General features: G+C 37.9%; 7 protein-coding genes, 1 long non-coding RNA gene and 7 other non-coding genes across 19 annotated transcripts; 11 read left to right on the top strand and 4 right to left on the bottom strand.

Annotated features, from left to right (window-relative positions):
- Positions 1 to 1,826: 1,826 nt before the first annotated feature.
- Positions 1,827 to 4,362, bottom strand: nmrk2 (nicotinamide riboside kinase 2). 2 transcript variants are annotated; one of them, XM_053486675.1, is made up of 8 exons: positions 4,229 to 4,362; positions 4,050 to 4,140; positions 3,205 to 3,253; positions 2,745 to 2,919; positions 2,591 to 2,662; positions 2,396 to 2,502; positions 2,202 to 2,287; positions 1,827 to 2,112 (listed from the first exon to the last, which is right to left on the bottom strand). In XM_053486675.1, exons 1-7 carry the CDS (start codon positions 4,252 to 4,254, stop codon positions 2,202 to 2,204), a joined length of 606 nt encoding a protein of 201 aa, XP_053342650.1. In that variant the 5' UTR covers positions 4,255 to 4,362; the 3' UTR covers positions 1,827 to 2,112. The 2 variants fall into 2 exon arrangements, with proteins under 2 accessions (XP_053342650.1, XP_053342651.1); XM_053486676.1 differs by lacking the exons at positions 3,205 to 3,253; positions 4,229 to 4,362.
- A 6,287-nt stretch (positions 4,363 to 10,649) lies between these two features.
- atcayb (ATCAY kinesin light chain interacting caytaxin b) lies at positions 10,650 to 23,702 on the bottom strand. The gene is made up of 13 exons (XM_053486156.1): positions 22,950 to 23,702; positions 20,257 to 20,363; positions 18,055 to 18,104; positions 16,938 to 17,171; positions 16,575 to 16,742; positions 15,353 to 15,455; positions 15,133 to 15,264; positions 14,941 to 15,027; positions 14,761 to 14,859; positions 13,443 to 13,478; positions 13,173 to 13,217; positions 12,809 to 12,848; positions 10,650 to 12,054 (listed from the first exon to the last, which is right to left on the bottom strand). Exons 2-12 carry the CDS (start codon positions 20,331 to 20,333, stop codon positions 12,815 to 12,817), a joined length of 1,065 nt encoding a protein of 354 aa, XP_053342131.1. The 5' UTR covers positions 20,334 to 20,363; positions 22,950 to 23,702; the 3' UTR covers positions 10,650 to 12,054; positions 12,809 to 12,814.
- Positions 23,703 to 27,463: 3,761 nt separating this feature from the next.
- On the top strand, positions 27,464 to 32,456 carry cplx4c (complexin 4c). Of its 2 annotated transcripts, XM_053486236.1 has the most exons (4): positions 27,464 to 27,799; positions 30,489 to 30,576; positions 30,697 to 30,905; positions 32,073 to 32,456. In XM_053486236.1, the coding sequence occupies exons 1-4, from the start codon at positions 27,630 to 27,632 to the stop codon at positions 32,113 to 32,115; spliced, it is 510 nt and encodes a 169-aa protein (XP_053342211.1). In that variant the 5' UTR covers positions 27,464 to 27,629; the 3' UTR covers positions 32,116 to 32,456. The 2 variants fall into 2 exon arrangements, with proteins under 2 accessions (XP_053342211.1, XP_053342212.1); XM_053486237.1 differs by lacking the exon at positions 32,073 to 32,456 and having other exon boundaries at positions 27,466 to 27,799; positions 30,697 to 31,564.
- A 5,288-nt stretch (positions 32,457 to 37,744) lies between these two features.
- On the top strand, positions 37,745 to 41,009 carry rx2 (retinal homeobox gene 2). Its single transcript, XM_053486964.1, has 3 exons — positions 37,745 to 38,134; positions 39,893 to 40,149; positions 40,408 to 41,009. Exons 1-3 carry the CDS (start codon positions 37,843 to 37,845, stop codon positions 40,849 to 40,851), a joined length of 993 nt encoding a protein of 330 aa, XP_053342939.1. The 5' UTR covers positions 37,745 to 37,842; the 3' UTR covers positions 40,852 to 41,009.
- An 11,728-nt stretch (positions 41,010 to 52,737) lies between these two features.
- Positions 52,738 to 52,808, top strand: trnag-gcc (transfer RNA glycine (anticodon GCC)). The gene has a single exon. It is a non-coding gene; the product is annotated as a tRNA-Gly (tRNA).
- A 607-nt stretch (positions 52,809 to 53,415) lies between these two features.
- On the top strand, positions 53,416 to 53,486 carry trnag-gcc (transfer RNA glycine (anticodon GCC)). Its single transcript has one exon. It is a non-coding gene; the product is annotated as a tRNA-Gly (tRNA).
- A 967-nt stretch (positions 53,487 to 54,453) lies between these two features.
- On the top strand, positions 54,454 to 54,524 carry trnag-gcc (transfer RNA glycine (anticodon GCC)). The gene has a single exon. It is a non-coding gene; the product is annotated as a tRNA-Gly (tRNA).
- Positions 54,525 to 58,435: 3,911 nt separating this feature from the next.
- Positions 58,436 to 58,506, top strand: trnag-gcc (transfer RNA glycine (anticodon GCC)). The gene has a single exon. It is a non-coding gene; the product is annotated as a tRNA-Gly (tRNA).
- A 1,224-nt stretch (positions 58,507 to 59,730) lies between these two features.
- trnag-gcc (transfer RNA glycine (anticodon GCC)) lies at positions 59,731 to 59,801 on the top strand. The gene has a single exon. It is a non-coding gene; the product is annotated as a tRNA-Gly (tRNA).
- Positions 59,802 to 60,517: 716 nt separating this feature from the next.
- On the top strand, positions 60,518 to 60,588 carry trnag-gcc (transfer RNA glycine (anticodon GCC)). The gene has a single exon. It is a non-coding gene; the product is annotated as a tRNA-Gly (tRNA).
- A 1,355-nt stretch (positions 60,589 to 61,943) lies between these two features.
- trnag-gcc (transfer RNA glycine (anticodon GCC)) lies at positions 61,944 to 62,014 on the top strand. The gene has a single exon. It is a non-coding gene; the product is annotated as a tRNA-Gly (tRNA).
- Positions 62,015 to 65,744: 3,730 nt separating this feature from the next.
- LOC128513300 (uncharacterized) lies at positions 65,745 to 66,983 on the bottom strand. Its single transcript, XR_008356367.1, has 3 exons — positions 66,923 to 66,983; positions 66,529 to 66,681; positions 65,745 to 66,296 (listed from the first exon to the last, which is right to left on the bottom strand). It is a non-coding gene; the product is annotated as an uncharacterized LOC128513300 (long non-coding RNA).
- A 2,056-nt stretch (positions 66,984 to 69,039) lies between these two features.
- On the top strand, positions 69,040 to 74,271 carry calr3b (calreticulin 3b). The gene is made up of 9 exons (XM_053486843.1): positions 69,040 to 69,261; positions 69,944 to 70,045; positions 70,233 to 70,436; positions 70,554 to 70,648; positions 70,736 to 70,945; positions 71,778 to 71,891; positions 72,760 to 72,903; positions 73,035 to 73,127; positions 73,220 to 74,271. Exons 1-9 carry the CDS (start codon positions 69,165 to 69,167, stop codon positions 73,427 to 73,429), a joined length of 1,269 nt encoding a protein of 422 aa, XP_053342818.1. The 5' UTR covers positions 69,040 to 69,164; the 3' UTR covers positions 73,430 to 74,271.
- A 4,668-nt stretch (positions 74,272 to 78,939) lies between these two features.
- On the top strand, positions 78,940 to 105,546 carry eps15l1b (epidermal growth factor receptor pathway substrate 15-like 1b). Of its 3 annotated transcripts, none has more exons than XM_053486392.1 (24): positions 78,940 to 79,034; positions 80,346 to 80,387; positions 80,818 to 80,907; positions 81,177 to 81,224; positions 81,405 to 81,506; positions 81,656 to 81,718; positions 81,966 to 82,091; positions 82,855 to 82,914; positions 83,122 to 83,394; positions 84,443 to 84,603; positions 85,123 to 85,279; positions 86,240 to 86,305; positions 86,471 to 86,556; positions 87,115 to 87,187; positions 87,525 to 87,686; positions 88,620 to 88,817; positions 88,951 to 89,103; positions 89,639 to 89,753; positions 91,899 to 91,999; positions 93,605 to 93,668; positions 95,657 to 95,733; positions 96,002 to 96,095; positions 100,389 to 100,519; positions 104,872 to 105,546. In XM_053486392.1, exons 1-24 carry the CDS (start codon positions 78,966 to 78,968, stop codon positions 105,013 to 105,015), a joined length of 2,655 nt encoding a protein of 884 aa, XP_053342367.1. In that variant the 5' UTR covers positions 78,940 to 78,965; the 3' UTR covers positions 105,016 to 105,546. The 3 variants fall into 3 exon arrangements, with proteins under 3 accessions (XP_053342367.1, XP_053342368.1, XP_053342369.1); XM_053486393.1 differs by having other exon boundaries at positions 100,392 to 100,519; XM_053486394.1 differs by lacking the exon at positions 100,389 to 100,519 and having other exon boundaries at positions 78,941 to 79,034; positions 104,872 to 105,010.
- Positions 105,547 to 110,791: 5,245 nt separating this feature from the next.
- klf2b (Kruppel-like factor 2b) lies at positions 110,792 to 113,360 on the bottom strand. The gene is made up of 3 exons (XM_053487109.1): positions 112,906 to 113,360; positions 111,829 to 112,759; positions 110,792 to 111,673 (listed from the first exon to the last, which is right to left on the bottom strand). The coding sequence occupies exons 1-3, from the start codon at positions 112,975 to 112,977 to the stop codon at positions 111,498 to 111,500; spliced, it is 1,179 nt and encodes a 392-aa protein (XP_053343084.1). The 5' UTR covers positions 112,978 to 113,360; the 3' UTR covers positions 110,792 to 111,497.
- Positions 113,361 to 143,181: the final 29,821 nt, after the last annotated feature.

The raw sequence follows: 143,181 nt of genomic DNA on the forward strand, positions 1-143,181 counted from the left end.
TCATATTTGGTAATGAACATTTTTATACTGAAGAATAAATTGAAATACCTGAATCATAAAAATGGTAAGTAGTAATACATTTAAGGGTTTAAATGAGCAAGTTTCTGCTCTAGTGTTTGGAAGGTAGTAAGTTAAAATCCCAGCATACTAAACAAGATCCCCTGTAAGGGTCCTTCTTCAAGCCCTAACCCTAAAAAAGCTCATCTCTGTGATTGTATATCATTTATGGTTAATGATGAAGAATAATCAATAGTGAAGAAATAAAACATTTAAGGTTGAAGTTTACCAACCAAAACCAAAGTTTATCTTTAAAACTGCATCAGTCCTTTTTTGGGAGGTTTTACAGGGAAATTAGCTGGCATGCTTCTTATGGAGACTGTGGCTTCTCCATACATTACTTATCTATTCCATCCGTCTATGTAGCAACGTCTGCCAATGTTAATTCCTATTTTATTTATTCCCATTTGACGACCGTGGTAGGACCTCCAGTCAACATTCACACACACATTCACACACTACAGGCAATATAGGAATGGCAATTAGCCTAATCTGCATGTCTTTGGACTGCGGGAAGAAACCGGAGTACCCGGAGGAAACCGACCAAGCACGGGGAGAACATGAAAATGACCTGAAAATGTTACCTTACATTGTTAATTTTAAACGTTACTTAAAGTCATAAGTTTTGCATCACTTGTAGCTCATAGGCAAATACTTTCACATTGGAAATCACCTGAACATCTGAACATCATTAATTAAATTAAAAATAAATCGCACGTCATGGCAACATCTGATCTCATACGTTGATAAGAATCTGACTTTAGTCATATCATAAATAAATGTCCTTAGCTCATACTGTCAAATGTATGCAGTAAACTATGATTAATTATATCTCTATTATTAAAGACTGAGGGTTTCCGTTCAACTTTTCTTTTAAAACGAAAAAGAAGGGTCCACAGTATGGGCATACTGTAAATGGATTTGCCTCTCAATAGCCTGTAAAAGCCTCATACATAACTCTGAATGATAAAGAGTTTGACCTAAATTTCAGTATATATTTACCCATTCATTTAGCACAACGATCAAACCTGACCTCCCACCAAAATCCTTTCAGACCAAAATTGGGGATAACTTGATCTAGAGCTGAACTATGAGTGAACCCCACCCTTGTCGTCTGCGGTGCTGGAGAGAATGCCAGTCTGCTTCTCATCTTTCACCCAGGCAGATCTCGTGAGTGCAGAATGACACCTCAGTCAGGGCAAGTGGGGTGATGATGGTAGTGGTGGTGACGGTGGGTATGTGCGTATCGGTGAGAGCAAGGACAGATATATTTCCAAGTGCCCATTCCTAAATATACCCTATAACTTATTGAGCAGCTCTTTTCCCAACCGGCATGAAGTACTCTAGGCACTTCAGCTCTCATTACCATGCTCAAGATAAGACTTGTCCTCTTACCATCTGGTGGTGGCTTTACCGTCTGAGCATGTGTCAGTATGAAAGAAAGACACTGTGCATAGAGTAGGAATGAGATTTTGTCCTAAAATGAATGAGATTTGATTTAATCTGTAAGCAATATTGTTTATGAGTGTTAATCTTTTTGCGTTAACATTTACAAATTGTTACAAGTAACTACTTGCTCATGTAACTACATACCTCATATATGACTGTCATCAATTTTAAAGCTGTAATCAGTCATAACCTCTTTACACTATGATGTTTAAAAGATGTGGATTAAAGTGTCATCATATGTACATATATAAATACTATATGTGTATATGTAATCTGTTGTGATGTTTCCAACACAACGAATAAAAACACAACCACAAGAAGTAAATCCAATGTCTTATTCCATTGTGAAAGTTTTTTTTTTCATTTGTTCAAAATTGTTAAACTCAACAGCCACCCATGCTATACAGCCATTCATCTATATCCCAGCAGCCATAGATGCCTTTTATATAAAACAAAAAAAGCTTCATACAGTAGAGTATTAAAAAAATGTTGTCACATCTAAAATAAGTCATGTTTCCATTATAATATTTACAAGGTAGAACTGATTTTCTCTTAATTTACTATTTACAGTTCTGTACACAAGCAACCCCCGGTGGTTTGGCTGTGCTGAAAAAGAAAGCAGAAGAAGAAAGGGTGGTTAAGGTGGGAATGAAAGAAAAGTTAATAAAGTATAGGATCAAGAATCAGATCCTCACCTATAACTTATTGAGCAGGTCGTTCTGAAGATCCTCATAAACCTGGTTGTAGAGCTCGTCCTTCGATGTTGTGCCATTTAGATATTCTGTAGCCCAACAAATTAAAAAATAGATAGATAAATAAATAAATAAATAAATACCAACTACAGTCCATTGGTCGCCTTTTAACATCCATTGATTGATTAATCACTTACGAATTGGTATGCAGTAGCTCTCCATCTCTTTCCTGTGTTTCAAGTACATGGGCCAGACGTGGCCATCAAACAGACCAGGAGGGTCAGGAACTGTGTAGGTTCTTGTGCTATGTTTGGAAACAACCAACAACTTAACAATGAACGGGCAAATTCTTAACCCGGACTGTGATTGATCTGTAGTGTCGCGGGTCCTACCTTCTTCTCCTTTTGCACTCTTCGTATGGAATGGTCACATAATAGGACTTGTCAAAGATTTCAACCAAAGGTCTGCAAAGCGAAGGTCAAAGCTGTAAGCATATAATCAACCAAGCTAAAAGTCTACTAAAATGCCAAAGCAATGCAAACCTACTTGTAATTATAGAGAAGAAAGCCTTCCACAATGAGTATGTGGAGCTCTTTCTCAGGGTCGGACCCGTCGGTTAAGGGCGACAGGGTCACGCCATGAGAGCGAGCGAACTTCACTGGGTTCTCAATCCAGCCTTTTACAGTGTTCACCATGGCCTCCATGTCCAGGGCTGTGATCACTGCACATGGGGAAGACAGACAAACAGAGAGCGCGTCTCACAAACCACGATAATGGCTCTTCGAAATATAACAGTTTGTTGCCTTTTGTATACTTTTTTTGTTCTTTTGACAGATGTTAATGGTTAAGTGTTAAGATGTTATAACACTAACAGTCAAAAAGTATCCATTACAAAGACATTTTTAGGTTCATGTTACAGAAAAAAAGGGTAAACAAATATGGTCATGGAAAGATGAGGAATACATTACTGTCGTTTATTTTTCCTACAGCCGAAAGCCACTCTTACCATCCCACTGTCTAAAGCCGTCCTCCCCGACCTCTATTTGATCTTGGGGCTGCAATAACAGTGACCAATAAAACATTGCTGCAGATCGCGCACGCAGTGCTGATCCCACCTGGACATACGACGCCAAGCCCTCAGGCTAAACATGGCCGTCTTGTTCAGTTCAGTTGACTTCGAGCCAATTCATTTAGTAATTTAAACCCTCAATCAAGCAGTAAGGCCTTGACTGGGGAAGTTCTGTGGAACTAGATTAAAGATTTAGGTTAACTGAACTGAATTATTATGGGAGTAAATGTCGTATGATTTTCTGATTATTCATTATGCTTTGTAATATACCAAATAAAAGCGTTACATTAAATTGGTTTTCTGATTATTAATCAAAGAAGCAAAAAAGTAGTTATGCTGCTGTAGTGTGCATCATGTATGCCATGAGTACAGTACATTTAGTTCTCGTTGACTTAAAAAGAATTAATTAGTGACATGAAAACAACTTGAACACAAATGAATGTCTGATACCTCTACGGCTACGTGTGTGTGTGGCATCTAAAGGTGATCGAGAGGTAAAATCCAGACATTCATTTTAAGTGTGTTTGAGGGTGGCTGTCCAGGAGAACACCAGCGTAGGAAGTGAAATAAAAAAAAACAACAACACAAGGCACGGACAACAAGAACAAACCGAGAAACAAACAAACAAACAAACAAACAAACAGTATACAGAAATCCTGCAAATCCTCACGTTACCTGATGTTCCCTGAGCTCATCTTATACCACAATATGTGGTTTAATATAATCTAACAAATCATATCAAATGCTAATAAAAGGAGGAAGTACAGGTGGACAGTACATACCTTGAAAAAATCATCTTGATGTATTACACAACAGTTTGGCAAGATCTTCACAAGCCTTTTGGTCAGGGTGGTTTTCCCACCATTGGTCACACTGCAAACAGGATCGTACACATTTCATCAGCTCCATAAGATCTTATAGATAATCAATATGCAACTATATATAGTCATTAAACACTTACCCGCCTATTCCGATAATACACTTCATCTTACAGCCTAGTGAATAACTCTTGGTCTAAAAAAAGAAATAAAGAAGGGAAGAAAGTAATGGGAATGCTTTTTTTTTTTTCTTCCACCCTCTCCTACACTCCCCTCCTCAGTACTATTTCATTGATAGTCTTGGCCTCCTTGTAATATATATATAGCCGACTCCGCCGCGCGTCACTCGGCACATTGCCCCGCCCCTTCTTTCCGCATAACCAATCATGGTCTGCGGTACGTCGGCTCTCGTCTAATCACGAGCCTGTTCGCTGAATTCTCGTGCACCTGTCGTCTCTCGTCACACCACGTGGACGCAGACCAAATGAGCCCCAGGTCATTAATAACCACACAATGCCTGTAAAAAAGGCGAGGATTTCATGTTAGATGTCACGCAATAATTACCTACTAGATTGTCTAGATATATAGATTATATAATCTATATAATGCAGTATCATGTTGATGTACAGTATAAGTTACTGTATTTCACTTGGGGTGTGTGACATGTAGTACAGAGTCAGATAACTACACTATATACACACACCAGCAAAATAAATATTGAAATACTAAATGTATTTGCTATACATTAAATTTTGATATATTATATATATATATATATATATATATATATATATATATATATATATATAATTATTATTTTTATTATTATTTAAAAAATTTTATTTATTTATTGTTATTTGCTTTTTTGCATCCAAAATGCCAAACTTTCTTGTATTTTTAATGTGCGCTTGAAATCGCCAGCCTGATCATCTCATCTGCACCTGTTTTTTACAGGTTCATGCCTTAAGTTAGACAGTTTTGACACCTCAGTGATTCATAGGTCACTGTGCGGCTTAACATACAAAAACGTTCCTCTGAGGTACAGGGGCTGGACTGAACATGAGGGCCAAAAAAAAGTCCTTCAGGAAGCATGGCGAACTACATGCGCCCTTGAGAATGCATAGAAATGTTTATGTACTGTATGTTAAACCACACGTGACCTTTGATAATGCCAATGATGCCAGATGATCAGGCCGGTGATTAATGTACTGGTGCTGCTGAATGTTAGTGGAAGATATAAGAGGGGAGATGAGGTTGTAACATCATCAACATTATCATTTATTGATAATAATATAATATTATCAAGAAGACAATGTCTTAATAATATTGTCTTCCTTTTCCCCCCTATAATAGAGTTATTTTTAATTTCTGTCTTGATATGTTCAAACAATCATTTTTTTCTTTTCATGATATTTAGCACAAGATTTTTTTTGTCCAGATATCACTAATACTTTATCATTTATTTTTCTTTCTTTTAATAAAAAATTAGAATGTTTTTAATGCACCAGATCTTAAAGGCATCTCATTTATCAATAAGGTTTTTTTTTTTTTTAATATTAAAACAGATTTTATGTTGTTAAAGGCATTCTTTGCAATTTCTATTCTTCTAGCTTCTTCTTTGGCACATGCACATCCATTGTAATAAAATGACCTATGGATATGTGAATTCTGCGACTTGATTGTTTAGTCCTTTTAGCCTTTATTTTCACCTGGAAGCATTGATGGTATCTAATAGGCTTTGCTGGTTATTCTCATTCTCAGCTAGTAAAACAGTGTCATGTAAAATAGTGCCATCATCATGTCTTAAATTCTTTATGTTTTCCGCAGCAGTTGTTATTTCTATTAGATGTTCAATTTCTTTTAACATCTCTTCCATTTTAATATTAATTAGTGCAGGAAATAGTATACATTCTTCTTGTTTATGTCCAGTTGTTACATAAACAACCAATTTTAAAATATCTTTAGGGGTTTTTCAGCCAACATTTATTTCTCTTTCTTTGATTTAATCTACATAATTTAATTACATTTAATACAAGATAATGAGGAGTGCCTTAAGACTTACGTATATACTGTATGCAGTATAAATATACCCTGATCATCCATAACTTTAAAATCACTAACATTAAAACCCCTCATGGCGTGGTGGCCTCTGTGGGTCTCCTGTGGTGCCTGGCATCAAGACAGATCCTTTGGATGCTGTGGTTGGTATGGGCGGTACTTAACTATTTAGCAATTTGAGTTACAATACCATTTCTATTGGATCGGACTACATGGACCAGCCTATACTCCCTATGTGCATCACTGAGCCTTGGCCGCCCATGACTCTGTTGCCGGTTCACCGTTTTTCCTTGCTTGAACCACTTTTGCTAGCTTCAGGGACAGAATGTCTGAATTTGCTGCTCGTATATCCCACTTACATTCAGGTGCCACTGAAATGCGATAACCCCTGTCATTCACTTCACCTGTCAGTGGTCATAATGTGATATGTATGTATGTATGTATGCATGTATGTAGGCATTGTATGTATGTACAGTATGTATGTACATATGTGTGTGTGTGTCTGTGCATAACATACACACCAACAATCATTAATCTTCTGTAAGCAGAAACACAGTTTAGGCAGTAACCTGAGCATAAGATTGAACTAGGGGACTGGAAACTTTGAGGTCACTGTGCTGTCATATTGGGGCATTTATGGGCAGAAATCGATTTCCAATGTTAGTACAATAAACATACTGTCATGTAATAAGGTGTCTCCTGCTTTGGTTCATGTTGTCCTTATAAGAAAAGGGAAGAAAGGCAGCTTTCAGGTGTAGTGGAAATACACACCTGACAGCAACAGACCACACAGAAAAGGCTTAAAAACAAAAGGACATTACAAAGCCATTCCGTTATGTGCGAATAGTAGCCTACTAAAACTGTGGTTTTATTGACTCTTATAAAAACAAATTGAAAATAACACATTTTAGCTGTACGGAGGAGGTGCACTTGGTGCCCTTCTTTTTAAACCTACAGTAACCTTGGCCTTGGCACAGGCCTTATGATCCATCATGCCTTACGTTTTACCACTGGATCACTTTACTCTGACTCTGGCTTCTGTCACTTCTCTAACATGCCACAAGTAGTCATTTAATTATAGTATTGACAAATTGAAAGCGTGCCTTTCTTAGATCAAAGGAAAAGAAGCACCTTGAATGCTATACTACATATAGATCGATATATCAGAGAAAGGGTTTCATGTAAGGTAAAAACATACAGTATATACCCAGTTTTTATATATGATGATGTTTGCATGCCCCTAAATTTCTAAATTATATGTAACCCATACATGTAACTATAGGCAAACAACATACACAATGCCATAACATTAACATTAACAACATCTACTGTATAATATGACCTCTGCTTGTCCGAGGGTGGGGCTGCAGGGCCTCTGGTGGTGTACTGTGCTCTCTGGAACCAGGACGTTGGCAGTTGATCCCTTGGGTTTCCGGATGGGTCCTCCATGGATCAGACTCCAATGGGTGCGTGAAGTGCTTTACCATCAACCTGGTTAAGGGCTGGATTGCCTTTGAACTTGATAAAACACAGTGGACCAACACTAGATGATGACACGGCACCTCACATCTTCTCAGACTGTGAAAACTTCACATGAGGTTCTGTGATACTAGGTATGCAACAGCTGTAACTCATTTCCTGAAGATGTCTGCGTGTGTGCTAGCCCTTGATGCACTGACTCCAGTCTTACGCTACTCCTTGTTAAGCTCTCCCAAGGTCATGAATCAGATCTGCTTGACAATCTTCTTACTTTTTTTTTGCTAATTGTCCTAACATTTCTTTCCCTTCCAATAAACTTACTGTGAATATGCTTCAAATCAGCACCTTCTGTGGTTGTGTCGATGATCATTTTCTGGACAACTGTCAAAGAAGTAGTTTTCCCCATCTTTGTAACTAACTAGACTAAGAGATATAAAGTATTTATAATGTATGGATAATAATTTACCCAAACTCGAAATGAAGTATTCTAATATTTTGAGATACTGGATTTTTGGATTTTCATGAGCTGTAAGCCGTAATCATTGAAATTATTTCACTTAACCTAAAATATATCATACATTTCACTTCATACATTATTAGCTTTTCCATGTATTATATTTCTGTACTTTATTTATTATTATTTTTTTTTACTATTACATCCATTATACAGTGTACTTCAGGCGTGGAAATGGCTCTCTTGTCAGCTTTATCACTTAGAAATGTTATAACTGAGCTATGTCGAGCCAGAGATCAGCAGCAATTATGTGGAAGTGTTGCTGGCACAGAGAGAATTTTCCCTACCAAGAAGTTAAATGACCCATGTGGCTTTTATTGGAGCAGGCTCAGCTCTATATTTGTCACTTCTCCACTGTACGTGTTGGGGGTGTGTGTGTGGGGGGCGGGGGGTTCAGATGGTATAAAAAAAAGAAAAAGGTGCCATCGCATCATGGACGCTGCTGATGCAATCCACAGGAACGCTTGTGGTCATGGGATTAGTCTGGTCTGGTCATGCAGTCGTCATTTCCAGTGTGATTTCCCTTTGACCGGGTCGTTGTGTCTTTTACTCCTAATTAGATCAAAAACATTCCCAGATTCTAAGAGGGGCAAAGAACATGAACACGTGACTGGTAGAAGATCCATTAGGACATGTGTCACTTCCTTTGTGGTAGAACTATTTCTATTTATGACACTTAGAGAATTTATTATCAGGGAAGGGCAACAACCATGGATATAAGCTATCACACATTAAAGTGCTTCAGTGTGTATCAGTGTTTATAGTTGAAGTGGTTTTAAAATGGCAAAATGATGGCGTTATCTTATCAGTAAAGCAGAGTTCATTGTTCAGAGCGGTGCTCAGTGTGGAAAGCTATTGTGCCAGATTGTTGGTTTTATGATTAGAATGATGGCCCACATGGAGCCTTGTTTACAGAAAACAGCACAGATGAAGGCGCAATAACGGTGTTCGTCTTCGTCTTCGCACTCTACGTGCTAATGACACGTCTTATGGAGAGTCAGGTCAACAGTTACATGGTGTCAAGACCTTTATGGCTTTTTATTCACTTAATGTAAATCTTATTGATGAATACTTTGCAGAATAAGTACAGTACATAACCAGCTTTCAAAAGGCAGACAACACATTTACGTCTTTTTATCTACATGAACAGCCCTTATTCTGCTGCTTCTATTGTCTGAATGAATCTATAACCTATCAGGGTGATCTATTATTAACCTACAGCATGTGACCCTTGTCCTATTGCATTCAACTGTTAAATGCCTTTCAATGATAAAAAAAGATTTTACTAGCAGGATTGTACTAGAAATCCAGCCGTTTCTGATTAAGACATACAAAATAATAAAAAAACAAAATGTTGTTGTCCATAATGTAACATATAGTGGTTCAAGTTAGTACATTTCTTCAGTGTACCATATTAACAGGGTTGTTTTTTTTTTTTTTTTTAAGAAAAACGATGGTTTCACTACTCAGTTTATTAAGATAACTCTTATTGATTTGACCCAATGCCAAGTCAAATAAGCTATTTTATGACTTGTGGCATACAATTCAATTACATTTGTCTTTGCTTCTCCAAATATGCTACCCTACTTGCAGGATCAGCGTCCAAATAGACCCCGTATCTCCCCTTTTCATCCATAACTTTTTAAAATAAATATATTGATGAAAGCAAATTTGAACGTGTATCCATGTAACGTATGTAACACATATAACTTGTGCTGTGACATATGTAGACTGATAATGATAACTGATTATCTGCATTACACAGTTCATCATTATATTTGACAAATAATTTAATTTAAATCATAGTCTGTAACAATATACGTGAAATAGTTGAAGTTTAAGTTATATATACAGTATACAGTATAATGAAAATGAAACATTACCACAGTGTGTTGTAGGCCACAGAGGACAATGATGTCACATGATGATCACTTTGTCACAGACAATTCGTTCAGTTCACAGTTCATAACGACCTCAGATTAGAGTTCATAAAAATCTCAGATTAGAGGCGGTATGAAGGCTTTATAGAGCATAAGTAGCAGAAACATCTCACTATCCACTGGTTAAAGGAGAAGTGCATATTTTGGACGCCTTCAGCAATGTTTCACAATGTAGAAAAAAATCAAGAAATACCAAAGAATTAAGAGCTGTGTTTCAAGTTTTAACTGATAGTGTAGAGACCAGAACTTTTCCATACATTAATAAATGGATATATTTATTTAAATGAGTAATTTACAAATATTTATTTTTAGTAATTAACATTTGAAACCAATAAAAAATGTGTTTTTTTTTTTTTTTTTTTAACAAAAATGCATAGAAAATGGTCGATTTAGCAACATGATGACAATTCTCTTGTTAAGTTAAGCATAAGTTAAGCACATCATATTTGTGTGCTATAACATACCCATTATTATGTTAAGAGGTAAAATATGATATATTTCACCCAACAGATATGGGACAGGCACCCAAATTACTCAATGACCCACCTCTTTTTTAAACTTTATTAAGTCAGGTTTACTTTAACAACCATTGTCACAACGTTTACACAAAACCTTACATATGAAACAAAAAACACATTGTGATACAAACATTATACTTACAATGCACTGTACAGTATGATCATTATATACAACAACATGGCTACAGGATTTTAAAATATCCCTTCTGAATCAACGGAATGAATAACGAATCCTCAGACGCATCATGGAAATTTTATAAATCCTGCAGTTAGTGCATGTGATGGAAGGAAATAAATATGCTTGAGATAATCGTAAGCTAACATTCACTACTGAGAACTAGTGCAATTATTTTAATTATTACATCCATGAGGTGTTTTTAGGAATGCATTAATACATGAGCTCTAGAGCATAAAAGCCTGCAATGAGTGTTATAGGTGTTATGTTTTGCTATAAAGGGAACACTTGTACAGAAAAAGGATCAGAAAGAATCATATTTTACAGTATGCAGAACTCCTATTCTGTATTTTACAGAATATTTTACATGAATGCTGGATTTCATTTATGCTTTTTATTACAGTAGCAAAGTAGTTCTGCTGGTGTGAATGATGTCTGGAATGATGATGATGATGATGCGCTGGACAAGATAACTCACTTACTGTGTATATTATTGAATTTAGACATTTGAGCAATTAGTGCAACAGAACCTGTGCATCACACAAACACGCTAATCTTCTCCACATCATTTCTACACTGCAGTTCCACCAAAAATGTCTTCTGAATAAGGATGAGACTGGGTTAAGATCGATGTCTAATTGTTTCTGTGCTTTTTAGGTGAGTCCAATAGTCCATTGTCTTTTCAGAAACGTGTCGTTCTTCATGTTCTTCAGGAAATGCTTCTCGGCCACTTTAATAGGAAGGTCTGTATGCCTGCTCTGCATAATGCAATCTTCTCATTTAGCAATTGATAAGTCAAGGCAAGAGTTTCCATGCTTTAGGTAATCGAACATTTGGTGAAATCTGATCTTTGATAAAGGCATGATTGTTGTTGGTGGCAATAGGTTGGGGTTCCTAGATTACAGAAAAAATACTAAACCCTGTGACTTTCAGTTTTGCTGTAGGAAAAACATTTCTGTTTAGTTCAGAGAAAATGACCACATTGGTTTGTACACTATGACAACTCAACAACTATGCACAACTGTGTTAAGCAGAAAAAGGCCAGTATTTTCCAATCTTCAGCCTACAGGAGATCAGCAAAATGAAAAAAAAAAAAAATAATTTCCTATTAAAGGGGCCACTTATTGCATATATAATGTCTCTTAATGGCTTGTTTTCAGACAGAAGAATGATGATGATGATGATGATGATGATGATGATGATGGATTGCTGCATTGTAGAAATCGGCTGTTGCATTAGAAGAAGAAAGCTTGCACACCTCTTTTTCCTTTGCTAAAGTGATGAACTGCAAATGAGATGAAAGACAATATTATAGCAACCATCTTCACAAAGCAAACACGCTCTTTGTATGAAAAATTAGGATTCTGTAAATATATACATACACGCGGTCTTTGATGGTAGACTGAAGCTACGCTCTGATTGCTAACCTGCTAGCTTCAGGTAACTTTTACCAAAATCACCGACGACACCTTTAATTTAATCACTGTACTGACATTATGAAAAGTATCAAAGAGTAATAATCTAGAAACTGCAGCTGTTTAATTACTTTTGTCGTGACTGGTCCATTTTTCCATTCGCCAGACTGATGACCTGGTTTAATATGCCCTTCTGCATTTCACACAAGTCACATGGATATTAAACTAAGCAGCAATAGCAGCTTATGGTTCTTGACAAGAGTGTTATTTATGAACCCGTATGCTGCGTGGCACGAAGGGCATTTAAAAAGGAAGGATAAATCACTAAACAGAGCACAGACAGACAGAGAGACAGACACCGTGTGATCACGGACGCATCGGCAGTAACCCACGTGCCAGTAAAAATAGCATTGATCAGACGAGGAGGACTGGTGCACTGAGGAGAGCAGCAGATGTACCTTATGTAACCTGCCTCACGCTGGAGTTTTTAAAAAATTCCACTGGAGACCAGAGCAGCTCGTGTGTTCAGGGTGGAGCTGCTTACTCCTAACATGGAATATCCTCAGTCAGCCATTAAACTGTCTCAGCTGAAGGGCCTCTACTGTTACAGGTCAGTTTTCTTACCTAAAGTCAGGGACAAGCCTCTGCAGCTACCGATGTGGGCCTGCAAAATGCCACAGACCAAACATGAACATGCATGCTTCTATGAGTTATATTTATGTAATAATTATATTAGTTATTATGTAATATATATATATATATATATATATATATATATATATATATATATATATATATATATATATATATTTATCTATATATCTATATATATCTATATATATATAGATATAGATAGATATAGATATAGATATAGATATAAATATAGATATAGATATATATATAGATATAGATATATAGATATAGATATATTATTATTATTATTATTATTATTATTATTATTATTTTTTTTTTTTTTAAGTGTTTTCACCTTTCTGCCACAGATTTATCAGTCTGTCTCTGGTCTTCTACAAGCCTATAAAAAAACAAACATAATTATTTAATCAAATGGAAAGTAATTATTCTTGAAGTTGATTTAGGTGCATATCTGAACTATGTTATGTTGTAAATTCCAAACCATGGAGTGAGTATGTGTGTATGAGGGGTTAATTGGTTGTGAGGGGCTGCTAGATTCTTGTAAAGGCCAGAGGACACATGAGCACTACCTCCCTACATGCCAACCCGTGAGCCTCCGTTTTACCTTTCTGTCTGGGCCTTGAGATGCTCCTCATCATACCTAAGGAAAGAAGGGACATTCTTAATTACCATTCACAACACTGGAAATGAATTGACTCTGGAAATGAACCTTATTTACTGAAACCTATGACTCTCTCTGTCTTTCTCTGTGCTGTTTCGTTCTATCTCCGCTTCTGATTTTAACCACCTGCTACATAATTGCGTGTTTCATAAAGGGAAGGCAAATCTTGCAAATATGTATAATAATCAGAAGATCGCAATATTACAAAATTAAAATACTACACACACCACTGTAGTAATGTACTGCAATGCTCATGCAGCAACGTATTGAAGTAGAAAGTACAGATATTTGTAGTACAATGTAGTGGAGCAAAAGTAATAAGTATTCAGTAATAAAACTACTCAGGTAAGGAACATATAAGTGAAAACTGTACATAAGTACTGTACAACAACAAAGTAAATGGACTTATTTACCTTCCACCTTTTATTGTGTGATGTTATAATTTTATTGCAACAAGGCTTTGTGTAAACTGGAATTTTTAGACCAAAAAAAGCAATACAAGTAACAAATCTCTCTTAAAGGACTGAACAAAAGCTTTCTGTGTTTTGGAATTTAAACCGGACAGTGGCCTTTAATTATTACCCATGTTTATTAGTGTAGTGTATTTCTAAAGCTAACGTTACTCTCATGGGAAGTAATTGAGCATCACCCTCTTATACTTTCTAATACTAAATTCAAAAGAATTTATTTATATAATTTTAAAGGTAAGCTATTTGAAGTGTGGCCTTTTTACAAACGCATGACATTAAATTAAACAAAATCTAATCATCACTGAAATTTATTCAAATTCATGCAGAATGTCGATAATAACAGACATTTTTGCTTTCAGGAACGTATAGTATTACCTTATGTAGTAAATTAAATTTCAATTATTGTATTATATATCTTTGATGTAAAGTCTCTCACACGAGACTGTAGTATTTTGTCAAATATTACCATGTCATACATTTAGGGTCTAAGCATCAAATACATTAACAGGAGGTTGACTATTATAAACACTCATCCTGGGGAATTCAGGTGTAAACCATTTTGGTCTGTATTTGACGATAAAGTGGAAAGTAATTTTGGATGCTTTTGGTTGAAAAGTCATGTAAAGGCAGTTTAAAGGCAGTCACGATGCATGCTGCATCTTTGAAAACGTGCAAACCGAGAACAAGAGCTCGTGCAACTGCTATGTAGCTTCACAAAGCTTCAGATTCATCCATCTGGGCCACCTAAATCTTTGACTCAGAAGCTCCACCTGCTGGTGTTAAGTACTCACTGCAGCACACACTCAGGGATCTGCACGTGCTCCATAGGGACGATTTGCGCCAACTCCTCCAGACTCTGCACATATCGAACCTTATCCAGGAACTTCACACTGCCAACAGAGAGCAGTTTATCTGTTAACAATGACATGCGAATGACAAATGATATGATTTTCCCTAGGAAAAGCTCTCACCTAATGAAAGGGCGTGAGATGGCCAGAACCGTCCGAATGAACCAGGATGGGTGTGCAATAATCAGACATTTGAGATTCTTCCTTAACCTTGAAAGGCAAGGAAACAGCATGAACGTGCTTATGTCTCCATTATAAGGTGGAACACACACGTTTGCGGAGTGATGTCAGAACATGCTGTAGGAACATCAATACCTTCTATCAATCATCTGGTAGCATCTCTTGAGCCAGCTGATGCCAGGCATCCTCCTGCGTGGAGTCGCTCCATTCATGTATATGATCATATAGTCCTCAGCTACCAGTAGTTCCAAACTGCTGATCACATACCTATAGTACATACGACAGACGTGAGGGAATATACCTGACGGAGTTAAAGTCATGCTGGATCTTTGGATGTGTTTAAGCACCGGCTTACAGGAAGAGGTTCTCCATGATGTAATGGTAGTCGGCACAGCCACTGTCCGGGAGGTAGCAGGCCGCAAACACAATGATGGCATTCAGACCTTCTCCATAATAGCCTGCAGGGAACCAGAATATTTGGCTCTGATCACATGTGACACTAAGACACTATTTATCCAAAAAAAGTAAAAAATAGTAAATGCAGTGTGTGGTGTGAAATGCGGCTTTTTTCTGCAGCAAATGGCATTGCAACCCCACTGACCTGAATTAAGTGCTTGCTGAATACTGTATGAATGAATGAAGTTTTAAGAAAAACTTTTCGGGCTAGCTTGGTAGTTAAGGTGTTAGAGATAGTGATCAGAAGGTCCCAGGTTCGAGCCCCAGTGCTGTCATTGTTCGGCTCCTGCACAACATCCTTCACCTCCAACGTGCTCAGATACAATCAGGCTTCGAGCTGGCTGTGCCTGATATCATATCCTATAATTCCATACAGTGTTGGTTGTTGTCATGTGTATTTTTACCACCAGGGGAAACATTTTCTTATCTAAAAGGGGTGCTATGTCTCCAAACCTCACCGTTCATTGTGCTTTTTGTGGTATTTTTTATAACTTTGTGTATCTTTGACCTAGGTACATCACATATTGTAATGTTAACTGACAGTAATTCAAGGAAAAAAACAAGCCCTTTTTCTGCAAATGTATGCACACTAGGTGGCACGGTGGTGTAGTGGTTAGCACTGTCGCCTTGCACCTTCAGGATCCGGGCTCGATTCCCGTCTCTGTGTGCATTGAGTTTGCATGTTCCCCCCGTGCTTGGTGGGTTTCCTCCCAAATACATATAGTTTAGGTTAATTGGTGTTCTTAAATTGTGTGCCCTGCGATGGTTCGGCACCCTGTCCAGGGTGTACCCTGCCTCGTGCCCTAAGTCTTCTGGGATAGGCTCCTGAATACAGGATTGTGCTGTAATGGGGATGAGTGAGTGAGTATTCACACTAAATCTGCCAACATGGAATACCTACTGTACTATTTATATACCTATTATTATATGTACTATTTATTCACTATCCATCCATCCATCCATCTAGGAACCTCTTTAGTCCATTGGAAGCCATTGTATTTAGTCCCATTTTTACAACTGTGGTAGGACCTCCAGTCGTTTATTCACTGTTACAGTTGTATTATATAATCATATTTGTATTTCAGGGTGAAAAGTTCTGATGGAACGGAGGATGCACTGACCTCCATGAGTGACCACGCGCAGATATGGCCTGATGACCTGCATGTCTATCCGGTGCTCTTTGTCTCCAATGATGACAGTCCTCCAGAGGCGAGTCTCATCTGCCTCCTCACCCCCCTGACCCGAGCCAGCACCCGGACCCACTTTAGCTCGTGCCACAAGCGCGTCATCTGTCAGAGAGGAGTTATGGTTTGAATGAAAATGTATTCCTGGGTGGGGCAACAAGTTCGCAAAAAAGCTTAAAAATAAATGAATTAAGGGTACTTGGTTGCAAAATCACTGAAATGTTCTAAGATGAAATCACAGGTAGAGACTGGAACACTTTCAGCTTCGGAATAAACTTTGACTTCTGACCTCATACAGACCTTCCCACTCCAATTCGTTGCCGCTGGTGATGAACTCCAAGGAGTCTGTATCGTCTGGCGTGTCCATGTCTTCTACGTTAATGTCCAGATCGTCTGGAGTGTCCAGGATGTCCTCAGACAGGAGAGAGCCTTCGCTCCGGTCCAAGGACAGGTTTATGTCTGGGGCGATGAGTGTCCTCCGTTTACTCTGAGCTGCTGAGCCTCCATGATCTCCTTGCAGACAGCCAGAGGGAGCTGAGACGCAAAGAGATACGATGTTATTGCTTATATACTGTACATAATTGCATTCCTGCTCAACACCGTACCTGCACACTTTCATACCTGAATAGACGATTATTATCTCATAAATCTATTTTACATTATTTGATACAAGCATTCATTTATTTTTAGTTCACTTATATACATACTGTACTTACTGTACATACTTGAATATTAACCTATATGCATATTTGTAGATATAAATACTAGAATAATGCATAATTTGATTATTAGAGCAAAAATGCAACATGCTTGCATTCTAACATACTACACAACTTTCATACCTGTATACTTGCTTACTAGTCTACTTTACACACTTGCACAAGCGTGTTCCTACTAGTATACTTGTATAGAGTAATAAAAAATATTAGCATACTAGTCAATGGCATATGCTGGTCTACTAGCCTGTTTTTATTTTACTTGCAAGCTAGTCTGTTTGCATACTTATATACTTGGATACTAATCTACTTTACATAAGTGCACACTCTGCAAGTTGCATTTGTATACCAGCCTATAGGATTATGAGCTGCTTGGCATGGGAGTATCTGCATACTGTCTACATTAATAGTTCACACTTTATGAATAGCATGCGATCCTGATTCCATACTATGATGCATATGATGATACTTGCATACTAGCCTTGCATACTAGCCTCAGTCAGTAATGGTATACCTGATTAGATAATTATACAGTATGTGCACGCTAACCCAGTTGAACTTGTGTCCTAGCCTACTTGCATACTGGTCTAGTTGTAAAATGACAAGGCATTATGTGGAATCTGTTTGATCTGTGATGCAGCACCAGCGATGTGTGATGGATAAAATCTAGGACAGATTATTATAAGATTTTAGCTACATACATGTGTGATTATCAGTAAGGCCATCAAGATCTCCATCCTCCGGCAAAGGCCTGGACAGAGACAACGTAAAGAAACAGGATGTAAAAATCTTGAGAACAATGTACTGTACTTCTTTTTACGGAGCTAAAGCTGGCATTTTAGTTTAACAGTTCCACTTTTTTTTTTTAAACACTATTCAATTCACACAATAGTCTTGGCACAGTTGAGATTTCCTACAAAATTCACTCCCTGTGGAAGGAAAACACGTCGTTACTGGATCACCCGAAGGCACACTGTGGCAGAGCGTTTGTGTTTGGTGTGTTCAGGTTTGTCAGCTTGCACAATAGAGGAGCAGACAGCTTAAGGCTTTCTGCCGGTTTTAATTGTAGCTGCTGTCCCTGATGACATGCGTTCTGGGTCCCTCTGTAATTAGTGCTGCTTAACCACTGTAATATTACACTGTTTAATGATAAGGGACCAGGGTGGCTTGTGGCGGAGGGTAAAAAAAAAAAAAGTCAAATATATAGTTGCTCATATGTGTTCTTTACTTGGCGATGACTGTACAAGGCATTCCTGGCCACATACACATTAGCCAAAACATTAACATTGATTATACATTATATACCAGCAAACTGGTGACAAGATCAAGACTCACCCATGCTCACAGAAACCAAAGTCCTGCTTGTCTTGTCCAATCCCACAGAAAAGCCAATGCAGCACAAATCAGTATAGAGGCCAATGATGCTCATTATGGAAAGGCAATAAAACACCTATTTACAATAATCCAAAACATTTCACAATTTAGGGTCAACAGCAGCAGCCTGGTGATGCTGGGGTCTGAACCTGGGACCTTCTGATCAGTACGCCGAAACCTTAACCACTTAGCTACCCACTGACACAGCCCATGGCCAGGCAAGCAAAGAGCCCAAAGCTACCAACCTGACCTCCAAACTCCCTAGACCCCAATCTGATCGCGTAACCATGAGATGGCCTGGACAAACAAGTCTGATCCAGGGAGGTCCCACGGTGCAACCCACAGCACCCAAAGGACCTGTTGCCAACGTCCTGGTGCCAGACACCACAGCACACCGCCAGAGACACTGTGGAGCCCATGCCCGGAGGGGCCAGAGTCGCCACAGTGGCACAAGGGGAACCTACACAATACTGGGCATAACATTTTGGAATGTAATTTTATGGCTGATCTGTCTAATAATGATTAGTTCAGTAAGTGTGGTGTATGGCTAGACAATGCATTGACGTTACATTAAAAAATCGACGCCAATATACTTGTGCATTTATGCAATTATCTAATCAGCCAATGGTTTAATATTTCAGTAACTACTTGCATTTTTACTTTTAACAATCTCTATAGAATACATGAAATGTTGCTGAAAAAAACAAAAAGGTCCAGGGAGCGTCAGATCTGCTGGCAGAAACTCCTTGTTGATGAGATGATGATGAGAAAGAGAGAGAGAGAGAGAGAGAGAAAGTGGCCATAAAGAGAATAGCCAGGCTGGTTTAGGCTGCCAGAAAGGATACAGCAATTTAAATAATCACTTTTTACAACCACAGTGATCAGAAAAGCATCTCGGACCTTACACCATGGCTGATTTAAAGGCAGATGTGTTACAACAGCAAAAGATCACGAATCTAAGGCTTCCGTGGGAAAAGGTTCTGAAACTGGATAGGTCCAGTCTGTACTATTCTATATTATACAATTACTATACAATTATTACACAATAGTACTATACAATTTCTAACGTACATATTAGTTGACTGGGATAATTCTATAGTTTAAGAGGAGATGCAAAAAACGAATAACTGTTTTTAAATCCTAGCATTGTACCCTCTGACTGATAAATCATTGGCTTTACACAGGTAGCCATAATCACGAAACATCTCCAGGTACTAGGTTGGAAATGTAGAGACTACGTGCATAATTGTTTACTTCTTAATGTACCCATTGCTCCCAGGGGTACTGGTCTTCCTACTTAAAGCTGTTTTCCAGTTTCGGTCTTTATAATACCACTGAGGCGTCTCTTCCAGCCTTAAATGAACACCTTTCCTGACTGTGAAGGATTGTCAGGGGCTACGTACACTATAATTTTGAAGCTTTACAGAATACAGAAATACTCTAAACAAATCATTTCTAGGAATTTACAGCAAACATAGAAGTTGCTCGGCTGATTGCATTAAGATTTAAACAGAATGTGCTCGGTTTACCGTGGGAAATCTTCATCCTGCCACTCATCCTTCACCTCCAGGTTTTCCATGCGGAGAGTGGCTTCTGTCGTTCCCATCCTCCTGTCCAGAGGCGCGGGCTGGTCGCACTGCAACACATGCCAAACCAGTCTCATTACCAATTCATCACTGATTCACAAATACATCATAGAACAAAAGTTTCGACAGTAGTTCTGGATTTGAGGTTTACGTAAATGCACTTATTCTTTATTCTTTTTTTTTTTCAGTTTATTGTATTATAGCAACAATTCATTCAGATGAGCTTGCATGACAAAAAACCTTTACAAGTATATATTGACATGATGAAGCATTCTGTAAGAAAAAAGCTTATGTAACATGTTTTCACTGTCAGTGTTTCGCAACAAACAGGAGAATTCTTCAGGACAGAAGATGGTGATTGTGACAGTTTCTAAGAAACATGACAAGCTGTTTTGTCTTTATTATCAACTATGGGGGAGAGGGATTGACTGTTTTGCAGGTGTTACACAACATCAAATGTACTGTACTTATTACCACTTCTGTACCACACATGTACCACTTATTCTGTACAGGAGGTTTCAGGCACGAGGTGGGGTGCACCCTGGACAGGACATGCACCCACACTCATTTACACACTACAGTTTTGGGAATGCAGAAGGTCTTTGGACTGTGAGGCAACACAGTGCTAATCACTATGCCAACATGCCACCTACAGTATATGAGTACATTATTATTTAAAAATAAAAAATGTAATTATTAACAAATTGCTGTTTAAAGAATAAGAACACCGTATAATTATATAAGACTTTTAATTCCCAGGAAGTAACATTAACTTCAACTTTCAATTCACACCATCTTGTCATAACTGTCCTATAACATCACGCGCGACTGACTGGCACATTTACACGTACGCTGTGCTTTTCCAAATTTGCAAATGAGCTCTAAATACGACGGCATGTTTTACACTGATCTAGTGATTCATCACTAAACCTCGTCTCACTTCAATCCCTTGTAAACACTTCTCAAAGCTGTAATATGAATCTGTAATCTCTCTACTACAGTATTGTTGTCTGTATTGTTGACATGCATAATTATGGTACATTCAATCATTTCATCAAAGTGAAGCGTTTAACACGCCTTTGACAATTTAAAATTATTTTAAAGCTCGCTCAGTATAAAGCAGTATAAAACGGATAGAAATTATAAATAAAAATGTCAGTGTGAGGGTGAGTCATTATGGATGTGCTAAATGGGTCAGGGAAGAAATAATGAATAAAACCTTGATGGGTTAGAATCGCTTAGGCAGCATCATGTTGACTTTCACATTCCTGGATCATAAACAACAGATGACCTTGAAACGGGCCACAACGGAAACAGGTGTGTTTGGGTCAATAACAATATGGACTTGACCTGTAAAAAAATTCTTCTTGTTGTTATTTTTAAAATCAATTTATCCTCTGTGGCAAAGTGGCCTAATAATAAAAATAATAATAATAATCATTATCATCATCATCATCATCATCATCATCATTATTATTATTACAAGAACAACAACAACAACAACAATAATAATAATAATAATAATAATAATAATAATAATAATAATAATAACCAAACTATTATAAGAATAGCCAATTATATTTGTATTATTTGTATGATAACAAACAGGCTACAATGGAAACAATCAATTTTGGATCAATAATAATATGAACTTGATCTTTATAAATATTTCTTGTTATTGTTTTTGTTTTTTTTAAACACAACAACATTTAAAAAATTATTATTAAAAACACCACTGTCTTATGGGTGGCACAGCGGCATAATGTTTATTATTATTATTATTATTATTATTGATTCCCAACTCTAGGTCCATGTGTGTTCTTCCAGTGCTTGGTGGGTTTCCTCCCACTGTCCAAAGACATGCAGATTAGATTAAAATTCCCTAATTGCCCATAGTGTGTGAATGAGTGTGTGTTTGCATGCTTATGCCCTGCGATGGATTGGCAACCCATCCAGGGTGCATCCCACCTTGTGCCACAAGTCCTAAGCCATCTCACCTCTCAAAGACCATTAACTATTAAAACTATTTAAGCATTAGCTATTTAAATTGACCCTTAATTTAAGTAAGTATGTATGCAAGAAGCTCTGAAACGGATAAGAATCCCATCTAAGGTGTACAGTTTCATTGTAACCCTAACCCTTAAAAGGTGCTTACTAAAGATGAATAAAAAATGTGAGTTTATGTCAGTTAACAAAACTGTGCATTTTTACTTTCACACCAGCAGCTTAAAGCTCGAGTCTATCTGGACTAGTGAAGAAGACTTTAATGTACCACGCCTCCTCATCATCAAGCCTACAGGATGTCACTCAACAGAAGGAGATTAATAAGTGCGGAGTGACATCCTGTCACTATTGTGTGATCACAAACGATGGATCCGACAGAGACCGTGTGCATGCATGCAGCAACCTGAGGGTTAAAGTTACTCCTTCTTCTGTCAGTCTCTTACACACAGGCTATTAATAGGCCATGAGTTCATGTCATAATTCTAGAGAGCCAAGAACTTAAGGCTGTAGTGGAGGATCCAGAAAAAAAAGAAGCTGATTAAGTGGATTAAAAGTGAATATGAAGTAATCAAAGACAAAGTGATCCAAAAGAGACACACACATTAACATACTTACAGCAAGTACACACATACCTGCACAAAGGATACTCACACCAGAAATACACCTCTCTCTGTGTGTGTTCACTGCTCTCTGTTCTCCTTCTGTTCTCCTCTGTCCTGTGTGTGTGTGTGTGTGTGTGTGTTCCCTTTCGCTCAGGCTTGGACTTGTTTTTTTGCCATGCTTAAATCCATAATGGTTCGCTTGTGTAGGACGAGGAAGTCACATCTATTGCTATCTCTCTTCCTTTTTCCTTCTCCGGACAGACAGAGTGTCACAGCTAGATTTGGGGCGGGTGTGTGGGTGTGTGTCTGGGCGAGGAGACGAGCGCTGTGTCTATCCTGTCTGCTCCCTGATGCTCTCCTCTGCTCAGAATCCCGACGCTGCTGACTTCATCCAGATGAAGTGAATCCGGATGCTTTTGCCTCCTCTGCCTCCTGCGTCCAGCACGGGTCTGCGTCCGACAGCTTCATCACCGTCAGGGATCAGGGCTCGCTTGCCAGGCGACAGTCACAGTCCCTCTGCACCAGCAGCCACCAAGTGCTGATGTGATGATTACGTAATCTCACCTGGGCCCTCCGCTTTCTCCGCTCCTGCTCTGAGTTTCTTTTTGACTACATAACGAGAGAAAGAAACCTCACCTTATGATAGCGCAGGGTTTATTTTCCCAGGCTTACAGAACAGCTCTCTGTTTTTGCTCCCGAAGATGGACGGCTCATTTTCACTATTCCCTGTTCCCTAGCAACAGCATCACTCTCTCTCTTTTACTTCTTAACAGCGAACTCCTCCCTCTACTACCCACCTCTTCCTCAATGCGCTCATGCTCCCTAGCTCCTCTCTCTCTCTCTCTCTCTCTCTCTCTCTCCAGCTGTCTTATCTGCATTGCCTTTGTGCCTCTAGAGCTCTGTGATTGGATGAACTACATTCCCTCCTGCTCAGCTAATGGCTGGGATTCTCTGCCTGGTGTGCCCAAATTCAGCTCAGTGATGTCATCAGTTTAGTTCCCATGATGCATTTAGCTTGTAGTTTTGCACCCTCACCGCAGTGAGTAATAGTGTATTAATTTTTATACTGAGTGTTACTCAGAATGGGGCAGATATACAATTGCATATGGTTCCATAAAAAGTATGAAAAGCATGTTTTATAAATTATTACTAGCAACAAATTAACTAACTAACTAACTAACTAACTAACTAACTAACTAACTAACTAACTAACAAGATAAATAAAAAAATAAATAAATAAAGGGGTGGGGATTATTATTATTATTATTATTATTATTATTATTATTAATAATAATAATCATGTTTATTATGAATTAATTTATTTTTAAAGACTTAATTTAACATTATTATGGTTTAAAAACAACAATAATAATAGTGATAATAAAAGGCTGAACAGGTAAAAATTAGTTTGATGTAAAAATCATAATCATATTATTATTATTATTATTATTAATCATAATAATGATAATAATAATAATAATAATTGTATATTTAATTGAATATTCATTCATCTATCATAACTATTCATCTGGGCACTTCTTTATGTTTCCTTGATCATAGGCACAACAGATCTATTTTTCACATATACTGGACGTGCAAGTAAGAAGACACTTCATTACATTTTCTCCATTATGTAGTGAACCCTTGCTGGCTTTTTTCCCCATTTGACTGACAGCCATTAAGGCATTTCAGCATGTTTCTCCACTATGGGAGAACCCTAGATGGCACTTTATCACATTTTATATACTATAGCGCGTCCCTAGAGGGCACTTTATCAAATTTTATCCACTATTGTGACTTTTTCAAAAGGACTTTTTCACATTTTATATACCACCGGGGCTCTCTAGAGGACACTTTATCATTTTTTATCTACCATAGCAGCTGCCTGGAAGGCAACTTTATCACCTTTTATCGACCATTACAGCTGAAGGCACCTTATTAGGTTAAGCCTTTTTTGTCACATATACATTACTGCACAGTGAAATACATAAACTAATGTAACTGGGGTCAGCCATGACACAACACGCCTGGAGCAGACAGGGTTAAGGGCTTTGGTCAACATAGGCAAGCTGGTGAAGCTGGGGCTCGATTCGTCGACCTTCTCCGATCTGTAAGGCGGTGTCTTGGCCCTGTGAGCTACCACTGTCCCACTTTGTAAACTTTTTTATTACATTATACCATGTGGGCTCCATCAAGGTCACTATATTTAATTTATCTACCTTTGAGGGTTTCTAAAGGGCACTTTTTCAAAGTTAATCTACCATTACAGCTATAATGATGGGTTGCGTTTAATTACATATGTCTGGAATAATTATCATTTAATGCAAATGTATGTAATTACCCTTTCAACAGACATCAGGCAGTTTAAGAAAACTGTTTCTGTTCAGAAAATAAATGGAAGCCGTAGGAGAGGATATGCTCAGCTTTTTTCTGTTTGTGTGGATGAAACGAAGTGCTTGAGGACAGATTCTGTGGGAACTAAAAGCTCTCAGTAGGGAGTCAGTCAGACAATTACTGTTATCAGTAAAAAAAAATTTTATTGTTCAGTGCATTAGTTAAGTTTTAGAAATTCTTGTAGAGCTTATTTTTAGAATTTTAGATAGGATTATACATGATTTGCACAGTGTGAACCATGTACACATTAAACAGCTTTCAAATAATCTCCCAAAGCAGTGCATGCTGCTGCTTGTTCTGATCAATGTACAAGGCTGAAATAGGACGCAAATGCAGATAAAACATTTATTGAGAAAATTTGCAAGGCAGGTTCTGCAGGTCCTTAGTCGCTAAGCATTCTCAGTCTCCGGGCTGAATGTAGATTCACTGAAAAGGGGTCACTTGGGTGGTAGAATTATGGAACGTGTTGCAAAGGAGGAATCAAAACCTTGAAAAGCTTGATTTCCAGAACAGTGGTAACCCCCTTGATTGTCACTTTTAACATTGGTACTTTGGCCAAGTGGTAATACAATGTATAGCTTACTGTAACTTCAGAAGCTACTGTTTAGTAAAGTTGCCTGCCACCCATTTACATTGATGGAATTTGGCAGAACCCTTAACCCAGGCAACTTACATCTTATTGTATATCTGGGCAGTTGTGGCTTAAGTGCCTTGCACTCAACTGGGTGGTGCTGGGGTTTGAACTTGGGATTTTCTCAGCAGTAGTCCAACATCTCAACCACTGAGTTACCCACAGAGTTATTATTCAATGGCAGGAACACATGGTCTGAGTGTCACATTTGTACATATATGACAACGTTGACTCAGGAAAGGGTTGGGATTGACAATCCGAGTGGGCATTTTAATGATGTTTTTCATTGGGTATGGGAAATTTAAGAATGATAGATGGTCTTACTTAAAGGCCATGTCCCAGAGCCAATTAAGAGTGTCTTGATTGTTTTGACATGCCATATTGGTGAGTATTTTCTTTCCTTTCCAGGAGACATTTGTCCAGTGCTTTTTTTCACTTGGGTCAATAGAAGAAGCTGCTCACCAATCTCTTTACCATCTGAGGAGTGACCCATGAAAAAAGATTGTTCATAAATAGCCACAGAACTGTCTCCTTGCTCCCAGATCGCCATAGCCCTATGAGTTACTCATGCTGAGTAGAAAATGATTTAAAGCCAGTACTTCTCAAAGTTTAGAGTGTGGAGTGTGTGCTTAAATCGAAAGAGACTGATGAACAAGTATGTCTAATCAGATTTCTATTGAGCAGAGTCTTACAGGTGGGATGTAGTGTTCGGAGTTATATTACGCTCAAGTCAGGTTCAAATTTTATGAATTGCAAAACTAGGACTATACAGGTTTTTATTCAGGCAATGGAGCTGTTACAAGCATTTGAGCTCTACAGAAGCAAACATACAAAGCACTTTGCTCGTAAATACCACCAGATGGAGATGGAGATCAGCTGAGGAACGAGAAGAAAGATAAAAAAGCACATCCCATGTTTGACAGCTAAACATAACATTAAAACATGACACTGATTCAATGACACTCTGCTTCTATAGAGAGACATTGTGATGTATAGACAGATTTAACAATTGTTTCGTTTATAATGACCTACGAAAAGCATGTTCACAATTCTGAAGAGCTATATAAAAAAAACATAAAATAATTTATACCAATAACGCCAAAACATATTGTTCAACAAATCTGAGACAAAATTATTGTTTATTGCATTTTTTATGATACAATGTATGGAATTTGACATGCATGAATAATAAAATCACTACAAAATGCAATGTTTAAGTAACTTTATATATATACTGTATATATATGCCTATATATAATATTAAGTGTAGATTATGCAAAGCAGAAAATTTTTGACATATTTCCACATTTCCACATTAACTCTACTGTTTTTATTAATATTAATATTTATATTCATATTAATATTCATGTTAATATTAATGTAGGATACCAATACGGATATTAGGTAAATCCTTGTCTCAAGGTGAGCGTGGCCCAGCAATCTGTGAGCTGCTTGTAATAAGTTAAGCCCTTGAGCCATTTTACGCCTGACACTGACACCCAGGTCCTCTCACACCTCGGGTTCCCCGCAACCAGTGGTGCAATTGCTTAAATACTGTAGATAAGGGGCCTAATTCACTCTTTCCATCTTTTGGTGATCTTCAGCACCAATTTTGAGCCACCTGCATTTTTGGATTGTAATCATAATTGACCTTTACAGGCCTTCAAACCCTCAAACACTGGACCATGTCTTTCATAATGCAGCAGATGCTGGGGAGTAAATTAAAGAACATGATGGGAAGAGAAGGAGATGGAGAGTCGAAGACCGCAACAGAAGATGGGAAAGAGACCGCTGCGTCCAAGGGGATGACCCGAGAGGAGTTCGAGGAATACCAAAAACAACTGGTGGAGGAGAAGTGCGTACATGTGTATTTATGTCTTTAAGGCTGATTTCATAATTGGAGTTAATTTTGTGTCCCACTCATATTTCATATTTTACAAAAATGCATGTGAAAAAGATCCGTCATGACAACTTGGGTCTTTCAGATAAATTATTAAAACCCTAACATATGGTTTTCTTTATTAATTTGTAAATCATGCTTGTAATGAGTCAACCATTATAACATATGAAAATGTTTTACAAGTCACATGACTTAATAGGAACTGTAAACCTTTATTTTTAATATGCTTGAGATTTTTAACAGGTTTTAGTATAAAATCAATTCTTAATTTTCGACTGGTTTGATTTTCCTTCTGGTGTTGCACGAAACCTGTGTTAAGGTAAATTTTGCAAATTCTGAACCAGCGTTTAGACATTTGCTGTATAGTTTGAGCTTAATATCTTTGCCATTATAACATTTAATATACGTTATAAAATAATAATGCAAAATTAGCTTAACATGACCTAATTAACCGGCACATTACTTCATTTTTTTCTTTATTTACACAGAATTTTTTAATTTCTACATTTTACACTAAATTTCTATTTTTTTCTATATTTTCAATATTTTGCTATATTGTGTGATGTTCTTATTTGTACGGAATATTTATATTTTTATCTTAGTTACATTTATTTTCTATTGTATTCTTTTTATTCATACTTATTTCTTATTTATACGCGTTTATTTTTTAAGATCACGGGCGGTCGTGTAAGCATTTCACTGCATATTGTACTGTGTATGACTGTGTATGTGACAAATAAAATTTGAATTTGAACATGGCTTAACTAGCCAAACATCTAATGCGTTAAACATATTAAATTATAATATTAAACCCAAAGGAGAAATAATATTTTCCAAAAAGCTGAAAAAAAAACACAGCATGGCCCCAAATTGTTAATATCTTACTGGTTGTACTGTTATTAAACTAATCAAAGAAACCAGAGTGAAACTACTAGAAAAGAAACATCATTAGAAAGAGTACACACTGTCTTTGGACACACCATGTTTAACCACAGTTATACCACATGACTGCATGGCTTATTGCAATTTGTATGTTTTTTCAATCTGTATCATCAATCTAATATCATGAGAGTATAAGACCTAGGCTTTTAGGCTTTAACCTCCCATGAAACTCTTGGCACAGCAGAAGATCAAGCACATCATGGGCTAGGACCAGCTTAGCACCTCTCCTCGGGCCATAGCTCTCTCAGAAGATGAGTTATGGAAGTTGCTCTTTTTATCACTTTAGCTGTGTTGGAGAAGTGGAGAAAGGTTTATGTCTTTTTTTGGAGGACCTTGTCTGATTGGTTTATTGGAATGATGGGGTGTTGGTTATGGCATGGCAGGTCAAGCTTATTTGATAGAAACGAACAACCTTGAATGGGTCTGTGTAGTGATGTAGCAATGTGGAAGCATTCACTCCCAGACCGTTTCACTTCCCAAGAGCCAGCGGTGAGTATGTACAGTATGTGTATAATAGAGTTTAGTAATCAGGTGAGCTCCAGGACTGTAAGCACCAGTAGAAGTAGCAGAAGCATATCGTCTTGACATACTGTATGCTTTTAAATCAGATTGGTTGGACCATAAATTTCTAAAGCTTGATAAAAGTTTTATTTCGATTACATTTCTGTGAAAACGTCAAGCAAATCGACTTTACGTAAAATACATATATGTGAAATATTGAATTAAATAATTGTTCTTTTTTATTAGTTTTTTTTTCAGCATTTTTTTAACAATCACAATGACGTTTAGGAAAAGGGTCTCCGATGTTACTTTAAGTTGTCTGCTTATATAACACCTGAGAGCTTTATACCAAGAATTAGGTCACTGAGATACAGTAGGAGCTCTAATCTGGTCCTTCGTCAATGAAAGAGCCGCTGACGTTGGCCTGTTACTGTACGTCCAGCATGCTTGCAATCATAGCAGCCAAAATATTTTTTTAACAACAACCCACAGACATGGTGCTAAAGTCTATATTTTTTTTTCGTATTGAGGTGCTAGGAATTTAGCTGTACATATACAGTGTGCAGTACTGATAAAAACCACCTTACTGTCATGAAATGGGCCAAGCTCTGATCTTCTTTTACTCCTGAGCTTCCTGTCTTCTATTCCAACCTTAAATCCATGTAACCCTCTTTTACACCAGGATGCGGTGAAAGTGATCGCTTAGACTAATAATAATTGAGAGCAGTTTCAAAATGGCCGATCGTGAATTTATTTTCTATAGCATGAGAATTATTTTACAGTATGTTGTTTGATGCATTATACAGGCAAAATTAATGATGATGCATTAGCACCACATCTGTAATATATGAAAATATATGATTTATAATAAACAATTATTTTTTTATATAAAAAAGGTTATATGTGTCATATATGATTATTTTTAATAGAATGGTTCATTATATTAATTATGAAATTATTCTATAACTTCAATAATGGATGCTGTTCTTCATTTCAGCTTAGTTGAAATTTATTTTGTGTATGTCAAAAAATGCATTAATCAATAGACTACCATCTTAGAAATGAAGGTCGCAAACTCGTTCCTGGGGTGGTATTGTGAACAGCAATCTTTAGTACCCATCTTTATCTCTTTAAAAAGAATTTAAAACTTCTTAAATGCATATTCAAGCTTGATCTTTGTGTGTATGTGTGTCACTGACAGGATGGAGCGGGATAAGGAGTTTGCTACAAGGAAAGCAGAAAGAGCCAACCTGAGAGTCCTGTTAAGAGACAAGTACAGGCTTCCACAGGTATGCAAACACACGTCCTCATGGCAGAAAGCTAAAGCTGCTCATTCACAAATACATGACTATCAAAATACTCATAATGAGTGGTTAAAACTTCTCTGCTTGTTTGCTGATCTTCGACAGAGTGCGCAAGACGATGCCACGGTCCAGATAGCGGGCGAAGATCTGGACGTGCCTGAAGAATTGGCCAAGATGGTGGAGGAGGATGAAGAGCAAGAAGAAAGCAATGATTCCTTCATGGGCAGTCTGCGAAATATGGATATGGACTTTGATACGATCAAAACCAAAGCTCAGAGCACTATAACAGAAGTCAAGCAAGCCGCAGAAGAAAAGTGCGTCCTGATGTGAAATCACACTCAGTGTGAGCTTTGTTAACTGTTACTTCATGAAAACCGTATGGCAATTCACTATAAATGCATTTTAAAAAAATCTTTTTATCTTTTTAATTAATGTGTTTTGTTCGAATGAAGCCATGTGGGGGAAAAAGTCTTTCTATAATATACTTTATGATAACTTATTGCCATAAATGGCATTGTTTGGTGTTCCATGAAATATGAGGGTTGTTCAAGTCAAATGGGGGACTTGTGATGAAATTCACAGAAGACGTCAAGCACAGTACGGTGAAGAGACTCTTACCTGCAGGAATGCATTTGAATGGTGCAAAACTTTTAAAGAAGGCCGTACGTCCATGGACAGCCAGTGTCCTGCCCAGGGTGGCGCGGAGCCCAACATAGTTCTTGTGAACACCTGCCAATAATCATTCACTATCAAACACTATTTAATTTCAGGAACTCAGCTGGGAGTTACAGTATCGCCACATCTCCTGTAAGATCATGACGTCGCTCCACATGATTGGGCCATTAGAGGAGTTCCTGGGAGTCCAGCGTTTCAGACACGAATCAGGCAGGCTGATCATGGCTCTGGCGTACTGATACCTTTATGGTGTCTAAGCACTAATGAAATGTGAGGATAAGTGAAGCAGGGGATTATATAAAGAAATCAAGGATGTTTCTACTCTCATAACTGTGTTGTGTTATTCCACACAATTAAATGTCCTGGTTTGTGTTGAACACCCCTTTTAGTAAAATAAGTTTGTACATTAGAATGGAATTTTTGGAAACATTTCTGTTTCAGCCTTTTATCTCTGCATGTTCTGCCCGTGCTTGGTGGGTTTCCTCCCACAGTCCAAAGACATACAGATTAGACTAAATGGCGTTCCCAAATTGCCCATAGTGTGTGAATGTGCATGTGCAGAAAGTCCTACCACGGTCGAACAAAATGGGAATAAATACGATGATTATAATTGGCCTCACACAGTCCATGGTTGGACTTCTGGGGTTTCTGGATGGATGGATCATAATAAATACATTAGTATGAAAATAACATAAAATCTATGTTTTAAACGTATTGAAAAATAAAGAAAAATAAAATCTTAAAATAATTCTTTGTTTAAAATCTATGGGAAAATTTGTATATAATTATGTGTTTTTTACTTTTAGACACCAATGGAAGCGTATGAAGGGATGCACCCATCATACATAGTGGCCACTGTACGAGCCTCTGGAGGGCGTGTTATGATCTGGGGTTGCTTCAGTTGCTCAGGTCTAGCAATGTTATGTGGCAATAAAATTATAATCTTTTGCACTAATGGATGTACTGAATGACCAAGTTATCTAATAATCTTTTCTGACTTCATGACCAAATTCCAGGACTTAAATTGTAAAAAAAGTGGTTCTGGGAGCATAGGAAATCATTTTTACACATGAGCTGGCCACCACACTGTGTGCTGTAATCAAAGCTAGATTTTGTTTAATGTTATACTTGCATTTCTATTTTTTGGTATATATATATTCACATTATATGTTTTGTGATTCTCTATGACATATTGGCATAAAATCCCTTCTACTATGCTCATTGAATAAACAATTTTAAAGAATATTTATATTTGTCTTTTTCTTCATCTGTTTAATTTTTATTATTACCCCAGTTTTTCTCTAAATCATCATTAGACTAGGCTCTCATACTTATGTATAGTTCTTTACACTTCTCTCTCTCTCTCTCTCTCTCTCACCCCCCCCCCCATCCCCCCATCCTCCTCTGGTAAGCTGACACAGCTCCTTTATGTGTTAGCCGCTTTGTCGCTAATAGGATCAGAGCGGCTTAAATTGTCTTCTGATAAAACTAAGAGGCTTGATAACTGTACTGCACCCTCTTAACCAATTTGTGCTCAATTAAGATAATGAGGAAACAAGCATAGAAGGACAGCCTTAATATATTAATGTGATAAAATGATTATTATCCTCTTCTGTGTTAATATCTCAACGGGTATAGAAAAATCAGTTTGGCAGACAGGCCTGGGTGTGAAACAGGAAGTGCCTGGGGTGTTATTATGACGTTGTAATGTACGGCAAATGCAGTGCAAAATACTTGACGCTTTTTGTTTTTTGACAATTCAGATATAACAAAGTTGTGGGTATATACTGTACAGTATGTGTAATGTTCAATATCTGTTTTTCTGGGCACATGCAATTATATAATCACACAATGATTTGTAGTGCAAATCATAAAATTATGCAGATAGAGATCAGTTAGTGATCACATAAAAAAATCAGAATGAGGGAAATTTGATTGTAGGGATTTTGGCCATGGAATATTTAATGGGTTGCAGATGAACTAGTTTGAGATTTTTACAAATTCTCTTGAATGTTCACACACAGCAATAGTCTCTAGAGGTTAGAAAAGAAAAAAAACGATTACAACAATTCGCCAATATTTTATTAAAAAAAATTATATAACTAAATGTAATTCTGTGGAATATCTACAAAACAATTGGTTTCTTTAGCCATTTTTATCAAGAGTAAACATTGATCTTTTTTTCTTCTTTTTTAAATTAATAAGACACTGAAAAGCAACTAAAACTAGAGACTCCTTACAAATCTTTCCTCACAAACAATCATTCTTTCCACAATATTAACACATCTTCAATCATTTTATTAACAGCTTAGGATTCTGTGGCTTGTTCGCCTTTAAACTACAAAACATCTCTATATAATGTGTTTTCTAAGAGACCGAGGTTACTGTATTACCTCATTGGTGTCACTTTACTAAGACAATTAGGAAATACAATTAGGAAATAGTAAGACAATCAGCTAGAGGGAACAGAAACGCTGAGTTTAGATTGGTACATTTTCAACAAATGATTATTATGTAGTCTGTGATAGAATTTTAGCTTTACTACTATAAAATAAAGAAATTTTCACAGTAAATAAATTTTTTTAAATAAAAATTTAACCTGATAAAAAATTCATCAAAATTACATCACGGTTCCCTCCTTCTCATTGGCCTACTAATCACCAGCTTCTCCCTCTTCCTATATGTGATCGGGAATCAGTTAAGTTGCGACACAATTTGAATCAATGGATCGTGTTTATTCATCATGTTTTCAACTTCAGGTGCTTCTACAGCTTTGCCATTTTTTTGTATTTTATGAAAGATTCCACTTTTTGAGACAAACATGTGAACCAATCCAATATTGTCATGTCAGTCCATTGAATAGAATATTATTGTGTGAGTGTCTCTAACTAGGCCGTGGTGTGTTGAGGCCAGCGATGGGGAATTTTCTCTCAGCCAGATGGCCTGCTAGCTTTGTGCGATAAAGCTCCTCTACAGGAGAGCTATCCAAGTCAGTCGCCACTGACAAATCTTTTCAATCTTTTTCTTCCCATCTGCAAGCTTGTAACTGGCTCAGTGATGGATGTGTTACTGGAAGAATGATTACCTCAAATAACTAACTAACTAACTTAATTAATTTTGTTGTATTGCATGAAAGATTCCACTTTTAAATTTTGTTTACTTTATTATATGACAAATCTTCCTGGTTTGTTACCTTTACATGTATCTATTATATTAGTTATTGCAATTTTAATCATACAATTATTATATATTTTTTTTACTTTAAATTTATTACATATTGCTCACTTTTTTCTGACACTGTTATTATTAATTTAATTTAAGTATTAGTTTATTTTAATATTTCTTCAGCATACTATTGGTTAAATACGAATAAACTGACGTGTGGAAATTTATGTTTAATTATAGACTAAAAATGTTGTGAGATTACATCTTAGCCATTTATAGGGCATTAATTAACATACTTGGAAAAACTACAGGACAGACTGAAGCCTATCCCTGGAGACGTTGGGCACGAGGCATGGTACAGGTGCTGCAGGATGCCAATTTATGACAGGGCAAACACACACATGAAACCCACACACGTATTTACATACTACAAACAATTTGGGAATTAGCCTTATCTGCTTGTTTTTGGACTGTGGGAGAAAAGACTACCTGGAGGAAACTCACTAATCACAGGGAAAACATGCAAACTCCACACACACAGACACGTGGTGGGAGTCGAACCATTAACCCTGGGGGTCCAAGGTGACAGTGCTAACCACTACAAAACTGTTTAAAAAATTTCAATATGTTAATGTTGAAAATTAATTTACCAACGTTACCATACATGATTTTTTGCCCATCTAAAGACAAAAAACAAACAAACAAACAAACAAACAAACAAAAAAGATGGATATATTTGAAATCATTTTTTCAGGTACTGATGCTGCCACTTGTAAGTTACCAAATGTGATTCTTCACACAATTAATAAGCATTAATTATCTACCTAATTAATAATTCAATCAAATCAAAGTTGACGAGAGCCAATTATAAGTTAGTTAACCTGAAGAATAGATGTAGAATTTCTTGAATGTGCTATTAGATGCAGTATGAACATAATACTCAGTCATTGTTGTTGCGAGCAGCATTAAAGTCATTTTAGTTTTGTTTTATTTAAAAAAAAGTTTGAATGTCTGCATGGATTTATCAATTGATTGATTTTATAGTTTAATGTTTTATTTCTTTTCCTCTTACAATTTCTTGTTGATTTGCTAAAAGGGAGCCTGAGAAGCTTCTTAAACTTATCTTTAGATGTCAATAAGGTCAGGAGGGAAATCAGACGGTAGTGCTCAGGCAGTTGATCCCTAAGACAGTTTGCCAACTCCAGCCTTAGCAGACTAGAAAAGATATTTATAGATGTAACATAAAATAACAAAATAAAAAAATCGAATAGATATTCAATCAATTAACCTGCCATTAAAAAATTACCAGCTATACTGCAAAATGCACCATTTTCAAGTGCATTCAGTCAGCATTTCCAGTCAGGAAAAGTGCACAATATTTTTACATAAAAATTTATTCAGTTACCACAAAAGATGAAACTTTATTTATTTGAATAAATAAATATAATTTTATTGTATATCATGTTGACAATTTAAGAGTTGTGTAGTGTGACGTTAAGAAGATTAAAATTAGGGTTAATTGGTTTATTATATAAAAGTCAATCAATCCAAACACATCCTTCCTTTTTGTTCAAATATTTATGAATAAGAACTAGATCAGGTTTGAGAAATTTAATCAGCAAATCTGTTAATCAAAAAGTAGAGCAAAACAAAAATGAAAGTGTGTGTGTGTGTGTGTGTGCTAGCTGTATACAGTTCACATTTCACTTTCACCATAGCAAAGTAGCCTTTTAATTAGGTATGCTTAAATGAATATTTTTAAATCAGTCAAATTTTCCTTTTAAAATTATAGTCAGTGAGAATGCAACTACAATCCACAAACTCAATGACATTTTATGGGAAAGTTCAATAAATTAAAAAAAAAATGTAAAAAGTCAACTATAAGATTATTGGTTTTTGGTTTTTGTAGTTCTGTCATAAAAAAAAGCACACGCACACACACACACACACACACACTCACAAAGCAATCTTTAATCACAGATGAGTGAATGTAGGTCTATGTTGCTCCTTTTCTGTGGAATAATGTTATGGAACACTGAACATCATTTAAAAAAACTCAACATCTTTATACATGTGTGTTTTCTTTTGTTATAATCAGGATTAGGGGACATTTTCACTAGGACGCCATTATCATTTAAACAAAAGATTTTTGAAAGAAAGTTTTGTCAGAGCTTCATTAGCGCCGGCCTCCCTCTGTGTCCAGAGCACTGCTGCCGTTTAGAGCAATTACTCCAGCAGTGAACAACTGTCAATCATTCTTAAAGTGGAAGGATTCCAATTAATAAACCTCTTAAGTCTTTTCCTTTTGCCTCTCTTCTTTCTCGTGCGCCGGAGCCAGAGCGCTTACTGCCCAGACGCCTAGGCCATAAAGATCAGGACCTTTTGCCACTCTTTTGGTGGATGGAACGTTTTGGTGCTTTGGAGTGTGTTCGTGTTGCTATTGTGCCTGCGGCAAGTTAACACTCGTTAACAGTCTGAAAGAGCTGAATAAGGTGCCAGGGTGAGCAAAAGAGTTCTGCTTGCTCTCTTTGCTGTCATTCGTAAGGCAACAGCTCAGAGGAACAGACAGAGATGTGGAAGGACTAAGCGGGAAAAGGTAGGCTTGACAAATTTTTAAAAACTAGTGGCTGATCGCAAGAATGAAAACATTCTTCGAATTTATTTTACAAACTGTACAGCTCTGTAAATTTTAAACACAAATTTTATAAATATAACTTTCTTAAGTCTTATAATAGTAACCACTTGTTGAGCGCAAAAGTTCTTAAAAACAAAGTTTTGCATTATTATTTTCATATTCGGTGGAAATATTATAGGAATAGTAGTAATAAGGGAGTAAGTATATAGTAGTAGTATAAAATATGACTATAAACCCTGAGAATTATTAAACTTTTTTTAATGAGAAATGTAAATATTCTGCAAAGAGATATTTTGCAGGCAAATTTTATTTGTTATAAACTTTTAGTTATGTGTATGTTTTAAATTTATCAAATAAATGCAGTGACAGAAACAAAGTGTGTGATCCATCTGTGTGCCGCCCAGCACATTGGGCGATGTAAATATTCCTCGTTTTTTGTGGGAGTTATTTACAGGATCGGGTTGTTTTACTCAGGAATTAATGGTTGTTGTGTGTAAGAAGATAATAACCACTTTAAATAATAAAAAATTCACTTGCGCCATTTTTTAACAATGAAAAATGTCACAAAACAAATAATTTTGCTATATTATTAGCCTCAATTGGTTTTCTCCATCACTATAATAACATGAACATTATAACCTCACTGATCTCTTTTCCAACAGGAAACCTAAGAAGCCTCTTCAGAACATACGATGACTACTTTTTTATTCTAGTTTGTTAACTACATTCCTTAAATTTTGCCCCAAATTTCTCTGGACGTACACTCCTGCCCTCGAATGCATTTGTCTCTGGATTCCATAAACATGGCGGACGATGGCTACCTCTCGTCAGACAACTACCACGACCTGGGTAAAGGAGGTGGATCAGCCATGGGCGGGCGCCTGCACAGCATCGACGTCATTCTGGGATTCAGTAAGGATCAGGACCCCCTGCTCAACCCTGTGGGACCCGCCGAGGGCCATAAAGATGACGGAGTCGTACTGGTGGAACAGGGGAAGCAGGTGACCTCTGACCCCTTTGCTCACCTGCCCAGCATGTCTGAAAACTCTCATCAGGCTTCCTATCATGGTGAGGAAATAGTGTTTAATCACGAACATCTCATATTATCAAAGTATACAATGGATTTTTTTTTATTATGAGTTATAGTTCAGAAATAAATTAGCATTTTCCTGGGAGATTTAATAACTTTATCATTTAAAATCTTATCGATTGAAGAAACTTGTCACATCCTGTTTAAACCTCAAATGCTAAAATGTTCCATGATAATGCTCACTATAAAATTTGACATAACACACTGTTCATAGTAACAGAAGAAACTACTGTTATTAATTATAGTTTAGATGACCTTAAAAAAAACTTGTAATGTTTTCTCTGATTTCTTTGTAAAAAATTTGTACTGAGCACAATTTGAGTTTTTTTCTTTTAATATATATATATATATTTCACTTTAACAGTAAAGTGAATAGGAAAAGCAGGGGGAAAAAACTTATGGAATAGATCAGAAATTTAAATTTAAATTCTTAACATGAACCAAATAATTCGAACAAGAGTACACTACTGGCAAATCTAACAGTTCGACACAATTTCAGATTTAATATATTATTTATCTTGTATATTGTATTAATAACAAAAAAACATTATGTTACATTTTAATAATGTAAACAATCTGGTCAAACGTGAATTTAGACTCTTTTAGCCTAGTTAATATTTATTATTTAATTAATTCCTTTTAAAATGCATCATTCAGCAATTACAACACAAGCCAAAACAATAAGTTATTTTTATCCATATAAATCGAATACTGGCACAGTTTTTATACAAAAAAAAAAAAAACTTTCGTTACAACTTTATATTAATTTGAAGTTCCAACACATTATCATCGTATTCATTTTTCATGAAATCCGTTTGGCTTAGCGGAGCTAATCAACGAAACTATGCATGGGGGACATAAATAAATTCACAGGCCACTAATCACAGAAAGACCTTATCAAGAGTCACACCTGCTACTACCAGGATGCTACGCTTCCAGCATGCTAAAACAACTATCAGATGATAATCATGGTTAACTTCATTAGATTGATCTAATTACTGTAAGTTCAGCTCAGCTCCTGCTTTAACATGTGGTTACCATCAGTCTTTACTTTACTTTGGTGGAAATAAAAATCTTCACCAAGCAGGTCCTTGTCGTTTAGGTAAACAGGCTGAAAGATTTTAAAGCAGTTGGATTACGAGCCAAGGCCAAATGAGCTGTCGCAGGTTTAGCAGGTGACATCTGTTAGGTTGTTTAGGGATTAGTGAGGAGAACTACACAGACAGACAGAGAGATGTGAAGGAACTCATGTCTTGTTGAAAAGAAGTTTGGGTTTTAATCTAATTATATGATGTAACCTATAGTATGTGAAAGAGGTAACCCATAAGACGGTGAGCATTATAAGTAAAGGTGTTGTTAGACATGATGTCGAATGCATTAATACTAGGATTTTATAACAATTCAGCGACAGTAGTCAGATTTTTTTTTATTTACATCTCATATAATTTACTGTTGGTATACAGAACTGTGCATTTTCTTTATTTTTTGCTTACAAAGAGCCAGGCGTTCTTGCATAATCTTAAGGAATAGTTTTCTAGGCTTTCTGGCTTTCATTTTCAATCTAGTTTCTGTACCTAAGCAGTTTTAAAGAAATATTCCTTATTGGTCAGGCCATACAGTGACCATAAAAACTTGCAACATGAACCAGCGATAAATAAACGCCGATAATGACAGATGATTAGGCCGATGATTAGTATCCTGGTGTTGCTGAATGCTTTTTTTTTTTTCAACTACAGATTCAGACCTCTTCTCAAATGATAAATGTCAAGCTGATGTTGGAGATCTTCAACATCGTGGTGTGGAGAGTGACAGCAGATCTCCCGAACCTCTAGAAGAAGACCAACCCAAGAAGAAACACCGTCGTAACCGGACCACATTCACCACTTACCAGCTGCATGAGCTGGAACGAGCTTTTGAGAAATCCCACTACCCTGATGTGTACAGTCGAGAAGAGCTGGCCATGAAAGTCAATCTTCCAGAAGTGCGAGTGCAGGTACGTTGTGTTGAGACAAACTTTAGTTTGTGGATCAAACCAAGTAGCACCAGGTAAGTTGTTAAACTGAAGAGATAATATGTTAATAGAAACCATTAGGCAGTGTAAATACCAAAGCCTTGTTATAGGAGTTAAGTTTAATTGGCTGTTTAAGAGTCCCATTTCTAATCCTTAAGGGCTTTAGCCTGTTGTTATCTTACTGTCCTTTACCCTTTACTTTTGATCACTGAAGTAGATCTGCATGAATTTTTTTTCCAGGTCTGGTTCCAGAATCGACGTGCAAAATGGCGGCGTCAGGAGAAGATTGACACCGGCAGCATGAAGCTCCATGACTCACCTATGCTATCCTTCAACCGACCTCCCATGCCCTCCAACGTGGGGCCAATGAGCAACTCCTTGCCCTTAGACTCCTGGTTACCATCACCCCTTTCCACTGCCACTCCCATGCACAGCATCCCAGGATTCATGGGTCCAACCCAAAGTCTGCAGCCCACTTACCCGAGCCACCCTGGCTTTCTTAACTCAACTCCAGGTATAGCGCAGGGAATGCAGCCCATGCCTCCATTACCATACCAGTGTCAACCAGCATTCAATGACAAGTATCCACTCGAAGACATGGACCGCAGCTCCAGCATTGTAGCCCTGAGGATGAAGGCCAAGGAACACATTCAGTCCATGGACAAAACCTGGCAGCCCATGTGATTCGAGGATCGCATTTTGTAAAGATGTACACTGTACCGTTTTATAGGACCTGTTAGAACTGTGTGTAAGCAACAAACATGGTTGTTATTATTCATGGTATGCAACATGGGATATCCGAGGACTATAAATCCCAGGACTTGGGACTATTTCAGTGTGAGCCTCTACACGTTTCTTTGTTAGTCATTTTCCAGGCCATTTTTGTCCTTTGTAAAGGTAGCTCAGGGAATCAGGTGTCAGGTTTGGGGTGGCAAGTAAACTTGGCAGTAGACTTCCATTGTTAAGCTCAAGATTGAGACCAAGTGAGGACTGAATCTTTACAAGTTAAAATGAGAGCAAGTCAAGATCAAGACCAAAAACATCTTCTACTACTTACTTGGCTTCATTCATACATCGTGCAAATAATTAGGCTGTTAGGCCTAGGCTAAGACCATGTTTAGCAAGACCAATGCCCAAGACTGAGACAAGTACAAATGCCAAGAAGTCAATACAAAAAGATCTTAAGACCAGACTCAAAGCCAGGACAGAGCTCAGGTCTTAAAACAAAACTTAAAACAATTACTGCTTTTTCACAGGCTAATGCTTGTCCTTATTTCACACAGACTAACACTAATCCCTAATTTAGGACAGTGCGTGTTTTGGATCACATCTTGGCCTAATCTTGGCTTTGACTGTCAATATTGTTATTCCTTTATGGATGGTCATAAACAACTATAATTTTCTAATACTGTAGATTGGAGCATGTTAGTATATATTAGTATAGCATGTACAATACATAGATGGTTGTCTTGGTTGTCACAAGTCTGATTTGAGGGTATTTATTAAACTATGACCAGTGCTGGAGTTTGTCTCATCTGATTAAAACTGGGTCAGAGACTGAATTTTTTGTTTTTATATGGCACAAAAATTCACTAAAGTGCAAGGTTAGGGAATATTCACTGAGACTGTGGAGTTTTTTTATTTGCATCGTTTATAAGTAAAGACAGCATTGCCCAAGCTTTGTTTTTGTCAGTACAGCCATTGATTGTATGGCATTTTAAAGAAATGACCTCTCTACCCCTAGAGCTTGCTGAAGGATATGAGGTCATTAGCTGATTGTGTAGCTGTCATAGCGAGTACGTGTACGGATGCAGAAGGAGAGACGCTTAGTCTGGCAGTACTCTCTGTTCATTTGTTGCTCAGCGTTATTGATCGCTGCTCTTTGTCTGAGACTAAAATAAAAAGACAAGATCTGGACTAATAGGCATCGCTTCGGTTGAGTGACCTCACATGAGAGTGAACAGGATATTGAAGTGGGGCCGAATGCTGAGTTATTATTTTTTATTTAGCAAAATGAGTCAAACGTGTAAAGAACAGATGGTTAAAGAGCAGTAGCAAAATTATTTAATCATGAGTCGATATTATTTTTAGTTTGTATAGTATTTTTCATTGTTTTATAAAATGAATGTAATTTAAAATTAGATACTCTAACTTTTTTGTGTACACATTGGTTGGGTTTTTCTGTGTTAAGTGTAAATATTAGGGTTTCAATGAGAAAGCCAAAGATTATGGTCTTTTGTTAACTATGAAAATGCTAATGAGAAAAATGAATCATTGGCTGCTTGGATCTTATGAATGATATGACTGCGCATGCAGCTTTGTAAGCTGTCATTCTTTGTTTTCATGATTTTAGCAATTTTTTTTGCACTAACAACAGTTATGAAAATAGTTCAAATGGCATAACTTGGATCTCCTTTGTAGAGACATAGAACTGCTTGATTTTAAATTGTGATTAAATACCGAAAAGTAAAACACTTAAATAAACAACTATGATGTGTTCCCTCCCCATTAAATATGCTGTACTGCTTATATAATAATTTAACAATTGCTATAAAAGACTTACTTTAAATTGTTTCTTGTTACAGAGATCCACGGCTTAACAATGTGTAAAAAATGTCTTCAGAGTTTTTCTATTTTTATCTACTTGTTGTTTGATTGTCTATGTGAAAGTCAACTGACTATTAAAGATTTTCTGAGAACATCTTCAAACCAGTCAAATGTTTTGTCATTCAGTCTCTTACATTAATTGTGAAACTGATCATTCTGATCATTACGTATCTCATTCATGTTTCTGTGCTGCAAAAAAAAAAAAAAAATGTTGAATGGCAGGGAGTAGAGTAGAGTGGCAAAAGTATACAGTACTGTGCAAAAGTCTTAGGCACGTGCACATAAGTGCTGAAGAGCAAGTTTCTATACTTTCAATTACAAAACGTTACTATGAAAATCTGTCAACAATAATTAATGAAGCAAAGTCAATAAGTCAGACAACACATTGCTTAAAATATACTCTCTGATGCAATTGTGTTTTGAATTAGATGCTTAGTTTTACTGAACGTCCTGCAGAACCAGCCACAGTCCTTTTGTTGCATTTGCTTCTTCTTTCATGCATGCAAAATCCAGATGTTTTTCTTTCTTTCTTTTTTTTTTTTTGCTAGAAATGTTATCCGGTACACAATATGTTGCTTCCTTTATTGGCCTACAGATATTTTTCTGTACAATCATAATTTTTTCTAACATATTAATGTAGGAAAATTATAAAAAAAAATTTGTACTGACTTAACGTTGAAGTCATAAAATAAACACGTGTAACAAATTTTCTACAAAAACACAGGGTGCCTAAGACTTTTGCACAGTATTGTAAATTTAATTTCATTTCATTTAATTTCATTTCAATTCATTTTATTTTATTTTTTATGAAGAAGTGAGGGGCGGCTTAATACTTTTACATAGTATTTAAACAAAAATAAATAGTGTTAAATAAAGCTAAAAATTATGTTTATGTAAAACTCACTAAACATATTAATTAATTACATAATTAAATACATTCTTATCTTTGTTGCCATTATTAAAATGAGCATAATATCAATGTGTAAATCTCCTTGAGGACCAAATCCTCTGAGTGTTAGATAATTGTAAATTGTGTGAATTAATATATTTATGAATAAAATAATTATTACACACATATTTTTTAATACAATTAATTATGAATTATTTATGCTAAAATGTCAGGTACATGTACTTAAATGTGTATATTTATTTAATTTGATTTATTTTAATTAATAGATTATAACCTGATAAATAATATGCACGCTAAATCTAATCATGCTTTGTGTTATTTTAATTGTTTAAAGGCTCAGTGTTTAAAGCTAGCTAGGCGTAACAACAGTCCCTTCATCATCATTAGTCCAGGGTTAGTAAGTAGTGACCTGCCCTCACCACGGACCCAGCTCCCCCTCCCTTGCTGATGCTGGTGGCTCAGATCCAGGCTGTTAGGGAGATGAGCCTCCGCTCCATCAGTCCTCTCCAGGGGACGAAGAAGGGAGGGGCATCAGAGACATGTGGATATAACAATAAATATGAGCTGATAAATGAATGTAGGTTTGTGAGAGCAACAGGTCGGTTTACACTGAAAAAAAAAAAACACCTGGCCAAGTGATTACCATTTAAAGTGAGACAATAATCACATATATTAAGTTAGCATGATGTTACAGTTTTTAGTATTCCTGCTTTGAGGTTATGGATGTAAAAGAGTTCATTTTTTATGTCCGGAGGTTCGAACAATAATTACAGCTGTAATTCATATCCCAGGTTTATTTAATACATTCATTTTAATATGTTATTACATGTGTGTTACCACTCTTTAATTATTCAACTATTGTTAATTCTTAAAATAAATTATAGGAGGAATTCTTGCTTGATGAGAAAGAAAGAAAGAAAAGTCAGGAACAACCATGGAGTTAGAAAGTGATCCCTTGATAAACATTTGAGCAGTAGTGTAAGTCATATGTAGAACCTGAGATAGACAGGCACACAATAGGTTGCACAATATGATTCTTCATGTACAGACACAAGCTTTAGGAAGTATTACCATATAAGGAATCAGGTAGCATAGTGTGTGTGTGAGTGTGGGATGGGTAAAAAAATGTGTAATGTAAGTGATAGAGGCATGAGAAAGTTTACACAATATCAGTAGTTTATGTCAGGTGTCAACTTTTATAATTGTCAGTAGGTACACTTTCCAGTTTTCAATATCACATTTTTTGGTCTTAATAACAAAATAAATAAAAAAATTAAAAACACTGCTACAACATAAGTGATAAATAGTTGGAACTAATCTTAGGAGCTTCCCAAAAAGTATGAAATTCTGTTATTTTATGAATAAAAATGTAGCTGTTGGCAAACCGCTGTGGTATAAGAGCAGGTGGTGTGATGTTTTTACCACCCCAAAGTGTTAATCCTTAAACTAACAAACACCAAATCTGTTTTTTTCAGGCTCAGGGACAGTAACTAAAGCTCAGTCATTACTGCAAGCATCATTACTGAGGTGGGGCCCAAGTAAGAAAGAGGGTGTCGTTCAGAGCTTGTGAAGTAGAAACAGAAAGCAGTGTGTTATAGCAGGCTGTGAATAAGCCAGAGATTTAACACACAGTGTAAAGACTTGATTGATTGAATGTTAATTAGGAAACAGAACAATGTTAAAGTGTGCATGTCTAAGAACAAACAATAATAACCTTCTTAGTCGAACAGAGTCCAAAATGCTGTCTTTGTTCATGTTGTGGCTAAATTCCACTCGATCCTTGAGAATTATTCTCACCCAATCCACAGTGTGCTGGCAGATCAGTGGAGCTCATTCAGCCAGAGACTGATCACTGCCAAGAGATTCTTTCTTCCAGTGACCATTAAACTGTACAACTTTTCTCTGTTTATTATATAAACATATTTAAAGTAAAGGATCTATTTACTACCAATTACTGTACAATTACCGCACTTTATCCGTGTTTGTACTCTGTGACCTTACACTTATTGCCTGGGCAAAAAAAAGAAAAGAAAAAGAAACGCCATTTCAGAAGTGTCAGATTATTGAGCTGCAAAACAAAAGAAAACCACTAAAGTTCGTGGAAATGACTGAAACTCAATTAAGCCGCATAAAGACTGAACTTTGAAACAATGGAAAAAGGTTGTGTGGTCTGATGAGTTCAGCTTGAGTGAAGTGATCATCATGCATAATACAAGCCTCTAGAGGGAGTGTTATGATCTGGGGTTCTATCAGTTGGTCAGGTCTAGACTCAACAACTTTATGTGGCAAGAAAATTAAGTCAGCTGACGACCTCAATGTACGGAATGACAAGATAATAACATTGATGGAGTTTAGCCTTAGATTGTGAAAGTTTGGCCTTAGATTGTGAAAGAGTGGCTCTGGTAGCGTGTGGAATCATTTTCATACATAAAAGATGACTAAATGAAATCTTCGTCTGAAAAGGTGTGGGGCATTTATAGTTTTTATTTTGCCCTTGATTTCAATGTAATCATGTTGTTTTCCCTTTCATCCTTGAATTCTCTTTTAAACAGTGAGCGACTGCACCAAAGACAAACAATTACCCTCTGGAATTATTAAAGTTTTATTTTATAATTTTTTTTTTCCGTGAAAATTATAGCTACATTTTTATGTTCCCACCCAGAAAAGACTCATCTAATACCTTTGCCTTACATGTTGTGTGCTGGAAAGCACTAAGCTTTGTCCTTTTCCTTGTATTCAGATGTGCTCTGATTAAAATAGATAGCTTGTGTGTGTGTGAGTGTGTGTGTGTGTGTGTGTGTGTGTGTTGTTTTGATGTTTGTGCTCAGCCTGTGATTAACTCGCTGATTAGGAGGACATGTTTTATGGTGGCAATAATACAGGCACAAAGCGGAATTAATTAGGTTTGATTTCTTCTTTATGTGACCCCAGATAACATCATGGTGATAATGGCTTTCTTTCTTTCTTTTTTATTAATTGTGCGGGCGACGGCGACCTACTTAACATTGAGGCCGGCCTCTGCTGTGACATCACTGCCGTGACTATGATGCATCGGAAGGCTCGACTACGCACTGGATGGTGTCCACGCACATTAGCAGTGAATTTCTTCAGAAATTTTCGCTCTCTAATTATATACTATTACACTTCCCTAGAAATCATTGCGCAATCGGTTTATTATATCCCTAAAACTTTGCAGCGTTTCTCGCCCCGCAGCCTTGAGGCGACCCACACGTATGTTACATCGTTCCGTGCGGCTCGCTTGGGAATGGTGTGGTATAACTTTTGGTGGGGGGGCCGTCGGGCGGTGCTCCCAATATTCCCCCCAAAAAACTCCCTGAAAAGGCCCATAGACATAACATTGAGACCGGTTTTCCGGGAAATTCAGTTTCCCTATGTTTCCCCGGTCGCGCTCACTGCGCGCGTAGATTCAAATCATGACGTCACTCGCTACCTAACGCTGAGAAGGCGAACGAGGATTTTAACAGTTTTCTCTCGTTTTAAAGTGTTTTTACGAACTTTGTGAATTAAACAGATATGTACGTGCATGTTATTCACAAGTTCTGACGCGTGTCTCTCTTGTTACACAGTGTCACTCACGACTCCAGACGTTTGTTGATTTCTTTGTCTCTTGTTTTATTTTCAACATCAAAGTACAACGGTTGTTACAGTTTCTTGCATAAATCCACTGTAGTCACGACAAGTCGTTTGCTGTGTTCTATAGCTTCGACAGATTACAGTTACAACAACTCATTTTACTGTATCTTTTAGCTTTCAGTCTCATGGTCAAAAGCTTGTGTTTTCCACACCTTTCCGTATTCTTCCGTGTAACAACTAACGTGCAACAACTGAACAACTAACGTGCGTAATAGACATGCAGCTACATAACTGTGGGATGATGTCACAGAACAACCCATGAAATGATGTCACAATTCAAATTAATAAACTCAATGGACTTAATGATTAACTAATAAATTGAAATAAAAATAAACACAACAACAAATTACAAGAATGAAATATGGCCCTTACAAGATAACCTATACAAAATAATCGAGTGTCTTTTCGCTTTTTTCATATATTTGAAGATAATTCAGACGTTTTAAGCCGAGCAAAAGACTGGTTTGCTGGCCAAGTACTGACATCGCGATTACATTTATTATACGTACATTGATGATAGATGTGACAGATTTATTCTAAATATATTTAAGGTTATACTTTGTAATTTATTTTAGCATGTAACTTAAGGGTAGAGTGCAATGTTGTGCAATGGAGTGTCATGGTTTGGGGCTGCATGAGTGCTGCCGGCACTGGGGAACTACAGTTCATTGAGGGAACCATGAATGCCAACATGTACTGTGCCATACTGAAGAAGAGCATGATCCCCTGCCTTCGGAAACTGGGACATAGAGCAGTATTCCAACATGATAATGACCTCAAACACACTTCCAGGACAACCACTGCCTTGCTGAAGAAACTGAGGGTAAAGGTGCTAGACTGGCCAAGCATGTCTCCTGACCTAAACCCTATTGAGCATCTGTGGGGCATCCTTAAACGGAACGTGGAGAAGCGCAAGGTGTCTAACATCCACCAGCTTCGTGACGTGATCAAGGAGGAGTGGAAGAGGATTCCCGTGGCAACCTGTGAAGCTCTAGTTAACTTCATGCCCAAGATAGTTAAGGCAGTGTTGGAAAATAATGGTGGCCACACAAAATATTGATACTGGGCACAGTTTGAACATTTTCATTTAGGGGTGTACTCACTTTTGTTGCCAGCAGCTCAGACATTAATGGCTGTGTGTTGAGTTATTTTGAGGGGACATACACTGATTACTTTACATTCTATCAGAGTTTCATATCTTTGACGTTGTCCCTTGAAATGTGAGAGGTGTACTCACTTTTGTGAGATACTGTGTGTGTGTATATATATATACATATATATATATATATATATATATATATATATATATGTAATATACACACACAATAAAATAATGTTTCAAAAGCACTGTCTTTCAAATTCAGTGTGGGGAACTTATTTTTCTGGGCATGTCTAAAACTGACTCAGAGATATGTGTGCTGTAACAAATATGAAATCAGAATGTTTTGATCACTTTTGATAAAGTAATCAGAATGTTTTTAAAAAACGCTGTCTTTTAAATTAAAGTATGGGAAACGTATTTTCCTGATCATCAGGAATATCTGTTTCCCCCTCACTACTGGCTGTGGAAGTATCAGGGATGTCTGAAACTGACTCAGAGACATGTGTGCCCGTAGCAAAGATAAAATAGTGATCAGAATGTTTTAAAAAACACTGACTTTTAAGTTGAAGTATGGGAAACGTATTTTCCTGATTATCAGGAAAATCTGTTTCCCTCTTCCTACTGGATGTGAAAGTATCAGAGATGTCTGAAATTGCCTCAGAGACATGTATACATGGGGCACAGGTAACACAATGGACAGAATGTTTTTTAAAAAAAAAATGTTTTTCAATTGAAGTATGGGAAACATATTTTCCTGGGTATCATTTTCATACTTTGTGAAATTAAAGAAAAACAACCAATTCAGATACATTATTGAATGTAAAAATGCTATTATAATAGGTGCTGTGCCAATTATGTATGTTAGTTTTATCATGGATATCCATACAGGATATCATGTTTCCCCATCATATGCGGGTGCTAAGGTAGGTAGGTAGGTAGATAGATAGATGTGAATAAGATCAAAAACTATGTGTGTGGTGTCCTATAATTCCTGTACCTGTGTTTGATATGTAACCAGATGGTTTAATAAAAACTCGATGTTTGAGTGGGGTATCACGTGTTTGCACTCTACCCTTGAGTTACATGCTAAAATAAATTACATATAAGTATAACCTTAAATATATTTAGAATTAATCAGTATCACATCTATCATAATAGTAATAAAAGTAATTGCGTGTCAGTACTTTAGCAAACCAGTCTTTTGCAGCGGCTTAAAAAACATCTGAATTATCTTCAAAAAAAAAGCGAAAAGACACTCGATTATTTTGCATAGGTTATCTTGTAAGGGCCATATTTCATTCTTTTAATTTGTTGTTGTGTTTATTTTTATTTCAATTGGTTAAGCATTAAGTCCATTGAGTTTATTAATTTGTATTGTGACATCATTTCATGGGTTGTTCTGTGACATCATCCCACAGTTATGTAGCTGCATGTCTATTACGCACGTTAGTTGTTCAGTTGTTGTTAAGACACGGAAGGATACGGAAAGGTGTGGAGAACACAAGCTTTCTGCGCGCGACCGGGGAAACATAGGGACACTGAATTTCCCGGAACACCTGTTCTGCTGTGACATCACGGCTGCGACTATGATGCAACGGAAGGCTCGACCACGCACTAGATGGTATCCACGCTCATTAGGAGTGACCCGGCCGTCGCGGAGGCACACTTAAAATTTCTCCAGAAATTTTCGCTCTCTTGTTTTTTTAAATCTATTTTTCAGGTACACATTTTATGTCTGTCTATTTGTTTTTTATACCATCAGAGACTTTCAAATGACTTTTCAAAGTAGATCTGTAAAATGCACACTTTGTCAATACGGTTTCTGTGTCACGGAGTCGCAGTGCGCCCCTAGTGGTACAGGTTGGAAACTGCAAGTTATCTTACCAACGTCAGCGATCTTGTTGCGTTTATGTCCGTCACCTGTTAGGGAAAAACGACTGAATATTAATTAATACAGTACATAAAAAGACAGAAGAGGAGAAACAGACCCTAAACAGCGGTAAGAATTTACGACTAATTAATTTGTCGGCTTCTGTGTTTCTGCTTGGAGTCATTCAAATAAAAAGAAACTAAGTCTAAATAAAACATTAATTAATGACTAGCTACTTAGCTAGCTAGCAAAGCGTCAAGTTCGCGTACGTTGCTTTGCTAGCTCTTGGCTAATGGTCTAACGTTCATCTGTTTCTCAGGTGCATTAAGCATTAATATTAATAAATTATTCAGTTTAACTCTCTGGCACTGTGTGTGTGTGTCTGTGTCTGTGTGTGTGTGTCTGTGTGAGAGACACAGAGTTACAGCCTGGACTTTACAAGACCTTTGGATGTGTGCCGTGTATCTTCTTCCCATAGTGTATACTAATGTAAGTTTTTCAGTAGGTAAGAAATGCACGCACACACACACACACACACACACACACACAGCCGTCTCAAAGATGGAAAAGAAAACATGATTCATTAGACCAGGCCATCTTCCTCCTCTCCTCCATGGTCAAGTTCATATGCTTGATTTAATAATGATAATAATAATAATAATAATTGTTTGATAAATTAAAATGCCAAAAAATTAATGACTCTCCAACTAGCTATGTTGGCATAAATTAAGAATTATTTTGTTATATATCTACTGTTGTTGTTTTTGTTCTTTTAGCTGCTCCCAGCAAGGGGTCACCATAGTGGGCCATCAGATCTACACACAAGCTTGGCACAACTTTTTATGCTGGATGCCCTTCCGTACGCAACCCTCCCATACGCAACCCTCCCATTTTACTGTATTAACATAAAATAAAAGTCATACTACACTGTGTTATATTCATAAGCTAATAATAATATATGCTGTGCTCTTGCTATATTTTGTGGGGCATTAGTGGCTCAGTGGTAGGCAGAAGGCCTGGGTTTAATTCCCGGGTGATTGCCAAATCCCCGCCACTGGATGCAGGGTTTTAACGGGAAAAGCATCCGGTGTTTTAAAAAAAAAAAACAGTGCCAAGTTGTTGTGCAGATCGGGTGGTCCGCTCAGGCAACTTCTCAAGCTGGATTTTAATCAGTATTTACTTCCAGTTAATGTTGCATATTAATATCCTTGACTGTGATTAATATTTTAGGGGAGAGGAAAAAAGGGGGAAACCCCTGCATACAAATTATATCCCATCTGAATTTTCGCATAAAATTCGCATCGGCGTACAATGCATTTTCGTCTGAACAAACCTGACCTAACAGACTAAAACTTGTTTACATCACTAAAAACCTAAGCGACACGAGTTAAATTTTTTGTGTGTTTTTTCTTTTTCTTTTTGCAAGATTTAGTGAAGACATATTACCATGGGTCTCAAGAAAGTTAGCAAGGACTGTTTTAGTTGATAAAGTTATTAAGGATGTAATTGTTTTCATCACTATGTGCAAAAGCTGAGGTGATTGTTTGCTGATGTGTGTCAGGTTTCAATTCCTTTTTTGTTTGCAGGATGGTAACTGGTGGAAGTGAACAAAAATGAATACTTTGTACTGTGCGATTTTAAAAGCTGAGAGACTGTACTTTGGTCCTGTGGGAATGCGTCCTCTGCAACATAAATAAAAAAAATGCATGAAATACGCAGGACGCAAATGAAAAATTATCAATGTATTTTTCTTTCTATCATTAGTAATACATTGCTTGTAACAATCGTTTGCTTAAATCAATTAAAGGTACAATAATTTGCACATGTTAAAGATGGTACCAACTTTGATTCTACTGGTTCAGAGAGTTCTAGTGAAAGAAATGACCATCAAAAAACCTGCAGTAAGGTCATGGAAGCTCAAGGCTTACTTATATGATTGAATAAGTATGACTAAATATTAATTTTCAGGTGTAGTCAGAAAAAATATCCTCTTAAATTTTAGCTGCTAGTTTTAATTCGAATTATCTGTAGTAATGCACTCTGCTGCCACCATAAGGTGAATGTAAAAAATACATTGAATGTTGATCAACGGGCCACCTATCATGCAATGTAAAGAGAATCCAAAGGTATGTTAACCACTGTATATAGGCTTTAATTGCACCTGGGGATGGACCAGAAGACCCTGCTCGAACTTTAAACTCATTAAAACTCATTTTAACTTTTGTGCTTGTTTTGTAGAAGTGTAAAGATTTGTGGACAAAAGAGCTCTCCAGAAATGGGAGCAAAACTAATCAATATATCTGAAAACTCACTGCAAAATACAGTGCAGTAGTTGTAAATAATAAAGTTTTATAAGAAGTGAACAACCAGAAAGTGCAGAAGAGCAGACAGTTTGCAGGCAGATCTTTTGGAGTAGTTCTCAGCTAAGCATTGGTGGTTCAGTGGTAGAATTCTCGCCTGCCACGCGGGAGGCCCGGGTTCGATTCCCGGCCAATGCACTGCTCTCTTTTCTTTTATGTGGGCTTCTTAGTTTACTGTTTATGACCAAAATTCAAGAACTTTATTAATCAAGAAATTGCTTATTCTTGGTTACAGTTCCTTACAGTTGTTATTAAGTAGAAAGGAAAAATAATAAATAACCACCTGCCTAATATTGATAAGATCCCTCTCTGGCCACCAATACCCTGATATGTCAAGGTCTGGACTCCTCCACACCTCTGAAGGTGATGTGAGGCCTCCATTGATAAAGCTTGTTTTTCCAGCAAATCCCACAGATGCGTGATAGTGATCTGGGAATTTCGGAGGCCATGTAAACACCTCAAACTCATTGTTGTGTAACTTAAACTATTCTTGAACCATTTTCTAGTGTGGTTGCTGAAATAGGCCTTCTGTGAAGGGGTGTACTTGTAGGTGGGACAGGTCAGTGTAACATCCTTGACCTTCCTTGACCCTTTCATTGGTTCATTATTTTTCCTTGGACCACTTTTGGTATGTCCTGACCATTGCAGACAGGGAACATGAAATTTTAACAGTTTTACACAAAGTGAGGAATCAGAATGTGCCTGAAGTTTGCAGGCAGATCTTCCAAAAAATGTATCCAGTCAAGCATTGGTGGTTCAGTGGTAGAATTCTCGCCTGCCACGCGGGAGGCCCGGGTTCGATTCCCGGCCAATGCACTGCATTCTTTTCTTTTATGTGGGCTTCTTAATTTAGTGTTTATGACCAAGATTCAAGAACTTTATTAATCCCAGAGGGAAATTGCTCATCGATCAAGCTTGTTTTTCCAGCAGATCCCACAGATGCGTGATGGTGATCTGGGAAATTCAGAGGCCAAGTAAACACCTCAAACTAATTATTGTGTTTCTCAAACTATTAAAATTAAAATGTTTATACGACCACCCGTAACCTTTAAAATTTTTACAAAAATTAACAAGAAATAAATAGCTGAAACATAAGAAAATAGAACAAAATATAAATTCCCGGCCAATGCACTGCACTCTTTTCTTTGTCGTTGGTCCTTAGTGTTTTACACTAAATCCAAATTTCATTTGACATCATGCTTAACTGTTATTTATTATACAATTATTTATTATTTATTTTTGAAGATGTGTAAATAGGAGTTATGTGTTGTAGTTATTATATACACTGTTGAAAAATGGAAGAATACACTGAAATTCTTTGAAAGATATAAGACATACAATGAACAGCTGTGACATTATGACCACCTGCCTAATATTGAGAAGGTCCTCTTTGGGCCACCCATCGAGTCCTGGACTCCTGCACACCTCTGGAGGTGTGCTGTGGTATCTGACACCGAGCCGCCAGTAGCAGATACTTTGTAAGGTCGGGCCTCCATGGATCAAGCCAGTTTTTTCAGCATATCTCACAGATTCTTGATAAGTTTGTGATCTGGAGAATTTGGAGGCCAAGTAAACTCCTTAAACTCGTTGTTGCAGTAGCTGTCCTATTGGATCGAACTAAATGGGCCAGCTTTTACTTCCCTGGTGCATCAGAGAGCGTTGGCCAATCTTCGCCCTGTCTCCGGTTTCCTTGTTTGGATCATGTCCTGACCACTGCATGTGAACATAAAGCAGGTGTACATAAAGTTTGCAGGCAGATCTTCCAAAAAAAACCCTCAGCTAAGCATTGGTGGTTCAGTGGTAGAATTCTCGCCTGCCACGCGGGAGGCCCGGGTTCGATTCCCGGCCAATGCAATGCTCTCTTTTCTTTGTCATTAGCTCAATAGTTTAGTTTTTTGCCAAAACTGCTTCATACAAAGAGATTAATAAGTCCATTTGTGCATAGAGCAAGGATTGCTAATCTGTATATGTTCTCTATAGGATCCCTAAGCACATCTGGCTGATTCTCATGAAATCTTGGTTTACCGGTATCTCATTCTGATTTGTCAGAACTTGTCACATGTTTAATTCTTAAAAACCATGCTTTACACAACAGTTCTACAATGAAAATTAGGGAAGTGGAACAGTAAGAATACAGGTTAAAGAGGTGAGAAGCTACTGGAATTTAAGTTCTTGGGCTCAACAGTCCAGGGTAATGGAGATTGTGGGAAAGGTAAAGAAGCAAGTGCATGCAGGTTGGAATGGGTGGAGAAAGGAGTCGGGAGTTCTGTGTGCTAAAAAAAATATTTTAACATTGTCACTGAGGAAGAGACAGGAGTCAGAGGTGGGAGTAGCAGAGCTGAAGATGTTAAGGTTCTCTTTGGGAGCGACATGGTTGGAGAGGTTTAGGAACAAGGATATCAGAGGAACAGCTTATGTTGGACATTTGGAAGTTAGGGAGGTCAGATTAAGATGGTTTGGACATGTTTAGAGGAGGGAGAGTAAATATATATGTAGGAGAATGTTGGACATGAAGCTGACATTCCGGAGGCACAGAGGAAGGCCAAAGAGGAGGTATATGGATGAAATAAATAAGAATATGAAGCTAGTGGGTTCACATGTTGAGGATACAGAAGATAGGGACTGGTGAAGAGAGATATGATGAATCCTACACTGTAGGGTGTTTTTTTTTTTTTTTTTGCTAGGGTCATCTTTTTTCTGTACTCCTCGAGCAGTTCTGGGTTACTGTATTTTTTTCCCCTGAACTTTGTCAATCTGGCCTTTGCTAAAGCTTTTTTTTCTTCACTTGCTGACTGTCTACAATGAAACAAATCATAAAGCAAATTATCAACGGTTAGCAAAATTTTAATTAATATTTAATTCATAAGTGATATTTAAAAGTCATACACAACTGGACTTAAATGTTGCAGCATATGGGAATGGTGTTGCGGAGGATGAGGTGCCTCATGATTTGCTAACTCTAGAGAAGCTATAATAGCTTAACTAATTTTTTTCTCAGTGCATATAATTAGATCTTAATAAAATGATGATCAAAAATGTAGAAAACTTCCCGTTTTGTTAATGATAATCAAAATGTCGTATTAACACTCTGACAACAGAATATTTAATATTTAACTTAAAAGTTATAAAGAGATGATCTTACCTGGTAGCCATTTTAAAGTAACTGTCCCATGTGCTCCATCACTTATAATCAAACTTTATTTTAAATTCTGCATGTGTGTTTAAACAGTCCTTAAAAATATTGCGAAAGATGAGAACATGAAGCATGGACACATCATTTTCCTCCTTTTTTTAAAAATATTATAATAAGTAAATATTTCGCAAATAATTTTTCTGTTATCTAAAATAATCTAGTAGGACATCCATTTATTTATAAAACATTTTTTTTTAACTTGTTTAAATTAGAATATAACACACATTCAAACACAGCCGGATGCATGCGGTAATGAGAATTTTAGCAGAAAATGCAGTAAAATAGAGAAATAATTCATTCTTATGTTAAAATGACACATTGTGCCAGGTAGTGAACAGTATTGTCTTTGTTCTGATCTTTTTTTATATTACTAAATTACACAATTTATATTTAACATAATTAGTGCCGGGGTGTTTTAATGGTTTCATGAGAATCACCCATTCAGTTATTGCAAATAATGCAAGGACACATTTCTTTGCCTTTTTGAATAGAAAAATGTTATTTCTGTTTTATTAGTTAGCACTTGGTGCTAAAATATGAGTTTTTAAATCTTATTTGAAATATTGCCCAACTGTTATTTATTATAAATGTATTTATTATTTTTGAAGGAGCCGTAAATCAGAGTTAAAGTTGTTATTATATACTCTGTTGAAAAATGGAAGAACACACCAAAATTGTTTAAAAGTAGGGGTGTAACGATATGCCCAGGTCACGATACGGTCCCTATCTCGATACTGGGTTCACGATACGATATGTATCACGATATTTTAAACTAAATTTAAAAATAAAACTGAAATTCACATAACAGATTTATTTTAAAAACTAACAAATTTCAATAACTTTCTTTGTTGTACATCCAATACACATTTCAAGGTTTGATAAAAAAAATTCTGTAATTAAAATAACAACTAAATATGTCTTTGTGTCAGTGAAAAAATTGTTAAATTTAACATAAACTTAAAATTAAAGATACCTTAGACAGATCTTTTTTAAGCAGTGAAATAAAAAAAATTCAATCGTGTTCTGTTGAACATAAACACAAATGTTTGTTTAGGTTACTTACATGGCTTTCAAGGGCACAATAAGTGACCGGGTGGCGCTCTATTTATCTAAGAGGACAGTGGTGGCTTTTTTTAGAGGTTTAAGTAGATTAACTATTTCTTCTGCGTCAGTGATGTCGTTTTTATCCAGAGTATCGAGTTGACGAGCATTTTTGCGCACCTCTGTCCTCAAAAGAGAAGCCGTTATAGCCGCTTGCTGCTCAAGGTAGCATTCCAGCATATCCATGGAGCTGTTCCATCTTGTTGCCACATTGATGATAAGGTTATGTGATTCAACCTCAAGCGTCTTTTGCCTTTCTGTGAGCACAGCTGTGGCTGTGGCACTGCGGTGAAAGAAAGACACGACTTTTCTTACAGTCCAAGCAATCGACTGACACGAGGCACATTTTAAACTGCTTGCGACGCAAGATTTAATGTGTGCGCAAAACACTTGATATGCGGCGACAACCCGGCTTCTCTCACTGCCACCTCCATGCTGCGTGCATTGTCAGTAACAACTGCAGTGCTATGAGGAGTCCTATCAAGCTCCCACTCTTGTACAGCCGCTTTTAAAACTTCAGCTATGTTAGACCCAGTGTGCGACTAAACAAGCGGGCCAGTCTGAAGCACGAACCTTTTTCACACTCCGTGGTTATACCATGCGTTGTAATTCCATGACATTCTCTGCTTTTTTTCAGTAATTTTTTTTGTCGTCCTGTCGCATGACTGGACAACAAAAATGCTGCCAGATGATGGACTTATAAAAAGACAGGGCATCTTCAATTTCACTTTCAGCCAAACTCATGTTGCCCTACTGATGTTTAAGCAATTTCTGCTACTGCGATGAAAGCACACGCAACGCTGTTGCAGAGTAGGTCACGTCGGCAGCTCAACCAAAAGGATTAAACTGCTGTCATATCGTAAATGTATCCCCAACACTCTACGATACATATCGTAACATTTTTGCATCGAAAAATATCGTAGTGCAGATGTGATATTATGACCGCTTGCCTAATATTGAGAAGGTCCTCTTTGGGCCACCCATCGAGGCCTGGACTCCTCCACACCTCTGAAGGTGGTATTTGACACCAAGCCGTCAGTAGCAGATTCGTTATGCGGTGGGTCCTCCATGGATCAAGCGTGTTTTTCCAGCACATCCCACAAATGCTTGATATTGTTGGGATCATGGAAATTTGGAGGCCAAGAAAAGACTGCAAACTCATTGTTGCAGTAGATGTTCTATAGCAGTGGTTCTCAACTGGTTTGGACATGATTTTGTGACCCACCAGTTGAGAAACACTATTCTATAGGATCAGACAACAGGAGCCAGCCTTTATTTCCCATAAGCATCAGAGAGCCTTGGCCACCCTTGGTCCTGTCTCCGGTTCATTGTTTTTTTTTCCCTTGAACCACTTTTGTTATGTCCCGACCACTGCAGGCCAGATACATGCCCTAAAAACAGTCGTACATGAAGTAAGACCAGAACATGCCTGAAGTTTGCAGGCAGATCTCCCAACAGGTTCTTCAGCTAAGCATTGGTGGTTCAGTGGTAGAATTCTCGCCTGCCACGCGGGAGGCCCGGGTTCGATTCCCGGCCAATGCACTGCTCTCTTTTCTTTTATGAGGGCTTCTTAGTTTAGTGTTTATAACCAAGATTTAAGAACTTTATTAATCCCAGAGGGAAATTGCTTATTCTTGGTTACAGTTCCTCACAGTTGTTATTAAGTAGAAAGGAAAAATAATAAATAACCACCTGCCTAATATTGAGAAGATCCCTCTCCTTTAAACTTATTCCTCAATTTTTGCACTTGTTCCTCAATTCTTGCTGCTGTTTTAAGGAATGTTTGTTTACCCACTACCTCAACACCATATTTTATGTTCTGTTATGTCGTGGTTGCGCACCGTCACTTTGTTGTTGCTCTTGTTTGCACTTTCCATGTGCACTTTATGTTGTCTATAAAAATGTTATACTTAGCTAGTTAGTTTTTGTTAATTTATGTTGTAATTTATGTTAGGTCTCTCTGTCCTGTCTCTGCTAGCCAGCTAACTAGGCCTCTTGGTTAGCTAGTTTACTGTCTGTTAATTTATGTTGTAAATTTATGTTGCATGTAGCACCTTGGTCCTGGAGGAACGTTGTTTCGTTTCACTGTGTACTAACTGTATATGGTTGTAGTGGTTAAGGCATTGGACTACGGTTCAGAAGATCCCAGGTTCAAACCCCACAACCACCAAGTTGCCACTGTTGGGCCCTTGAGCAAGGCCCTTAACCCTCAACTGCTCAGATGTGTAATGAGATAAAAATGTAAGTCGCTCTGGATAAGAGCGTCTGCCAAATGCCCAAATGTAAATGTAAATGTTGTAGTGACAATAAAGCCTACTTGAACTTGAACTCTGGCCACCAACACCCTGATAAGTCAAGGTCTGGACTCCTCCACACCTCTGAAGGTGATGTGGGGCCTCCATTGATAAAGCTTGTTTTTCCAGCAAATCCCACAGATGCGTGATAGTGATCTGGAAAATTCGGAGGCCATGTAAACACCGCAAACTCATTGTTGTGTAACTTAAACTATTCTTGAACCATTTTCTAGTGTGGTTGCTGAAATAGGCCTTCTGTGAAGGGGTGTACTTGTAGGTGGGACAGGTTAGTGTAACATCCTTGACCTTCCTTGACCCTTTCATTGGTTCATTATTTTTCCTTGGACCACTTTTGGTATGTCCTGACCATTGCAGACAGGGAACATGAAATTTTAACAGTTGTACACAAAGTAAGGAATCAAATTGTGCCTGAAGTTTGCAGGCAGATGTTCCGAAAGAACTGTTCAGCCAAGCATTGGTGGTTCAGTGGTAGAATTCTCGCCTGCCACGCGGGAGGCCCGGGTTCGATTCCCGGCCAATGCACTGCACTCTTTTCTTTTACACAGTTATACACAGTACAATGTGCAGTGAAATGTTTATATGACCGCCCGTAACCTTAAAAATCTTATAATTAACAAGAAATAAATAGCTGAAACATAAGAAAATAGAACAAAATATAAAAAAATTAAAATATATATAAGAAATATAAAAACTTATCTGTACAAAAAGACAAAATAGCAATTTTAATGGAAATAAAAATGGAAATAAATGGAAATGTCCAGAAAGTGTGCAATTGTGCATGTATGTGCAAATGTTGCAATGTCCATGAGTGTCCGGTCTGCAGCATACCAAGTTATGTGCAACTGTGCATGAGTGAACAGATGAATAATGTCCATAAGTGTTAATTTTTGTGCAGTGCAAAAACGCAAAGATGATTAGTCCCATGTAGTGATCTGGTTTAGATACGTATCGCCTGCGGGAAGAAGATCCTTTTTGTAGTGTGGTTACTGAAATAGGCCTCTGCCATCAGGTTATGGTGTTTCTGTGAAGGGGTGTACTTGTAGGTGGGACATCTCAGTGTAACATCCTTGACCACCCTTGACCCTGTCTCTGGTTCATTATTTTTCCTTGGACCACTTTTGGTATGTCCTGACCACTGCAGACAGGGAACATGAAATTTTAACTGTTGTACATGAGGTAGGGAATCAGAACGTGCCTAAAGTTTGCAGGCAGATCTTCCGAAAAAAAGTTTTAGCCAAGCATTGGTGGTTCAGTGGTAGAATTCTCGCCTGCCACGCGGGAGGCCCGGGTTCGATTCCCGGCCAATGCACTGCTCTCTTTTCTTTATTTTTTGTCTAAGTAAGCGAGAATTACCAAGTCAATTCGTACATAGTGCGAGGATTACTAATCTGTATATGTTGGCCCTGGGTTCGATTCCCCACCAATGCACTGCTTTCTTTTCTTTATCTTTTGTCTAAGATATTACCAAGTCCATTTGTACGTAGTGTGAGGATCACTAATCTGTATATGTTGCAGGAAAAGCTATAACTTTAAGCAGGATCTCTAAGCACAATCAGTTAGAAAGGACTTGCAAATAATGCAAGGAGACATTTCTTTGCCCTTCCGAATAGAAAAATTATGAGTTTTTTATATTTAGGTAGTTTGGTGCTGAAGCATATGAGATCCTTAATCTTATTTGAAATATTCAGACCTCTGAAGGTGTGCTGTTATATCTGACACCAAGCCGTCGGTAGCAGGTGGGGCCTCCATGGATCAAGGTAGCATGGATCAAGCTTGTTTTTCCAGCACATCCCAGAGATGCTAGATACAATTGTGATTTGCCTTGCCTTGTCTACCCTTGGCCCTGTCTCCGGGTTCATTGGTTTTCCTTTCTTGGACCACTTTTGGTAAGACCTAATAACATCAGACCGGGAACATAATGCAATAAAAAAGGATTATTCATTTGTGATTTTTATTTAACTTTAAATGTAATAAAACAAAAAAACTTTTTAAAACAATGTGTTAAAAGTAAGATAAATGCAACAGTGGAGGGGTACAAGTGGACTGTCGTAAAGCAAATATATGTTTTGAATTTATTACCACAAAAAAAAGAAGATTGCTGCGACAATAATAATTTATGTTTCATTATCTTATTTTTTAATAATTGGAAGCCGAAATTGTAATTGAAAATGAATTTATTGTACCCACACAATATTAGGCAGACTAAATATTATTTAGTAATTAAAATATTTTGACAAGTTATAGTCAGAGAAAAAAGGCACTTTGCTGCCACCATCAGGTGAACAAAAACGTGTACAAAAAAATAAACATGGGCCACCTATCGTGCATTGTAAAGACAAACCGTAGGCAAGTTAAACTCCTACCTGGGCTTATTTGGCCTTGAGGCTTGACTTTGACCACCCCTGCTATAACCCTAAACCCATAACCTTTAATTAGTCTGAACTCCTGCTCTTTTTTTGTGTGGACATTTGTGGCCAAAAAAAAGCTCTTCATAAACTGATGGATGTGATAGCAAAACTGATCAGTTTATTTGGTAACTAAATGTAAAATTTTGTCTAGTTGTGGTTTCTGGAGTACTTGTACATGATAAAGTTGTACATGAAGTGACGCACTAGAACGTGCCTGAGGTTTGTAGGATGATCTTCTCTATCACTTAGCAGCTAAGCATTGGTGGTTCAGTGGTAGAATTCTCGCCTGCCACGCGGGAGGCCCGGGTTCGATTCCCGGCCAATGCACTGCTCTCTTTTCTTTTTCATTTGTCTTCACCAACCCCCATTCACACTCATCCACATTCCTACTACGTTTGCAAAGAATTTAGTGAATGCAGTAAGAAATTGCACAACTTGACAGTAGAAACAAGTTAGGACATTGATTTATATAATATTTGTAGGACACTGTGTGAACTTCATGGTCTTCGTCTCATTAAAACGGGTGCCTTTATAATTGTTTAAGAACCGTTCACATTACCGTGATTCAATTTTTTTTAACCTGATGTAACACAGATCTTTTTCTTTCTTTTTTATTTTAGAGCTGTCTGAACACAAATCTGAGTCACTTCATAAGCGGTTCTAGATGTGATCTTGTGACTCGAATGAGAAATGTCAGATTTGAAACCATGTGACTTGTTTCAAAAGTCTCTTGTAATCATGAATATGTACTGTTATGACATGTCAGGAAATTCAACCTGACCAAAATTTTAGTATTGAGGAATGTGGCTTGTAACTTGAACACACATATTGTGTGTGTGTGTGTGTGTGTTTGTATTGTTTAGCTAAACATTTAATCCACAATCTTTTAAATATAATAAATCAATATTCAGTAAAATGCAGTAAAATAAAATAATAATAATAATTCATTCTTATGTTGAAATGACACACTGTGCAAGGTAGAGAACAGTCTTGTCTTTGTTCTGATCCTTTTTTATATTATTAAATTACACATTTTATATTTTAAATCATCAGTGCCGTGGTATTTTAATGGTTTCGTAAGAATCACCCATCCAGTTACTTGCAAATATTGCAAGGACACATTTCTTTGCCTTTTTGAATAGAAGTTATTTCTGTTTCAGTAGTTAGCATTTGGTGCTAAAGCAAATCTTATTTAAAATCTTGCCTAACTGTTATTTATTTTTAAATTATTTATTACTTATTTTTGAAGATGTGCGAATCAGAGTTACAGTGTTGTAGTTATCATATACTCTATTAAAAATGGAAGAACACACCGAAATTAAAAGATATAAGATATACAATGAACATCCGTAACATCATGACCACTTGCCCAATATTGAGAAGGTCCTCTTTAGGCCACCCATCAAGTCCTGGACTCCTCCGGCCAGTAGTGAATAGTTGACACTCAGTGACAGCCAATATTTTGTTAACTAGGGTTCGAATCCCGCTCTGGGTGAAAATGCAATAAATGTAAATTCTTGGTTTTACACTTTTTGCTTATGATTATCATTAAATTATAGCAACTGTGAGGTGAGTGCTAATGTATTTCATAGTTTAAGAAAGACATTTTCTCAATTGCAAACATGCATTTAGTACTAAAGCATAACTTGATAATGTAATGGCATGGTTATATCCAAAACTTGGTTTGTGGCTATTAAATAATAAGACTGATTTCAGATTTCAACAGAAAGAACAAAAGAACAGCATTAGTGAAAAAAATTATAAAAAACTTTATTTAAAAAAAGAGTTGCAGACAACCCTGAAACACCCCTTCCTCTCTGACTGACTGAGAAATGTGTTATCTTTTATCAGTCGGGCTGCATTGGTCGGAGCTTGACAGAGATATCCAAGTAGTCCCTTTCGAAAAACCTGCATTTTACCTGTTACAAAGAAAAAATAGTTTGTTTAATTAAGCATCACAGACAAGTATAGTTTTTAAAACATATGTTGATAAATGCTCAGTGGACAACAATGAAGAAGTAAGATGAAGATTAAATATCAGCACTGGTACATTTACTGTCTAGTAATTATTAGTATTTATTATCTAATTCTAACTGTCTAGGTTTTCTTCTACACAAATTGAACAAACACACATCTGTAATGCTGGCAAAGGCCTGACACTGGGAGCTATCATAAAAACTATACATTTTACACAATACAGTTTAACTTAATGTGCACAAACAGTGCAAACAGAACATTGAAATAGCTAAAAATGCAAGGAATACAGTTAACATACCATTGACTGAAAACACAACACATAAGATTTACCATACGGCATGTAGCATATAACTTTTTGACAGAACCCTGGGACTTATTCACTGATATAGAACATGTACTACACTTCCGTACACAGTTCTACCATGTCACATACTTTAGTACACACCCTTGTGTGAAACATGGATGGAAATACCATAGAAAATATGTTACACATGTTTATGTACGATAGTAATGTTTACACAGTAACTTCTGCAATGCCATTTTACCTGTTATGGTTCCCTCCAAAGGATAATATACAACACTGTGGTGAATACCATGGTACTACTAAAGTTTAGTGGGTATTTAATATGATACTGCCTGTGCTTTACCATTCCAGTATTGTGTACGAACATATCTAAAAAAGACAAGAGAGTTTGGGAACTTTTACAACAACACACAGACAACGGCAACTTGTTAGCTCGATGACGCGCAAGGGTAAGCATCTAAAAAAAGCACATCACCAGCTAACGTTTATCACTTTTGCGAAGCATATAATAAACTTAACTGCCTATTGTGACTATTACAGATCTTCCACATTTTGCAAAAAGGTCGCTGCAACAAACCGTCTGTTTGAACATTTGACCGTGCTTCAGAGTGGTGGGATGTGATTGTTCCCGGTTTTACAAACACTCAGTGGCTGGAGAACTTTAGAATGTCTGAAGAAACATTTATCCACTTATGCAACAAACTGCGTCCAGCGATGGAGAGACGGGACACAAACTTCCGCGTGTGTGTACCTTTAAATAAAGAATAGCCATTGCACTGTGGAAGCTTGCAACCGGTGCTGAGTACAGAAGTGTTGGACATCTTTTTGGTGTAAGCATAACTGTGTGTCGGTGTGTTCAGGAGTTCTGTGCATCAGCAGAAACCCTGTTGATACCAGAGCTAATTCGATATCCAGATCAGGAAAAGTTTAAAGAAATGGCTGCCTACATTGAGAACAGGTGGGGGCTCCCACACTGTATTGGTGCTATTGATAGATCACACCTCCACCAGAGGAATATCACTGTGACTATTTCAACCGTAAAGGCTGGCACTCCCATCGTCCTTCAATGTGTTGTGGATGGAAAGAGACTTTTCTGGAATGTTTTCACAAGACTGCCCGGAAGCCTGCATGATGCTCGGATTTTAAAGCCGTTTAAACCACACACCAGCTAACACCAGAAACATAGGTGGGGTGACTGCTGGCTACTACATTCTAGGAGACTCTGTCCATCCCCTGCAGAACTGGCTCTTAAAACCCTGACACCTGGACACCTGAAAGCAGAACAGCAGGTCTACAACATGAAAATCTGCAGAGTACGCGTAGTTGTTGAAAATGCCGTTGGTCGATTAAAAGGAAGATGGCGATGCATTATTAAAAGAAATCGCTGTGCTGTCAACCTTGTGAAGTCCATGGTGCTGACATGTTGTGCTCTACATAACCTTTGTGAGAGTCATGGTGAGGCCTATGAGAATGCTTGGGATTTACCCCCAGCAGCAGAGACTGTGGTGGCAGTGCCACAGGCTGTAGAGGAGGAGGGCAGGGATGTCCGTGCAGGTCTGATGCGTTACTTGAGTAGCTAACTATTCACGTAGCATGTTCTGTAAAGTGTATTATCAATACATTTTTAAACAACTATACAAACTTTACAATGTATTCCTCGTTTTTTTTTGGTTTGTATCGTGGCGGCATTAACCATTTGTTTTATCAGGAGGTACATTACCTGCTCATACAATAATAAATCTTTAATATAGTCTTGGGGTACACGTATTCGATCAGATTGTTTTTATTGAAGCAAAACAATTATAAAGGTAAAAATATGAACAGAAAACACTGAAAAAACTACAAAGTGCAAAAAGTAAAAATATAAATAGTGAAAATATAAACTAATTTTTAATCAGTGTGCACATGTACGTAGTGCACAACGGATATACAACAGACAAATAAAACAAAAATAAATTTTAAAGTTAACAGAAGAAACTGTTAACAGTGTGCAGACATGTAGTGCAAACATTATCAAAAAACAAACACAAAAACACAAATACCTATGGCATTAGGCAGCAAGACAGTTCTATTCCCGTCGGCCACTCATTGCCTGGACAAGCATCCCCATAACATTAAGGAATGCTTGATTGAAAGCAGCCGTCTGAAAGTGTTCTTCTGCCCTCAAGGCTGCTTCCTGCTCCCTCGCTTGTTTGGCCTCTTCCAGTGCCATCTGCAAGTGGCGCTCCCTCTGGGCACGGTTCAGCTCCTGCCGCTCAATGTCTGCCACCTGCATCTCTCTTAATACAGCAAGATGTTCCTAATGGTGCAGGCTCCGTTTCCTCTTGCCTGGACCAAAGCGTAGAAAATTGGAGTAAAAATGGGAAAAATTATTTTTGAAATTATTTTGATTTTACTCAATTACATTTACAGTATCTATGGTATTATTATTTATGGTATTATACTATTTATGGTAAGCAACAAGAATTCATGAGACACGGTATATAAGGATATATATCCTATATTGTGATATCCTATTTGTACATATTATGATATATGAAATATCAAATTTGTATTATACCCGTTACCACACGCTGCGGTGTCGTCGTGCAGCTGGAGGCTGATGGTGATGGTGATGGCGGACGTGGTGGAGACGCTGCTGGCACCGCTTAGGAAGAGGAGTCATCGTCGTTGCATGTAGAAAGTGCAAGTGAATCGATCGTGGACAATGAGTCTGAAACGCAAAGTTTGTCTAATCAGTTGGGAAGGCACAAATTACTGCAACACACCAAAAACAAACAAACAAACGAACATCGTGAACACAAGCGGTCAGAGAATGATGAAGGTTAACGCACACAATAAACTCTGCAAAAACAAAAAGATCGCGGCTAAAAATGCATAGGAAAAGCTAAAGTAAGGTCTATTTATCTGTTCGTGCTTCGTTCAAGTTAAAATGAATAAAAAAACAAACTTACCGATCAGCGTGGTCTCTGTGTCGCGCAAGCGCACGCCGTCCGTCTGTTTCACTCAGGTTCTGGCTCAACCAATCAGCGCGCAGAACGACGCCAGCGGCCACACAGCGCCACCAGCGGCCGAAAGTATATCGCTTCCGTAGTGGTTTGGCACTACCATTGAAAATGAATGGGAAACCGTTTAGGGATTTTAGCTAAGGAATCCAATGCGGGAGGCCCGGGTTCGATTCCCGGCCAATGCACTGCTCTTTTTTTCTTTTATGTTGGGTCCTTAGTTTAGTGTTTATGACCAAGAACTTTATTAATCCCAGAGGGAAATTGCTTATTCTTGGGTACAGTTGCTCACAGTTGTTATCAAGTAGAAAGGAAAAGTAATGAATAACCACCTGCCTAATATTGAGAAGATCCCCCTTTTGCCACCAACACCCTGATACATTAAGGTCTGGACTCCTCCACACCTCTGAAGGTGATGTGGGGCCTCCATTGAACAATCTTGTTTTTCCAGCACATCCCACAGATGCGTGATGGTGATCTGGGAAATTCGGAGGCCATGTAAACACCTCAAACTCATTGTTGTGTAACTTAAACTATTCTTGAATCATTTTCTAGTGTGGTTGCTGAAATAGGCCTTCTGTGAAGGGGTGTACTTGTAGGTGGGACAGGTTAGTGTAACATCCTTGACCTTCCTTGACCCTCAAGGAACAAACTCATTGTTGTGTAACTCAAACTATTCTGCTACAAGAATGTGCCTGAAGTTTGCAGGCAGATCTTCTGAAAAAAACTCTTCATCTAAGCATTGGTGGTTCAGTGGTAGAATTCTCGCCTGCCATGCGGGAGGCCCGGGTTCCGTTTTTGACCAATGTACTGCTCTCTTTTCTTTTTTGTTGGCTCCTTTGTTTAGTGTTTATGACCACCTGCCTAATATTGAGAAGGGCCTCCTTTGGCCAACAAAACAGCCCTGACCTTCTTTAGCACCTCCAAAGAAGACGTGGGGCCGCCAGTAATCAAGCTTTTTTTTCCAGCATATCTCACAGATGCTTGATAAGATTGTGATTTGAGAAATTTGGAGGCCAAGTAAACATCTCAAACCCTTTGTTGTGTTCCTCAAACTATTCTTTAACCATTTTTGTAGTGTGGTTGCTGAACCAGGCCACTGCCATCAGGGGATAGTATTTCTGTGAAGGGGTGCGCTTTTAGGTGGACCACAATTGCAAAGGGCAATGGAAGGAGCATTACTAAAAATTAAAATGCTTCCTACTTGTCCCTTTTTGATCAGAAAAAAATTATGAGTTATTCCCATTTTTACGCAGTAGCATTCGGTTTTGCAAGATATAGGATTTGTGTTTATACACATATATTTTATCTCCAATATAGTCTAACAGGTATTTCATGTATCCATCTAGAAACCACTGTAGGCCATAGAGGTCAATGGTAATTATTGTATTTATTCTCATTTTTATGACTGTGGTACTACTTTTGGTCAACATTTACACACTATGGTGATTTGGGAACACCAGTTAGCCTAATCTACTGTACATGTCTTTGGAGAAAACCCACCAAGCACTGGGAGAACATGCAAACTCCATGCACACAAACACCAAAGCAGAAACTGAGCCTAGACCCTGAAAGTGCTAACCACTACGGCAAAGTAAGTCAGACGTAAAGTGAAAGTGTTTTAGTTGTAGTTAAAAAACTAAAACAGAGATAAACAGTGAATCACAAAAGTTTAGGGGGTTTTCATAGACTGGGTCACACAATTGTTGCACACAAGATGGCTGTGCCCAAAAAATAAATGGGATGTACTCTTACCCTGTATATAGAAGCATTTAAAAAAAACATATATATAATTATAATTATTGTTTTTTTTATCTGAGGCAGCTGATTAGAAAGAACAATCTTTAGTTTCTTATTGATATCCACAGTACATCTGATTCATTTATTTAATTCACTTCCTGTATGTTTTCTGGCGAAGGACGTGAGTAGCGACGCGAGGGGCGTGGCAACGTCCAGCGGAGGTGAGCCCTACGCGCTTCGTGGTCTGTTTTGATTGGCTGCTGGTCGGCTTCGCAGCCAATCAGAGTTAGACATCTGTTCGGCCACGCTTCTCTGAAACTAGCGATAAACCTCACAAGACCGGGCTGAGGTGGACACTTCGCTGGATTGGGGAGAGCTGGGAAGGAGCACCGGTACCGCTGCAGGCGACGACGAGAATAATTTAAAATAATAATAATAAAATATAATAAAAATGCAAAGCTTTACTCTGTTAACGCTAGTTTCGGTAGCGCTCTTGGCGTTTGCAGTCGACGCAACGGTTTACTTTAAAGAGCAATTCCTCGACAATGGTGAGTTGAATTTAATGAAAAACATGATGCTAGCTTTAACTGAGCTCTCACTGCAGCTAGCTAAAGATTATTACTCGTATTTTATCCATAAATAGTTTGGTCAGTTTTATGTGTTGTCTTTAGAACGGTGCATAAATGCTTTACAGGCTCAAGTCTGAAAATCAGACAGTTCCTGTTATTAGATTAAGGATTAAAAATGCTTCCTACTTTTTTTTTTTTAAGCATACTGGATCTCGACCTAAGCACTCCACATTTTAAACTGAAAGCAACACATTAAAATCCAAATCGAAACTAAAACTTTTATTAATGCATTGTGCAGTTTTGCCAAACAGGAAGTGGCTTGAAACAATTTTTTTTAAAGTCTTTTTAACCGTCGCTTCCTTCTACTGGAAATTGGAATGTTTCATTTCCTTTAAGAGACAGGAATGTTGCATGATTAGTCGCAACCCTGCATCCACTCCTTTGCGTTTTCCTTATGTGATGTACAAGTGTGCAGTATCATTTTATTTGATTAGATTATTCGCCCTCTTCACAGAGCATTTGCAACCCAAGCCTTGTGTTAAGCCACTTGTAACTGTGATAAGATGTAAATCAAACAACTATATACAGTGTAAGATTGTCACAGTCAGAAAAACGTTAAAGTTGATTTATTAATTAATTTATTTTATTCCTCATTTTGCAGATGGGTGGAAGAGTCGCTGGGTGAACTCAGAACATAAGTCTGATTATGGAGAGTTCAAACTTACTGCTGGAAACTTCTACGGTGATGCAGAGAAAGACAAAGGTAACAATGACATGCAGAATTACAAATTTATTTAAGATTTAAATGCAAGTCCTGGAGGCTGCACAGCATGTAGATCTAAGATTGTGACATAAAGACTCCGTGGACTGCAGTGGTTTCTAGATGGATTTTTGTCTCATGTTATTTATGTGCATGCTTATTGTTCGCTTTTTTTTGTTTGTTGTTTAAGGATTGCAAACCAGCCAGGATGCCCGTTTCTATGCTACCTCGGCACGGTTTGAACCATTCAGCAACGAGGGCAAAAGCCTGGTGATCCAGTTCACTGTAAAACACGAGCAGAAAATCGATTGCGGAGGCGGCTATGTCAAGGTCTTTCCCGCTGACCTCACTCAGACCAATATGCACGGAGACTCGCAGTACTACATCATGTTCGGTGGGTCTCTGGCTCAGATTTTGATTTCCTCTATTTTATTATCATTAAAATTCTCATTTTATTCTAATTATTCTTATTATTGGTTAGAATTTAATTAAGTTTTTAATGTTCCAACAGGTCCAGATATCTGTGGTTACAGCACAAAAAAAGTCCATGTCATCTTTAACTACAAAGGCAAAAACCATCTAATCAAGAAGGAGGTCAAGTGTAAAGTAAGTGGGTCTTTATTTAGCATTTCACTGTCAGCATGCAAGTCCACTAGTGTTATTGTAAACACTGTTGTAATTTCTCTGTTGCAGGACGATGAGCTGACTCACCTCTACACGCTGATCCTGAACCCAGACCAGACCTATGAGGTCAAGATAGACAACGAGAAAGTGGAGTCCGGCTCTCTGGAGGAGGATTGGGATTTCCTGCCTCCTAAGAAGATTAAGGACCCGGAAGCCAAGAAGCCAGAGGACTGGGACGATCGTGCCAAGATCGATGACGAGTCTGACACCAAGCCAGAGGTATCTGCTGACCTTGCACATAGTTCAGTTAGCTAATATCTGTGTACAGAACACTTTTATGGTCTACATGATCAATAGATTGATTTATTGATTGATTTAAGTTATAGGTGAAGTAGGAATATGGTGTTAAATAATTTGTATAGAGATTTAAATATGTAAAGATGGCCAGGCCAGTCATGACCTTTAAATGTTAAAACCTACTTGGAAGGGAAAAAAATTAGACAATTTTAAACAAAGTAATCTCGAGATGCATCATTCTGGAGTCTTTTCAAGGGACTTTTTGATCATTAGTTCACTGACTCTCCACTGGTTGCAATACCCTGAACTAAATAAAAGGTCTTAAACTTTAAGTGGTGGCTAAAAGTGTTGAGACAGAGGTGGAATGCAAGGTTTTAATGAAGGTCTCGAATTTTTAAAAGGATGATAATTAAGATACTAAGAATAAAACGTTAATCAAAGTTGTACAAAAATCAATATTTAGTCTGAAGTCATTTATTTTTTAAAACCTGGTAAATCAGCTTTCGTATAGTCAGAAAGACGTCTGCAGTACTCTGTCACTCACTCAATCCACCCCTGCTTGATTTGCTTTCTGAAAATCATGTACAGATACTTTCACATTTGTGTGCAAAGGTGGACACCCTGGCTTTAGAAAGTAAAAGTCCTGCCATAAACATTAACTAAACCAGATGATTCTAATTTAAAGAACTTTTCAGGCTCGAATTAGTGACAGGATGAGCTATAATACATGGTGAATTTTGTCTTAATATTTTTGGCTTCTACTGTATATTAGGTAGTTTGTATAGTTTAATAAAACTGAGAATTGTTTTTTTAGGACTGGGACAAACCTGAGAACATTCCGGACCCTGATGCTAAGAAGCCTTCAGACTGGGACGAGGATATGGATGGTGAATGGGAACCTCCCATGATCCCCAACCCAGAGTACAAGGTAAAACTCCATCTAATGCAATAATAAGGGTCTTTATCGGTCATAGTTTCATTTGACTTGGTTACTGCTCCTCTAATTATCCTGGGGTCACACTAGCAGGTGATCATATGATTGCTTTTTGATATATGTGCATGTCGCAGCGTCACAGTTTTAGACAGTCCTTGCTGCAGAACCAAACGGTCCAGGGGGTGGAGCTGGACTTGTTTTAAACAACATCACAGTGTAAAAACAATAATGTAGTATGAAACACAATCTACCTACCTGGTCTTTCGACAACAAGTAGGTGGAATCAGGTTCGAACTCCACCCCGTGAACCTTTTTGTTATTTTTTAGTACCCTCAGTTTTAAATTGGGTTTAAATTAGATACAATACATTTAAGCAACAAATCCAAATGACAGACTTGTATTCATATGATTGCTCTGATTCATGTCTTTGGAAAACCGCTAAGCATGATATCGTCCGTCTGACTTGTTATTAAATGCATGTAAAGTCTGAATGAAAAACAAGGCTTAGAAGGAAGAAGCACAGATCGTTGTTGAGAGTACAGAGCTAGAGCATTTAGCTTGCTTTAGAGAAGCACATAACAAGGAAATCAAACCCACACATTTTTAGACTGATAAGCAAATTATTTAATTTGGGTTAAATTGGTTAGCTTTAGAAGCTTATGTACCTTATAACTGGCATGTTTGCACACACCTGCAAGAAACAACAGTCTCCAAGACTAGTGTGAATAAAGTATTGTTGCAGTTAAGTCTGAGAATGGCATGTGGGTGGGATAATAAGCAGCTTTGATATTGTTATAATAACAAAGTTTTGCGTTGATGGCAAAACCTTTTGCTGTACTTATAATTTGGTTTATCTGTGCAGGGAGAGTGGAAACCGAAGCAGATCGATAACCCCAACTACAAAGGAGTCTGGGTGCACCCTGAGATCGACAACCCCGAGTACAGCCCTGACTCTGAGATCTACAAGTTTGACAATATTGGAGTTATTGGGCTGGATCTGTGGCAGGTAGGTTTCTCTAATGATGACTGGAACTATTTAAGCTATCTGGGTTGTAAAATAGATCCATGATAAGAATCAAAATAACTGGCTGTCTCATAGTACTGCAACACGAGTATTAAATTCCTTGTTAATATCAGGTCAAGTCCGGGACCATTTTCGACAACTTCCTGATCACCGACGATGTGAAGGAAGCAGAGAAATTTGGAAAAGAAACATGGGGAGCTACAAAAGTAGGTTCATTCAATATGTTCCAAATGTAGATTGATTAAACGATGCTAAGGGCATTTGCTTGAAATTGAAATTGGTCTCTTTCTAACCACAGGATCCAGAGAAGAAAATGAAAGATGAACAAGATGAAAAGAAACGTAAAGAGGAAGAAGAAAAGAATAAGGACCAGGACACGGCGGCAGACGACGATGAAGGAGATGATGACGATGACGACGGAGAGGATGACGATGGGGAAGAGGAGACGGAGACGACGGAAGAGCCCGAGGGAGAGGAGGACGAGGGTCTGACAAAAGACGAACTTTAAAGCTAGAACTGCTTCCTCAGCGCATTCGTTCTGGCACCAGGGATTCAGCTAAAGGGCATCAGGTCAAGAACGATGCCAGTTGCAATGTGACTCTTTGTTCTGCATAAAATGCAAAAAAAGAAAGCAGAGTAGCAAATTCAGATTTAGAAATGAATGTTGTGTTTTCGGGTGTTTTTCTATTTTATACAAGTCATTTTTTGGGGGGGGGAGTTAGGAAGGTGTAGGATTTGGGGTTGAAATCTTTGCTAAATCTTTTCTCTTTGCCTCATGGAAAAAAATAATAATTCAGACTACTTTGCTCACAAAAACCTCAAGTCGTGAAGCTATTGCAATTGTAATTATTTTGAAGTAACTGGCTTTACAACAGAGGAAGATTTGTACCTTGTGAGAATGTGGTGATTCAAGAAAGAGTGAATGTTTGCAAATGATTATATTATTTCATTGATATTATGCACAGAATTTCTGTCTCTAGTCATTCTGTAATTTAAAAAAAATTTCTCCTTGGCACTGATTTTGTTTCGTACCACATCGTTTTTTTGGGCTCTAACCAAGACGCTGAATCTGATTCATATGCTTCAGCTCTATTTATTTAACAGAAAAGGTCTTATGAGTAATTTGATCCATGACACCATTCTTTACACATTGTGAAAATACTGACCAACATGCCCAGGACTGACTGTTTCATAATAGTCTTAGAATTAAGGTCATTAACATGTAAAGCGAAGATTTTCAACAATAAATGCATAAGACCTTAATGTTGTGGTAATTCTGGGTCACTTTTGCTCAGTCGTCAGATGTGTGTCTGTGATGCCAATCCTTTTAATAAAAGAATTTATTAATGACTTTTGTTGTGTGACTCATGTTCATGTACTAGTGTTGCATTGCACACTTTGCTTCTGTGCCTGTTCTTAAATTTGTAATTCAGCCAAAGTAAACCACCTTATATAGCTTTAGCACCCTTGATCTCACTTTCTACTCTTTCTTTCTGCTAAGAGTATAATTTGATTAAATTGTGGTTTAACCCTTTTTCATCTTCATGTTGTGCTGTTCTCTCTTTAGCTAACAGTTTCCCTCATTGCTCCCTGTTTCACCAGTTGTTGTTTCTAGTAGCAATCTAACCTTCTCTTCATGCCTACCTGAAAAGAGTAATGCAGTGACATTTTAATCCTACAGTATGTCTATCTGTGTCATCTTTTCAACTGTACCCTCTGCTACAAGATGTCAGCTTCCAAAGCTATAGGTGTGAGGGCAAACAATTTTTTCTTTTTATACCTGATGTTGGTACACAGTCCAACTACTGTACTTAGTGGCATCTTGTGCATATACACTCACCGCCAACCTCATTAGGTACACCTAGCTTGTACTGGGTTGGACTCCTTTTTCCACTGCCTTAATTCTTTATCGCAAAGATTCACCAACGGCCTGAAAGTCTAGAGATCGTGGCCCTGCTTGACATGATGGCAGCACGCATTTGCTGCAGATTTGTTGGCTGCATATCCATGGTGCGAATCCATTTCACTACCCAAAGGCATGCTACTGGATTGAGATCTGGTGACTGTGAAGGCCAATTGGGTACAGTGAACTCATAGTCATGTTATAGAAATCAGTTTGAGATGAAGATGCCAAGAAACTTTCCCTCACACCATTAAACCACCAGCAGCCTGAACCTTTGATACAAGGCAGGATGGATCCATGCTTTCATGTTAATTCTGCCAAATTATAATCCTACCTCTGAATGTCAGGGAAGAAATCAAGACTCATCAGACCCGGCAATGTTTTTCCAATCCAATATTGTCCAATTTTGGTGACTCCTTAGTTGACAGGAGTGGCACCAACAGTTGTCTTCTGCTAATGATGACCATCTGCCTCTAGGTTTGATTGGTTGTGGCTTAGGAAATGCTCTTCAGCAAACCTTGGTTGTTTTTGATTTTGAGTTACTTTTGAGTCTGGCCATGACCTCTGGCATCAAAAAGGCAATTTCACCCAGAGAACCTCACTGGATATTTTCTCTTTTTTCAGACCATTCTCTGTAAACCTTGGTTGTGCATGAAAATCCCAGTTTATCAGCAGTTGCAATACAAACAACCAGATGATGTTTAAAGTCACTTACAGTGAACTAACTTGAAATTCTACATGCCCAAATGCACTGAGTCGCTGACATGGCTTATTAGATATTTGCCTTAAAGAGCAATTGAACAGGTCTGTCTATTAAAGTAACAGAGGACAGTAGTGATCAACTTGCCCCATGTGACCCAACAGATGAGTTTCTGATTAGTTTCGTTGCGAAAGATTTGTCTTTCACACATGATTGCAAATCTGTTACAAGTGAAATATCAGTTGGTTTATAAGATATTATACTGTTCCATCCATCCAGGAACTCTGGAGGCCAATGGTTGCCATTGTATTTATTTCCATCTTGTACGCCCTTTGTAGGACCTCCAGTCAACATATGTAATACAGGCAATTTGGGAACACCAATTTGCCTAATCTGTTAGCAATTTGCAACAGTCCTAACCACTGAGCCACCATGGCTATTAATACCGGTAGGCTTTTAAAACATTTTGTATATAAATGAACTAACTCTGTGTTAAACAAAAAACTATGAAATATGCATGATCACTCATATACAGGTCATAGTATGGAGTGCATGCAAACAATTATAGTCAGTACAAGTGTCAACTTTTCCTACAGTAGGCATGGTGGCATAGTGGTATGGCCTTGCCAAGTCAATATAACTCAACATAATCGCACTGTACACCAATCAGCTTTAATATACATTTTCGTGCATGTTCCCCATTAACACAGATTCGATTCCTTGAATCATAAAGACTTCTGAAGATGTGCTCTGGTATCACATTTGGTAGCAGATTATTCAACCTTGAGAATGCATGGCCTTGTCACTGGTTTATGGTTGTCCATCCTTGGATTACTTTTCATAGTGTACTAACCACTGCATACCAGGAACACCACACAAGACTTGATGTTTGTGCCTTTTGCCCATGTCAAAGCCACCCAGATGCTTGCCCATTTTTCCTGCGTCCAACACATCCACTTTGAGAACTGAATGTTTATTTGCTTTGTAATATACTGTATTTCACCCCATGACAAGTAGCCATGTAAGTGTTCACTTTACCTGTCACTGGTTTTAAAGTTATGGCTGAGCAACGTATAACTATAACGCATTTTGAAGCGCTGGTTCTGGTGTTTAAATCAACACTGTCACTATTTTTATGTTGGCCTTTTTATTAACAGGGCACTGATTTCCAGTGTCCCTAAATGCTATTCCAGTTTTTCTAAATTAAACCTTTTTTATTTATTTTTATTAAAAGCCATTATAACTACATGGCGACACAGTGGTGTAGAGGTTAAGCCTGAGGCCTTGCACCTCCAGGGTCAAGGGTTCGAATCCCGAATCAGGTCTGGTGCGCATGGTGTTTGCATGTTCTTCCCATGCTTGGGGGGTTTGCTTCCACAGTCCAAAGACATGTGGATTAGGCTATGTGACATGTGGATTCACCCGTAGTGTGTGAGTGAGAGTACAAGTGCTTGTGTGCCCTGCAATGGATTGGGATCCCATCCTGAGTGTACCTTGCCTGGTCCCCAAGTTCCCTGGAATAGGCTCCAGACACCCCATGACCCTGTACAGGACTGGCCATATAGAGAATAAGTGCGTATTGTAACTACACTAACATTAACAGTATTTCTATGACATAAGCATTAACAGCAATAACTAAAGGATTGACACCATAATCACTGACCACTTTATAAATAGGTTCAAGGTGTATTTTTCCTTTACGGTTCTGGGCAATCTTTAAGATGTGAGAGAGAGGATTGATCCAAGCTGCTGGTTTGACTCTTATGGTGAGAGCAAGAATGTTGCTTCACTCAGCACTGTGCTTAAATATGTTTGAAGAAAGTGAAACAGAAACAGCAGAATGCAAATCTTTAAAGCAAACAATTCAAACGTCAAACATCCTGAATGAATGGGAATGGAAGATGGGAAGGATATGATTCTAAAAAAACAACAACAAAGGTTTCCATTTGTTACAAAGTTAAAGTTAGAGCTTGATTTAGGTGTAGCACAGTACATTTAGCAGCGTTAATAATTATGTCAGTGGAAGATGCAGTGCAGATGAAAGTGAGAAGGTGACTCTCTTACTGTGTAATATCGTTCACTTCCAATACCTGACACTAGATGGCGACATTTACTATTAAATAACAGACAAGCGACCAATTCTGGTTACAACCAGTGTGTTTGCTCAAATGCTAGTTTTTAGAAGTCAGTACTGTCCTGTAATTATAAACACAAATTATAAAATGATAAATGAAGTTCCAGATTAAAAGATAAAATGTGCCTGTATGACTGGACCGTGAGAAAGTTAGGCACCGTCTCTGATAAAGAACAGTTGTCTTGACTGGACTTTGGCCTGACTATAGTGAAGAAATCCTCAAATTTTCTGAGATGTTGAATTTTGGGTTTTCTTCAGTTGTAAGCCATAATCATCAGAATGAAAAGAAATAAACACTTGAAATATATGATTTTCACTTTTTGAATTGAATTACTGAAAAAAATTTTATACAGCTCTGGAAAAAAATCAGGGACCACTACAAAATAATCAGTTTCTTATGCTTTTTTTTTTTTTTTTTTTAAAGGTGCATATATTGGTGAGATGAACAGTTTTGCTTATTTTTAGTTTGTGAACTGCTAACACTGGTGTAGGGTATAGGGTAGTGGTAACATTGGTGTCCCTGGTATAGGGGCAGTGGTGGCTCAGAGGGCTAAGGCACTGAGTTACTGATCGAAAGATCGATCCCAGCTCCACCAAGTTGCCACTGTTGGGCCCTTGAGCAAGGCTCTTAACCCTAACTGCTCCAGGGGCACCGTATCATGGCTGACCCTACGCTCTGACCCCAGTTACGTTGGGATATGCGAAAAAGGAATTTTACTGTGCTGTAATGTATATGTGACAAATAAAGGCCTAACTTAACTTAACTTAACAATATTTCCCCTAAATTCAAAATGTAACTATTGTTATTTAGAGTGTATCTTTAAAAGAAATGACCTCACAACACATAAAAATAACCCAAAGATCATGCAGCATTTGCAGAGCCTTAATAACTTTAAAAAAAAAAAGGCTAAATAACATAAAAAAAAATCAGTATTTGGTGGAATAATTACTGATTATTTAAATGATTTTGATTAGCAATTCACAGCTTTCATGCGTTTTGGCATGCTCTCCACCAGTTTTTGCTGTTGGGTAACTTGATACCACTCTTTTTGCAATAAAAGACAAACAGCTCAGCTTTGCTTGATGGTTTAAGACCATTCCTCTTCCTCTTGGTGACATTCCAGAAGTTTACTGGAGTAAATTGTCTCTTTTTTTCCCCCAGAGCTATATATTCTCAACTATTTCTGTTTACTTACTTATCCGACAATATTAATTGTAGTTTATGAGGTAATGAAAATGTAATTTTTTTTAATGAAAAAAAGTCGTTAAGGAGCAAACTTTTCGTTAGCTGCGCGTGCACGAGATCGATGAGCAACGCCGTGCACGCGCGGCAGACAGAAGCCGGAAACATGGCGGCGCTCATGTCACTGACTCAGGTAACTCAGCCTTTTAAAGTTTGTTTTGTTACATTTTAAGTGTATTAACATATATTAAACGACTTTAATTCAGCTGGCTACTGTACACGCTCCAAATGGGCTGCTTTGGGGGTGTGTAAAATAAAGTTTGCTGTAGTTTCTGAGAGGAGAACGCTAGCAGGAGGCTAATTGGAGCTAACGCCAACCGCCTGTGTTGTTTAAACTCACCTCGTCTCTCTGACAGGAAGACTACGTGCACTGACAGTTCGTGTATTAAGCTGAATATTATAATGTTGTTTAAAACTGTGTTTTTGTTTGTTTGGAAACTTGTTGTTTTTATCTGTTTCCATGTGAATGTGCGATAAACTTCTGGACGCCCACTTTAACTCTATCTGTGTCTCTTACATAACCTTAATCCCAAATTATATCACCATAGTCATCTGTAATTACTGGTATTACTTTGTTATCGTAGGAAATAAATAATAAGATATATCTAATAGTATTAGAGCAATATACTTCTGACGCACTTTGGACCTTTAAAATTAAGTGAGAAGAAGAAGCAGCAGATTTACTTCAAACATATGGTCAAGACAGACCTGACTGGACACAAAATGAAATCTGTCTTCATCCAGGTGACACCAGAGAGTGAGATTATAGATCATTACGCTCGCTTTAAAATGTGAATATACACCATAGTCCTTATGTTTACAGTAGCTGCTCTTAGCTTCACCCCTACAGCATGATTATTGCGAGATTATTTATGAAGTAGGTCAGGAGGGTTTAAGGAGAAACGGCGAAGATGATGCAGGATGACATTTCTTCAAAAATCCCCGCTCAGGTCAGTGACCAGGATATGATGTACAGTGAAGCCTTGGATTGCGAGTGTTTTGCAAGACGAGCAAACAGTGTCTTAGTGCACACGTCACTCGTATAGTCGACATCTGTGTGCGCATATAGTGTTTACTATAACACTGACTGTGTGTGTGCGGGCTTGTGCTTGCTTTTGTGAGTGAGAGTTGATGAAATTCCTCATGAGGCCATTAAAGGAGTTCCCAAGAGTCCAGTGTTTTAGATGTAAAGCAGGAAATCCGATCATGGCTCTGGCGTACTGAGAAAACTTTTTACCTTGATGGTATCCAAGCATTAGTGTAACACTGGGATAAGTGCATTAGTGTATCAGGGGATTATATCGGGAAATAAAGTGAGATTTTACTCTCCTGACTGTGTTCTGTTATTCTGAACAATCATCCAGGTTTGACTTAAACACCAATTGTTCTGTTATAAAATAATAATGATAGTGATTTTTATTCTTTAATTTCTGTATTCTTTTAGATATCAAATGGAAACCCAGTATATGAAACCTTTTACAGACAGGTAACTTGATATTATTATAATTAACACTTTAATGTAATGTTTTTATGTATATGTAGATAGAGAGATAAACAGACTGATATATTGATATATTTGTAATTTCAGTAAAACACTTAAATGTGCCAAATATTGCATTTTGGTTATTTATTTATTTATTTTGTTGTTGGTCTATAAAATGCATTTTTTTTTCTAGTTTCAAATATAAACACATAACTTCTGTTTGAATGCTGTACCAAAGATAAATATTTTCATTTGCTCACACTTTTAGTTTTCAGAAATACATATAATATATATATATATATATATATATAAAAAAAAAGATAATTTCATGCATGGGTTTTCCCAGGCTGCCACACAGTTTGATGTTTGTGCACAAGTTGAACATTAGTGTAAATACTATTGTTGCTCATTGGCATATATTTGGCCGGTGCAGGTCGACCCAGGAAACTTGGGCAAAGTCGGGGCGGCAGAAGCAGCACAGTTTTTAAAGAGGTCAGGACTTTCAGACATTATTCTGGGCAAGGTAAGCCATTCTCACACCATGATCAAAACCAGTGTTAAACATTTATATTACAGTGCTGTGGAATTGAAATCGTTATTCATTTTTAAGGGTAGATTTGACAGTAGTTGGAGCTACAGGGCAAATTCCACATTTATATTAATAAAGATATAGAGAGCTGCTGCATGATGGTTTCGTTTTCCTTCGGTCTTTACATACAAGTTTTCCTGCTTAATTTTGATCCTTATAACATAGTTTAGTTAATCTTTGTTTTTTTTAATATATTCTTTCAGATTTGGGATTTGTCCGACACAGAGAGAAAGGGCTACCTGGACAAGCGGGTAAGTGGTTATTTAGTTTTAATTTGAATACATAGAAGAATAAGTATTGTAGAAAGGCGTAATAGTAATAACATTACTAATTCAACCAACCACTGCTTTGTAGATTATAGATTCTGATTAATGTATATGGCATTTGCTGCACTGATGTCTTTTTTTTTCTATTTATTTCCTGCTCTGTAGGGCTTCTTTATTGCTCTAAGACTTGTTGCTTTAGCTCAGAATGGCAGCGATGTCAGCCACGCCAGCCTGAGCCAGACCATGTCACTACCTGCTCCTAAATTTGTACGCTTCTCTTAAATGTTTATGGGTGATAAGAGAAGAATGTGACCATAAAGAAAGATGATATTAAGAAAGGTGTATCATTATAGATTAATGAATGAAACTAAATTGTAGCTCATTAAAACAAATGAAATGTCCTTTTGTGGTTGTAGAGAGACACAAGCAGTCCATCTTTAATATCAGCATCTTCCAGTGACTCTACGTGGACAGTGAAGGTGAATATGTGTGTGGTTGGTTAGTTCTCTCATTGGCAGAATGCACTTTGTTAAAGAGTTAAGTACAAAAGTTTGTACACGCCTCATATTTCGCAATGGAGGATTGCTACAAACTGTCGCTATTTGTGTTACTTCTGGTAATGAAGGAACACCTAACACACTAAACTGCATTTAATTATAAATGTACTGACTCTTTTTGTCTGTCTCTCTCTCTCTCTTTCTCTCTGTCTCATCTCTATAACTGTAGTTTGATGAAAAATCTAAGTATGACGGCATATTCGAGAGTCTTTTGCCCATCAATGGGCTTCTGTCAGGAGATAAAGTAAAGCCAGTCCTCATCAATTCAAACCTGCCTCTAGATGTGCTTGGGAAGGTATGTTATGTAAGACATGAAACACAATGTGGCATGCTGCTCTGTAATTAATCAATGTTGTTTTTAATAATTTGTTTTCCATAACAAACCCAATCTGATGAATCTTTAATTATTTACCACAGCAATGTGCCAACAATACTATTTGGATTTTAATAATGAATAGCGTATTATGCTTGTATCGTGGAATGTCAAAGATTCCATTTAGTTCCTGTTTTCATTTACGTTATAACAGTTTTTCTACCATTATCATTCCTTTCCTCCTTCTTGAACCTGAAGAAAAGGAAACATGAAAAGGAAACAAAACAAAACAAACAAAAAAACAGCTTGTCATGTTAGAACGGCAAAATTCTGAACCAGTAGAATCCTTCCAAAAAGAGTTTATTACAAAAGAAAGGCACCGCGTCAGTTATTATAAGTTTTATATTTCTGAAATAAACATTCTTCTGTTAGTTATTGGTCTTAATTTATTTAGATCGTCTGCCATAGGACCTGAACGAGCCGCTACTACAGAAACGATAATGTATCATGATTAATACTACCTGGAAAGTTTATATTACTTTTATAGAAAATGTAAACTTCAGATTTGAGCGATTAACAGTGCAGTTGTATAAATACAGGTTGTTATAGATTACTCACTACTACATTGTAGATATTATGTGTTAACATTAAGTAATGTTAGTTTTTTTTGTTTTTTTTTTGCTATATCAGGATTTTTTAAGGGCATTCTGGATAATAATTCACATGCTTTGTATTCTTTTCTCAGATTTGGGATCTCAGTGACATTGATAAAGATGGACATCTGGATAAAGAAGAGTTTGCAGTGGTGAGTTCATAATCTAATCCAAGTATGCAGTGATACTTATTTTAACGCAAATGATCTAGCCAAAATAAATAAATAAAATCAGAGGTAATCATCGTAAACTGTTTTGTAAAACAGTTTTCAAGTTGCTCAGTTTATGGTATAAGCTTTGTATGTTAAAATGACACATCTAGAGCTATTTTATTGAATATTGTTTACTTCTACATTCAGGCTATGCATTTGGTATACCGAGCCCGAGAGAAAGAACCAGTTCCTTCCATTCTACCAATATCCATGATTCCTCCATCCAAGCGGAAGAAGAGTGCAATGGGTCTGCCTGGTTCTGTGCCCGTTCTGCCCTCTAGTCCTTTCCTCATGAAGGAGAGCCTTCGTCCCACAGCTCCTCTCTCCAAGAGCCCTCTGACCATCGGTTCCAACCTCTCGCCTTCAAACTCCTTCAGGAGCTCCAGCCCAAGTCGTAGTCTCAGCCCAGCACCACAGCTGGTACACACACACACACACTTTCTCGTATTGCATGATTTAAAAAAAAAACAATTAACAAAAACTTGCAGAATAGATCATTTTTGGTTGTTCTATATAGTAATTGAAGAATCTTTTATAATATACATTTATGGCAGATTCCAGTCTCTGTTGCACTTCAGGCCATGTAAACTTTTATACAAACATTTTGGACTACCAACTTGTACCCTATCGAGACAATCTTTTTTTAAATCAGTACGATCACTCTGCTGTGCTCGGCATTCTTCCACAGGCACACTAACATAAAGCGTAGAATTAGCTTACTTTACTTTCTTTCTTTTTTTCCCCGCCAACATTCTGCCAGATTGCCGAGTATTCTTTCAAATATGACAAGAATTATATTACCTCTTGAGTGAAAATTATTCTCTTGTTCTAAAATAAACAAATAGCTTTAAAAGAAGTAATAAATGGTAGTTTGATGGTTATACAAACGTTGCCACCCAGAAAAGACAAACATTCCCACCCAGGAGAACACTTCAGTCCAAGCCTGCAGAAACATTAATATGGTCTCTGGATAAGGTTTTAGGATACGCTTTATGACGAGTCAAATGTTCCCTTCGGTATTTATTTCTTTAAAAGAATAAAGAAGTAAACTGAAGCTTGTAATGGTATCCCCTTATTACTTTCACCACTTACTGTAGTTAGTTTCGCTGTATGACAGGCAGCATTTGGTTAAAGGGCGAGAGAGTTTATATTTCAAACCTGTATATGCTATCTTTGCAGTCAATCTGTGCTAGCAAAACTGGTTCATCCACATTCAGAGCATGGCTTTATAACCTGTACCTTTTTGGATTCAAGTCATCATGGCATACCTTGTGTGTATTGCAACACATTTAGTGGTGTGTCCTTGTCTAGACTTTCCTGTTGTATCTGTTGTCTTGAAAGGAGTAATACCTTTCATGTATGGGTTTCTTAATATCATCATGATATGATGTGCATGGTAATGTGTTTGTTTGTTTTTTCTGTTGTTTGTGTGTGTGCGTGTGTATGTGTGCGTTTGTGTGTATTTTAGACTGTTTCAACAAACTGGGTGGTGCCGCAGGAAGACAGGGAGCAGTATGAGGAAATCTTCGAGCTGGCTGACTCTGATTTCGACGGAATGGTCGGAGGGGGTGAAGTTAAGGACATCTTCATAAACTCAGGACTGCCCCAGACTGTCCTGGCCCACATCTGGTAAAGAAGCTGACAGGACCTCAGTGCATTTCAGTTTCTGCATTTAATCACAACAACTGGGTTTATGAGGAATAAAAAACACAATGCTGAAACAGCAGGGTGGCGTGTGGTGCTACTTTGTTTCTGTTACTGTCACCGCCCTTTAACTGATTTTTCCCTTCCAATAACGGCACATCTTAAAATGTTATGTAGAAGTTGTTAAATTGAAGTTTTTTTATGTTAAAGAACATAAAAGCTATTTTTTATTGGTTGAAGAATGACACAATCTTGTGGAAGAACAAAGCAACAAATCATAAGTTTAAAAAAGCTGTTTCCTCACCAGCCTCTGTTTTTTAAGACTAAGTCATGTAGACTTTTTGATGTTATCTTATTATGTAGTAAATTTAACCTTATTCTAATATATATATAAACAGACATTTCGTATTTCTGTACAAATAATCTGATTTAAAACTAGTTCTCTAGATCTGTTTTTGTTTATTTATTTTCCCCTCTCTTGCTTACTTTTTCCTCTTTTTTTAGGTCACTGGCTGACACCAAAAGTGTAGGGAAACTGACCAAAGAGCAGTTCTGTCTGGCTATGCACCTTATTCAGCAGGCGGTCAAAGGTGCTGACCCACCTAAGAGCCTGAACCCTGATATGATTCCTCCTTCAGAGAGGGGTTCTGCTCCTCCAACCGTAAGTCCTTAAAAAACACAAGGTTATGTAGTATGGATGGTAATTACCAGGAACCAGCATATACGTTATCATCACGATATGTATTGTGATTCTGGTAGTATCACTATTTTACAAATATCACAATTAAAATTTTGTTTAAAAAAAAAAAAATAAAAGAATAAAAAAAAAAAAACATAATTTGCTCCTGCCACATAGGATGCTGTGCCGCCTGTCAGTGTGTGAGCAGTATGTTAAGTGTGTGAACAGAGTGCACCATCTTTAGGAGCATGAAGTAACTGCAACAATTTACCTCCTTGCATGCAAATGTATAAATAATTAAAAAAAATATATAATTTACAGAAATCTATTTTGGAGTCAGAGTAGTGATGCATTAAATGTTACACAAAAGATTCACCACACATAACTGAATTTATTTTCCTCTCATCTCTATTAACTAGAGCTGTCGGGTCGTATCTGCAAAGCACCAACATGGATGTAGGGGTGTGTGTGTGTGTCCGCGTGACACAAAGACCTGCAGCCACAGCAGATATTTGAGGATAAGACTGAGACACAAATGAGCATGTGCTGCCCTCTAGTGGCTGGCTGCAGAACAATTTTAAAACTGACATTCTAAATGTTTTGTGTGTTTATATGCTTGGGAATCTTTTTGCACTATAGGAATCAATGGCTAGGTTTTGTCTCATATGAACAAAGACAGTGGTACACAATTTCTATTTCTTACTAAAATGCAATATCTTATTACATACCCGTACAGATTTGTGATGTGTTTTAATAAACACACATTATATCATGTTTAGTATCAGTACTTCCTCTTTTTGGTCAGACTGTTGAGGAGTTTTGTGAAATTGTTTTGGTTGCTTAAATTGCTAATTCATGTAAATAGTACATTTCTTTAAACCTCTTCCTTTTTTTTCTTTCTGCTCTCTCTTTCTTCCTTCTTCCTTGTTTTTTTATCTTTAGGCAATCTCATCAGAAATCTCCTCATCAGTGGTTTTTGAGTTGCCTGCATTCTCCAGTTTGTCGAGAGTAAGTTGTTTTTAAATTGTTTGCTTTACAGGCCATTCAATACTGACATCTAGTGGCTACTTGAGCACACTGTGACAGATTATTTCATACAACTTTGTACCTGGTCGTTACATGAACATGTCATGAACATGAACATGTACTGTTATTTGCTCTCTTTCTTTTTAGGAGGTTATTAGTCCAGTGGTGCCAGTGGAGTTGACAGGAAACAAAGAGCTTGATGACATTAGTCAAGAAATAGCACAGATTCAGAGGTGAAACATTTCATCACCATAAAGATTCAGGATGATGATCTTTGCCTTTTTTTTTTTTTTTTTGCTCACGTAAGCAATAAGCGAAAATTCAGCGTAATGACCGAATGTAACCATGTACAGTGGGTGTACATGAGCATTTCTCAGTGATTTGCTAAGTCGTATTATTTTTTTCAGTCAGCTCAGCAATAGGTCTAATATTTGCTGCACAGGCGAAAGCGATCTAATTTAATAGATTATTCTTAGTTTACAGTGGAAGCTCATGTTTTCCTACAGCTTGAATCCAGGGTCAGGGCATAGTGAGGGCAAATCGAGGGTTTAAAGTTATAGATGATGTTATAAAATGAAAAATATATTGTATTTTACTATTGACCATTATCTTGTTATTTTGCGATGTTAAAGAAATTTCAGTAAAACTTGGCTCATTTAATGATCTAATGATATATGATTTAAAATACATTTCTGTGTGTTTTTCAATTTGTCTTGTAAGTGTGCGGACTATTGCACTTACCTGTCTGCTCATTTATTTATTTATTTATTTATTTATTTCTATTTGAATAGTGAGAAGCGCAGTATAGAGCTGGAGATCAGGCAGAGGGAGGAGACGCTTCGTCAGAAGAACAGTGAAGTGCATGTAAGGCTTACAAATTTTTTACTGCTTAACAGTAAACAACATGATATTTTTCAATCCAATTTAACAAGAACCAGAAACCTAAACATCCTTTAGGGCTTTGGTCTATTTTTTCACCAACATTTGTGCTGATCAGTTGTGTGAGTGTTTTTGCATTTACTTAAATACTCATAGTGCCAGATGATAAAATCTAGAGCTGGTAACAAACACACATGCACACACATAAAATTTTTATATTTTAGTTTTCCGATGTAAAAGGTTTGCTCAGGATGCAGATAGAAGATAATTAATCAGTTAGTAAAGTAAGTGTGTGTTTGTGTGGGTGTGTGTGTGAATACAGGGCATGCAATTAGACCTGGAGCAAGAGAACAGCGGTGTGCGAGAGCTAGAGCGGCAGACCCTGGACGCTCAGAACAGACTGCAGGAGATGGAGCATCAGAGGAGCAAACTGGAGAGCAAAGTGTCCGAGGCCAAGAGCAAATTCCAGGAGGAGAGCAGCAAGGTGAGGGAGAGATTCTGAGAAAACCTGTAACAAAAGAGAGAAACGCGAATGGCGAAGAGATAAACAGAGAAAGAGGAAGAGAGATTTAATGTGAATGAGAAGAGAGATTTACAGTGAATAAGCGGAGAGAGTTCATGAGAAGAGAAGAGAAAGCGGGAGAGAGATTTATAGTTAAAGTAAGGCCTTTATTTGTCACATATAGATTACTGCACCTGCTGGAGCTGGTCCGATGACCTTCTGAGCTACTGCACTTAGTGAATGAGAGGAGATGGAGAAAGAGGTTTACAGTGAACAAGGGAGAAGAAGAAAAATTTTAAATTTGTTAAAGGAGAAAGAGAGAGACTTACACTGAATGAGAAGAAAGTGCAAGATAAGTGAGAGTATAGTTTTAAAGTCACTGGGCAGTGAGAGAGAGATTTGTAGTGGAAGTGAGGAGAGAGGGATTTGAAGTGAAAGAGAAGAAAGATATTTGTAGTAAAAGGGATTCGAAGTGAAAAAGAGGAAAGATATTTCTAGTGAAAAAGAAATTTGAAGTAAAAGAGAGGAACGATTTGAAGTGAAGGAGAGAAGAGATATTTGTAGTGAAAAAGAAATTTGAAGTGAAAGAGAGGAAAGATATTTGTAGTGAAAGAGAGATTTGAAGTGAAAGAGAGGAAAGATATTTGAAGTGAAAGAGAGGAACGATATTTGTAGTGAAAGAGAGATTTGAAGTGAAAGAGAGGAAATATATTTGTAGTGAAATAGAGGAGAGAGAGAGATTTGTAGTGAAAGAGTACATGAGAGAGAAAAGTATTCACAGTGAACGATATAACAATATATTGAGATTTGTTGTAATTGAGAGAATGTGAGACACAAGAGGGGTGTTAGGCTCGGACACATGATGACTAATTCAATGCATTTAAAAAAAATAAAAAATTTTGTGTGTGTGTACAGATCTCCTCTTTGCAGACGCAGATCATATCTCAGGAGGCGATTCAGCAGACCCAGGAGAAGGAGATGAACAGGACCAAGACTGACTTGTACTGCCTGGAGCAGGAGGAGAAGCAGCTGGAGGAGAGTCTGCGTGCAGGAAAAGCCAAACTAGAGAGCATCCTAAAACTGCTCAAAACCTCTCAGAATGAGATGACTGAGGTCAGGGGCAACACGGGGCATACGCGCGCGCACACACATACAGACTGTATAAAAACTTACCATCCTTCCAGTCCAGTTGTTTGTTTAATTTGTGTCTAAAAGTGCTGTTTATCCAATTGACTTCTTCACATAGGTACAGGAAGAGATCTCTCAGATCCAGGAGAGCCAGAAGGAGCTGAATAAGACCATTGAGCGCTTCGACAAAGTTCTCAACAGCAGCATGAGCAGTCTGGCAGAAATTGACCAGCTCCTTGCTGAGGAGGGTTCGGGGCTCAGTAGCACCGTGGTAAGACTACTGCTTTGTAAATGCTGGATATTACCACATTCAGTCTCAAAGTCCTTTGGTCTTTTTTTTTTTTTCTTTTTTCTTTTCTCCCAAATGCCATTTCCAAAAAATCTTGAAAAAAAAAAAAAGTTTACTGGTTAAATATTCCACATGATATATGAATATCCGCTTGGTGATCTGCAGTACTTGTGCAACCTGTACGTACACAACTACTGACTAGTTCATTAGTAGGACTACTCATCATGTAACGTGTTAGATGTTAAAGACTTGCCAATACAGGATAAATTTTTTCCCCATAACTCAATCTTTGTACATGCGCCCATGCCACTTATGGTCAAACCGACTTCCCTGGAAGCACGCTTCCTCTGATGTCACGTCCACGCACCTACCCCTCTCCTGAGCAGGAAACGAGTAGATGAGGGCTTCGTTTGTGACGCATTAGAAACCGTTCTTCTTCTGGTTACAATGATAATATTTTCCCCCTGACGCTGAGCAGGAGAGCAAACAACGTGTCTGAATGGTGCGTCTGTTTCAGGAGGACTCCTCCTTCAAGTCGAGGCTGGCTATGTTTAACAACAACGCGGCACAGAACTTCAGCGTGGATCCCTTTCAGACTGAGGACCCCTTCAAAAGCGACCCCTTCAATAAAGGTGCTGTGATGTACAGGGGTAACGGTTTAACAGTGTGTGTGTGTGTGTGTGTGTGTACTACAGTTAAACTACACATCTGTTGAACTCTATTCCAGTTGATTACAATGTCTTTTTTTTTTCCTCATTTCTTTTTTTTTTTGGTTGTGCAAGGCAACTCATAAGTGTATATTAACGCGTTATTACCATTTATAAAAGTAAACGCTAACACACAGACATTCCTTATTACTTGCACATTACAGGAACTCGGCTAGAAGTTATACTTAATCCCAGTATAGTCCTGAAATGTTTCCATATATTTTTGAGCCAGTAAAGGAGTTCCTGGGGGGCCAGCGTTTTAGACATAAAGCAGGCAGTCCGATCATGGCTCTGATATACTGAGAAAACTTTCTACCTTTACTCAAGAATTTACTACCTTTACTCTACCTTTACTTCAAGCAATACTGAAACGCTCGGATAAGTGCATTGGTGTAGCAGATTATATAGAGAAATAAATGGAGTTTTTACTCTCATTTGTTTTCTGATGTTCTGCACAATCAAAAGTCTTAGTTTGATTTAAACTAGCCTGTTTAGATGATCTTACACAACATGCAGTATATGTTGCACTATTATTTAGTTATAAACTGGTAAAAGAATGACGGGTTGCTCTTTAGTAAGAAATGTTTTAAGAAAAAGCTTTAAGGTGGGATCAGTATTTACAAGTTGTGCTACGTCACAGTACAGCAGTGCTTCTCAAACATTTTCTGTCATTCCCCACTTAAAGGGGTGGGCGAATTTTCAAGCCCCACTTTTCAACAAAATGATACAAAATCGGCCAAGTTTACTATTTATTGAAAAATCAATTTCTAAACCAATAAGATCAAATAACACCAAGTTCAAAACAGATAAAATACACGTGCAATTGTTATAACATACTTACTTCGTCACTTATCTAGAGCTTTCTTTCAAAGAAGTCGAGTGGCTTATTAACGTTACTGGGGTGTGTTGTCTCTAAGTGTCTTCCTATTTTACATAAAACACACACGGGTCTCTCCTCTGCCCCCACCATCCCCACATAGCAACATAGGCTTCATGATATTGTCTTTTCGGATGTCTTTTTGGGTGATTAGGCTGATGGCGCTTAATCACCTGCTTTTTTGTGGTCCATGTAACAAATGTATCCATTGATGTTATTATGCTTACTACGTACAGTCCGCTACTGACCCGGTTTGGGTCCGCGGTAAAGTTAGTTTGATATTCGCATCTCCGAATTTAAAAGCTGTGTAAATAAACCCGCAAATAAGATAACCACATATATTTCCTCTTTACATTGTCTTTAAGCTACATCTACCTTAAATTATACAAGTTTAAAAGCATAAGCATCATTATTCTCTACGGCGCAACGGATGATTTACGGATCATCGCAAAATGCCGCACACCCACAAAAAGCATAGAAGGATATTGATCTTCCCTTCTGTTCAGCGCCTGAAGGATCAAAAAGCAACTTTGTTGCCACACTGGAAACTAGAAATGCCAGACTAGTACTGCCTGATAAAATATAAATTTTTACAAAAAAAAAAAAAAACAGAAACATCAGCATACACATTGGAATAAATTAAATTACATATAACATATTACTTGTATATTGTTCCTCTGCGAATAACATGCCGACGTTAAACCGGTATTGTTGCACTATGGTCCCAATTTTTCTCTGATGTTATTTTAATTTACTTGTATTAATAATCCATTTCTTTGCATGTGATTGTTTAGTTTCGAGTGTCCGATCTTTATTGTCGATAGAAAAGCATGAATTAGAATAGGTACTTAACTATTATTTTCCACTAATTCCCTCTTGTTCATTGCGCCCCACCTGTCATGTCTGTATTCCCCACTAGTGGGGCGCGCCCCACACTTTGAGACCCACGGCATTACAGCAAGGTGTTTTTATTGTTGTTCTGGAACAGCACGCCCCCTAGTGTTTCATTCCTTACTTCGGGTGAAGATGCCTTAATAGCTGCTATCACACAGAATTCTGATTTAATGTTAATCTCTATTATCAAGGGAAAAGGTCAACTATGTAAAAATATATAAAGGAACAAATTAGATCCACTGTCTGTGAGGCTGTATTAAAACCCTATGTTTATCTAATGATTGTTTTTTCTATTGTAGCCGACCCGTTTGGAGGAGATCCGTTCAGACAGAGCGACCCTTTCAAAGACCCATTCAGCAGCTCGGATCGCTTCACAAAAAGCCCCAACAGCCCGTTAAACGTGAGTGTTAATTCTTGAGTAATGTAAGTAAACTTGTTAAACCTGTTCTTGTTTACGATATAGCGCTTAATAATTCTTATAAGACACATTTACAGTCAGCTGTCTATTATTCATAGTCTTGAAAAAAGTTTAAGAAATACTTCAGTGATTTCTCGGCTGCTTGATCAATCTTGCGTGAAGGTAGCATATATGTGTGCGACATCTACAGACAAGATTCTCAAGAGTTTTCTTTTGTACTGAATAAAACACAAAACTTTAACAGTAATTATATAATAAATGTCTAAGGGTTGTAAGTAGAGTCATCTATAACAGAGCTTCTAATAAAGACCTTTAAGATCTTTGTATGTCAGTATGTCTCGTGTTTTTAAATATATAGATAGAGATTGGTAAAATAAATACAGAATAATTCAATGATTAACTCTATTGCGTCTAAAGGCTGCATATATTCGCGTGTTGGATCTTTTTGTGGGCCAGTTCACGGAAATAGACCAATATAATGAAATAATCAGGGTTTGCCCAAAAATAGTAATTCCGTGCATCCATAAGGAAAATAAGTCGGCATAGTTTATAGAGTTCTTACCAAACCATAATGATACACTTATAATATCACATCTACTTATATTGACCAAACTTTTACTTCATAATTAAACAGTAAAAGTCCAATACTGAGCATCAAGAAGCACAAAGAGGCCAAAAAAAACTATAAACTTCAATGATGATAATTGCATATAATGTAATTTCATTTTTTAAAAATGTTTAAAAATAGATTTCTTAAAGTTTATTAAGGATTATGTCTATTATTTAAACATTTGGACATAAATCACTGTAAAGACATTACAATTTTTTTCTTCTTTTCTCTTTATTTAAACATGTATCTCTAGAAGTTTAAACTGGCATGCATATATTTATAAATTTAATTATTACAGAATTATGACAATTAGGAAATTAACAAGCTAAATATTTAAAACATGGCTTTTCAGGGAGAAATCCCTTTTTGAATTTTTTTTTTTTGCTTTAATATTGAATTTTAAATAAATATAATTATATAAATATATATAATATATAAATGATTTTAAAATAAATAGTAATTTAAGAGGGCTGATTTCAGATTCGCCACATCCATAAACGTAAAAATGTCACATCCATATCCCCCAGTTTATCTAAAATCCTTCACTCCAGAAATGACATGCATTTGCAAATCTACCATTTTCGTGTTCATTTATCCACCTTTATCATGACTCATAACGCTGATGAATCGCTATATATTTATGGATATAAATGATTGTGAATTTCCAAACGTTTCATCCGTAATGCCCCGAAATGCCTTATGAAAACAGACACAGCTCTGACAATCAGTAGTTTGTTCGGTGATAAATCCGACATGGTTGTCATAAACATAAAATGTGCTTAACAATTCACAGTGAAGAAATCGAACGGAAAACATTTGCGAATGAGGAACTCCTCTGGGGAAGCACCATCCACTCTCTGTATGCTTTAAACCATGAAAAGTGAATCTCATTTTCTCTCAAGCTTCATTTCTTTTCTCTTTTTCTTTCTCTCTCTTTTTTTTTCTCTCTCTCACTTACTCTGCTTCTTACACCGCAGGCCAGCCCTTTTGGAAGGCAGGGGAATCTCACATCCGTCACTTCTCCCAAGTTTAAAGACTCAGGTACTGTATGTTTACTGCTCATTCAGAGTTATTCTCTTGCTTCATCCGGCTGCATGACTCCACAGTATAAGTCAGACACATTGACGTAGCAGCGAATTTTTCCACTGCACATTAAAAAACAAGACCTGGCACAAAGCAAACAGAACTTGGGGTTCTAGTTAATTTTCCTCTAACTGAGAGATGCCTGGAACAGTTACGGTAATGACGTCATCATTCCAGCTTACAAAGATGCCTTTGTGCGAGGTGATCCTCTGGCATGCTGAAATTACTAATGAAATGCTCGATTAAGCGTCAAGACAAAATAAATATTTTTCTCTCTCTCTCTTTCTTTTTTTTTTGAAATGGTCAATGTTTTGTGCTACAGCATTGTGAAAGAAAAAGATCCTACGTTCCTGTTTTCCTTCAGTTGGTCATCGCGTTGGTCATCTACACTACATCTATCTCAAGAACGGTCTGCGGTTAGCTTTCTCAAAATTACCCGTAAGGGGAAGCTTCATGCCTTTCTGGGTATAGGGCTGACTTAATTTTGAAGAGAAGATGCTAGATAAAGGTTTAAGTTTCATAATGCGGCCTATCATCTGTTCTCACACGCACACGCCACTCTATTTAACCAATATACATGAGCTTGTTTAGCCAAGTCATTTCTGCGTGGATTTACTGACACAATATTATAAATTATGTAAGCACTAGACCATGATGAGGTGTGTATATAATAGCAAGTTTTATGTAACTTTCGAGTAATTACAGTATGAACAGTCATTCCCTCTTTCTTAGAAAGCGCTGAAACTGATGACTCCTTCCATAAATATTAATAAATAATATATAATATACACACACACAAAAAAAAGCTTCACTTAAGAAACCAAGAGATGAATTAGTTGTAGAAATGATAATATACTAGAATAAGAGCATCTCAATCGAATTGCAATAAATACACGAAAATTAATCCGTACTTCCTGGCCAATCAGTTTTGAGAATTCTTCATCGCCTTTGATTTTATTAATCATGGAATTTTACAGCCTGTGATTCGGTTGTAGCTCAAACATTTTGGAGAGAACTTTTCCAGAAAGCGGAGTCATCAAGTTCAAAAAAGTGTGTTTTGGTTTTCTTTTTAAATTTCTGTTTTTAAGCACAGAGCTTCAGATTTTCCTGTGGCGTAACAGCTATTTATAGACCTTTTTACCTGCATGAAAGAAAAAAAAAACTCAAGCTATTCCTAAAATAGTGCTGCCTGAACAGGATTTGCTTTGTGGCCAAACAGATTGGCCCACTAACACGTTACAGCAGGAAAGCTCTTGCAGAACACTGACACTCTTCAGCTGCCTCGATCGCTCAAGCTCTCACTTTCTTGAACAGCTACACACTATTTCTATTTTCCTCGCTGAGGAAATAGGGTTGATTTATAAAAAACACAGTCTCATCCACCTTGTTTTGTATGAACACTGGCTTGTGTGTGTGCTGCATTATTACTGGTCCCGCGTAGCACGCCTGGAAGAAACACACACAGGGGTTTCCACTTCTAATATCGGTTTGCTGAATGCCAAATCTGTGGTTACGAACACAAGTAGCGCATTGTAAGGAAGTGGGTGTTTTTATTTATTTATTTATTTTTTTGTCCTTGTTTTTGTTTCCTTTCTTTCTGTTTACTGGTTTGTTCATAAAGTCAGAAACTGCGTTCCATAGCTCTAGATGATAAGGGCAGTTCGCCTCAGTCCATCGAACACTGACTCCAGTTAACTCCGTAATCAGTTAATTAAAGACATACGTCATGAGCATCGCACAGGGGGAACTGAAAGCAGGCTTTTCAGGAGCAGCCATGGAAAACGAAACAGTGCGGCCCCAGTATAGCCGCGTGCCTTAAATAAACGTGCAGCTCCCGGATTGTCCATGACGCTGCTGCTGCCTACTGCTGCTGACCTGATGGTGTGTAATGGAAAGTATTAAAATACATCATGTTTGTCTTTTTATTCCCCCTGTTCCCAACATAGATCCCTTTGCCTCAACGGACACTTTTGACTCTTTTGGCGGGAACGGTGGCTTTGCAGACTTTGGAAACATGTCAAAGGTAGGAGCGAGGTCACCAGTGAAACGGCCTATTCAGTAATCAGACCACAGGAAAGCATCATTTTTTTTATTAGCTCTTGTTATCTATCATCTTATCATAGCTGCTCATTTATGCCTTTACCTGGAAATCATGCTAAATTAAGAGGGACTTTTTAACTAAGCGTGGCCTTAAAACGACTCTCTGTTCTAAAGCATCCTCACACAGTGCAGCTTGTCCCGTGTGCTGGTCACGTTGGGAAACGTTTCTAATTCCGTGTTATCTTTCCAAGGGCTCCGGCGGGCACCCGAAAAGCCGAAAACCCACCTACCCGCTGCCTCCACCCAAAAAATCTGTACCAGCTAGACCAGCACCACCTCCTTATGGTGAGTGTGTGTTTGTGTACGTGTATGATATCCATTTTTTTTCCCCATTTCTGTTTGCTGTGTGGTGTGTTTAACACATTTATACATCGTGCTCATTGTTATTAAGAATTAGATATTGCTGGACGTCATATATACGACTATATGGACTGAGAAACATTGTGTCTATTGCCTGTTCTAAAAATGTTTCACGGCACATTGTTTTAGAAAGATGTGTGTAGGTGAAGATTAAGTTAAAGTTGGCTCTAAATCTCAAATTCAATTAAAATTTTATTTGTCACATACACAGTCATACACAGTACGATATGCAGTGAAATGCTTGGACAACTGCTTGTGACCTTAAAATAGAGACAATGAATAGAAAATAAATACGAAAAGGAAAACAGAAGGTATATTTGACTAAGTAAGAATAAAATAAAATTAAAAATTAAAAATAAAATAACAGTATACAGTACAAAATATACAATATAAGAAAAATATAGAAAAATAAGAAACAGCTGTACTGTACAGGACAAAATATACAATATAAGAAACATATATGAAAAATTAAAAATATAAAAAATAATCTTGTTTCTTTACATAATTATCACTCTAGTAATGATCACTTTTATCCTATTTTGCCTTTTTTTCCCGCTCTGTGTCAAAACACACTTCTTAATTACAATAGATATCCTAACCTGCAAACATCTAGCCTCTAAGTACTCATCCTGTTTTTTCGATCTAACAGGCATATACAGCAGATGTACTCTGCATCCTCATCGTAGATTGTGGTAGGCGTAGTATGTGGTTGCCTGTACTGTACAGGGTCGGAGTTGAACATTAACTCTAAACACTGAAGTGTAACCATATAATGTATAGTAATGTAAATGTAAATGCTTTTTTTTTTTTTTTTTTCCTTCGATATCAATTAATTTCTAAAAACCCTTTTGCGGTAATATGACATGTTTCACTTCCATAACAATAGTTTGGTACGAAGTTAACATCTGTATAAAGATATTATAAAAAAACAACAACGCTGCTTTCATTCTGAGTCAGCAGGTCTTTGGTGCCACACCCGAGGTTTGAACTGGCAATTACTTGGTTGCTGGTGCATAACCCACTGAACCACAAGAACCAAGTTTTCTACACCGTTGCTTGTTTTCTTTCCAGTTTGATCTTGTCACTTTCAGCTTTGTTTCTTGCGAGCTCTGCATAAAACATGGGTGTCGCACTAGTCAAAGGGGTCAAATATGTGTTTCATGGATGGCACTGATGTACAGATAATTACGTTTATCTTCATCTAACACACCTAGTGGAATAACTTGCCAAATGAATAAACATTGCACAGTTGGACACCTGCTGTGTGTCGCCTTGGAAGTGTTGAATGTTAAATGTACTCATTATCAAACCATTCAGTGAGCCACCTTAAACTGTAGGCATCCAAGCATCATTCCTGCCTCTACTGTGTAAAATAAAAAAACCTTAAAACCCTCACCCAGTGCTGTAACAGCCAACAAGCATCCACAGAACTGCAAAATTAATTTCTGTACCGAATTCATCCACACAATTCTGTCAAATTATTTTCCGCAATTTTATTCTTGATTTATCTATTTATTTATTTCTACTTATGCTATTCATTTGTCTCATTCGATACTGTCTTTTAGAAGAACAATCGATTTGCCCTTTCACCCGTGTGTTGTTTACAGCACCATGCTGTGCTGTTTGTTATGAGGGTACAGGACCAGGGCGAGTTGTTTTTCTGTTGACGATGTAGGACATGGGTGTGGTGCTGCAGCGTTGTGCATATCTCTGAGAAGAGGAAACGTGAGGATGAAGCAGGAGAGAGAAAGAGAGTGAGTGTTAGAGAGAGTATGTGTGAGAGTTTGTGTGAGAACCTGACCGACGTACACACTTCACACCCTACAGAGAAGCAGCAAGTGTGAGGTTCCCACACCTGACTTAAAGCGTCTGTGCCAAGGTATTCTCTCTCTCTGCTTTTGGTTTACTCTGCAATCTTAAGCAAATAACACCCACCTCTTTGTCACGTGAAGTTTTTCACCACCTCCTGCTTTTACTACTACTACTGATACTACTACCACTAATAGTAATAATGCTGCTTTTTTTTTGTCTTTCCAGTGATGTTAGAATTATTACTACTTCTACTACTAATCATCATCATTATTATTATTAATGCTGCTGATGATATTATTATTACTACAAGTATTATTATACTAGTGTTCAAATCAAACCGTGACTTTTGCTTCCACAGAATAACAGAACCATTATTTCGTTATTTCTCTATAAAACCCCAACTACATTAATGTACTTCTGCAAGCATTTCACCCGTTCATGGATACCATCAGGGTACCACTACTGAAACGCTGGCCTTCCAGGAACTCCACCTCTGCCAGGATCAGGTCATTCTCATTACCGCGCTTCTGTAAATGTCACTCGCTTTCATACACAATATGCTGTTCCATGTTTGCAGTGACACTGTTGCACATCATATAGCGTAATACGATTTGCGCGGATGAACACATTACCGCCACGATACAAGAATAGACGACACGTGTTGCTTACCAGAACGACTAACAGGATGAGCTCGTAACTTTTTTGCTGCTCAATGAGATAAGTCTCGGCTTGACTTTAACACCTCCTGTGTGTTACCACTACTGTTGAAGCTACCAGTACTACTAGAACTTACTGTAACTGCTAATACTACTATAGTACTAATGCTTTATTATCATTATTATTTTCTGCTCATTCTACTTTTTAATATTCTTCCCTGGCATGATGTTTTACCACAATTTATGTAACATGCTATTTACAGTTGAGTGAAAAAATTCCCCATAGATTATTGATAAGATAACTATTTTTCAACTGTTCTTAAAGTACAGTACCAGTGAAAAGTTTGGAAATAACTTCTGATTTAATGTTTTTTTGTTTTGTCTTGATTAGTGATTTATTTTCTACATTCTAGAATGATATGATTTTTTCCAAACTATTAAATAACACGTATAGTATTAGGTAATAAAGTTACATTTGTTATTTTAAGACGTGGTCAGCTTTTCTGGAACAGTTCTTGCAAGAACAGTATTGTCAAGTGCATTTGCAAAACCCCTGAAGCACAGTGATGAAAATACCCCAGGAAAGTAAGAGCAAAAAGTTACCTCTGCTACACAGCAGTAACTTTATGGTTACAAGCGTCAGAAATCACTAATAGATTAGATTAGACCTCAGATTAGAGCCGTTATGAAGGCTTTACAGAGAATAAGTATCAGACACATCTCCATATCAACAGTTTAGTGGAGATCATTGCATATTTTGGACGACATCACTATTATTTTACAGTGTAGTAAGAAATAAAATAAATTCTACCTAAATCAAATAAATTAAATGTTTAGAATTAGTAGCATCTATAATGGTTAAAAAAAAAAGGATTATAGGCAGACGTTAAAAGAAAAGGGCAGACCATACGAGTCATTACATAGTAGATTGAACACTGAGATTTTTCATGATTAATATTAACAACCCTTCTCTTAACGATGTGCAAGCTTTGGTACTTGGCTTTGTAGTGTAATCGTTTAACATGTATCTGTAAAGAATGCGAAGACGTTTATGAGATCAGAAGATAAATGATGCGGCGCAGCCGAAGGCTTTAGAGATTGCTGAAGTGGCGTGAGGTTCTCATGGGTGGCTAAAATCATCTATGCCAGTTTGTGCTCACTTCTCTCTCTCGCTGCTTTCTGTTTCCGCTGCAACTTTCAATAAATAACTCCCTTCGCTTACGTGTTGTGCCTCGCCCCGTGAGAAAAACAGAGGAAGCTTAAAACCAGTCTCTCACTAGCTGAAAGCAGCTGCTGTGTGACCTTTTGCACTCAGAGTGTGGCACATGGGTGATCTTTGATAGCGATGTTTTTTTTTTTTTCTTTCCACAAACATCATCAGCAGCCTGGTTCTTTTTTCTCAGCACTGTTTTGAGGCATCAGTATCTGGGTCTGAAGATTCGGTTTATAGAGAGATCTGTGTATTACGAATAAACTCTTGTTGTGTTTGTCAACAGTTGTTGTAACGGCTTATGGGCGTTGTAATTGGTTTTGAAAGGTGGCTTAATTTTGCAGAAATGAAACCGTTGATCTGGTTTTTTGGTACACCGCAAGTCAGCCCCTGAATAAAGCTCTCTGCATTGATCTCATGCCTGCTCTTAGCACAGAGGTCAGAGTCATACAGAGCATGGGAACAGTGATTTCAGCACATGATTATTTTATTTTTTATTTTTTCCTATTTCTAACTGACGCTATTTCTGAACTGTTTCAGCAGGAGTTGCAGCTCATAGGCAAACGCTCGGTGTTTCCCGCTTTCCAACGCCGAACAGAGACTCTCGCTCCTCGTCGCCGTCCAGTAGATCCGCCTTAACAGACTCTCTTGCTCTCACAGACCTTAGAGCCGTAAGTCGAGTCTGGTTAACCCTTTCCGATGTGTCCAGCTTAGCCGGCACCAAGCGTCCCCGCCCCGCAGGCATGCCGCCACATCATTCTGTACCTGTGTGCTTTCATTATGCAATATGTTTTATTGTGTTGTATTATTTATCCTTAGCTGCAGCTGTTGTCATTCTGTCTCAGTCCGAGCATGCCCTCCCACCCCCCCACTCCCTCGTCAAACATTCATGTCTAGATGGATAGCCAGCAGTATCCGAGACCTACCGACCCTGCTGATCCTAACCATCCTGTTTTACTTGTTGTGTTCGCCTCCTGCGCATCCAGCACGCTCCGCTGTTGTGTCTGCTTGACTTTGTTTGCCTCCTGCACAATTTCATTCATACGGATCTATTCATTTTTCAATTGTCAGTACATTTTGAACTTAAGGTCAGCAGATGAATTCTAAAAGTCCACCTTAAAGTCTGCATAGTTTTCTAAAGTTTTAAAAATAAAAAATGTTTATGTTAAAGATGTTTCCTCAATTGCCTGAAATTCCACTGATGATATTTTTGCAAACAAGATTAATCTCCACCTACAGGGCCTTGCAAAAGTATTCACCCCCCTTGGCATTATTTAATATTTCGTTGCCTCACAACTTGGAAATAAAAAGGATTGTTTGAATATGAAGGTTTGTATCATTTCATTTAAAAATTAAAAAAAACTTTTTTAAGATGTGATTTAAAAATGTTTTTTTAAATTGTGAATCAAACAACAAATAGGACAAAATAACGAAACCTTCAGCGTGCATAACTATTCACCGCCCCCAGCACACCTTGTAGAGCCTGTACTTTGTTGGATGTTTTTTTGCTTATATCCCTGTATATTCCATCCATCTTTCCTTCGACTCGAATCAGTTTCCCAGTCTCTGCTGCTAAAAACATCCCCACAGCATGATGGTGACGGTGTGCTTGGGGTGGTGGGATTTGTCGGATTTTTCACCAACCATAGTGCCCGAAAAGTTTAATTTTATTCTCATCTGACCAGAGCACCTTCCTCCATACATTTGGGAAAAATGTCCATGTTTTTTGGCAAACTCAAACTTATTTTTAACACTAAGTAATGGCTTTTTTTGAGCCACTCTTTCATAAAGCCCAGCTCTATTGAGGGTACGGATTATTGTGATCCCATGCACAGATCCACCAGTCTCTGCTGTGGAACTCTGCAGCTCCTTCAGGGTTACCTTGGGTCTCTTTGCTGCCTCTTTAATTAATGCCCTCCTTGCCTTGTCTGTGAGTCTCGGTGGATGGCCCTCTCTTGGCAGGTTTGTTGTGGTACCATGTTCTTTCCATTTGAAGATGATGGATGTGATGGTACTCCGGGGGATCATCAAACATTTGGCTTTTTATTTTTTATAACCCTGTCCTGACTTGTACTTCTCAACAACTTTTTTTTAACTTGTTTGGAGTCTTCATGGTGTGATGCCTCTTGCTTAGTGGTGTTGCAGCCTGAGGAGCCTTTCAGAAAATGTGTGTTTATATTGTTTATCATGTGTGATGTGACACATGAATTTGAGGACTTTATTGCACTAGTTATGTGACCTCTGAAGGTAATTGGTTGCACTAAAACCTTTGAGGGGCTCCATAGCAAAGGGTCATGAATACATATGTGCATGCCAATTTTCAGATTACATTTTTTATTTATTTATTTTTTTAGCTATTTTTTTTTTCATTTCACTTTACAAACTTACAGGGTTTTGTGCAAATCCATCCATGTTTCACAAAACATTAAAAATGCCAAGGGGGTGAATACTTTTGCAAGGCAGCGTAAATGGAGCAATGCAGCACTGCTTTAGCGCTCCATTCTGTCCCAACTTCTCAAAGGTCTACATCATTAATAATAACCTAAGAATTTCTGCTGTCACGTCGTCCTGTAGCCATGTTGCATTCTGCTCCAAAGCCTTTACCCAAGGTTTATCTAACCTGAATTTTTTCATTTAAATGGAAAACAGAAGCTTGTCTCGCTTTTCTTATTTGTTTATAGTATCTAGCAACAAGACCTCGCTGTCAACACGTATGTTTGCATGCGGCATACATGTATTGGCACCGTTCACAAATAACCTAATATAATCAAACTTAATGTTAGTTAGGGGGTTTGTTTTTTGTTTTTGTTTTTTTTGAGGTGGAGATTTCTTTTGAAGCCCATGCTTAAAAATGCAGACTGTACCTGCCTGGCATACAGTGTTTGTGCCCTGTTTAGTGTGAGAGTTTGACTTTTTAACCTGTGATTGAAAACAGGAAGTGCATTAGTTAAACCTCCCACTCATCCTGACCCAGGTGTCAAACATCAACTTGATAGTGCAAGATTCTAGTTTAAGAAAAACACTAGCTAATTAATTAATTCGGTCATCATTTTTTACTCTTTTTTTACATTTTGGTAATATACATCAGGATTTATCTATTTGATTTCTATTGATTTTACCGATGCTATTTTATTCTGTAATAAATCATACTTTTGTTGTGAAGGTAAGTCTAAAATACACGGACGTGATCGTTATACATCGTAAAAGTACCAGATTGGCGTATTTAATGCTTGGAGCTTACGGCTTTTGCATGCTGTTATTTGACCATATAAAGCCCTTGCATGTGTTTGCTGTGCAAGTGGTGTTTGTTCATGGTAGCATGAGCTTATTTGTGGTGGTGTGTGTTTTTTTTTTCCTTCTTCTTTTTTTTCTTTTTGTTTCTTAATTTAATCTTAAATAGCTTGTGAACTGTGATGATGTGTCTTTCTCTCAGGCCCTGAACATTTAAAGGTAAGTCAGCACAAGCGTATGGTGACCACAACTCGGCTCTCTGTACGCACGGGTGTTAACCACAGCGAGCACCTACTCCACCCGGCGAACACACAAAATCCGCTTCGCCTCCCCAAGTGAAAACAGATTTATTTGATGTTCGCATATAGAAAACCCGCGTGACTTTCAACCTCAATATGCATTGTAAATAAATAAACAAACGTGTATAGCAATGCATTCAAACAGTAGGCATCATTTGATAGTTTGCCTAGATCGTTTTTTTAAAAGAAAAAAAAAGAACGTAGGCTTAATTAGTTTTCAGTTCATGCTGTGAGTTGTGGTTTAGGTGCATCACGTTTCTCATTGGTCACTTCATTGGTCATTCGTCAACCATCTCATAATGAGGCATGTGATATAGGGCTGTCACGTTAAACTGGATTTAAGTTTTCTGACTGCTCACAGGTTAAAACTATCTACTACTCTAACATGGTTAGAACTCTATGGTTCGTCCTTCACAGAAAACGAAACATTAACGATTGAAAAAAATAAAATACAGCAGTGAGAATGGTTGGTTACTTTTGTTAAAACCTTCAAATCTGTGACAGCCCTCGCAGCATACCAAAAACGACCAAAGAATTTGGGTGAGGTTTGAGATTCAAATGATTTGTTTTGCACGGGCTTTGTGTTTGGGTACTAGCACAACCCCGCATGCCTGATTGTCATGTTGTGTAAAAGAATCACACACCTCCATTGTAAATAAAAAAACTAAAAACACCTCCATCAGCCTCATCCTAAGGAAAAAAAACCCGGCAGAGGAAAGTAATCAATGCCCAGGTGGCGCAATGCGTTAACTCCAGCATCGTCACCCTGCAGTTGATAGTTTTCCAGTAACAGCACATCCTGAAGTGTTTTATTCCAATTACACCACAGCAGTTTGCCAGTTTTTTTATTTCGTACCAAAGACCATGTCTTAGTGCTGTATTCTTGTATTTATACAAGATGAGGTAGGTTCTGTTTTCACTTACATTAAAGCAGCTTTCAACCATCCTCTGTTTTAATTAACTTTTTCGAAGTTAATGAGGCAAAAATGCAGCTTTACAGGTTTCTGAAAACCCGCAAAAGCCCAAAAGCTGCCCTGAATTGCTGACACTTAAGATTCATTTCATAACTGTTAAATGAGTACCATTTCAATGATTATACTTGTATATATGTTTTATCAATTTCTGGTTAGTCTCAGATTTTGTACAGCTTTTGCCATATAAGTGCATGTGAATGAGCTGTTACTACAGGAACATACTGTATTATAACACCTTTTGACCAACCATGTTTGAGGAATTAGCAGTGCTGTGGTGTGTGTGTATATATATATATATATATATATATATATATAAAGTGATTTTTATTTTTATTTTAATTGATCAGTTAGATTTATCGAATCATCTTCAAACATTAATCATGTCATAAAATCTGCCAAACAATTAATCAGCTGCCATGTACGTATGCATGAGTGTTTTGATTTCTTCGTGTTCTATGTTTTCTATGTTTCTCAGTCGCATCCGATGCAAGCCTCTCACTTTCTCTCACTCTCTTATAGTTCGGAAATGAAGTCGAACAGCTGGAGTGGGCCAAGCGAGAGAGTAAGAGGGAGGAGGAGCGGGTGAGGAAGCTCCGCCTCCAGGAGCAGCAGGATCTGGAGCTGGCTCTCGCTCTCAGCCGGGTTGACATGTCCAGAACGTGAGGCTAGTCCACAGCGTGTTGTCCAGAGCCCAGCGCTGCACTGTAGCCATCCTAAATACCGCTTCCTCCGAGGGTAAAAAACAACAGAACACAGGGTCCATTGAAATTCTCACTGTCGAGCGTTTTTCCCCTGAGCTTTGAGGCTCGCATAACTCAGTTGTTTTCCCTGCTGCTAAAATTGCACTCAATCCCACATTGCCTTACACACGGGGCAAAACCAAATCTCTCATGGGTGCTTCCCAGGTTCGGATTTTAACGCATTGACAAAACTATACTGAACAAATAGCAGAATAAATTTCTTTTATTTTAATTTTTTTTATTATCTCGGGGCAATACAAAATGCAACACTGTTAGCAGTGTGTGGCGTGTCACCATTTAGTGGCCTTGATTAGAAAAAGATTCTTCTTCTGCTCTGTTGGCTTTGGCACTGAAACAACTTCTTTTATTCAGGAGTTTATACACAAAATGCACCTCAATGAACTGTATTTATTATTTTCTAGCATACATCGTTTTATAAACACATTTATTGGTACCTTTGCTTGGAGGTGTCTGTTTTATTTGACTTTTTATTAAAGACCTATTAAGGAAATACTGTCCAAAGAATGTTACATACCGACTCCATAATGATATGAATGTCAACTCCAGATTTATATTTATTTGATTACACAGTTAGCAGTACTCTTCACTTGAAGGTATCTGGATGACAAACCGTACTGAGATGTTCAGTGGATCATCAGAAATATATTTTTAATTTAAGGACAAAAAAAAAAGGACTGATTAGGAAAATAAAGCAGTGATTCTAACCTTACATTCACACTAATGAGTCGTGTCGCATGCAGTTTGTTCCTAGATTTGGCTGTTTAGTGACCAGAACCAGAGACAAACCCTTTTTTTAATATATATATATAATTTGATGAGATATTGGAGAAGCCAAAATTGTATAACTGACAATCCACTATTAAAGTTAAAGACAACTTTGGAGTTAAAAAATGTATTTAACTTTGATTTTCATGTTAGCTGCTAGGCTTCGTGCCATCTTGCTAACAGATTTAGTATCACATGCAATACATTCATCAGATGCACAGATAGTCTCTGTTACTTTCGTCTCTATATACACGGGCGTTTCAAGTCAAACCAGGTCTTTTGATTTCGCAGAATAACAACACAGTTATGAGAGTAAAAACCAACTTTATTTCTATGTATAATCCCCTGATACACTAATGCACAAATCCAGCATTGCACTAGTGCTTGGATACCATCAAAGTAGAAAGTTTTATCAGTACACACCCACCATACGCCATGATTCAGGAGAAATGTCATCACAAGTCCCGGTTTGAATTGAACATCTCCCATGCGTTTAACGAGACACTATGAACGGTGGTTCTGCTTTAAAAAAAAAAAAAAAAAAAAAAGATACCATTTTGGTGCATCAAACACTGATTTCATGTGTTATAGTAAGATTATTTAAATCCTGTATGCAGCTGTTACATGTAAAATTTATGCACACCTCTTGCTTGTGTGTGTGAATGTAGGGTTACACTCACATGGGGACGTTATCAACTTACGTTACTGTTTTCTTTCCCTGATTAATCACAACTCAACTCAGATTGTGGTAGATCAGTAAACATGCATTAAAGATCATGATGTAGCCAGTAAATCTCATTCTTCGTTGGAGCTTACCCAGTGACAGACCAAGTATCAACACACAAACTTTGAATCTGATTTCAAGCGTAAGGTTTTTGTTTAGTTTTAAGAGCGTGGGATTTAATTTTTGGCCTTTTACGAGTGTACAGAATTGATTTGTGCAGTTTTATTCTTTTTTTTTTTCCCCTCTCGCTCTCTTTGGGCTGTTTTGTGTTGATGGTGAAATACTGTATGATTATGACATTAGTTTAAACCAATGCAAGAAAAATTGCGGTGACCATGAAGTCATGATAATTGTTTTATAACAGTTTTCAGAAAGCTTTCTTATGACCTTATACTGTATATGGTGTTTCATTTGTGTGTGAATATATTTATTGTGTTTAACAAACATTATACTTTATACTGTAATATTTCCTGTTTCTATATCTCAACAGTAAACATAAGAAAAATGCTTATTTATGTTTTATGAAGTAGACCTGATCACATGTGTGATTGTCCTGCTTTAAAAATGATAAAATAAAGCATTTAAAAATAATAGAAATTATTTTATTTTATTTTTAGTTATTTTATTTGCTTAACTTTGACATTAAGCGCAAATATCATAAAATCATTGCCATTTATTTTGAACAATCAACAGATTGTAGATTTCTTCTGGATTACAGAAATGTTGGTTTAGATGTCCCGCGCAACTGAAATGCTCTTTTTCCTCTCTGTCAGAATATTACACAAATTATAATATATATATATATTTTTTTTTTTTTATTGTGAGTTTTGGTGCATTATTCAGATTTCATGACTAGTGGCATCCTGTGCTGCCTGTTACTGTTAATGCACAAGTCATTCATGTAGCTGTGAGCATTAATCAGATCTCTGCATGAGGACACAAACAACGGACATTTTGCAAGTTCTGTTTTGAGTTGAAATCACGATGATACAGCACAAAGCGTGAGTTTCTACATGCCTCAGACTTATCTACAGTAATTTCCGCTGCTTGGGATTCAGTTGTTCATTGAGCTTTTCTGTGCTTATGTGTTATTAATCATATCGTTCCAGGTATATTTTCAGTTTCATCAGATTTCCCCTTAGATTTGTTTCCCTGATTCATGTAGGTCATCAAGCAACGCCGTAACTGTAGTGTCGCGTATAAAGGTAAAATTCTAGAAGTAGCTTAGCTAAAGACTGTGCCCGCTTTAAAAGCAATGTAACCAACTATACAGTATGATCTGGAAGAGGAGCATGCTTGCTAAATTCCATGTTTACTCAATTTTGAATTTGATATAATGAACTAATTCTATATATACAGCTATTAAAAGTTAATCATGACTTAAAAAACAAATTACACCATCAGTCCATGTGTGCAAGGATGATTTTGGGAAAAAAAAAAAAAAGTAGTGTGTACGACCAAAGACTTTACAAAGTAATACGAGCAGTGATAAGTTAATCTGTCTCTCCTGTCCATCACAGCAGAACTAGTCAAATGGAAGCATCTATAAGCTTGTGTTAGCATAGCAATCACCACATTGGTAAAAGTCCTTATCTAGGACAGATTGTGTTCCTCTGGTTGTTTGTGACCATTTTTAATAAGAAAAATTTATATATTGTAAATGCAAGTGAAAATAAGCATCTGTTATTTTGAAATGTGTAAAACTTAAGGCCAAGCCTCCGGTCAGTTAAATGGTTTGGAAAGTTTTTTGTTTTTTTTATTACTCTTTCAGAATTTGCTTGAGGTGACATCGTTTAATAATATATGTCGCAACACCAGGAAGTTTTTTACCATGTGTTGCATAATGTATGCGGGGCATTCAAGTCAAACCAGGACTTTAGATTGTCCAGAATACTTATAAAGTAAAATCTCCCTTTATTTCTCTATATAATCCCCTCCTACACTGATGCTTAAACACTTCCAATCACTAGTGCTTGGATACCATCAAGGTAGAAAGTTTTGTGGGTGTAGAGTTCCCAAAAACAGATGCGTCTCTTTGCTTAGGAAGTTGGTGACAATTTGTTCCTCCATTTTTAAGGATCACACACTGGATGATCGTCATACGGGATGTACGTTTGCACTTGGGCTAAGAGTCTCATCACCATCCTGTGCTTGGAGTCTTCATTCACGAGAACGTTTCATGATTTGACTTGAACGGCCCTTCTATATCCTACTTGTTAAAGTCTTGAGGAAACTCGTCAGTTTAAGGTATAAAAACATGGCCACGCCTTGTTAAAAAATAATCACCATGACATCTCAGCAACTCTGTGGTCATCTGGGGAAAAAGGCACCCTTGAAGTGTTATCTGCTTGCCTCAGCACGTGGGATACTGATTTGTCCACTTCTGTAATTTGTAGTATAAATTCCAAGCAGAGATGTAAGTTTTACACTCTGTTCCTGTTCGTATTTTAGGTGTATAATGCAATCTCCCTCTTAAGAAACTTCCTTTGTCCGATTACAGAGTCGAACTCATTTCCATTTTCTCAAAACCGCCACAAATGCTTTTGACCGCCGTTGTTGTTTTTTTTTTTTTGGAAGCAGAGATTCAGGTTTAGACTGAATAAATGTAACTGAATACAAGATTTCAATCCAAGTTTAAACAAAATTTTAGCATCTGGATGAATTTGTGGCTTTTGGCATGTCAATTACAGCCGAATGAAATAACATGACATTCCTTGGTGCACTGTTATGTTTACTAAAAGCTTCATGAGAGGCTTGAATTGAAGATCGAGAGTGAGAATGGAGTGAAAGCCTGGGTTCGGTTCAGGTGCCATTGACATGGAATTTCTCATTTGAGTTATTCTTTGTCGTTCAACGACTCCACTTTCTTAGCATCCGCACGTGTGGTTAATTTTAAAAGCCTTCTCATCAGGCGTGCTCAGCCACATTCTTGTCTCATTTTTACCTTACACTGCAGTGTGTCCAGTGTGAAGTGGGTTAATAAGGGGCTGCCTTCAGGGATTCGTCTGGAGGGAAAAAATGATGTTTTCTTTTCTGAATGCATTTCTGATGCTGTGCATGCAGCTCCATTTTGACTTTGAATTGTTTATTTGCTTTGAGACTTGATTAGGTGAAATGTATTTTCCCCTGCGGTTTTTGGATATTTCCAAAAAAGTAATAAATAAAGCTTCTTTTTCTTTTCTTTTTTTAAGTTAATATCTTAATTAAGAAATTGTGTGTGTATGTGTGTGTCCAACCCAACCCTATATTAATCCTGAAACTCACTTCAGCAGCATTTTTGGACTTTTTAAACACGTGTTTGGATTTAGAAACCCTTCAAATGAGAAGCATATATTGCTGTTCATGCGTGTCCTGGTAGTAGAAGTTACTATCCTCAGAACAAAAAAAGTGAAATGAGACTTCTACTTTTACACCTCACCAGTTTGCTATTAATAGCCTTGCTTGTATTTCTTCTTTTGTTTCCCACTAGTATGAGAGATTTTGCTCGCCAAAACTGAACCCAACCAAACCACATTTCACACAAGCAGAATGGTGGAAGTTTGCAGTACATGCATTTCATTTGAACAAAACTTCTGGATGTTTACATGCTCACATGCTTTTTCTTTTTTTCATCTTTTTTAGAAGTTGCATCATTTTTTTTAAAGCTTCTCCTTTCGGTAATGTTTTACTCGTTTAGCTGTCGAAGTGGATGTCAACAATCATGACGAATTTGAAATCTCATCATCAGTTACATGCTGTTGTCTTGTTTCGTAAAATGTGCCATCTTTAAGCTTTAGCCACTCATACTTATTTCCCCAGATCTTCAGCAAAGAGCCCAGCGCCCCTCCGTCCAGACATCTCTAAATTCTCTCTCTGTAATTATGTAAATGTAATGTTTGTATTTATAGGCGAAAGCCACAGGCTGCGGGCCTCGTCTCGCAGCAGCTGGAAAGCATCTTGGCTTAAACTATAATACCCAATTCCATAAGCCTGAGTGGGGGTTCAGGAATAGCAGCTCGGTACCCTCGCCTTAACCGAATGCCGTGTCAAGGGCGCATGGTTACCAGTAATGAGCTTGTGTGCCGCAGAGGTTCTGGGGACTCCAAAGCAACATCAAAGAGCCCATAATAAGAGGCTGAGCTTAAATATTCATTCAACTTGTCTTTTTCTAAAGAGGCGGACCAAAAAAAAGGAATGACAGTGACAGGAATATATTCAAATTTAGTTTAATATGTACAATAAATACAATACTTACAATATAAAACTTATGTACACATTCTTTAAAAAAAAAAAAACAGCAATAATAATGCAGAGCATCTAGCCCTGGTATATGTGCTAGTGTACAATGGGGCTTGAACAGGTTATTGTACCTTCATGATACAATATCTAGAAAATTTCAATGGTTGAGAATGTGTATCAAACATGAGTAAATGCACAGTACGTTCTGGTCCTTACAACAATTTGGAGGCAGTTTCAATAGGAAAACATTGTCGTCACATTGGCTTGATTTCAGGATGTCGGCCTGTTTTTGCACAATCCTGCAATTCATCACTACAACATGCATCACTATAAAGGCACTGTGTTCAACTTACACACTGTTTTTATTTTTTCCAGTTTCAACATAGCAATATATAGAGATATAGAGATTTTTTTGGTATATATTATAGGACCAGCCCTGTAGGTTGCTGTTTGTCCCCAAAACACTTACGCAGTTTAAACTGCCTGCTCTATAAATCCCACGTAGTACCAGCTACATTATTACAAAAGTAATATTAACAATATAAATCTTTATCGACCCCCCAAAAAACAGTCGTTTGGTCTTGTACAAATGACTTAAATAAGGCAGTAATAAGGCTTTGGCTTTTGTTGGCCGTTTGTCTTGTTTGTCTCTCTCTCTCTCTCTCTCTCTGTCTCTCTCACATGTGCCTCTTCATGTGCAGCGCCAGGTGGTCGGAGCGGGAGAAGGCGCGCTCGCACAGGTGGCACTGGAAGGGTCGGTGGCCGGTGTGCTTGCGGAAGTGACGTGTGAGCTCATCAGAGCGGGCGAACTTCCAGCCGCAGCCTTCCCAGTTGCAGTGGTACGGCTTCTCACCTGATAGGACGAAAGGGAAAAAAGATGTTAATACATAAATACGGATAAATCATTAAAAAAAGATATATATATTATTATTATACTTGTTATTATAACTTAAACCGAATTCTGCTTTGCTATGCATGATTAGTCTCAGAGCTTAAAAGTCCTCTTACCGGTGTGGGTCCGGTGGTGCGCCTTGAGGTGCGAGCTCTTCGTGTAGGTCTTGCCGCATCCGGCGAACGTGCAGGTGTGCGTGGCGGCGCGCTTCCTCGGCCAGGTGCGTCTCCCGCGCTTCGGCTTGGACTCGAGCAGGTCGAGCGGCGAGGACGGCGGAGTGAGGAGCGCGCGCGGCGCACCGGGCTGCACCATCCCGAGACCGTCGTCGAACATGCCCGGGTATGCGCGCGCGCCCGCGTAGGCCAGCTGCACCTGCTGGTGTTGCTGCTGCTGCTGCGGTAGAGGCGCGTGACTCGGTGCGTAGTAGCCGTTCTGCGGGAAAGTGCTGCGGCAGATCTGCGTGTGACAACGCGCCTGGTCGTCCGGGCTAAGCGGCGGCGTCATGTTCCCCGCTGCTTGCGGAGAGACGGCGAGCCTCGGCTGGTCAAACGGCATCGCGCACGACACGTTGCCCTCCTGCTTGATTCTGTGGCAGCTCTGTGGCACCATCCCCATCACGGGACCGTAGCCGTCCGCGCACGGCTCAACTTTGATCCCCTCGATAAAGTCCTGCCTCGGGAAAGGCCCGGAGTTCACTACGAACCGGCCCTGAATCCCGATGCTGTTGCTGGTGGTGGTGGAGGTGCTGGTGGAGGTTGTGTTCATGCCGTACGTGCTGTCCGCATCGGAGTGCAACAGTTCCGCTACAAGGCTGTACGGTGGCGGAGGCAGCACGTACGCGCTCCCTGTCTGGTACAGGTTGCAGTGCTCCGCTGAGTTAAAGTCCGCGGGTCCCACCACGCTGCTCTCCGGACCGGTCGTGTTGGCCAGGATAAACTCCAGATCCAAGAAATCGCTCAGATCCTCGTCGTCCTTTCTGCCACGGAACGAATCCTGCACGCTCGGTACCGCGCACACCAGCGGCTTCTCGACTTCTCCGATCCATCTCTGCAAAAAAAATAAAGAAATGCATTTAGTGTTAGGATGAGCTAAGTGAACAACCAACATTGCTTTTAACTTCACTGAGATCATTAATGCAGTTTGAGTTTGGCGTAAAACGCGCACAGAAAATGATGCGTAAAACTAATACTTACACTTTCCCAAAGTTTCTCCTTCTGTCCGGCGAATGTAGAAATTGAAGGCAAAATGGTGCAAGGTAAAGCCATTTTCCAAAAGTCAAAGTTATACTTCAGAAAACAAAATCTCTTTTGTGAGCGTTAAATATACCGCTCTCCTCGTCAAAATTAATAATAATTAATACACGTCTGATCCAAAGCTGTTTTTCTTTGCCATAAAGCTGCGCTGCTGCAGTGTCCTGAGCGGGCAGCGAGTGTGTGAGTGCCAGGTAAAGCCCTCCTTCCTTATAAACCCCGCTGCTGGACCAATTGTGCGAGCGGAGGAAACGGCGTTCAGGATGGAGGTAGAGCGCCCAAAAATAGCCGGTATAAAAGAGCTAGTCGAGTGGCGCTCTCTCTCTGTCTGTCTGTCTTTCTCTCGCTCTCTCTCTTTCTCCTCTGTCTCTGCGTAAAACACACGCGCTCTCTCCCTCTGCCTGCGCTCATACTCGCATTTAGCTACTCGCAACTCGGTGACGTCAAATAAGGGGCGGCCGCTTGAGCATGCGCAACACGCACATCGCTCACAGTTGCCAGATTTGAATGCCTTTAATCAGACTGGGCGGTAAAATGAAACTGGATCAATTTGATATGATTTGTGATATTTTTGGTGGATCCTTCGTGTCTTTTAAGTCGTTTGGGGAAAAAAGAGAGAGAGGAATATTTCAGGAGCTGGCAGCTCTGTTGTCAAAGGATGGCACGAATAAGCCAGAAAAGTAGTAACTGCAAACATGATATCAACCCGAAATAGTTGACTTGGGCTGTAGAAGCAGGCTGGTATGTAATTTAGAGACACAAAGCGACACGTTCTGATGGAGAGAAAAAAACAGACAACCACGAGATGTTATTTTGTTTGTTTTTCTGCATTTTGTTTGCTTATACCCCAATACAAAATACTTCACTGTGATCCAAGACCATTTTTGTTAATTTTAAAAAGGAAACAAAGACAATCGATTGCTTCTATTTCCTTTCAGTTTTCTTTCTCACTCTGTGTGTGTGCGCTCGCGCGTCTTTAAGCAAAGGGACCTTGAGCATGTGGTGAACATTTAAAATGAATTTCTCTGAAAATGTTAGAACTCTAGGAAGTTGATGTATTGTTGCTTTATTTTAGTTACCTTGAAGGGATGTGTTCTTGTTAATATAGCATATTAATATGTAATAATAATAATTAATAATAATATGTTCAATTTATACGGTACCTCACAGTATTGGTCACGTGTATTATTGTTCACGTGTTATTAATAATTTATAGTTTTAGTATATAGTAATAAATAGTAAATAGTAATTCATGCACATGCTTTCAAGTTAAAAACACAATAATGTGACTGGACTCACATTGTAAGTGATGAAAGCATTTTGTTTATTCTAAATAAAAATGCATTTCTTTTTTTCTTTTCTTTTCTTTTTTTTATCATGCTGAAGTGAGTCCTACTCATCCATGGTGCAAAATGCATGCATGGTGCAACAGCGCGCGTGGTGTGGCATGCCTACTACTACTACTACTGTTACTAATCGCCATGACGACGGTGCCGAGCGCGCGCTCGCAGATTTCTTTCTTTCTTTCTTTGGTGTGTGTGTGTGTATGTGTCCGCGCAGCAGGTTTGTCTAAACGCGGGCGCCGCTCGTGTCTCCATCTCGGCCGCGCGCTCGACGCTCACGGCGCGCGCCATTCACGTGCAAATGAAGCGGTGTATTCAGGTCGGACGACGCGCCGATCGGCGCTGCGATTTATTCGCATTGTTTACGGAGCCGTTAAGTTTCGCTAATGATGAGCCCTGGGGTCGGGGAGGGGGTGGGGAGGGCTAGTGTGTGTGTGAGAGTGTGTGATGGTGTTAGGGTGTCGGAGTCAGTAAATATCCCTCACTATAGCCTTTTATCAGGTCTCATGCTTTGACATACAAACGAGTAGGTCTCGTGGGACGCGTTTGCATAAATAAACATCTCGTCCCGTTGTATGCAACTCGTTTGCATCAGTCATTAAGTGATAGATACCAAAACCAGTACTGATGGCACATGTTCGCACCTGCTGCCAGGAGATCCCTGTTCCACATTTACATAGCCCTAGTTTGCACCTTCAGTTTGTTTCTTTACTGTATCTTTAATCACCTTTAATTCCCCTTTATACAGCAGTTAAGCTTTAATGGTACTTAAGTGGTCCTTAATGTAACCTACACCATGCACTTTAGTTTTGCAAGAAGCAAAAGTACCACGTGGTACCTTCATTTCCAACAGAGAGTAAGCACATATTATAGCATCGTAATTCACATTATATTTATAATAATGATGTTTGGAAACATTCATGATTAGAAATTATTTATCTTACATGCTTTTGATTTGTTTATGTTTATGTACACACTCAATACTACACTTTGCATATGTTTGTAACTTTTTAAATATTTTGTACCTTTAGTAAAAATGTGTTAGTCTCATAAAAACATGTAGTATAGTTATAAAATCATTAAACAGTATACCACACCATTAATGAGAAAAGGCACAGTTTGCACAGTGATTTTATTTCACTCTTACTCTTTATTTCAATGATTGTTTTTGTACTTTTCTCCTGGAAATGTGACTTAACTCTAGTACAACTAGTAAAAAAACAATTTCCTGTGATCTATAATTAATTCGTACAGTGTACACTATGTGCACCTTTCTAGGAAAAGTACAGTTACAGGTACACCCTTTATTTTTGGACATGCACAATGTGTTTGGAATGAGAAGTGGGTGTGTATACTCGCTTGTCTTTAAAGCATGTTAAGATTTGCATGGCATTAGGGATAGGACTGGCTCCAAAATCCAGCTTTAATATCTAGCTCCTCTCACAGGTTATGTTATGCATTTTCTTAAACTGCTTTCTATCACTGTTACTTTGCATATGTGTGTGTGTGTGACTAATAAACGACTGACTGTGTGAGGCCCAAAATGATCACGTCTCTCACACCATCTCATCCCTGGAGAATACGTGTTTGAAAATAAACCGATCAATATAAAAGACAAATAACATACGATGGAACCGAAAAAAGCGTAAAACCAGCTATTCACTCGAGCACAGTTTGTTCCATTGCATAAAATACGACAGCAATTATAAACACACGTCATGGACACCGTCAGATTCTTTCACGCTGCCTGACATGTGTGTTTAAGCTCAAATTGTCCAACCCCCAATCCACTCCCAGTCACATAACAGGCATCATTTCTAAGTGATGTGTCAACTTACCATGTGTGTTTGTATGTGTGTGTGTGTATGTATGTGTGTGTTTCTATGGGACTACAGTGTCAAGCATGCACATTGTTACTTCCTTGCCCCGGCTTGTGTTTGTGTGTTCAAATTCAGATGGACAGAGTGTCCCGCCTCTGTTTTTGCGGCAGCCGTCGAAAAACATTAGCTCACTGCGGCCTGTCTCACTTTTACTGATGCAGTTTCACTTGGAGAAATACCTACTTTGTCTCTTTCTCTCTCTCGCTCTCTCTCTCTCTCTCTTTCTCTCTCATTTGTGCAGGCTTTCCCATTTTTGTTTCTATGATGATTCAAATGTGAATTAATACACAGCGGTTACTCACAAGTCAGATCATCTTTGAGGTTGTCTTGAGTCTGGGCCAAAACCTGATGAGCAAATGCTTCCCAAACCCTGTGTTTCTTTGCACAATGGTCTAGCTGGTGTAACAAAATGTACAAGAAGTGTTGCCAAAAACGCTAGGAGGCTACACTGTCTAATAACGATATGGCAAGAAATAACATGACAGTATGTGCTGTTAAAAAATAATCAATGATGCAGTGGTGGAATGCGGCCTGAAGCGCATAGAGCTTCGTGTTTCAACTACAAACTTGATTTCTTTCCAATAACAGCAATGCTGACAAGTTTTTACCGACAAGTTGACCCTTGTCAATTCGTCAGCTGCAGTAAACAACCTATTGGAACAAGTGCATTAGTATATATTGTAAATATATGTACAGTATATAATAATGCATTTCTTCTAATAGGTTATGATTTCTGCGTCTGAACATTTGTCTGTAAAAACATGTCTCATGTTGCATTACGGACAGCCAATCTGTTGTTATACAACATAAGTCAACATCTTTTCAGCAATCAGAATCAAGACTTCAACAGCGCTGTGAACCAAACATCAATATTTCACATTTTGCCCTTCTAACTCATCGAGTTCCATGCGTGCGGACGCATTCCAACCGTTCGCTTTCTGTTTTGTTTCGACTCCAGTAACACCTCGACACGAGGATGTGAATGCTGTTCCCACACACAGAATGTACAAAAGAAAAATGTGATAGTAAGCTTCATCATCATGACTGTTTTCATGTTATTTGGCAGGTGTGTTATGTCTGTTTGTATGTGCGTGTCATGCTCCAGGTCTCAAATGTTCACTTGCTCATGTCTGGACTAATTAATTAATAAATTAAATGTGCTGTACCAGCCTTACAGGAACATTCAAATCCCAAACAAAAGTGCCAATTTTTTTTTTTTTTTGAGGGAGATCTCAAACACGTGGCTTCCATCAAAGTCTGATTACATATGTCTTTTTCTCATTACATTTGTCTTTTCTTGCTTTTGTCGCAAAGCAAATAAAAAGCCCAGTGATTAAAAAAAAAAGTTTAGGAGCCTTTAAAACAAACCAAAAAAAAAACTTTAAAGTTTCCATTCCCTTCACCATATTTATGAATGCACTGGTGTGTTTTTTCAGGTTGAATCCCAGTTTTCGTTTTAAGTTTGTAAGTCCTTCTCGTTCTACAAGGCATACCTGCTGTACTGTATATGGATGTTCTCACAGGCCTGTTAGAATGGAAGAGCAGGAGCGAGTGAGCAACGTGCTTGTGGAAAGTGTGTGAGTGGGCTCCTGCCCGGGCCTTTTATACCGGTTATTTTTAAACGCACACCCCTTTGCTTATTGCGGCGTTTCCTCTCTGGGCCACTCAGGAAGCCAGTTTGGTCCCATTTCCTGCACACACGCGGCCAGATTTGCACAGAATCAGAGAATGATAGCATTGAGACCTGCGAGGAAAAATAGAGAAAGTGGGGGAGGGATGGTTGAGAAATGAAAAACAGAGATTGGCTGGCACGTGCAGCCATCTTTGCTGGAATTCAAAGGCCTGGCTTGCGTCCAGTTCTAATTTCAGTACACCTCAAATATTTGTGGAAAATTTCTGGAACAAGAACGGCGTTCACTTTGGCTTTTTCTTTTCTTTTTTTTTTTTCCCTCCACTCTATGCGCACCTGAAGCCTGAGGGGCCGCACTGTTCTTGCTCTGTTTTGCCCCGGGATTGAGTCAAACCGAAACAGATCGACATCTCAAACAAAAAGAAAACCAACAAAGCTCGACCTTATAGTCGAGCCAGGGAGTGTTTCTCTGGCTGTCTTGCATAAGACTGGGCTTAGGTCCCATTACGTCATGTTGCCAGTTAGCGAGCATACAGCTCAGTGATTTATACTTACTCAGGGCTGCGTCTTTGGACTGACCTGACCAGCCTGGATAAATATAATACAGAGGATAAACTGTTTTTAAATAGACTTCAGCTGAAAAGTTGCCATTGTAGATAGTAAATTGTCTGTTGTACTGTATGTATGTCTTGTGCTTTGTACATGATGCCAGGGCTTTTCGGGCCCATGGGGTTTTAATGATGTGCTGCATCACTAAATTCCCAAATGACTCAAGGCCTCACAAGGTGTGTTATGAATCAAAAGGTCACACAACACCTACAGCGCACATAAAGGTTGAAGCGTATTTTGCTTTTTTTCTTTTTCTTACACATCAGCCTGCCTGTTTCTTGCAGTTACAAGACCACACTGTCAGAAAGTGCTGGTTAATTTTCTTAATAGCTTTGACAGAGTTTACTTACAGTAAGGGCTTTCGTTCTAATGCATTATCCTTTCTATAGTGACAATGCTAGCCAGACTAGACCTAGACCTAGACCTAGACCTCTTAGTTAGCTAGTTTATCTTCTCTGTTAATTTATGTTGTAAGTTTATGTTGCATGTAGCACCTTGGTCCTGGAGGAACGTTGTTTCGTTTCACTGTGTACTAACTGTATATGGTTGAAGTGACAATAAAGCCAACTTCACCTTTTCAAAAGGAGTCTCCAATGTCAAAATCTGTTGTATAAACCTGAGCCCATGCTATATACGCTTTGGGTCAGACTCCGGCACGGCGAGTCGACAAGAACATAATTGGCTGTCAGTGCACAGTGCACAGGAGAGGGACCTGGTTTTCATTTATTAGCTGTTAACACTTAACCATGGCCCAAGCGCAAACACATACCTGCCTCTTAAAATGTTTTATTTGGGTGGGAGGAGATCTTGAAAGGTGGCTTTTGTTTGATTGAAAGAAAAGATCTGGTTGTGTAATACTGTAGGTTATAGAGCGACCATAAGGGTTTCGGCAAAGAGAGCAGGCTGTGGCTGCGGCCTGTAAAGAACACTCGTCGAGGAAATCAGGCTTAAATCACACACACCATTACATAACGAAGTCATTCTTATGGTAAAGTCACACTTGGGAACAATCACTTGATATAAATGGAGGGATTGCAGACACTGAACGCATTTGATTTAATTTTATTTCCATTTAATATGTTTCACAATTCTTTTATTACCAAGTAAGATTTTTGTATTATTACATACTTTTTGCATTCATTTTTTACATCAATTTTTTATACCTATGAGTCATTTTTCTGATTCTTTTCCCCATTTGATTCATTCATGTGATTTCTTTTTTCCACATGATTCATTTAAACTACCCATCGTTAATGTCTCACGTGTTGTGCATATGGTTTCATTTTTCACTTGTGATTTTCTCACATAAATTATTCTTCCTTACACGTGATTACAAATCAGTCACATGTTTTAGTCCACAATGTGTCGAAAAGCACATCCTGCATATACTTGACCTAAACATGTGAACACATATCTACGAAGGAAGTTCAAGTCAGACCGAGACTTTTGATTGTGCAGTATAACTGAATACAGTTATGACAGTTAAAACTCTCTTTATCTCTCTATATAATTCCCTGCTACACTACTGCACATACCGTCAAGGTAGAAAGATTTCTTAATATGTCGGAACCACAATCGGACCGCCTGCTTTAGGTCTGAAACACTGACCTCCCAGGAACTCCTTAAGTGGCCCAAACATGTGGAAATGGCTTGGAGCAAGGTCAGGACTGTATATGGGATGTGGCAATAACTCCTAGTCAAATTCCTGTAATGTGCAAAAGCAGAAAAAGCATATTGTTTTTCTTACCATTAAAGGGCCATCAAAGGAGCTTCTGGGAGGCGGTAAAGCAGGCAGTTCGTTCATAACTGTGTTCTGTTATTCCACCCAAACAAAAGCCCCGGTTTGACCTGAACCCCCCCCCCGTTTATAGCATTTTTATGCATGTGATTTTAAATTTTTTGGTAATATTGAAATAATGTCTTAAAACGCATAATTCTGATACTATCCCGTGTCCAATACATCAAACCCCACGACCCACGTGTCTGCTTCAATGTGAATGCAGCACATACTGTGTGAGGTGGGCCTGTTTCATTTGTACCGAAGCCTCCCACAGACACGCACGCAAGTGTGCTTGAATCTGCCGCCTCTAAGTTCAAGCAGCTGAATAAACATAACACACACACCTCGTCGTCGATGCATACCTGTACAGCCTCACAATTGCTACTATTTAGTACTGGACTGCCTGCTTAAGCTGGCATCCATCTTTCTGCCACATACTCCTGCATTTTTTGTGCTTTAAAGGAAATGACTCAAATTTTTCTCTCTCTCGAGTTCTCGGGAGGAACGAGTAGATTTCGTTCAGTTGTATTTCTTAGAGGTAGAACATTAATGCAAAGCAGATGTAAAGACTGGAAAGAATAAAACCGTTTAAGAACGTATTAGGAATAACGTTAATATATCTTTTTTTTTCCTTTATTGCATAAATATTACTACACAGTTTGTGAAATAATATTTGCACCGACTTTAGATGCAACATCCATATATCACTGGAAACACGATTGAAAGATGTTATAATGAAATTGGAATGACAATGCCGCGCTGTTCCGGTCAGAGTGTTTCCACTGGAACATGACTCATGCATCATTTTTCTAACTAAGAAATATTATCATTTTATGATCCTCTATGAAATATGTTAGCAATTATTGACCTGATTGTCATTATGTAATTCTGTAAGTAACTTAGCATTTAGATGGTTTCTTTCCATCCAACCAAACAATAAGATCTCAGTCAAGAGCAGTTCACTTGAGAACAGATGTGCTGAATCAACAACCTCACATTTTGCAAAAAAAAAAAAAAAAAAAAAGAGAAAAAAAAAAGCGCAGTCACAGATGATGCACCGGTGCTGGTGGCGGTCTGCATCCAAGAGCTTTGTTCTTTCCACCTGAGAGCTCTTGGAACACTGCACGCCCAATACCTGAAACAAAGCCAGCAGAGAACCTCCAGGAAAGGGCTCAGTATCTGAGCCACACTTTGCCCGTGATCAGCAGAGGAAACAGGACATTGGTGGGTCAGTCTGACTGCTGCCCTCTGCTCCGACACACACCGTGTTCATGAAACGGCCGCGCAGGTCACTTCCTGTACACACTGCCAATGCCGTCATCACAGGCCATGGCTACCACTGCTGCCACTCTGACTGAATACATGACATAATGGCAGTGAGAAATATAGTGTATACTGCAATGTGCTTGAATTCTCGAAAATGAATGATCGGACGGTGTTTATATCCTTCCAATTCGTTCTAATATGGCATCATGTATATAGTCAAGTAAGAATAAATGAAAATAATTAGAATTAGCAAACTGATGTCATATAAGCAGGATAAAACACATGGTATCACAACGTTTTCAGAAATTTATTATAAGCAGAAATATATAAGAAACAGTATATATAAATATAATGATGTAATTACTATAAGTATTCAAAAACATCTTACAAGAGACAAAAGATATTTGTTTAATAGGGTGTCATGGTGTCATTAAATTTAAACAGTCATGAATTCATAAATATACAAAAAAGTGTCATTCTGATGTCATAACCATACATAAAGTCTTATAAGCAGAAATAAGAAATGCACTTTCCTTATGATCTGGAATGGATGCTCACGATTGACAATATGATGTCAATAAGTCGTCCTTAAAGTCTTATTAGCAGAAATAAAAAACAGACTTTAAATAAGAGCTAGTGAAAATATACATATCTTCTGTCATGATGTCATGGTACTGTCAAAAAGAATTAGTACACATCTTGTAAGCAGAAATTACAAACACATGTTCCTTAAGAGCTAGAGAATATGTTCATTACTTCTGTCATTACCATGTCATGACATTGTCATAAGTATACATGGAACCCATGGAATCGTGGAAGCAGAGATAAATGCTCTTTTTTAGGGCCAGAGAAAACATGTGTCATTATAACGTCATGACATTGTTATACGTAGCCGTGAAAATCTTAGACGTAAAAATGAGACACATTTCAAATGTTAAGCTAGTGAAAATATACATAACCGTGTCATTATGGCATCATGACAATGTCATGGTAAAATCTGATAACTTGTGTCACTACGGTTTCTTGACACATAGGTGTATTTAGAAAAACTTTTAACACACAGGGAATAAACACATACATGACACTTTAGGTAAGAAAGCTTTAAAGTACTCTGTGAGGATAATTATTGTTGTAATAAGCCTTTATAAAGCTTTATGTCCAACATCATGAAAGGCTACTTCTACACCATGAGAGACCCTACAAGCAGCTCCTTTAAGTAAAATGTTACCAAATACAGTCATAAAAAGTTCATTCCTGTTCAGCTGCAGACTGATAAAGTCAAAGAGGATGTAGAAATAACGTACAAATGTTCAATTTACAATATTTCAGTCATTGTGGAAACCGAATGACTACCCAGCCCAAATCAGTTAACCCACTCCACACGCTAGTCTGTAAAAGTAGAACGGCGAGGTGAAAGCTCAGCTGTAACAGTTCTTGAATAATGAGTAAATTAGTGAACGTGTAAAAGGGAGTATCCCCAACACTGACTAATTATGGATTGTGGGCTTGGCTGAAACAGCGGGCCGCAGATCAGTTGAAGAAGTAGCTAGCTTAGTCAAGACCAGCAATGATGCTCAGGCAGTCACGCGTGGGCGGGCGGCATCATCAAAACCGCGCCTTATCATTGGCCAGGTCGGATGCATAATAAGGTCTCGATGCACGGCCACCTTTGTCGTGTGTGATGTTTTCCGCCGATTGGAGCAGGTAGGGAGGAAGTGGTTACGATTGCTGCGGCTACACACACCCGCTCTGAATGAAAGAATGAGTTGCACAGGCAGACAGAAAACAACAACGCCCGCAGTGGTGTTAAAACCGTTCACTCCTAATACTTTGCTTTAAATCAATGTTCATGCTGTCGGTTAATCGAGGTTTCTGAAGAGGAGAAAGTCCCCATTTGACTGTTATACAAATCCGACCAGAGGATACTTACGTTTCTCTGTTTCTAATTTGCTGTGTTACGTTAAGCTTCAGTCATGCGCGACCAAAAATCTCCATTCCAAAAATCAAGCTCTGGGTTGAACAGACAGTACTATGTAGTAGAGTTGGGATGTAGCAGTGGAGTAATGAAGGTTTGCAAAATGCACATAATAGCACTATTCACTGTACGTACGTGTCTTTTTAACTTATATAAAGTTATAGGTTTAGGATATGACTGAGAGCGTTTCCTGAAGTTTCTTATTTCTGTTATATATTACTTTCATATTCCTTTCTTATTTCTGTTATATATGACTTTTATATTGATAAAAGAATAATGAATGATTTATTAAAGAATTATGATCGTGTTTTTCTGTTCGTAGTTACATTTACCGTTCACGAAACAGGTTAGATCCTGTTCTCACTAGCTACAGAACGGCTATAAGGAGTTTTTCCTTCAGCGACGTTTATTTGTCTTTCAGTTGGAGTTTGAAGCTACTTGTTATGAAACCACAATGTACAATCTTCACTGTTTTAAAGACATTATGGAAAACGTAAAGTTTTCTGCTAAATGTTCATCACACCAACATTTGCACAGTTTTTTCCAACACACACCACATAAGTTCTTCTCAAACACTTTCTGACCAAGCAGATTTGACTGTTCAAAGATGCTGTGATATAAAAATATAATTATTATATGTACTATATAATTATTTCATTTTAAACACTAAGTAAACAATTTGCTCTCTCCGCCGTCTCTCCATTCCAAAAAAATTAAAAATAAAAGCGCCCATTTCGAAATCATAAAGTGAAGGGAACATGAAAGTGAAATGAGTTACTTGCTTCTAAATGAGTTTGTTGTTTTTCTTGTCTCTTATAGTTAGAAACCATGAATCACTAGGTTACGTTAGGCTGTTTCATGGTGCATTGTGTCGAGGCGGTTGCTTTCTGTGTCTGAGAAAAAAAAAAGGGCAAAGAAAAGCAAATAAAAGCACAAAGCCGAGGCGGGTTGTTCTTGGTTGTCCTTGGAAAAAAAAAAAATCCAAATTGAGAATAGATCGCAGAACCGTAGGTGCAGCCGTAACTTATTTTGAGTCAAAAGAGAGAGAGAGAGAGAAAAAAAAGAAAATGCAGCTTCAAAGCATGATAAGTCATAATCTTCTGAAATGCTTTGGATATTTTAGGAATAATTATACGCATCTTTGTGCGGACATCGTAGTATTTACAGAGCTGATATACACATAGGTGTAATGTATCATAAAATGAACAGCACTCCCAGCTGAGTAAACAGTTCTAAGGGTTTTTAAAGAAGTTAAAAGGACACAAGTTAGGAGCAGTACAGAACTTGTATTAAAAGAAAATCAAGATCAATGAAGAGTCTGGTCACCTTTAGCAGATTTGTGTCCATTAAATAACAAGGACAGGAGGTGTTTCTTTAATAAAACCACCAATCATTGCAAATCATCAAGTGGTACATAGGGGTGATTGTTTTCCAAGCACAACACATCCTGCAGTGTTTTATTCCTCTTGTTATACCAGAGCGATTTGCTAACAAATACTTCTTTTTTTAATCTATTTTTACAATTTTAATCAATGTTGTCTTTACTAGCTTGTAGAACTTTTATAAGAAACCAAAAATGAAAAATTCTCCATCCTGAAGACTTAATCGTGAGAGAAAATGCACAAAGCGCTGACACTGGGGACTCCTTCCATGAATAAAGTAAACATGTCCTTAATTTCAACAATGATAATGATGATGTAGAAGAACGAGCACGTTCTTATACAATATGAGCCTCGTAACTCCGCTACGGTCAGAACCGTAGCTTTTAACCAATCGGAGTCGAGAATCTGAAAGTGCTTTAGTACAAACACAGTTAAACTAGCTTTTTGTAATTATTCATCACTCAAGATGTCAACAAGCTGAATAGAAGTACAGGGAAATCATTTGGAAAAAATTCACAGCCATATGATTACGATACAAGGCTGGGAAGCGTTCCATGCGTGATTGCTTTCCAGAATCCATTTAAGCGCGCGTGATTCTGGCTCACGTGTTGATGGCTGGTTTTATCTTCGAGCTGTCCGTTACAGTCGTGTGAGAGTTTTGGGTACGGTTGATTTAACCTGATTAAGTGTCTTGGCTCGGCTTCTCTGTGTGCGAGATCGGGCTCAAGTTTCCTCCACCTGGAGTGGGGAGTGCTCCTTTGACATAAGCACAGGCTCGGGCCAACCTCATGGTTCTCGTTCGTCACCCCTCTCCTCCCTCCTTCCCACGAGGTGATGTAGTCATTGCAGGTTCTCTCTCTGTCTCTCTCTCTCTCTCTCTGCAGGGCCTGGCCGTGTTTAGAAAACACTTGTACGCTGGTCACTCGGCAACGGCATGCCTTGCGCAAGACCGTATGAGGCACTCCTAGAGAATGCAGTCGATTTGCCATCAGTCTGATAAAGGAGTGTTTTTTCTGGAAGATACGTTGCGTGAGCATTCGGTGAGAGGTCGCGTGTGGAAAAAAACTAAGGGTGTCTTGAAGTCACGCTGCGAATCATCTTGTGATGCATGACCTCTGACCTTCTGACACCTTTCAGTCTAACTCGCATGGAGCTGTCAGCCTGGTGCTTACAGACCTCCTGCACATGTTTGACCTCGCCCTGGGGCAAAAGCGTGTCTTAAGGAACACCCCCCCCGTACTGCATTAAGCACGTGTGATGGTATTGTTTAAGTGGTGTAAGAGCTAGCGAGAGAGAGAAAGAGCGTGTCTGGACACATCCGCTTGATTCAGTTAGAGGATTTGTTTCTTTTGCTTTGCCATAAGGGGATAATTGCTCCTAAATTCTAGTGCCATTAAGGGAAGGAATGTGTCCCTTTATAACATCAGTGCAGCTGTGTAGGTTCACTTCAGATATAAAAGATATGATAAGACAGATGTTCTGTTGATCTTTAACGAAAGGTCAGCTAATTGTTTACCAGCTATAACTTTGACTCAAGCATTTTCATATTCTACAGAGCAGAAGACATCTTTGCCCAGATTTTCATAAGACCATGGCCAAAATAAATATTTTAAACATTTAAAGTACATGAGAAAGTTTTGTAGTCACGTACTGTACATGACATCATGTTTAGCTGGGACCAGCCATGCTCACCCCTGAAAATTTTCAATATAAGAAAGTTATGAAGGTCTCTGTCTTCATTTCTATGAATAAATTTATATATTCCATGTGCATGGTTGAAATGTATTAACCCTTCACATGAAAGAGTCTATTGCAATGCAAATACTATTTCCTCTTGCATAGGAAGTCACCCAACTGTCTGACTCACCTTGTTGTTATCGTCATGACAGCCAGGCTGATAGCAACTTTAGCAGTTTTTTTTTAGAATGATTCAGCAGTGCACTTTTGCCTCACCTGCTGCACTGTCCTTGGTAAAGTCCGTGTAGACTTGCATACTAATAAGTTGTAAGGTAATGTTGTGTCTGAACTGCTAAACATAGATTAGTCTTATTTCAACCTCTCTGTGAAGGTAGAAAAGGAAAAGTCCCGTAAAAGTACATACTCATAAGGTCCATTTTCAGAATGACTAGTTAGAACTTTGAATGCACAAACTTACCACCTTATGAGCAATTCAAGATTTCTCAATTGAACTGTTAGATTCTCATCATTTTTGAATGACTTCAATGCACATGACTGGGATTCTGGTTACATAAGACACGGCATAAGCTTCTTCTCCATTGCTAAATGATAGGAATAATTGCATCAAATTTCCAGGAGCTTTATTCTAAATTAGACTTGCAAAATGCAGGTTTCACGTCACTAAGACTAAACTTGTTTACTACTTTAGCCGAGATGTCTTTTATCCAGCCTTGAAGGCTGTGTCCATAATGTGTATTTCTGAACATGTTGAGAATCGTCTGCTCATTGACCGATCAGGGGCCTTCATGCCTCTAAATCCCGTTAATGATGTTCATAAGCAAAGTGCCTATGGCCTCACAGTCGTGCTCTTGCCGCTGACCTCAATTCATTTAAATGAGCTTCAGAGAAACAGATATAAATGGCCATAATCATGAACCTCCATGGCTTTTCAATGGTTGTGTTAAAAAAGCTTATTTTTTTAAATGACTCAGATATAAAGATAATTCCCAAAAATCAAGTGAAAGATAATTCCAAGAAATCGAATGTTTGCAGTTATGAAAAGGACACCACGTTTGCTTTCGGAAAAAAGTAAAATGTTCTCTTTTAATGTTTAATTATTCACTTTTTTATTGTTATTAATGTTTAATAGTGAAGAAGCATCAGTGAAACAGAGCATTGGTAAGCATTTGATTATGTGCAGGGTGTGCAAACCTTTGCACACAACTGTGCAGACTTGTCTTTATTTCTGTTATTATTTTTTATAATATAACATTTTGATGAATAGATAGATAGATAGATAGATAGATAGATAGATAGATAGATGTTTTGCTCTTTTTGATTAAATTTTTTTTATTTAATTATTTTCTTAAAAGTGAAAAAACGTTGATGCAGCTTTCTCTTTGCAAGCTCACACACTCTTGAGTCATCTTGTGTATATCTTTTCTGACATTTTTCCATCACTCCGAATCAGGCTGATAGGAGAAGCTGATAAATGGAGCGTGCACAAGATTGAATGGTATTAAAGCGTAGTTTGCTAATGTGCTTTGAATGTGCTGTGATTAATAAACAGTCACTACTGCATTTGCTGTGTACAGTGTATAAAGTTCAACAATGACTAATAGTGTGTTTTCACCTGTTATCTAGATTTTTGTTTTTCTAGTTCAAAATGAAATTCTGTGGCCAGGAGGGTGTGTAACTCTGTGTGCACTTATGCGGTTAGAAGAAACTGGCACATCTGGGGCTCGGGTTTGAGGTCGTATGGGTGACAATGTGGTGAAAGGGAACTTTTCCCCCCCTCCCCTACACATTGCTAGAATCATAGCGGATGTCTTTGCTGTAGCTTTAATAAGAGAGCAAGAAATTGCTTTAAAGGGAAGAAAAAGCTGCTTTCTTTCCTACAATGTAAAAAAAAAAAAATAAAGTGTAAATATGCTATTAATGTTTGCACTTGGGTAAAAAAAAAATGGTAGCTACACATTACACCTGTTTGCACACTTACACACCAAGAAAAAGAAGGAAAAAAAGAAAAGAAGATAAAGGAAGCATGCAAAGCTAGCAAATGTGCACACTTGTTCAGCAACATTAAGTAAGCTAACCAACTACCCATTAGCTTTGCTAAGGTGACTAGCTAGTCAAGTAGTTCTAAGTAAATCTAAGTAGATCAGGCTGGATATTTTTTTTATCAGTGATGTTGCTCACTCAGATCACATTTTTTTTCCTTCACCTACAAATTGTTAGAATCATAGCAGATGTCTTTGCTATATCCCTACAAAAGAGAACAAACAACTGATTTAAAGAGAAAAAAATAACTGCTTTCTTTCCTACTTTGTCAAAATTGTGATACTGCTATTAATGTTTATATTTGGGTGATAACAGTGGCTACACAATACACCCATTTGCACACTTACACACCATGAGAGAAAGAAAGAAAGAAAGAAAGAAAGCATGCCAAGCTAGCAATTGCATACTCTTGTTTAGCAACATTATGCAAGCTATAACCACTGCTTGTTAGCTTAGCTAATCTGAATAGATAGGTATAGATATGTAAAGCTAGCTAAAGTTAGAATTAAGTCTTACATCATATAATTAAAATGAAGCATTAACAAAATAGCTAACTGTATTCTATAAAATCATATGCTATGTTCTTCACTTAAAGCACTCAAAATGGAGCCAATTGTAAATGGCTACAGCATTTGTAAACATTCCATTATTATTATTATTATTTTTTAGACGATAACATGGCAGAAAATCTTTGGTCTACACATTTTTTATGTAGGTCTCAGTTTATTAGGATGGAAAAAAGAAAATATCCTGATATATGTGACTAAATAGGAGTCTGGACTAACATTATGCTATCAAGTTATCAAAACAATTAACCTGTTTTGCTAGCCAGTCTGCTAACACCATGCTTACAAATTATATTGTGTACACCAGTAGCAAAACCACTAGTTGCGAGCTAACTTTTAGCAGCAAAGCCATCAACAAAGCAGCAACCAAACCAGCTAGCCTAATATATTGTGTTATGACAATCTGGGTTTGCTTGCCAGCTAGCTGACTTTATAGCTATTATATTGCTAGCAAGAGTAGTTTAGCGCTAGCAAGTGTAGTTTTGCACTCTCGGTGGCTTCCACTTGTGACAAAGGGCAAAAAAAATAATAGTCTAAAACTGGCAATGAATAAAACAGTAAATGTTTTTCTTTTCACCTTCAGAAATCTTCATGTTGTGCTCAGCGACAGCAACACCATTTTTTACCGGGGTTTCCCTGTTTGTTCATTATAATTAATAAACACATGATCAGTGCCCATGTTTGTGCTCGCAGCACTAAAGCAAAGCTGCTTGCAGTTGAGAAACTGCATCGTGGAATGCGTTATGTTTCTCTGATTTTAAAGATGAAGAAAAGTATTCCGTTCGAGAGTTGCTTCAATACAAACATCTGTAAAGCATCAGCACTGATGCAGACCTGCTGGAAGTTCCCCTAAGACTCTACACACACTCACATGCACGCACACGCACACACACACACGCACACACAAGCATGAATACAGCTGTTCGGGTCTCCCTCCATCATTTTTTGTTGCCATAGTTTTCTTTTCCCCTCCCAAAACAAAGCTTGTGACATTCCTATCACATCATTGCTCTTTGGCATGTGCCCGTGTTTACAGTTGGACTGTTTTCCTTTCCATTTTGCTGTTTTTCATTTGGTGTCAGTATCTTCAGCAGGTCTGGTTTCTTGTTTTTAGTGGCCTTGTACTACTTCAAGTATTGAATTCAACACCAGTTAAGATTACTCACATGTCATTTGCAAAACTTTTCTTCAAGCTCTAGGATTCTTCATCTTAAAGCAGGCCGTGATGTAGTAACTACTATGTATTAGCAAAAAAAAAGATGAATACTTGTAAAAGTGAAAAGATGTTACCACTTAAAGGTTGTGGGGAGTTTACAGGGTTACAGTTTACCCCTGAAAGTGAAGCATGACTGATCAATTATAGTGATGATCGTTTCACCCTTATACCACATACCTATTCAGTTTTTAGTTCTGATTGGTCAGGATGTGTTAGCTGGGATGTTATTGTAGTATACCACAGGAGTAGCATGTTCATCTGGACTTGTATTCTGGATGCACTACTTAAACTAACGCAAGCATTCTGCATATATTGTCTGATGTGTTAAAGATTTCTGTAAAGAGATGTTTATTTCACGTTTGTGGAAAGAGTCGCCAGTGTCATTGCTTTGTAACAAATTATAGGTAGGGGTTAAAAACTTTTGCACTTTTTAGCCTACGAGGATTAGACTTTTAGTTATATTAGGATACTGGATCTGATTTAGTTAGGCTCAAATGCAAAAGTTTTCATATCTTAAGGAAAAATAAAGGTTGTCCGTAATATGAGTGTTTGTTTGAGTGTGTGTGGTTGTGCCCTGCAATGAATTGGCTTCCCGTCCATGGTGTACCCCACCTTGTGCATGAAGTTCTCTGGGATAGAAGTAGAATAAAGCAGATCAGATCAAACTTCCCCGTTAATTTAGCCTGACCCTTTAAAAGCAAAAACTGATGTAGAGAACTCAGGAAACAACAGTGGGATACTACAGGGCGCAAAAAAAAAATCTAAACTTAAGGGTAATCACAATGTCCCATAGCAACAGTTTGTTCATCTGGAAATATACAACAGACACACTACATACACAAACGCTAGCATCATTTATTTAGGGAGACATTTTTTTTACATTTATGGAATAAAGAGAAAAAATAAAGGCTGGAGAAGGAGCGACTGCTATAATTTTCTTACATAAAATTTTGGCAATTTTATTGTAAAGGGATAAAAAGCACAACATGGTTATTATAACATAATAATTATTGTACGAATATGAAGAGAATGATATGTATTAATTATGATAATTGTATAAGATGGTAAAAGAGAAATAAAATATTAGGGGTGTTGCGCTACATGGAACCATTGTCACTACAGCAGTGTACACTTTTTAATTTTTTTCTTACAGAATGCTTGTATTTTATTTCTTACTTATTAAATCTTGAATAGTTTTATTAATATTCCTTACTATGTATACACCCCCAATAATATGCACATACTAAAATGTTCTACTCCACATCTGGTGTATTTCAAATCTACAGTAAGATGTGGATCCTATAATCTCAGCTGTGGTGTGCTGGAGAGAGCTGCGTTTCAATTGATGATAGTTGAAACAGTTGATGATACTCGGGGTTGCACTGTCATTTTTCACGTTCTCTCTAAATATCCTTATGTGACTCATAACTGACTGAGATTTTATAACGCCAATACTTCTTTCACCTCAACCGATTTGACTAATGCTTGCCAGCTGCTAAAAGCTGGAAAATAATAAAAGTAATCATTTACTTTCCTCTGTGTGTATGTGTGCATGTGTGCGTCTGACAGTAGTGTAATACAGCTAGCGTGTTGTGGTTTAACGTTGGCTGTTTCACACTCATATCATACTTTCATAAGTGCATGTCGGAGGAAGCAGTAGAGAAAGTGTATATGTGTGCAGAGCAGCTGCAGGGGCTCACACACAGGCACACTCACAGGCACACACACACACACACACACACACACACAGACACAAACACACTTGCCCTCCTTGCTTTACACATGCCTGCTGCCTGTGCTCTCTGCGTGTATTTTTTTTGACATGGTGCGAAAGATGAGTTGACAGTTTCAAAAGGTTTCGTGTCATTTTCTTATAAAACGAGAAAAAAAGAAGTGCCTGTTAATTAAACCCTTACCTTAATGTGTCATAGCCGCAGAGTGTTCAATGCGCTGTTGTCCTAACCCAGATAAGGATATCATAAAGTTTGAATAAGAACTTAGAAAGCTGAGTGAATTTGCATAGCGAGTTAGACATTTGTTTAAAAAAATATTCCAGTAAGTTCTCTTGATCACACATTGTCACTTTCACATGTGGCTTAAAAGGTGTCTGAGAAACCAAGTTTCTCTCTTTCTCATGCTTTTCCGAGAAAGTAAGGCCGTCTTGCCTCGGTTAGTGTGTGTAGGTGGGATTCCAGAATAGAGGGATCGGTTGGACTGAACGGGTCGGCGTCTGTTTCCACAGTATGTATAAAGATGATGGAGGACAAAGCACCACGCAAAAGGCCGCAAGTCTCAGGGGCCTACGTGCCCATGGCCTTATAAACACACCAGAAAAAACACAAGGTGGCCCTGCTTTCTCAGCCCGGACCCCATCATCAGGACAGCCATTTTTAGAGTGCGCCGGAAACTTCTAGTTTGGGCGTGCCGCCTCACCAGAAGCCCACTAATGACGGGTTGGTGGGGTAATGCTCTAATGCAGCAAATGTGAACGTTTAGAAAAGCAGTGCTATCTTTGAGATGGAAAAGAGAACAGAATCCTTCTTCTAAGTGTGCACATTACACACACTTTTTCTTTCTCTGTCTGTCTGCGACCACCAGGAGAGAGAGTGGTCTAAAGTGGGCTTCTTCTGCTCGAAATACCCTGCCACCCACTCAGAGATAAATAAAATAACATCCTGCATGTGTCTATGTTAAATTATGTCCTCTGTCATAACTTTATACGGCTATTCATAATATTATGAGAAGTTTTTCTCACATGCTTGAGGTTTGAGCGTGTAGGCCGCAGGGAGAATGAATGAATGAATGAATGAATGAATGAAGAGGTCGTTACTCATGAATGCAGGTACCTGCATGTCTAATGGCTATAGATGTGTGGAGGAACACTGCAGGTTAATTTTAAAGCTTAAATCATTTTCAAGCTTCTTACCAACAGCACTGTCAAGACCTTTTTCTTACAGTTGAGGGCAAAAGTTTGCATACCCTTAGGACAAAATGAAGAGAAATGGGTCTCACAGGTGTGCATTTAGCCACAAAATACATTTAGAAAGTTCAAATTATTGGCCTGCGTAAAGTAGCAAGAACAATTCAGAATAATTAAAATGACTTGAATTGAGGTAAGTAATAAAACCTGTAAAGATAGTGCTAAATCTTCAACTTTGTAGACGAATTTTGGTCAGAAAAAATCACGAGCGTAAATGCTTATTAAAGATGCATGGTGAAATAAAATGACAGCCGAAATCACAGCTATGTTTAATAGTGAAAACAATAACATTGCATTCATGCACAATGTGATGTGACTTCAGAGGGTTGGGCCTGAACAGCTGTGTGGCCATAAGAAAACCACTTGTTAGTGAGACTAATCAGGAAAAAGCACTTTGTTGGAAAGGAGAAAGATTGGACTTTGGAGCAATGAAAAATAAGAGATATATTTCAGTATATTTCCAGAATCCAAAATGTGAAAGAGGGGATTTGGGAGCATGAGGAATTTTCAGACATAAATGCACCACCACAATGTTCACAATAATCAAAGCTAAAGACTGTCAATAAAGTCTTGGAGTGTGCAACAAAATATATATATAAAAAACTGCTCAGGTCAAGAATTAGGATTTCCTGAGCTTTCATATTGTGAATAACCTTTTGTATCATCTGGGTGGATTTTGGATTCTCTCACTGTTTCAAGATTGATGTGTCATAAGACTTGAGTCTAAACGTAACAACTAATTTTCTGTTTACTTTGCTTTATTCATTGTTGTCTTGCTACACGATAAATCCGTCCCTCTTGAATTTGTTTACCATTGTAGATAAATTGAAAAGTACAATTTTTATATTTCCAACTTAAAAAATTTTGCACTTAGTTTGAGACAGAGTGCTGTACAAGGATTAGACAATTTTTTTAATTTATATTACATACTGTAGATATTGCTAATCAAAGCAACAAACAGATACAGATAGTGCATGGCATTGCATTAAACCCACTAACCTGCTCTAACACACCTGCTTCTCATTACACATGAACCCACTGGAACTCTTTCAGGCCTGTTCATCTTTTTCCCCTGAAGTTTTGGTGACCAAATTGCTGTTTAGGTCATTACTGCTTTTAGCCGAGATGAGTCACGCAGGCTAAGTCTGAAGCAAAAGAGCCTGGTCGCTGTGTAAATCCTACGCGCCGGTCTTTTCTTGGAATGTGTGCAGACTTCAGGATTGTTCTCCTTCCTGTCCCTCAGCAGTGCCTTTGTCTCCGGAGCGGTCTCTGCTAATTACGGAATTCCGCCAGAAAACTGGATTCGCCTGGACTCCCCTGATCCTGTAGTGCCATGGGCTCTGGGTATTTTTGGGCACTGCTGTAATCCTGGCACGCCATTGAATCATGCTATTGAAACATAGTGTCTCAGTGTGTAATGAAATTCCATAATGCAGAGTAATTTCATTGACTTCATAAGGTTCTCTGGTTATGTTGTTGGTTCTGAGTCAATTTTACATACAGATGTTTACCAGTATAAAGAGATACAATAATGTAATGTTAGGATTCCCAAAGAATTCTCAGAGTTTTAGCTGCAGCCTGTGTGAGAGGAAATCCCTTTGTTATAGGGTAATCACAGGGACGGGTAAAAACAGAAGAATTTTGGGGGGTTCTGGATTTGACCTTTTTCAGATTTTACTGTAAAAACAAATGTGAAATCACTGTAATGGTTAGTATTGTGTTGAAGGTTAAGGTGGTTATGACGCCAGCTCACACTTTATTGCAAAACAGTTTAGGCTGTGTTTTTAACAAAAATACAGTTCTGTGCAAAAGTCTTGAGCCACATCTTATTCAATTAAATGATGTAGATTAAATGAAAGAAATGGAAATAATTTTTTTTATTGCAGCATGTTCCAAAGTACCTAAAGACACAATTTAATAACTGGTTGTTAATGTAACAACCTCAGCAGCAAACTCATGTCCCCTTTTGTCTATTCCAAACACTCAGCATTCAGCATCACCAGTGCACTAATCACCAGCCTGATCATCTCTCACATCGTCTACACCAGTGTCTTACTGGTTCATGCTGTACGTTTGATGGGTTTTTATGGATGAATGATTCATAGGTCACTAAGAAGCTTAACATGTGAAAAACATTCCTTTGAAACTGGCCAGGTACAGAAACTGGATTAAAAAACGAGAGCCAAAACTTGCCGAAAATGTCTATCCCTCAAGATTTCATTAAAAATACAAGAAAATTCTGGCTCTTTGGGAGCAAAATATGAAGGAATTGGGGGGGGTTCAAGACTTTTTCACAGTAATGTACATTCCTGACTGTCAAATAAATTCCTTTCCTACATTTCTCTCTGCATTTCCTGAATACCTACTAATATGTTTTTTGATAAATAGTCGACTATTAAGCTGAAATCTTCGGAGGATAAAAAAGGGCTATTTAAATGGTCTTCACTTAGAAAACCTCTGACTGTGTTCTGAAGAACAGGTTTCACTAACAAAACCCTTTCGAGTGCTAGAATTTCAGTTTCTATACCTATAAAAAAAACAATTTCCTTTTTGCATTATCATTTCTGGAACCTTCTTCCCAGGCAACACCCTACACACTTTTATTTGTCAACTCATTGTTTACATACCAACATTCAATGTTTCATTGCTTTAATACCAGAGCAGTGTGTCAACAATAATCGTTAAACATACCGCGTCATACGTTTTAATCCAGTCATAGTCATGGTTCATGTTCTACAACGTCAATGAAATTATTTCGTTGTTCTTATTATTACTAATAATATTTCTTATTGTGAACGTGTGAGGGTGTAAGTGTGTACGTGGTGTACCATGCCTCATGCCCGAAGTCTCCTGGGATAGGCTCCGGGCTTTGTGCAACCATGTGTAGAAGATGAACAAATGAACATTTTAGCTGCTTCGAACACTTGCTTGTGTTTTTTTTTATCTTTAGGGGCAATTAGATAAAAAAAAAAATCACACCTCATCATGATACACAGAAACCAGAAAACGCAAGCTTCTGAAGACTTTCATCATGTCATGTCATGTCATATCATATCATGTCATGACTGGTCATTTTTTTCTAACACGTTTTCTAACACTTCTTCTTCTTTATCTTTCAGCTGTTATCTTTCAGGGGTCACCACAGCGAATCATCTGCCTACATATAACCCTATCCTCTGCATCCTCTTCTCTCACACCAACTAACTTCATGTCCTCTCTCAGTGCATCCATAAATTGCCTTTTTGGTCCTCCTCTAGATCTCCTGCCTGGCGGTTCCTACCTCAGCATCCTTCTACCGATATATTCACCATCTCTCCTCTGAACATGTCCAAACCACCTCACTCTGGCCTCTCTAACTTTATCTCCTAAACATCTATCATGGGTTGTCCCTCTGATGAACTCATTCTTAATCCTATCGATCCTTGTCACTCCCAAGGAGAACCTCAACATCTTCAGCTCTGCTACCTCCAACTCTGCCTCCTGTCTTTTCTTTAGTGCCACTGTCTCTAAGCCGTAGTGCATCGCTAGTCTCACCACTGTTTCAACACATTTTATAAACTGTTAATAATTAAACCCAGATTTTAAAGCATCCGTTATTACAATTCCCTAAAATCTTAAGACGCCACGACAGTTTACGAAGTTTCAGGTGTTCCCAGTAGCAAAAGACACTGCTGAAGAGTGTATACTGTATTACCATGCGATGATCCTACATCCCTTGACTTTACACTCATTTCTGCAATGAGGTAATATTTCAACAACTCATTCATTGTGTTCCCTCTGACTCAAGAGAATGGCGAAGGCTTGTCGCCGATAGTTCCTCTGAATTTGTGAGTGGTTGCTGTGCGGAAAATACGAGTGTGAGAGTGCGACCTGAGTGGAAAGAGTTGTGATGTGTGATCTCCTCACCCTCGTTCCTTTTATACTCGCCCTTAAAATAGCTGTGCTCTCATTGGCTGAGTAAAAAAAAAAAAATGCTTTCACTGAATCACACGTAGCCAATTAGACAGCAACACTTCCTGTCCGGCAAAAAGATGTTTCCTGGTGATAGTAGGCGAGAAAGAGCGAGAAGGAGTGAGAGAACAGTAAGGCTTTGCTATGTTTCCTTAACCTTTGTCACCTATAGTGGAAAGCCTTACGCAGGTCTCAGACTGTTGTGACTGAAATGCTATGAGGAACGCAGTCAGGAAGCAGAAAGTAAACATGGATGTTTTGCTACGCCAGAATCAGTGTTAACTTTTTTTTTTCCCTTCAAAAGGTGCACCAAGAAATCTTGCGAAGGCAGTTCCTCACAGTTTTCTTCAAGTTTAAGATCTAAACCATTGTCTGAAAATGTGCATATGGCTACTAAAATAAAAATAATAAATAAAATCTAAGGATTTACGTTGGGATTGTACACTAAAGGAAAACAGCAGCAGTGGTGGCATGTTTGTTTACTGCGTTTGGCTAATCACCCTGTGGAAAGTTTTGCTAGCATTAGCATAAATTCATCAGCCATTTTGAGCTAGTTACTGTTACTTGCTGATGTGGAACACAAATTAGCTGATTTCTAAGAGCGTTCTGGGTTTGGAAAGACTTTTTCATTGTAACTTTTTGAGGCAAAATTTCAGTAAAACCACTTTTACTTTAGCACTAAAGTATTAGCACTGCATCCATCTTGGTTATTTAAATGAAGGTACCACAGCGCTCCCTCTGGTTCTGCTGGCTTATTTTTTTGTGGATCATTGGTTAAAGTTCATGAAATTACACTGAACCTAAGCATACTGTAAGCCCCCACCACCACCCCAAACTTGTTTTCATTGTGCCTCCCCCATCGTCATTTTTCGATTCAAACGAATTAACTTTTTATAAAGTTTGATGTAAATTGCAGATAAACTTTTTTTTTTTCCAACAGTGACCTTTAAAGCTAGAGGAAATCCCCTTTAGGTTTTTCTTCAAAGGGGTAAAAAGTTTTTATTTTACCGAAGTGTTTATTCGTTAGTACATCTTCAGAAAGCAACTCATCCTGGTCAAGTTGTGTTGGATCCGTTCCCATGAATACTGGCTGTGAACCTGGATGTGCACCCTGCTCAAACTCACGCACTTACACCCTGACACACTTATTCATACTTTGAGCCAAGTAACAGTCATCAGAGCATATAGTGTCCTCTATTACAGCCAGTCATGCAAGAGCATTACGCAGTGAAAAATTTCCATTTGCTGCTAATAAAGCAATGCCCTAAGACTTAACTTTAACCACAACCCAGGCACCTTGACTCTCTCAAACCTGGAAAGATAATGAGAATGTATTTCATCTAATTATATACAGTGACGAAGAGCATTTATTTGTGTGTGGGTGAAGACAAGTGAGGGCCGCACGTGTTGTTAGCCCGGAATACACTTTGATGGAGGGAGAAAAATAATTTCCCGAAGAGCTGAAAGGCTGCTTCTATACTCGCACCTTGTATCTTGTGGCGCTCACAGTCCAGGAATGTCTGCCGTCTGGAAGGGAAAAGTGCAGTCAGCTGAAATCAGAGTTCAGGAAATGTACACACACACACACATGCACCCACGCGAACATGTACAAATGCACACTCTGAAATCGATGTCTTCATTCAAACAAACTCAAAGAGAAAAATGGCACCTTTTTCTCTGCACTGCCATTTTACACAAGGGTGAAAACCAAAACCAAACAAATACAGGGGGCTGGAACATGGTAATGGTTCCCATCTTACACACTCGTCAATTCGTTTTTTTGCAGCAGTGTGTATATATACACCTATATAAAGGGTTCCATAGCATGTAATCATCATCAGGAGGCTCTGGATTCAAGAATGGTTCAGGATTGTGAGCCTCTTTCTCACAAAAAGCTGTAGTGTAGGCACCACACAGAGCCCTCAGTATGCTCCTGCACATTCCTCTCGACGTTTAAACCCAGTTGTGGCTTTAACACCTTCACTTCATGATCTAGATGTTATTCCAGGTTTTCTTCTCCCTGACACAAGCCATGTTTGCGTGTTTAGAAGTCCGAATGTTAGGCTGCGGTTTAGCTACATCGATGTGCTTCACTTGGTCTAAACCAAAGCCAGCTTGTGTCTCTAAAGCCCTACATTGTCACCTCGTGTTTACAGAGTTTTTTTTTTTTTTTAAGCACTAGAAATATTATTCTGCATTGGAAGAGTAAAGGATCATGCCTTGTTTATCACCATCATATGCTGAACTCTTGAACTTTGCATTTCCTTACGCAAGTGAAACCAGTGAGTGTTATGAGTAGATAGTTTTTTTGTTTTTTTTCTCTGCACCACATTGTTAATTCATCTTTTTATTTTTTTAGACAATGGTTTCAAAATTCATGAAATAATTTTAAAGACCTCTTCAGAAAGAAGGGGCTAAAGGGCTCTACTTGTGGTTCAACTTTGTTATAGAACTCCACATGGAACCTTAAGGTGTTTCCCTAGATAAACAATCTAACGTTTGAAATATACCCTTTTTCCACATTTTCCATTGCAATTTTGTCACTTGGTCGTTCCTACAGCATCATAGATCAGCGTAACACACTTGGGCACCTTCCAGGCATTCACTACTTTTCATTAATCTGATGATGTGTAACCTCGGTATCCAGTCTCTTCCCTTAAAAGTCACAACGGCAATCTAACTAGGTCACTTACGGATCACATTTGACATAGTACAAGTCTGAACAGCATACGCGAGATTAGGACGTACTGACATAGAATATTGTTACATATAATAAGCTTACCAATTACAGCAGTTAAGGAAGTACTGCTTTAAGAGCTCAGAGTTGTATTGCTAGATTGGGTAGTTTTTCGCCCTTGGGCTTTTTGTCTTTGGGTGGGGAATAAAAAATGGCAGAATTATTATTATTTTTTAACAGCAGCAGTTTCACCTCTCAAGTTCCAACTCAGTGGTCAACTCTTAATCTTTAATTGCCAGGTTTTCAGAACTGCCTAAGCAGGATGTGTCAATGTGATCTGGCAACCCAGGCTGCACCCTAACCCCAGACATTATTTAGAAGCTGCTGCTGTAACTGCAATGAAATGTTGTTTGTTGGACTCTTAAGCAAAAAGAAAAAAACAAACAAACAGACAAACAATTAAATCACATATCGTATTGTAAAAACATGTATGTATGGCAAATATTGGCCACATACCAGGATTTTCTTTATCACAGTCATCATGGTTGTCTAAATAATGCAGTCAGGAACATAAAGTACTTAAAGTAACCTACTGTACATACAAATGCCAGAAATCGTATATTGATATGATATCGCATATATGAAAAACGCTTTAGAGGAACTCACTATCTCAGCATACATGAGCTTGGATGACAGTGGAGGTCCCTCAAACAGGGGTTCTGCTCCCTTAGCTATTGGATCCAGATGTCTGTGGAATCCTGAAGATTCAAAATTGCATTAATGCAATTAATTAAGCAACGGGGAATGCTGTACTGCTAAATATAGCATGGCTGTATTAAAAGTTATTTTGCTCCTCCAACACATCACCTTCCATACCGTACCTGGCAGAACTGACTTAGAGCGACCATTAGTGACCAACAGTTATTGTAATTACCAGTGGTGAACGTGGTTGTAAATTCCTTCCAGCATTAAGTAAGGAGAATAAAATCTTGAAGTGGGGGACAGTCCTGTAGCTCTTGTAAGTTTTTCTTTACATTTCCACTTATTCCGCTTTAGAATATCAGCTTCAGTAAATCTAGTGCACTGAGGGCGCATAATCAATTGTCACAAGCCCCAAGTATAGGACCCTTGATCAGGGGTTGGAGAGCGATCGTAACAATAAATAAAAGAACATAGATGGTTCAGATATGATTCATAAAGCAGTTATTATTCTCTTATTATTACTTATTATCAATTTGTCACTATGGGGAAAGCCTTCATCAGTGGCTTTCTTTACAAATAGAAACTCTTTTTTAAGCTCTTATTCTCCTGTAGAAATTAGTAAGCCAACGAAATTAAGAGTCGTATCAAAAAAAGCAGAGAACATCAATAATTTTATAATAAGAATACGAATCTGAAAAGAATGTTTATGATTCAGATGCACATGTCATGGGTCATAAACTCTGTTTCAGAAACCTGTTACTATTACAGTATTTATTTTAGTGGGAAATGGAAATGTGCTCTGTGTGTTCAGTGTGTTTAGTTTATGTGTGTGTGTGTGTGTGTGTGTGTCACACCAGCATGATGATTATCTACAGTAAAAGTAGTAGTTACATGTATTTCCAGTGAAGAGATCCCCCCTATGCAGAATGCGAATACTTTGTGCAATCCGCGGGCCGGAGCATTAGTCACATGGCGTGGACTAACACACGACCTCGAGATTGCTTCTGTCTCTGCACTCCCTTTCTCTGCGTTTTCTTCAGAAACATTGCAGCCTGGGTGTGTTTACATGTAATAAGAACGTAAAAAATGACAATGAACCACAGCAATCCAGTCGTCTGTTACTAATAACGTCGTGACTAGTAAACATGAGACAATGCAATGTACATGAGAACAAAGATCAGCTTCTAATTGTGCCTTTTATTCCACAGGACTTACTCATCATCATCATTATGGTTAGGTGTGCCCAAATCCCATGCCAAGTACATAACATAGTCTGTAGATTGACCAGAATGTTCTGACCTTTTTTTTTTTTTTCCTCTGTATTTTAGAAAACAAAGCCAGTTCCAAGACAAGATGCATTTGAGTTTTCAGGAACTGGTTACTAACAGCAACCCTTGTGTGCTGCTTCGCTATTCCTTGCTTTGTATATTTAAAAAATACAACTGCTCTTGCAAAACAGCTATTGCTTGAGAAACCTCATTTCCGAATCATGAATTTATTTGTAGTTTTAGTTCATCTCTCTTTGTCTTTTTTTTCTTTTCTTTTAGCTATGATGAGTTGAACGAAGAAGCGTTTGATCTGAGTCAGGTCCTGCTGTGCTGTGTTTGCTTTGGACTCAAGGAAGTCCATTTTTTCCTCCTTACACACACACACAAGCACACACATACACACGTGCGCGAGCACACGCTGACATGCCGTGACCTCAGACTAAACCCATTGGTTCACAGATATGCATTTTTATGCAACTCATCCGTGATCATCCGTCATCATGGTCCTGTCCTGATCTCTTCCTTGCGAACAACAAGAATACACAACGAAACACACACTCTCAACAATCTGAGCTCACTTTGTATTCTTGTAGATTGCGCATTGTTGCCTTGGGGTGAGGGGGGTATCATAGTGTTTAGCATATAGTGTATTTTTTTCCATGCTTTATCCTCATCTCTGTCATCCCCTACAATTATGGTAAGTGGAGGATATAATTAAGAAGTGAATCTGAGCCGTGGACACATGTGCAACAGCTGGATGTTTAAATTTCATCTCTAAATTTGCTTTTTATGGGTCCTGAGAGTGGAGTTTGTTTAGTTGGATATAAAATCGGAGTGGTCGCGGGACGTGTTTTTATAATGTCACCCAAATGTGCAGGACTTTCAAGCACTTTCTTGTGTGTGTAAGTGCGTGACTGTCTGTGTGTGTGTGTGTATGAGTTGGAAAGGGATGATATGGGAGCATATGTGCGTCTATGCATGTGGAAGAATCTCATGACTAGGAGGTTAGGGAGGATTAGGGTTTTGTAACGGTGGTGGAAATTAGTGATGTTATTCGAATAATTATGTTTGTCATTCAGTCTTGTATGGTTTAAATGAGTCTAATCCAAATCTCGTAATCAAGTCAGACATTAAAGAATATGAGCTGAAATGTGTGTGAATGTTTTTTGGATGTCTATTCTGAGCCACAAAGAATGACCCTGCAAGCAAGAATGACCAAACAAGTTAGTCTGCTAATGTTTTTCTATTTATTTGTG

This window comes from Clarias gariepinus, chromosome 25, assembly GCF_024256425.1.
Source record: "Clarias gariepinus isolate MV-2021 ecotype Netherlands chromosome 25, CGAR_prim_01v2, whole genome shotgun sequence".
Lineage (NCBI taxonomy): Eukaryota > Metazoa > Chordata > Actinopteri > Siluriformes > Clariidae > Clarias > Clarias gariepinus.

What these genes read in the sequence shown, in the direction of transcription:
- nmrk2 (XM_053486675.1), bottom strand. Translation starts at nt 4,254, where the DNA reads ATGAAGTGTATTATCGGAATAGGCGG. An exon ending in TTTCTTCTCTATAATTACAA is followed by an intron (nt 2,663 to 2,744) that starts GTAGGTTTGCAT and finishes TTCGCTTTGCAG; the next exon opens with ACCTTTGGTTGAAATCTTTG. An exon ending in GAGTGCAAAAGGAGAAGAAG is followed by an intron (nt 2,503 to 2,590) that starts GTAGGACCCGCG and finishes TTCCAAACATAG; the next exon opens with CACAAGAACCTACACAGTTC.
- atcayb (XM_053486156.1), bottom strand. Translation starts at nt 20,333, where the DNA reads ATGGGAACGACAGAAGCCACTCTCCGCATGGAAAACCTGGAGGTGAAG. An exon ending in TACCAGATGATTGATAGAAG is followed by an intron (nt 15,028 to 15,132) that starts GTATTGATGTTC and finishes TTGCCTTTCAAG; the next exon opens with GTTAAGGAAGAATCTCAAAT. An exon ending in GATAAATCTGTGGCAGAAAG is followed by an intron (nt 12,849 to 13,172) that starts GTGAAAACACTT and finishes GGCATTTTGCAG; the next exon opens with GCCCACATCGGTAGCTGCAG.
- cplx4c (XM_053486236.1), top strand. Translation starts at nt 27,630, where the DNA reads ATGTCTTTCATAATGCAGCAGATGCTGGGGAGTAAATTAAAGAACATG. An exon ending in AAACAACTGGTGGAGGAGAA is followed by an intron (nt 27,800 to 30,488) that starts GTGCGTACATGT and finishes TGTCACTGACAG; the next exon opens with GATGGAGCGGGATAAGGAGT. An exon ending in ACAAGTACAGGCTTCCACAG is followed by an intron (nt 30,577 to 30,696) that starts GTATGCAAACAC and finishes GATCTTCGACAG; the next exon opens with AGTGCGCAAGACGATGCCAC.
- rx2 (XM_053486964.1), top strand. Translation starts at nt 37,843, where the DNA reads ATGCATTTGTCTCTGGATTCCATAAACATGGCGGACGATGGCTACCTC. An exon ending in TCATCAGGCTTCCTATCATG is followed by an intron (nt 38,135 to 39,892) that starts GTGAGGAAATAG and finishes TTTCAACTACAG; the next exon opens with ATTCAGACCTCTTCTCAAAT. An exon ending in TTCCAGAAGTGCGAGTGCAG is followed by an intron (nt 40,150 to 40,407) that starts GTACGTTGTGTT and finishes TTTTTTTTCCAG; the next exon opens with GTCTGGTTCCAGAATCGACG.
- calr3b (XM_053486843.1), top strand. Translation starts at nt 69,165, where the DNA reads ATGCAAAGCTTTACTCTGTTAACGCTAGTTTCGGTAGCGCTCTTGGCG. An exon ending in GCAGTACTACATCATGTTCG is followed by an intron (nt 70,437 to 70,553) that starts GTGGGTCTCTGG and finishes ATGTTCCAACAG; the next exon opens with GTCCAGATATCTGTGGTTAC. An exon ending in AAACATGGGGAGCTACAAAA is followed by an intron (nt 73,128 to 73,219) that starts GTAGGTTCATTC and finishes TTCTAACCACAG; the next exon opens with GATCCAGAGAAGAAAATGAA.
- eps15l1b (XM_053486392.1), top strand. Translation starts at nt 78,966, where the DNA reads ATGAGCAACGCCGTGCACGCGCGGCAGACAGAAGCCGGAAACATGGCG. An exon ending in CTCTAGATGTGCTTGGGAAG is followed by an intron (nt 82,092 to 82,854) that starts GTATGTTATGTA and finishes TTCTTTTCTCAG; the next exon opens with ATTTGGGATCTCAGTGACAT. An exon ending in TCCAGGAGGAGAGCAGCAAG is followed by an intron (nt 87,687 to 88,619) that starts GTGAGGGAGAGA and finishes GTGTGTGTACAG; the next exon opens with ATCTCCTCTTTGCAGACGCA.
- klf2b (XM_053487109.1), bottom strand. Translation starts at nt 112,977, where the DNA reads ATGGCTTTACCTTGCACCATTTTGCCTTCAATTTCTACATTCGCCGGA. An exon ending in AGGAGAAACTTTGGGAAAGT is followed by an intron (nt 112,760 to 112,905) that starts GTAAGTATTAGT and finishes TTTTTTTTGCAG; the next exon opens with AGATGGATCGGAGAAGTCGA. An exon ending in GCACCACCGGACCCACACCG is followed by an intron (nt 111,674 to 111,828) that starts GTAAGAGGACTT and finishes TCGTCCTATCAG; the next exon opens with GTGAGAAGCCGTACCACTGC.